Below are 123,886 nucleotides of genomic sequence, written 5' to 3' on the forward strand. Positions count from 1 at the left end.
CAATATTAACTTTTGTGCTTCAGCTGTATTCAGTTGTGCTCTTAAAACCTCCAGACATTTCTGTCAAAGGAAAGGTGCCAGGGGTGTTGATTCTGGGTTGCAAAGGAAGGGAAATGACTGAAATGTCTTACCCTGTCTGTCTCACTTTCTCCCCACGTGTAACATTCTGCCCAACAGCAATAAAGCAGCCCTGCTCCAGGCTCAGGAGACCACTGCTCTGAGTTTGGAGAGCAGAGGATTGCTCACCACGGCCAAGAAGCCTTTGCCTCTGGATGAGGAAGACAGGGAAGCTGTCAATCACAGCTTTTAGGGACACTATTTCCATAGTCATCAGCTGCACAGTGCATCAGCTGTTTAACATCTGATGATCACATTGGTAAGGATTAGACACCACGGTAACATAATCTGGTCCACCAAGTAATGAAGAGCACAATTACCCAGGAGAACTACAAGGCAGGAGGATTCATTCCCACTACCTTCCTTCCTTCTTGGGCCTCGGTTAAGGAGGTACCTAAAACATGTGTTTGAGCTTGGAAACCCTGTGCAGTTCTTTCCACCCTCAGAACCCATGAAAATTTCCAAAGGCCATCTTGAAGCTCAAAATAAAACATTAGAGGTTAAAGATTACAAGTGCCTGCCTGCAGTATATTTAAAATGCTCTTACTTCAAACCAGGATTCTCCTCCCTTTTTGATCATAGTTTCAAACTTGAACTTCCATCTACTGAAGTAGGTCAGATTAATTAATGGAGCAGATTTCCTTTCATCTCAAGAACAGCAAACCATTCAAACTATGGGCAAAATACTGACATACAATTAGGACTTACATATTTGCACATGTTGTATTCATTTGGACTTCTGTGGGGAAATAACCTTCTCTAAGTATCTTAAAATGATGATTTTAACTAGTTAATTGCGTAAGAGAACTAATAAATACTCTTCTCAACTGCACTACAGGTGCCATAACACACCTTTAAGAATTAGCAGTGTCAGTCCATGTTCATCTGCAATCAATACATTAAAATGTTTAGCTTTTCTAAGTCTTTTTCCCTCCTCCTTTTCTTTTTTCCTTTAATAACAGTCTCATGCTAAAAGCCTGCCATTTCTGTTGGAGAAAGATAGTTCCAAGAAAAAAATCCACTGTAAGCATAAGCCTAATCTCCCTGTCCCCCCAAATTTTCTGTCTACAGTTCTATCTACATTTTGCACAATGGCTTGAAAAAACATACAAATGAATAGTCAAGAGAAAGGGATACTTATTAGAATTATGACTTTTATTTTTATTCACTAGAGCAACATTGAGGAAAGAATTTTTACATACAGGTTTTTTAATCAACTTTACAAGCAAATTCCAATATACAGTATTTACTCTGGCCTGTGTTAAAAAACCAAAAACAACAAAGCAGATAGCAAGGGTACCTCTTGTTTTAGCTAGTACTGAATTGAAGATTTTGTTACACAGGAATTATATTGGGTTTATGGTGGTGCTTTTACAATTAAGTAGGCAGTGAGCAGCTTTACCACAACAGTGACTGAATTTCCTTGACAGCACAGTTGTAAGATGACTATACTGAGCTCTACCACCAGGGTCACATTAAATCCACTCTGCTCAGAAAAAAGCCCCTGTAACAAGATAAGGAACAGTTACGGAAGCCCAATTCAAGAACTGATTTCCATTTGTACAGCAAGGAAATGTCCATATTAGGAGGATTATGTGCTGTGCAAAACCAGAAATACTTCCCCCCCAACATGCAACCTACCCCAGTATGACACTTTAGAATGTGCATATGGCTGTGACATGCAAACAAAGGAAGTCACGCAAATGGTATTCAGTTTTCAGGCATTGTTACGACAAGTCAGCATTTTGATCAAGGATGAAATGAACTGGACTGACCTATGATGCAGTCTAGTTGTTTTGTCTACTATCACTGCTACAAGATGGAAAGCTGAGGAACCCTTTTTTTTTTGGAACTGTTTTAAAATTGTGTTGTTTCGGATTTTCAGGGCCTTCGTAATTATTTCAAGAAAGTCTGAGAGATAATATTGCACTTTTTTCTCAAAACCATATTCTGGGACCATTATTCTTTAAGAGCTATGCTAGTCCTAGGGAAATCTTGCCATTAGCTTTGATTGGCAGTAGGAAGTTCTAGCTTCAGGGAAGGGGAAGGCAATAATGATCTGGCTGCATCATCAGTGTTAGAATTCCACGGTTAAATTAAAGTCATTGCACAACAAAAACTCAGTACACTATATGAATACTTTTAAACATGCTACAGTGCATATTGATTCTGTGAAAGTGATGTGAAAATACCTTGGAAACAGCAACACTACCGGGGAAATTTGTTTCGAACAAAAGCCACACACAGCAGGAGGCATCTAGATTATTTTAGGCACAACTCCAAGCAATAAAGCTCATTTAAAGTGCAATTCTGTTCTCTTCTTTTGTGTTTATTCACTTGTTAAAATGCGTAATTGCCTCTGTACACACATACTGAACAGTAGTTTAATACTTTTGTGAATATTGCACAAAAGAATGAGAAATCAAAACCAAAAAAAATGGCAATAAATCAGTTTTATAAACCTAAAAAAAAACCCCTGAAGATATCAAATACTTAAATGTATGCATTTTGGATAATCTGCACCAGTACTGATGATATATCTGCACCTTTCATAAGGTAGATATGTTACCTGAAAATACTTACTTAATCCCATTTGACAAGCACTCTCAGTGCCCTCTCATCCATCACTCCCCAAACCCCATCTTTCACCGAGGTGAAGCTTCAAACCTCACTTCACCACTTCTCTCCCAGCTGCCCATCTCCTGACAGCCTTTGCCCGTACTCTGGACTTACTATACGTGCAACAGAGCCTTCCCTGGAAAAGTCTGAAGAGCCCAAACATGCAGGTGTCTTAGAGGGATGCGGGTTAGCAGCTGAACACAAACACAAGCCAGGCTAGCATCTGTCTCATCCATGATCAAATCCTGCTGGCTCCAGCTCAGTGTCTCACTAATCTGTCAGAACAAAATGGGGAAATGCTATAAAAAAGGACTATAATCTACTTATGTTTCTTTAACACATATATACATGCCCATATAAATATAACTTTTTTCTTCTGGAAAGAAAAATTAGGAACTGTCTTTTTAATGAAAACCTTGATCATCTCGATTTTCTTTGCTTAATTTGCTTTGATAATCTCCTTAATTTTCAATAAAGGTGCAGACAGATATCTATACTTTTAAATGTAAACATAAAAATTGAAACATCACTAGATCAGGCTGTCGATACCTCCAGTATAAGAAGCAGAAGATGATGGATCTCTGTCAATAACATTAGGTGAAAATCGTATTTTTACACAAAATCATATACAACTAAGAATAAAATCAGCTTCTCTTCAACGAAAGTAAACTTAAAAAACACACCTTCCATAGAAATCTATATGGACCGGAAAATGAACCAGGAATCTGATCATTCCCTCAGCAGTCTTTAAACTCCTGAGAAACAGTTAGCTGCCAGGAGCTAGTTTTGGGGAATATAAAAAGTCACTTTTATTTTCTTATTTAAAGCAAATACGTACACTAAATGCCATCTGATCCAATGGTTTTCAAGGAAATAAATTATTCCCGGAGCATAATTGTTACTGCAATCTCAAGTTATGGTTTCTGATCCTATACCAACTATAACAATTAACATTATTTGTCTTGTTATGTCTTGCTTTCATTGTCATCGCCTCAGTTCACAGAAAGTCCTGCAGCTCCCTTATTTCGGACTGATATAAGTAGTTCTGAAAAAGAATCTCCCCCTACCCATTTTTCACCCCCAAGCTTTTCATTTTTCCACTTCATCGTCAGTTAAATAAAATTACAGTGTGAGAAATGCAAAATGATTCTAGAACATCAACTATGTACTGAAAACTCAGGTGAGACAACTCTTTTCCTTCACCCAACTGAGGCGTCCATCAGGATAGCCCCAGACAAAGGGCTTATATTATAGAAGCTGAATATTGAATTCATTTATGAAATGTCTACACCCACTCACTTTAATTCTCTCAAAGAAAATACTGTAATATGTCCATGTCCTACAGCCAGAGCCTAGAACAAACTAACACTGTGTTGCATTTTACTGACATTATGTGCTCTTCAGGAACAGATTTTGAGCCAAGTTGTTGCAGCGACCTTCTGCTGCTGATTTTAAAACCGACTCAAGAACAGGAGGAAAAAAATCCCCAACCAGTAACATCCAAGAGAGTCATGGGAAAGAAGGGAAGAATTGGAGATGGGACATAACATCAAACTTCTGAAAAGCTTCTGCTTTCTGGATATGCACACATGTAACTCACATCATTTGTGTCATGGTCCCAGAGTGCACCAAGACTACTTTCAGAAAAAAAAACTTCTCCTAGAGAGCACAAGTAAGTTGATTTTTTTTTTTCTGCTTTATTTCCCCAAAAAGCTCCTTACCACTTATCATGCACTTCTTCAGAAATTAAAAAAAAAAAAAAAAAAAAAAAAAATTTACAAAAAAAACCCCAAAACCAAAATAACACATCTCTGAAAAACTCTTAAAGAGTACCAGCTCTGGATTAGGACATAGTAGGATTGCTCAAGGCAAGTAAGTGGGTTAATTTTTTCCTTTTTTAAAAAATAGTTGCATTTTTAATATAAGTTTTATTCTGTAAAATAGTTTCAAATTCTTACACATATGGCAAAGTTTGTGCAAAATTTCAAGTCAGGTACTTCAGAGCCTTTCAATATTAAACAGAAATCAATAAATACAAGCAGAACAATAAAAGTTTAAAATATTAATTAAAATGCATGTTGTGCAACCTCAACATAGGTGTTCTGGACCCCTTATTCCCAGAGGTTCCCTACTTACCAGTTCCCAAGAGCCTGCATTGGAAGGTTTGGACAAACATCCTTAGCACTGCATTTCAAGAACCTACACAGTAATGTGTCTATTCAACACAATAAAAACATACCACAATCGTTTAACAAACGATGATATTTAAGCGAGAAGATTCATTTCACCCTGTGAAATCTGCCTAATGGCTGTGAACAGTGAAAACGGGATAAATAAAGAACAGAGCAACTTCAGATTACAGCAAAACAAAACAACACAACCCACCCAACCCCTCAGATTAAATAACATTAAATATGTCAGTCTTGAGAGAATGATAAATACAAGGATTTTTGCATAGGCCTCTGGAATACAGAGTCAGAATTATGGCCAATAAAACATCTGCTAGTCAGTCTAATTTTCTACCACTCTGACCTAAGGAGTACTCAGAACCAAGAAGTTAAACAGAACAGCAATTTCATTGTCTAATAACTCAAACAGAGGTAAGAAATAATTTCTGCCATCCTGAAATAGTGCAGTATTCTGGCATTTGTGGTCACCACAGGACTTCAGTATTTGCTTAATGACTAAGATTGCAATACCATCTTTATTACAGACCAACGATAAAATAAAGCACTCTCAAGAGAAACTGCACAGCTCGTAACATCAGCCTCAGAACACGGCAGGATGGAGAATGCAAGCCCTAAAACAGATGCAATTTCGAACAGTGACTTGGGATTTGCAGGCTGCAGGTACAGCAGGCTCCAAGGCAGTCACAACACAGGAAGTGGTTTATGGCATGGCATTGTGCAGTGAGATGTGGGTACGTCCTCAGTGTGTCTTTGTTTTCGGGAGACGGGAATGCCGACCGAAGGCCGTGCTGTCCCCGGAATGCAAACCAGCGGGGTGTGTTTGCACGTTTTCCTTTCTCTGGGCTGGTGGCCTTGGGATGTTAGACTTCAGGGAGGTGTTCTGAGGCTCTGGAGGTACTGGTGTGGATTTCTGACTGCTCACTTGCTTGGATTTAACAAAGGACGTAGTTGGTGGACGAAGTTTAGACACTTTCTGACTCTGTTTACCCTTTAGGTTATCCTGCCCAGATGTTGGCTGTGTCTGAGTTGAACTACTCAGTGGTAGAAGCTCACGTTCCTTGGAAGCAGCGGAATGATCTGCAGATCGTACGAGAACGGCCATGGTAGGAGGCACTAAAGCAGTTGGGGGTTTCGCGATTCTCGAAGTCTTTGGCTGAGAAGCCTGGTTTGTGAATGAGGGTTGACCTTTCACAGATAATCCAGTCTGCACCTCTGGAGCATCAGCTCGTGCAGAGGTCTGAAAGTGGGAACGAGGTGGTAATGTACCTTTCTTATTATCAGCCACCTCTCCAGGGTCTTCAGTGTTTTTGTTTTTCAAATTGTCCAGATAGGATGCATTTTCATCTTTTGTGTTTAACTGTACGCTCGTTAAAGAGTTTCCGTCATCCAGGCTATTTGGGAGAGAGACATTTGCAGCATTTGGATTCTGATCATTTCTATTGTCATGCAGATCTGGTTTAGGATATTCACTGTGGGCCTCGGTATGTGGAGTTTTTATTAGTTTTCCCTGGGCGAGGTCTGTGGAATTGGGAAGGCTGCTGGAAGGCTGTAGTACTTGAGGCTGTTGAAGAGAAAATAATACAAGAATATATTAGGCAGAGAAGACACCAGATACGCTCTGAATCCAACGTGCGCTGACTGGATGCTTGATAAGGGCTGTATATCTGGGTCTTTAAATCAAAACTTTGACTGTGGCCAAACAGGATGGGTCATGGGATGCGCACAAATGGAACTTGTAACTGAAGCGGAAAAAAAATATACCAGCACTGAAATAAACAATAACATACAGACCAAAAAGAAACCGATTGGCTTAAAAAAGAAACATGAAGAAGGCATGGTTGATGGTTTCACCCAAATCTGCAGGACAGCACAAGAATTAACGTCGGTGCAGATCAGTTCTAATGAAGTGCTTAACCCAACGCAACAGCTGTGTCCAGCCTACAGTTCCTACTCACTGCATACTGACCTCAACTATCCCAACCTTTTTACTGCACAGGCAGGAAAGGAGTCTGATGGACCACGTGCATTTAGAGGTTTTTCCCTGCCTTACTGAGGCCAGAAAATCTGATGGAAGTATGTGGTAATCAGGCTACAGACAAAGCTTAGGTAATCTTGAACTGATTTTAAATGGGCTGATAAAGAAGCAGAGTACATGTGAAACTAGAGATCACACACTACTACACTGATAACCACAGGATAAAGGTAACTGTAGAAGATTTTACATTTTTTCAGAACATACAATCTAATCAGACACGCATCGGACAAGAGAATTGCCAGTACCTCTTCTGGGTAATTTCTATTCTCTTTGCTCTGTCCTGTAAAGAGACTTGAAAGATTAATGGTGTACTAGCTTCACAGTACATCCTAGACCTGCAACTTGGATACGGATCTTGGAAGCATTATTAAAAATTCTGCAATTCGTGGCAAACTCCAAAACCTAATACAATTTAAACTACAGTTTTAGCAGGCGTGGATGATTTTTCTCATTTTCTTTACAAAGGAGGGGAACTGAATTACTACAAATTAGTCATCACTCAACTACCTGGATTCTCACCAGTTGACAGATTGCATGTACACAGTAAACAGGCTTATTCTGTTTACTAGTGAAATAGAGCAAATAAAAATGAAGCAATGTTTGTGTTTGGGAGGTTTGACTAAAAGTGTCATTTTAGTCACTCTCCTGAATTATTCACAAGTTGTAAAGAGAAAACCTGTTATTTGTCTGGTCTTTTTAGCTCTTCTTTGAATCAGAGGGAAGAATGCAATGATAGCTGTGCATGCCAGATTCCTGTTAAACTTTTAGGGCCATAGCCCATCTCAGGATTCTTTAGGCTTTTCATCTTTTCCCTGGCAGGATTACTACTGAAAACTGAATCCTCAAAATTCCTCATCAAGAAAAAATTTAATGGTTAATGAGAGGATAATCAAGGTTTCTTGTTCTATTTTTTTTATTTATGAGCAGCTTTTCCCTTTAGAATATAACAGTTCTACATGTAAGGAAAGGGAAAATCTGGATCTGTGACATCACCTATCAGTGATAGACATGGAAGGCAAATATCCTGAACAGTCTGAATATGACTCTTTTGGAAAGAGGGAAAAGATTTTTAAATAAGACAAAGAAGCCTCCAAAATGGTGTCAAATGAGTACCAAACTATTATTCCTTATGTGACCCAAAACTAGTTTAACTTTGTGAATCCTTCTTAACCATACAACCCTACAGGAAAGAAATGCTAAACACAAGGAATAATTCAGTACACTGAGAGGGTTACAGCTTAAATAAAATTAGTCCTCCAGATATTTTTTTCCATTTTCCAGTGTTTATATATGGGTTACAGAAGTTATTACCCTTCCAGTCTAGGAGCTGACAGGCAGATGTTAGCCAAAACGATTTACTGACTTGAGATTTCACCTGCAAAACCGAAACTGCTAATAATGAATGCAAAAACCAAAGCAGTATGTACCCGATTCCCATGCAAATACTACAACAAATAAATCATATTTTCTAATCCTACTTGAAGGAAAAAAAATTAAAACATTTATAGCATACAATATAGTGTCAAATGTGGAAAAATAGTTGTCAGAAAATATTTCCCCCTCAGCTAGGAAGGGTTTTTAAATGTCAGTCTTTGAAAACACAGATAAATATCTAATCTGATCAATAAAAATTCTAACTTAATATCAAATAATTCTAGGTCTACTAAACAACAAAATTAAAAAACTGGTAAGTCACAAAATAAACTAAACTTGTGTGGAAAATGGAGTTAAACATGAACACATCTGAAATACAACAAAGCCATCAAGGTTTCAATAATGCTATTTTGAATTCTTCTGACAAAGACTAGGTAGTATTTGAGCTTTTCCCTCTGGGTAATTTTGCATTTTACATATAAAGATAGCCAGATACATGTTTTCCTCATTATCCTTCATAACCTTAAAAAGTCTAAGCAGCTTATTACTCAGAAAGTTAGCAATTCTGAAGTACAAAATAGCTACGTGCTCAGAATTATGAGGACACTAAAGCTCTGGTATCAGCTTTGCCCAGTTGTTTTAAGTACTGTACTGCTTTCTAATTGTGGATTTCTAGTCAAGGTCTGTCCAATTATCACAACTACAGATTTTAATCTCATCAAATTGCTACATGCATGAACATTCAAGATGACACTGAAAGCAGCAAAATGCCACTTGCAAAATATGCAAGTAACAGTTCACAAGGTACCTAACACTGACAACTGAATTATTGTCACCACATCTCATATCTTTGCCTTAAATACAAGTTTTCCTTTTACAAAGAAAGTCTTGGAAATTCTGACCATATTACAGGTAAAAACAATGAGCCAGCTGAAGGACTGAAGTACTTGTGAATTCCATCACTTGAAGGAGGAGAAATAAAGAAGCCTTCTGCTTTCCAGGCATACTATTTTATTTCGCACAAGTCCTTGATGAAAAAAGGGTTTCATCTACATTGTTTTGAGAGCACTTCTGGAAATATTTCTGGGCTGGGACAGACCATGACTTGGTACAAACTGCCATGCTACCCAGACTTCTATTTATGTCCCATATAGAAACGTGGTAGACAAACACCTGCACTCCTTTGGGATGCTCCTAAAACACGAAGTTGGACTCAAACAATTCAAGTGCAATGTAACTGGAGACAATTAGTTCTCCTCAAACTGGAGTACATTAGACAAAGTGCTCTGTGCACATGCTCCTTTCTGCACAAAGAAACAGATTTTTCTGTACTGGCAAGAGCTTCAAAGCCTTCCAAGTATTGATGTGCTAATCAAAATTACTCAATTCACTCCCTACCTCATTGCTTAAGAGATTTTTGTATTATTTCTCTCAAGTAACACTGGCTGTTACATCATCCAGAGAAAGATGACATCCACGACAAGGATTACTACTACTGCACAGTTATGAAACTACTGAGATTGTACTAGCTTTGTGTTGGAAAACTGAAACATCATGTTGTACTGTTAAACAAGTTAACTGTTAAAGAAGTTAAAAATGTGGTCATGACAGTGATACTCATTCAAAATCTTTAGTTGAAAATCCCCTTCAGTTTTGCTTTGGTTATCTCGATCCCCATCTGGATTCCCTATATAATACCTCCATAGAATGAAATAAAGGCATTTTCTCCCTGCAGTATGTTGAGGAAGGAGGGAAGCGATGCAATGGAAAATCTGAGAACTGCATGCACATCTCCCACAGACATGCATCATGCATAGGGCAAAGAAAAAACCCAACAGTGAAAATGCGTGAGGGGGAGACGGGAATAAATCTGAAGTTGTACTGTACCACGCTTTATCACAGAAGTAATGGACTAACTTCTCAACTCCTTGCCAATGGCATAATGGAAAGCAGAGACAAGAAAAAGACAAGGACAATGATGTCAGAGGACCAAGACAAAACAATGAGCAATTGCCATGACAGAACTGCAACTTTTCCCCATTTCAATTGCAATTACCACATCCCCCATTGGTTTTTAATCTATCTTCAAGAACCAGAGGTAGCAACAGTGTTTAAGTAATGCAGTACAAAAATATTTATGGCAAGACCTGCATTGAATACCTTTGCTCTTACAACTTTAAGGTTTTTAACACAGTTAATCTCTTACACTCCAAATACTGCAACTAGAATTTCTGTGTATTATTACAACAGTATAAATCAAAAATCTTTGCATCCATGCTTATATACATTCAATATCTAACCACGAACAACAAGGTCATAAAAGGCACAGCATTCTATCCTTGGATCATGTTGCCTGTATTTTTAATAACTCATCTTCCTAGCAACTCATGAGTTGGAAGAGAAAACTACCACAGGTTCCTTTTGGAAAGGAGTGGAAGGGAAGGGTCAGAAACCCTGCTTCATAATTCTTTCATTTCCTCATCAGTTGTGCCATCCCTCCTCTCCTTGCCTTGGCACAGGATAAGCCATCATTTCAAACCAAGGCCTGTGCAGACACAGCCCTGCTGAAAGGCTACACCAGACAGCTCTCATTTTCCACCTCTGGAAAACATCAACATTTCACACCTTAAATCTGTAGCATTTGCTAATACCTTCTTTTTGAACTTCATTTTTTTTTTCTTTCCCTTTGATCTAGCTGTATTATATCCATATTTCAACACTGAAATATAGGATTCTGCAGTAGGGAGTATGACTTCAAATAATGACAAAAAACAACCCTAATTTTTTTTAAACTACCATTCACCACCACCATGAGACTAGTAAAATAATTGGTAATGTGGCACAGAGTTACTTTTTTTTCTCCATAGTCTGTACAGAAACTGCAACTTAGAAAATTTTATTTTCTCAAATAAAAATTACTTAAAGTAATAGATACCTAAATCAAGGCAGGTATTTCATCTACAAATATAGATATATGTGCAGCAAGCAGATAAATATGACGATATACAGAATTAAGTTTTGTTTGCAAACATAAATTTAGTTAGGTACAAGAGACATTTCTCTTGTAGTTGAATCTGCAACTACCCAAATTGGGAGGAAAGAATTTTTCTTAAAAGACTTTTCTTCATAAAGCTGAACATTCGTGGAGCAAAAGTAATTACATTAAAAAGACAGTAAAGTAATGATTCCAGGACATTTTTAATAATTTGTCACAGAACTTGCCAGCTAATGCTCTGGAGCAACTTGGTTCTTCTAACACAAACACTTTGTACACCCTCCAAAGAAGCTGTATTGGTCAATAAAGCTTTGGAAACATTTCAGTGCTGAGCAACGTGCCTTTATTTAAAAGAAAATGCATGAAAAAGCATAGCCTGCATCTGATTTATAGTCACTGCATAGAGTAGCTTTCTTCCTGGTGATAATAAGCTGTGTGTCACCTGCTAGAATTGCTTAGATTATCTCTGACTATAATGCTTACATACAAAAAGTCTAAATACTTTTTCCAGGACGTGCACAGTAAGTGGAGATGTAACAACTGCAATGCTTGAATAACAAAGCAGTTTTGATCAGCACTTCTGTGTGGAGAAGCACTTGGGGTAAGGGGCCTAGAGAAGGTGGTGTAATATTCTTGTATTACAATACAAGCTCATGATTGCTTCCTTACCAATGTGTATTCTAAATGTTTGTTTCTAGAGCTGCCTCATTAAAGCTCCAGAACACAAATGGAAAGGGTTTTAATTGTATTGAACAAAGTTTGAGATGTCATCAAAATATATCCTAAAACCAAATGAAAAATAAATGACCATTACACAGGAGTTTAGTTCAAGACACGTGGGAATAACAGAACAAAATTATAAGATTTTTATTCCCAAAATGACAAAATCAATGTACTTTTATCAAAGTGTTTATGAGATGCAAAGTACTGAATTGTTTCCAAGGCTGGTGAAGAAACATGAAATTGATAAATGTGAAAGTATTAAAAATTAATTGTCATTAAAAGTGAAAAACATACATCCAACGTTGAAGTGTGCTGCAGTGCAGTGATATGCTTGCTGACATGGTGACTGGTGCATAGAGAGAAGAACCATAAACCTACACTAGTGTAATATTACCTAGCAGGGATATATTTCCTGTTCTGTACAGCAGGAGGGAAATTATTTTTAGTTGTTTATACACTGTAATATGAACAGTTTACAGATTTATACCCTCATAATCTACAGTGCCTGTAAGTGATCTATGTATCCATCAGCTATCAATAGCACAGTGAAGAAACCTGCAGAATTCACAAGCAGAGATTATATTTTAGCTTCAGGATCCAGAAGTTAGGAAAGAAGTGCTTGACTTCCAAGTCTATACAGAAAACACAACCAGACAAAACCTGAGACCACTTCATGTTTCCATCATCTTCTCTGTCTGTATTATTGCAAAAGAACACTGACATTAGTGTGTCAGGCTGTCCTACACTCAGGGTGATGCCCAGCTCACCACATGTCTCAAAACCCCCTAATGTGGCATTTCATACCAGCTCAAAAACCTGCACACTGAAACCACTGAACCAAGTGGGAAAGAATACTACTAGTGACCATTCCAGTAATGTTCTACTTTACAGAACTCTTCACACAGTGAAGAGGATTTCATTAAAAATGTCTAAGGAACCTCCTAATTTATACTAGATTTTTATTCCCAGTATGGCTCTTTAGAGTAAACCTAGGACTTAAAAGCTAGTGGAACACTCCACTAGTGGAAACTTATTTTCCTAAACAATACATTAGTTATAGTTTAGGTTAACTAGTCAAGGGCCCATTTTCATCTACTTTACTTCCTTTACTAGTACTTCATAGAATGCAATATGCAAAATGCATACTAAAAAATCCAACCTGCTTTAGCAATAAAAGTTTACTGTGGAATCCCAAGTAAGAGGCCACTGTTGTTACTGGAGGAATGAGGTGGAGGCTCAGAAAACTAGCAAGATTAGGAAAGTATTCTTCTTCAGCTAAGCAGCCACTGTGAACGATGTGACACCAGAGGCTCACACATGGCAGCTGGGACACCATCCTCCCATTCTGACTCTCCAGTCACCAAGCCCCAAAACCATAACATTTATATGATCCTCAGGTCTAAAACCGATCTCCTTGAAGTCAGTCTCTTCAATAGGACAGTGAATTACCCAGGCTGTGCTACTGCTGGGCCCTCCACTCAGCAACAGAAGGCACAATCATCAGATTCTGGGGTTCTAAGTTCATTACACACACAGAGTCCCACATCAAACACCACAGAAAAATGAAGCACATCCCTTATTGCACAGAGAAAAGCCCATGAAACAGGCTGTGCATTCCCGATGAGTTGTTTACATGAACATTGTCACAGAAACGTCAAGAGAGTATTTGAAACACAAATCACAAAATGTAAGATTTTTTCTTGTGATGATGCAAGTAAGGATCATCGCAGTGTGCAATACACGTAAGCTTGTTTTCCAAGGTGCAGCTTACTCTTCAGATCTCCATTGGCCCTGGAAATCTTACTTTGTTTCCATAATTTTACTTTTTCCTTTATTTCTTGTCCAAATACACTCTTGAGTTTTGCTAGACAAACACTGTAATTTGCAAATTACAGTACATTTAAAAAATATAACTTTAGTGTTACGAAGTAGTTATATTTCTTCAAACACTTATCTGTTCATAATGCAATACCAAAGCACGAAATAAGACTTACCATTTCTCTATGTCTACGTAAGCATACACTTTTAAAATCAGCAATTGTCTTTTGTTTTGCAGATCGAAGCCAAGTGAACAAATGCATCTTACATCAGCCCACATTGTAGCTAGCACATAAGGAACGTTAATAAACATGCAAGTTGTGCAACAGCCACTTCAATGTAAGAGAAGCCTTTTTACAACAAATACCAAGGGGGTTGGAAAATTAGTTTGAGGGAAGCCATTCTAAAAAGTTAAAACTTTTTGTGAGAGACAACGCAAGTGACACTTTCCCACCAACACTTTTCTGTACGATGCGTTCACGTAAATACGCCCACAGACGCGCGTGCGGACGCATGAGCAAACAGAACACACACATGGACGGGAGAGTGCATCACAGCCACGGAGAACAGGGAAATGCAGCAAGCAAGACTGATGTTAAGACAAGACTGGAAACAAGGGCCTACTCGGGTTTGCCTGAAGAACTGCTGAGGTCTATTGGCATTTAATGACTGTTATAAAGCTATAAGTCGTAGCTGCTCGTACGCTGGCTGAAGGAAGCGTTTGGTTAGCCACAGACTATCGTGTATGCCTGGAGAGAGATCTGCCTGAGAAAGGAGGAGACTACGAGATGAACAGTGCGTGCAAAGGGGAAGCTTCTACTGGAACACGGTGAGGGAGATGAGTGAGAGGTACAGACTCACTCTGTCTGCGGTGCGGTGGAACACTCCGAGGGATGCCCTGGAATGAGCCCTGCCAGGGAGAGAAGGAGGGAGCAGAATACCCACCCTGTGCAGAAAGAGAGAGGGGGAGAAGTATAATAAAAAAAGAGAACAGGGAAAAACAAGACACCAAAAAGCCACACCATTCTTTTTCTTTTTCCCCCAGAAAGGTATCATTATATTTCCCAGTTGTCCTATTTTGTAAAAGCAAATGTTACACACTACCAAATCCCAGATGTCCTAAACTAGTCAGAAATCTTACAAAATACCTCCATTTTTATTCAATATATAAGCACACATTTCTGTCCAAGATAGCCTTTGGGGAAAAGTATAGACGCTGAGCTTTTCATGATAAAAATACATGATAAAATTGTATTTATACAGCTTTCAAATGTATTTTAGAAATGCCTCACCAAGTAGTAGCTTGCTTAGTTCTAATCTACTGAAAAACCAGTCAACTTTAGCTTACAACAAAAAATTTCTAATGCATAGAAACAAATCTTCCAGCAAGTCCTGGTGCTTTAGAGGCCACTTTACTCCAATTTCAACAGTATTATTTATCGTGGTAGAGGAGAGACAACACAAAACTGTTTTCCTTGCACTTTGCTCTTGGAGCTTGAGTCTTCCATGAAAGGATCAGGGAACTGTGCAGATCCATGCTGTGCAGGGTTTGCCTGTCAGAGCTCTCAGATCACCACAAGTGTGACACATTGTGGTTGCTGTGTTCTCAAAACAAGAAAAAGTAATTTTCTTACTGCTTATCCTTTTCCCCACACCCTTACCTTTGCAAATCCAAGCTGCAACTTCCCTCTTAAAAAACACAATCTTGACTTCCTATTTCAGCAGGAGAGGCTTAAGTATTTACAATCCTTTTGCCATTTAAGCAGCTGAAAACTGCTTTTCTAAGTCTAGGAACACTGATACTACAATAATGACTGCCCCACTCCTCCTGACCAACAGCAACTAATTGTGGCTACTCTGTCAGCCAGTAGGCTGAAGGTATCTGAACAACACCTGCCTGACAGAAAACAGGAACCCAGCTTGACCCTCCTCTCCAGATTCTCTACTGCAGATCATACTGCCAGGGCTGGACAAATAAGAAAGTATTTGATTTCCATGCTTCTTGTAAAACAATGTTAAACATCACATTATTTCTAGAAATAAATATTCTGTGTTTGTCTTAGGAGAGTTTTAAACACTTCCCTGATCTTCCAGTCATCCTAATCTAATTAGATTTTATCCACCACTATTCCAGGTTTCAGTACTGCTAAAATGAAACTTAACACAAGGATTTAACCAAGTCTTTGAATTTGCTAGTCAGAACACTCTTAATCTAGAACAGGAAATAAAGAAAAAAAGCCTGACAAGGCTGCTTTACTGTTCTTCAGCAGCTGAGATAGATTTTGCTGCAATAATTGTTTTAAGGGAAAAAATGAAACAAGTTCTTCAGTCTGATTATCTCTAGATGGAGATATTGATTACCTAATGTGTTCTTACAGTCCTTCATCAGTAGTCATTAAGATCACAATTTTTAGACTGTTGAATGGAAGAACTGGAACAGTACTAGCTTCAGTCAAGCAATGGGACAAAATAATATAACATGCTGCATCAACTGAATAGGTATTAAATACATAAATATTCCTGGGAACACGATTAATCCATCAACCAATGACTGATGAGAAAATTATCAAAAGCTTTGGATTTTCATAGCATGGTACAAAAGAACACTACATTTTCCAGGTTTCCTCATATTTCATCCAAAATTGAATCCAGGTAGCAAAACACCAAGAAAAACTCTCTCCCTTCTCTAAACATATCTGAATCTGCACGTAGTAAAAAGCACATTATTACCAGGCACAAGTCTGATTTTGCAGACTTAGCTGAGTTGGCAATGGGCTTTTTCCAGACTTCTTTGAAATTTTTAACACATTAAGAAGGGAGGTGAAAATTTAATATCCTCTCCCTTTTACTCTCTGAAAAGAGAGATTAAGACAAGCACAAGCCATCTGAGCTAGCTAACAGTAAAGACACTATTGTAAAGGCAATGAAATATTTGCATGTCTTGACACGTTCCAGAAATTTTTAAGCATCCATATTAGCACTTCAAAGCACAGCACTAAGTACAGTCTTCTCAATAATTCTTCATACTAGTTTCTCGTTGCTCTGACTGGAGAAGCAAATGAAGAAAGTGCAATAATTTCCTTGAATCTTTTGCCTGCTGAAGTGAACTGGTCTCCAGGCATATTTTAACCCCCTTCTCCCAAATGCTGCAGTTGACATTGCTCCATATAAGTAAGCGTCAAATAAATGTCAGGGGGTTTTTTTGTAATAAATAAATAAATTAATAATAAAAAAAAAAAAACAAACAAGAATTGTTTAATTGTACATCAATAAGGTAATTAAAATCAACATCAATTGAAAAAGTAAGGATCAGGAGATACAGCACTGGGAATTTATTAAGATGAGTGTTATGACTTACACTGATTATACAAATTATAAAGGATGTACCAATCCCATTGATATAGCACATTATGATTTAAGTATCTGCAAATATGCCTGGCTTATGAAAAGATTAATTTTCTTTTAATAGTATTTATTGTACAAAATTCCAGCAAATTTACTAAGCTTTCTCCTTTAATCAACAACTCATATTCATCTCCTATTAGTGAAATGTGTACTGAGGTTCCCAAGAAATCCAAAGAGGAGGAAAAAAGAAACACACCAATAAACACATCTCCTCAGATGATGGTATGTACTCAAAATACACAGATAAAGTGGCAGTCTCCTACTAAAAGTAAGAAACAAGAAAAACCTGAATCACCACTTACTTATTACAATGTCTGTAAAAGTCTCAAGCAAGGAATGCTAGAATTGAAAGACGAGAACATGACTTACCTCAACTTCTATTAAAAAAACCAAACCCAAACAAAAAACATTTGATGAGATTCTTCTGGGTTCTGAAGCAACTTTTTCCACTTAGACTTTAAAATTAGACAGCAGTTGGAACAGTCCCTCCCCACAGCTATTATGTGCATCTAGCCACTACTCTTAAATCCCATTCCTCTTATTTTCAGATACTGGATTTGTGAAACAGCAAAGGCATCCCCAAAGAGAAGGGAATCAGAATTTTAAATCAACATAAGATTCAGGAGTGGAAAAATAAGAGCAGCTGAGATAAAGCAGCCTACAAACCAGAAAGACAAATGTTCTTCAAAGATCCTGATGAATTGTACTATTGCTTTATGTTGTACTAAATGCTTTATGAAGTTCTGACTAACTGCACTGGGAAAATCTGTTGGTTGTTTCTTCTTTTAAATGCTGCTATGAAGCCTAAGGCCAGACTTTTCCATTGTTAGTTATGAGCAGACCTCAACCTTAGAATAAGAAATCACATGAACAAAAGCAATTGCTTCTGCCAGAAAAGGAGAAGCAAAATATTTCTAAGCTACTGCTGCACAGTAATTTTAGTCCAACAGCCAGATATTCCAGCTCTTTTCTCAAGGATACACCAACATGCAAAACTGCTACTGCTTTAAAAAGTCTTTTCTGCTGCAGAAACAAATACAGCAAATATCCTTTTTTTAATCCATTCAACTGAAGCCTCTGAGCACTTCAATGAGGAGAGGATTTTTGCTGCCTCTCACCAAGCACTGCCAGTTGTTTCATACACACTCAGAGCTCCACATCATGAACAAACCCAGAAGGACAGACTTCAATATTAAGGCAAACAAAATGTTTCCGCAGCAGTCTCCTGGCCTAGCACCCAGAAAGAAACCATGAATGAGCAGTTCTGACATGCAATAGTCCTTCTGAAAGTATTCAGATAAAAAACACCACCAACACAGTTTTATGTGCTGGTTTACACTAAACCAACAAGAATTGTTTGTGAAAGGTTCAAAGACCTCTCCTCTGTGTAGTCCCTACATGTCATGCACAGTCACAGCACAAGAGACACGTGCACAACATGACCACCTGGTCCAGCTATGGTTTTGTTTCACCAAGAACGTGTATAAGAACATGAAGCAAACAGCAGACCATTGCACAATGAGAGAAACCAAGGCTGGATATGAAGGTGAACACTGATACAGTGACTGGACCTCAAAACCTGCAAGTTTAAGAGTTGTGGAGCTGACACAGACAGGATGTTTAAGGCTAAGGTGGAAGAAGATACTAAAACCAAAAGGACGACAGCACTCAAAGACAGACAGAAAGGATGACAAAGGTTCATCAAAACAATTGACATGAAAGGCTTTGGAATGACAAACTGGAACAAAATTCAAAAGGGAGGCAAAGAATATCTCAGTGCAAAAGCAGAGAAGATGGAGCAAAGAACAAGACCATGCATGTTCCCATGCAAACTGACAGGTTCTGTTATTCTACCAGAGACAAGAATGAACTTGAACACACATTTAGGCAGCAAAGCTCATTCTCATCACTGGGAGCTGTTACCAAGGGGAAATACCCAGCTTTTACTGTACACTCTATCTACTCTTGCAGGAAGAGCAACCAGGAACTCAGAAGAACTGGTCCTCACAGGCCAGAATCTTCTGCAGGTATCTTGGACCAAATTCAGGGCTTTGTAGTTTGTTTGCTTGTCATTTACTTCTCAGCATCTGCAAACAACCTTTCCAGCCCAAGAAAGCAAATGATTTATCAAAAAAACTTGACTTCTAATCCTCCAAGTCCTAAAAATATCAGTATTTGCTTTACAGAAAGAATGCTGCAAAGCCTGCAAGAGAAGTGTGGCAATAGATGCTCACATTTTTCTTCCTTGTAAGCTGTCCATTAACGTTAATTTCTTCAGGTAATTTTTGTCTTCTTCCAGGGTTTGCTTATTTTCTCCCATGATAGTAAAATCCTAAGACACACTAACTGGAATAAATTCTGTATAGGAGATCTGTAAGAGATCCTTTTAGAAATGTCATGGTCTACCCTGCCAGCAAATACTTGTACAAGCCTTCATCCCAAGGATAGTTAACCAAGAATGGAACACAAACAGTAAGAAGTTACCTAAGCTTTGAGCATGCTGCCAGGACGCTTACAAGAAATACCATGTCACAGACACAGTAGACAGGCAATAGGTAGCTACCTATCATTTTTTAAGAAGCCCAATTGCCAAAACATTTCTTTTCAGCCCCTAGTTTTTATTACGGGAGTACTAAGTTTCAAGGATTAACTTAAAGTTACATAGCTTCCACTTATGTACATATTTACCTTTAAATAGAAAAAAACCCCTGAAAGTACTTCAAAAAACTGTGGTCCCTGAAGAGAACACCACCAGACAAGTTTATAATCACATCAGAATGGGCCATTTTCTAGAAATATTTCATAACAAAGAAACTACGTGAACATGATTTTTAAAAAAGACTATGTTTAATGATACCCACTTTAGTGGCAGAACCATGAAATAATCAGAAATAGCAGCCAGTTCAAATGGCCAGCTGAATAGCAACAAATTGCTGCAATTCATATGGTCTTAAATTCCCAACTGAAACAGCTGATTTCCACTCTCACTGTTCCCTAGTTTATTCTAGCATCTATTCTTTATGACACACTACATTAACAATGTTTGTTAGGCACATTTCAGTAAGCATTTAAAGTATTCCTTGGAACACTAAATCACTGTGTTCCCAGACTGGTACTTACTCCTGAGGAATAAACACATTGTATCAGTTCTGATTTGTATAGAATATGTAGAATTTATAAACAGTCACATTAGTCTTGAAAATTTTGATACCTGAAGCACCTGCCTCATATCCACCATCATTTAAAATGACTGGCAGGTCAACACAAATAGGAAAAAATGAAATAGTTAAATATTCATCAAAATTGAAAACCGTTACCAAGCTGAAAGAAGCAAAAAGTTTATCTGCCTCAAAGGAGCCGTTCTGTCCTTGCCAAGACTTCAATTACAGTTTGGTTTTTAAAAAAAACCCAGCTACTCTATATAAAACCTGATAATTTCATAAACATTAACAACATTTTAGGATTTATATCACATTTAGGACCAATAAACCTGATTTCTCTCAGTCTACATTCTTAGGTCAAGACCATTAAGTTAAACTGAACAAGAATGTTAATAAAGCAAAACAGCTTGTTCAAGAGGGTTTTTGGGATTTTTTTGAGTAGTGAAAATACGTTTTACTTAGGTGTCTCCTCCTATTTATTGTACTCTTACCTCAAGAAAATAAGAGCTGACTGTGTCTCCTTTCTATTGCAAGAGACGTTTTCTGTTATTAGGTTCCTGATCAAAAATTATTTCATACATTTATACTTCTATTAAGCCATGCAAAGAATCATCCAAATGCATGTTAGCAGAGGGAGCATTAAGCCAGAAAGCTGGGGTCTGACCACTAGAACTGAAATTTGGCTGTAACAGCCAGACCATTGTCCTACTTGAAGAAATCCCACATTAAGGAGTTCCTGTTTCTGTTGGCTGATAGAAAGCCTGTAACCTACAAATACGCACGTGAAGACATTGAAAAGACCCCAAAACATTCTGCTCCAAACTTTCGAGCTATCAAAAGCTCCTGAAAAGCAGCATAGTTTCAATATTTGTCAATATTTCATGAATTTTCCTAAGTCCTTTATTAACTTCATGAGAAACTTTGCACGTGGATGAACATACTGAGATGTTTACATTGTGCATGTAGTGACCATATGTCCAGAAATGTGTGTATCATACACATATATCCACACACCCAACCATGAATACAGCAGAGGTTCCTTCATCTCTTCTTACAGATACTGTCCCTTAACCCAAACTTCCTCCTGACAATAAAATGTCTTTTTAACAAAACTGCAATGTAACTTAGAAGAAATATATGGGCCAACCTGACCAAAACAGACAATTGTGCTGAGTGACTCCTTGTGCTCAAGACAGCAATGCAAATTTCCCATCTTCTCCAATATCTTTGTCTTGTCAATTCACACCACAAGTTGCACAAACTAAAACTTGTGTAGTTAGCAACTAACTTCCCATGATTATTAGACTGTTTCTGAAGCCATTTGAAAAGTGAGCTAGAAAAAAAGGAACATGGAAACAACAGCCACTAACCTGGGAAACAGGATCAATGCACAAAGACATCAAATGAACAACACACACATGAAATTAAAACTTGGGAAAAAGAAACAATGCAAGGGCTCAGAAGCTTCAAAGCAAAAGGAGAAGAAACAAACGAGATGAACAAAGACATTACATGTACATGGGGGAGCAGAGGTGTCAAAGCAAACCAAAAGCTACTTCAGGTTATTATCTTTTGACACTGGGTTCTTTATCAGACAGAAAGAAGGAGGTTGGAAAACAGGGATAAGGCTGTTTGCCAGTAACTGGTGAACACACAGCACGGTGGTGTTTCTGCCCTAGTGCTATATATTTAAAAGAGCGATTTTAGAAGGATAACGGGTCATTTTTCTTTACTACAAGCTTACTCAAGTAACATCAGGTAGGATAAAAACAAAGAAACAAAAAAACTAAAACCCATTTTTAACCTTTTAATAAAATCTCCTAGGGTTTCTAGCTAGAGCAGTAGATTCAAAATCCAAATGCTATTTGCTGGTGACTAACAAAAGCCTTGTTTAGCATTCAAAGGTAATTTCTTCTTAATATATAATATCAAATATGTTTTCCCTCCCCCATCTTAAGTATTCTATTGGTGTTCCATGAAGAATATGAATTTTACATAGTGGAAACAAATGTGATCCATGCAACAACATATGGGAATGAAGATGTCTTTTGTCAAAGTGATTTTCACACAATAATTTTTTTAAATGAGTCAAGTTATTAAAATAAATTATAAAAAAATAATAAGAAGAAACATTAAACAATATTAACTTTTGCTTTTACACTTATGCACCGAAATTTAGAATATACTGTTGCTTTTCCTCAACAAATATGAGAACATCAACAATGAAAGTTTGACCAGGAAAAAACCCAAAGAGACACCTATGACTTTGAAATCAGGATATAAGAAAATATCTTAAGTACAATTAGATATACAGTTTGGATTGACTGTAACTTAAATACTGCAAATGGTGATTATTTAAAGAGAAGGCTTCTGAAGTTTAATTATTTATTTTTAAAGAAATGTGTGTAATATTTGTTTACATAATAGGGCTGCAAAAGAAGGCAAGGGTTGCACAGCAGGAAGGACACTACTCACACACAGCACAGAATCTCCTGAACAAGGCTGACTTGTGTGAGAGCCAAGGTTACAGAAGGGGGGAATGAAAGGCAGAAGGAGGTACCCAAGCAGGAAGGGCCCACTTTACTCACAGAACTCCTCCTCCAGGAGGTTTGTGTGAATTTATCGGCACACGCGCGTGCTGCCCCCAGAGGTTTTTGACTGTCCTTCTGGCAGTTACATCTAGTGGCCTTAATCACCCCCAAAAAGAGAAAAAGAAACAAGAATTAGTTAGAAATTAACCAGTTAAGCCTCTTGACAAGTACAGTCAAGGCCCAGTGTCCAAATACCAAGCATTACTTGACTGTAGAGCGCAATATGATTAAACTGTAGAAAACTACTATTCATTTAACTGCTGCTTTTCCCAAAGGATACTGAGAAGCAATCCAGAATAAATATTGACTTCGGAAAGAGTTTTTGTTCCACTTAAATTTCTGAAGCACTATGTTCTTCAAGTCATCTTTCAATCATTACAAATACAAGTTTTACCCATCTCTACAGCAGAGTTCTTTTGCTGCACCAGTTACAGGTTACTCCAGTAATCAGGTACATGACTGAGCAGGAAAGGAGAAACTTCCTTCTAGGAATCTTTGAAGCCTGATGGTTAAGAGACTAAGTGTACCAAAAAACCAACACTTACTGCAAAATGCTAACAAACAAGGTAATTTGGTTTGGTATGCTGTGATGTGGAATTCTGCAGTTTAAACAGCACAGCAGAATGCCAGATCTTCATCTTTCAGCTCTGTTTTAGAGGGAATGTTCCCAAACCAGAGAGGAAGAGAATGAAGGTCACAGCTCAGTTTTAGTGCACACACCCACAAAAGCACATGCTAAATGTTTCATTAGAGATTATGGTCACACAGTACTGTCTCCAGCTATGATAAATATACATGGTGTGCACCTCTTGGCATCTCATCTACCCTGCCTGTAGGATCTTGTTGTGGCTTGAAATGGCTTGAAAATGTGGGGCTACCTTACAAGAACTGTCACAGCAGGTGAATTTACCAGAACCAAATGCAAAGACACACATGGCAAAATCCAAACTCAGACCAAGAGCAAAACTTTAAAAGACACACACGATTTTTGCTTGAGGCCTTGTGTCTCCCTGAACCTAATTTACGATGAAAGTGCCCCCATAACTTCTCCTTAGTTAGAAAATTTAATCTGACTATTCGACTTGTTTTGCATTGTTTCCTAAAAAAAAAAAAACCAATCCACTTAGAATATTATCTTCCTCAGCTTTAAATTTTATGGTGCAATTCTTTATTAAGCTAATGGATATTAGAGGAAAGAAGGGGGAGGAAAAAAAACTAACAAAAACTTTAAGCAGAATGATAGGCCCAATACTTGTTCATTTTTAAAATACTTTAAATGTAGCCTTATCTTTTCCTCACTGTTATTTTTGAGCAGTTTCTGTAACTTTGTGTTCAAAACTGTTGTGGAAATTAAATACATTCAACATCATTATAAACATCCTTGCTTTGTGCCACACAAAATCATGACCAGATTATGGAATTAAAGATCCCAGGAGAACAACTGGGAACCCAAACCTACCTTTGTTATAGTGAAAGCGCAGGAAAAAAATCAGCTGTCTAAGCTCTCTTAAAGCCTTCATCAGTACTGCCTATTGAAGTTCTGCTCTGCAGGGCACACCTGGGATTTTGCTAAACATTTAGGATTATACTTACAAGCTGCTGTTCTAATTGGTTGATTGTTTCATCCTTTTTCTTCAGTTCATCTTTAAGCTGCCTGATCTCGTTCAGCAGATCATCCATCTGCAACAGAACAGTGGTTTTCTGTAAGGACTGCACTGATCTAAATCAACATCTCTCCAGGATATATGACATTTGGCATGCCTGGAGGGCTGGGAGTGACACAGCACATGCTTTCCTCCTCCTATTCACACAGAGAGAGGGGCTGCAGGCACATAGAATAAAGAGTGAAGAAACTTCACCAAAAGTCTCTTTAAGAGAGGCCAAATTCAGCTGACCCACTAAATTTCCAGGGTAAGTAAATCAGCTGCATTTTTGAAACAGTAATTCATCTGTTGTGCAAACAAGTGACATATGTAGATGAACATGCCCAGTGAGCAAACACTACCTACAGTCCTCTTTATCAACAACAAAAATTACTGAACTCAGAACAGGCATTAGGTTTTAAGTGTTCTTCATCTTCAAGAAGTATTTATAACCTTGTTATATCTTCAGTAAGCACTGTTTCCCTCCCATAAATACAGAATTGGTGATCTTTATATCATGATTTTACAATAAGAGCCAAGCAAAGCTACAAAACCTTACCACCACAGAAAACACAACGTTACAAGTCTGTGACTATAAAAGATGATCCCATTTGGAATATCCGTTGGGGTTTGTTCTGCCTTTAATACCTGTTCTAAAACAAGAAACTTGCCACTGACTTTGTGGGGTTCACCTATGTTAGCATTTAAACAAAGAAAGAAGCAAGAAGCAGTACTTCAGTAACACACAAGCTTTGGGTGTGTTTTCTAAACATAAGCAGGTTTGTACCTCTTATTCTTTAGAGTCAATCAATGTCATTTACCTTAAAAGTTGACTCAGGTTCTTGTGGTTCTGGACTTGATGGAACTGAGAATGTGATGTCCTGGAGTGACACATTTTCATCATTCTACCAGGGGACAGAAACAAGAATACAAGCTTGAATTACTTGTTCAAACAGCATGTTTCCTTTTTCCCCCCATAGGAAAGCCTCCCTTGCTGCAGCCTGTGTACAGAGCCCAAGTAAGGGCCATGCTAGAGACACCTACACTGAATTTCCATAACTTGGATAGAACGCTACATCTCACAGATTTTTGGCACTGTTTCAGTTTGGGTTTTGTTGTTTCTTGGGCTTTTATATAAATAGACTGTTAATTTTGAGAACAGTCAAGTTTACATTGTCCAGCACCCAGCTGTATTCAGTTCTCAAGTAGCTGCTTGTCCCTTCTAGGCCCACGGCCAGCAAGTGAAAGACTGATGAAGCAGCAGTTTACACTTGACATTATGGACAAGTTCTAACAGAGTGCTTTGAAATAATTTGCACAATAATACCATAAAAACACAAACATTATTTAGTTCACAACATTTCTAAAATGCTAGAGGAAAAGTGCAGCAATGAGAATCCTAGAATTACTTACAGTTTAACAAATTATTTTTTGTATATTTATATTGTATTTTATATTTATCTTATACTCCCCAATAACAAATTTCACCAACATTTTATTTTAAGCAATGATTCAAACAAATACACACACTCAGAAGTAAAGCTACAGATGGTCACAGTTACAACTGTGAAATAGTCATCATGGGAATGGGCAAAAATACAAAACAAGACAAACTATTTCAAGCAAAAGTATCTTGCATGGCTTTTCAAAGCTCTGTACCTCCAGTATACCTTTTACTGCTATTAAAATGCAGGGAAGTGGAGCAATAAGAGATTCCACAACAGCAGATTAAGACCTAATTGCAAACAAGTTTAGTATGTCACACACTCCCTGGTGATACAAATCAGTACTCCAGGCCTGGGCTACGCCTGACTCATTCACCAGCAAAGCAGGAACAGAGGTCATCTGCAGCAATTCCCTCACCACTGTCATAATTACCTGAGTAAACATGTAGAGAACACAGGACAGCTGGAAAAGGAACAGTTCTAACATTTATCAGTAGGAACTCAAGCCTCCATTTGAACACATGCTAGGATTAATCTATGAAATGTCTTGTGCTTTTTGTTTCTTGCTCATCATATTGCTAAAATGAAACAGGGCCAATCAGCAAAATAGAGATATCCTTGTACAAAAAAGAAATTAGAATTACCAAAAAGATTATAGACTTAGCAAAGCAAATGCAACTGGTTATATGCATATGCTATTTTTGGCAGGCTAGAAATACTAAGAAGTATACCAAGATATCAAATTTGGGAAACTTGGAGAGTATATATACTTGAAAACTTTAAGTAAAGATAAAATAAACTTTATAACGGTATCACCACATTGCACGTCACAACAAGCAATATAAAAAACTACCTCTAACATTTTTACAATAGCAGAACACATTATTTATTTTAGTATAATCACTAATTCAGAGCAGTGGCAAGTTTACCAGGGTCTACTGAATTTTTACCAAGGTCTAACTGTTGATGCTCAATTCCAAGTTTTCTGCAGTCCAAATCACTCATTTGAACAGTCTCCTTTGCTAGTGGCATTTCTATAAAGATGCAAGCAGAAGATGTGTTAACTGGCCATCAAGCAGAGGGTGCTATTCACCTGCTGACTGCTCGGCATTCTGAGTGTAGTTTCATCCCGGTCGTGTCAATCTCACTGCCCACTGTCAAACACTGCCACAGTGATGGTGCAACAGTTAAACAACTGCTTAAACCCAAAATTTACCAATTTGATTTGCTATTGTATGTTCATTTCTTTTGGTTCTTTCAAGCAAATTTAAGTCACTGAGGTGAACTATTTTGTGGCTAAGAAAAAATAGTAGTAATTGTAGGGGCAATTAATACAATTTAATACATGACAGAAAAAAGGCTTTTTGTTTCTTAAGTCTGTTTCTTTCTCAACTTCAGGCTTCTCATAAACAAAGATGAATCTCTCTTGTGGATCTCACCAGATGCAAAAAGAAAAGAACAAAATGAGTATGTATTTCAAAGGTACCCAAGTGACTTACTGATTTAAAGCCTCAGCAAAATGTACTGATGCATTTAACAACTTTGCATTACATGGTTCACATCTTCATTCACACCTCTTCATACAAATGGGACATATCTGATAAGCTACAGTGAAGATCTGTGCTTGAAAAATAGGATTTCATTTCCCTTCATGAAAGGTAAGTTGAAATGAAACATTTCTCATAAAAGCTGCCTCCCACAGAAAGAAGAGCTTCACAGATCTCACAGTTCTGTGAGCTGCTTTGTGTTTCAGTCCTCCTTGCAAGAGCAGCAAGTGCTGATCTGAGGTAAAACAGGGTGGTTGCAAGCCATTGCTGGGTTACTACAGAGGACGGTCAATCCTTGCCAAGATGAAAGGCTCCAGGGCAACAGAAATAGAACATCCTTATTTAAAATTGTATTAACACATTAGCCTCCACCCAGAGCAGCAAGTTTATGAAATTAATTGAGGAGGAGGAAGAAATTTTTAAGATCAGAAGAAAACTTACTTCTTAATAAACATGCAAATGAAGTACCTTAGTCAATGTTTAAGAGGCATTACCATTTACATGTCAATTATTACTAGAGTTAAACTTCCAAAACATTTTCCTCTTACTGGAGTTAGCACTCCAGTTAAGCATTAAAGAGAGAATGCTCACCAGCAGTACACCTCTCTGTAAATAATTATAACTGCATTTAGCACAAGGACAATCTCCATTTTTCACTCCATACAGGTTAGTATAACAATTCTGGGAAGTCAGAGAAGGTTATACTCACTACTGTGAACATTTTTTAAAACTCTGCATGAGAGAAACTCCTATTGCTGATTGCACTGTTTGAAGGCACAAGACAATGGCAGCATGTGAGGAGCAAGCAGACAGCACGAGTTCTGCTGGCATTGTTATCCTGGTCACACAGAGCTCAGCCAAGGCTCTATTACTCAAATAACTATTTATTTTTCCAAGCTGAACTGGGAATGCAGCACCAACCCCACACTGCTGCAGCTATGTTGCTAGCAATACTCCAGCTAATTTATATCCAGTTATGTGAGCTACAGTCACAGCAATGAATCCAGTACAGCACATTAAGTCTCCCCAGGAACCTGCTAGGTATACATTCATTATGTGCTGTGCTCTACACTAAGTCATGCTACAGCTGATTAGATAATTGTATAAAACTGAATTTAATTACAAACTCTTCGTATTTTACTGTAACTGTTCCTCTGAGACCTCGTGCCTAAGTCCTGACTACGGCTGTGTTTCTACCTATCCAAATTAAATATTATTGCTGAACGTCGTAACTGGAGAAAGGCAACACATACACTTGAATGTGTAATATTGGTGGAGCTAATAGAAGAACTTCTGCATCCACTATTAAAGCTGGAGTTTGAAAGCAATTGACTTTGTACCTCGATTTTTCATATTTTGCAAGAAGCTGCCTGTGATCCAGTCCTAGTTCAGAGCTCAGAATGCTGAAGTTCAACTAACTGTTTTCAAACTATATTTCTGTTCAAGAAGTAAAAAAGAATTGCAGAATTTTTACTCATTCCTGTTAGTATGAAGTTCAATGTTTACAGTAAAGGCTTAACACTTCAATGCAATGAAAAAATACTTCATACAAGTTTTGCCCTAATTGTTTAGTAAATTAAGGTAGTAAAGGTCGAAGTTTGCCCCTCTGTAGCAGGCTAATTTACTTCTACATTACTATTCATGTTCTTTGATTAAAAGACTGGATCATACACAGGAGAGTAGAATAAATATTCAGAAGTCCAGTGATGAGTTTTGGAAGTGGTGAGTCAAAATAGGGTTGGGTTAGGTCAGGAAAATACAGCCAAGTATGCCTGAAAAAGTTTGAAGGGAAGAACACCACCTGTTGTTACCAAACTCACTGTTACAGGGAAGAAGGGAAAGAGGATCAAGCATTTGTCAAGACAAGCAGAAAATTATGAAAAATTTTCAAAAAAAAAATTTTGAAAAATATTTAAGAGTAACTGCTTCATTCTGCACATTTAAGTTCTTTTAAAAAACTTAATCTGAGCTACTTGAGGCAAGGTTTTTATTCTGCAACCTGGCTGTTATAACCTAGATCAAGACTTCACATATGGTATTTTGCAGGGCCACACACTGCTTGGCTAAAATGTGCAAAACTTTACACCGTGAACCACACACACAACATCCATCAAGTTGCCAAACTGTCCTTGTGTTAAAGGCATTAAAAGCCCTGGAAAAAGGTTCCCTGCTACCTCTGTATTAATGCCTGGGGCTGTTGGGGGGGCACAGTTTATGGAGCCCACCACTCAGACATCAGGTTCTAAGAACACACCTTCCCCCTCTGACACTGCATTATTTTTTTTTAATAACTGATTTTCCACTGACAAAATCAGGAATACATCTCAGTTAACACAGGAAGCAAATGCTCACATTTCTAAAAGGCACAACTGTACAACTGAATTAGCCTCAAGGTTGATTTGCTTTTTGTTTTGCTGTGTTTTGTTTTAGTGTCTTACTTTTTAGGCACAAACTTATTTTCATTACATTATCCTATTAGAAAAACACAGCAATGAATCTGGTATTAAAAGACAACATCACACAAACACTTTTCAATGCTAATCTGTATATGCCTCCAAAGAAAGCCTCATGGACTGTTCTTTATTATGGTAACAAAGGAATTTTTGTAGCTGAAATGCCATACTTCTGCTGAGTCATTTAGCAGTTTACCAACTCCCACAACTTGCCAAGTTTTGAGGTGCATTGAAAAAGCTCCTTAAAAGCTTTTGACAATTTCATGACATAGGAAGGATAAATTTGAACACTTCCAACGGAGATGACCCAGTATGATTTGCTAAGCTTCTTGTCAAACACACAGAAAAGATTAAAAGAATGAGGAAAACAAAGCCTTAAGAAAAAGCTATTAGCACTGACTTGCTGAATGAAGGTTTAATCCATGGGATCAATTTTAATATTTTTAGGGGTTTTTTTAACTCCCAGCTTTTTTGAATTTTATTGGATAAAAGCTGGTTTTCACATCCACTGATTTTCTTTTTTAATTCCTAATTTTAATTTTACTCAAGAGAAGTAAAATTTAATATTGAATAAATATTAAAAATTTTAGTATTTAGTATGTTTTGTAGTCAATAAAATGCTGACAAGGCAGAAGAAGTACTCTTTGAAACAGCAATAAAAAGTATACTTACTTTCTGGAACTTTGTAATTCAATGTCTAAACGAAATGCCGATATCCTAATAAGGCCGAAGAGAGCATAAGGCCACCTTGGCCCACTCCCCAGTCTATTCTACTGCTTCAGTTCCTGTGAACAGCTCACCTGGTGCAGCAGCCTCTTGAGCTTGAGGAGCTGGGTCTTGACAGCGGTGCAGTCCTGCACCATGTGCCGCAGGGTCATCTCGTCCAGCATCACCGTGTTCTCCGCCAGCGGCCGCGCTGCCTGGGAACCGCTGCCCGCTCCGTAGCTCTCCAGGTGACCCACAGCAGACTCCAGGTAGCTTGAACCCCTACAAAAAATCCAAAACATAAAACCTCCAGACAAACTGGAGCTGGCCAGCATTTGGCAAAAAGGAAAGCGTTACGCAACGTGGGCTATACTTACATACTGTGGCACACAGCAGGAAATAAATAAATCAGAAAATGTCAGTGCTATCTCACTTAAATACAGAGTTTTCCTTTCCACTCCCAGAGACCTCTCTCAAACTGTAAACTACAGTACCCTAAAACCAGGTTGTTCAGCAGAATTTCTATAAGCTGTCATTCAACCCTTTAAGGACTATAGGGTTACATTTACTTTACCAACAAATTAAAAAGTAAAAAAAGCTGTCCAAACTTATAAAATGCAAATAGTAAAACATTGCAGTGGCTTTCCATGGAACACATAAGGTATTTTAATCAACATGTATAATATTGCATCAACACAAACAACAAGTACTTGGAATAAAAACAAGGAATAAGTTGTGAAAAGAAATTGTTATAACCCCCAGTGATGCTTCCACTCAGACATAAAACTATTCTGAAAATGTACTCAGTTATCACTTGAGACCCCTTTGTGCCAAAAACGAATTGCTCACTGATGCTTCAAACATTTGTGAGGATATAGAAAAGTCCTTTACCTGTTCAAATCATTTTTACCATGGATATAATGGTCAGTATGGCCAAGATGATAGTGATCCTGTGTATTCCATCGCTGCTGAGGTGCTCTTTTCCAGAATCCCTCCTGATGTTGTCTCACATTTCTGTCTTGTCTGTCATAGCGGCTCATATTTTCACATTCTTCTACAGAGAGCATAATGTTAAAAAAAATTTTAAGACTTGTTTCCAGGATCTTGCAAATAAAATATTAACTATGTGCTGGTAACAGATGCAGTGTAAAGTCTGTGGGGTTCGTTGTTTTTTTTCTTTTTACCTGATCCAAAACAGTATGCATTTTAGAAGTGTCAAGCAGACTTCCATAACAATGCCACATTTTTATTAAAATATAAACTTTTTACAAGAATAAGAGCAGCCTGTAGCAGACACTAAAGAACCCAGCTTTAACAGTATTTCCAGTTTAAGTAGAAAGTCATTTGGAGGAGGTAGAGATTATGGAACAAAATAAATTTAAAAGTAACAGTTTCCTGGCTTTCTTACTGATGGTATCTCCAGGCCTTTAACAAGCTCTAACAACACACAAACACAGAAAAACAACATTGTAAAAAGAGGCCAGTATTGCACTGCAAAAGAAAACAGTTTCGTTACTTAAAATACAGATATAGCTCATCCTATTCATCTTGTTTGGTTTTCAGATTCAGAGCCATTGAATCTGTATTTACCTGGACAACCAGCATGACTTAAAAAAAGGAAAGCAAATATCTCTTTAAAACATCAGCTTCTACAAAGCCACAGGAATTCCACAAACATCTTCAGGGAACAAACGCTAAATTTGGCAACAGCCTGGAAACAACTGAGAGAAAGCCAAAACAACTTCTACTCGGGCAGCCAGACCCAGCAAAACGAGTCCTAAACTGCTATTCTGCCGCCACACTTTGTCCTTCACTTACCCAAGAAGTTTCCCTCACATTGTCAGTCCTTTTCCAGCAGCAGCTCCACACAAGGGAGCAGTGTTTCCACGCTGCCCCTCAGCCCCGCTGCGACCAAGGCTCCCCTACAGGCCTTCCTTCCTGCTGGGTTCCCAGCCTGCGTGGGCTGGGAGCGAGCCCAGCTTCACCCTGTGATTTAAGCGGCCCTCCTCACTCCCTGCATACTTGTTGAGCTAGAACTGTTTCTATAAATAGTGGCCAAGCGGCATCCCAGGCTCCAAAGTGAAACCAGGAGTTTCTGAGGACCTGGGAAGTCTTAAGAGGCTGACGTCAGTGAAGGCGTACATAATTATGGGAAAAGTGTTGGCAAGAAGTGCTGTTAAACATTATTAGAACAAGTACTCATACCTACAATTCAGTTTTTATCACCTAGGAAATAACCAAAAAATTGCATAATAAAATAAACTTATTCACCTAAACTAACAGAAGATTTATTTTCCTTTAGCAGCATCTTTCTACAGCTCATAACGCATGAAAATTCACAACAAAATAAGCCCTCAGTAAGTTTATAAGCAATTATGATTTTCAGCTTTGGAAAAGTAAACTGAGTAAAGACACGTGGAGATTAAACAAGAACAAGTTTTGCTTTTTCAGGTGGTCATGTTTACGTAAGGGAAAACCTGGAGGTGGCTTTTGAATTCTTCTTTTCAGAACCTCTTTGCTGAAAATACAGTGATTCCAAGCTAAGAAGCAGAGATACCCAGCTTATGCCAGACTAATTTTATAAGGAAACCCAACCTCTAAAAAAATGCCAAAAGTAACAGTAATTAGCTTTTAATATTTTTGTGGCAAACATTCACCTTTAAAAACATGCCCTTCTAGCAGATTTTAAATTAATAATTTGTAATGGAATTACTGATGCAAATGCAGTGCATGTTTCACATATACAAGGAAATTTATGAGAAATTGATCTACCCTTTAAAATTGTTTCTTAGTTTTCCCCAACAGAATTAAATTACCCTTATTGAAAGAATATGCCCTAGGCTTGCATTGTTACCCATTCTGAAAAATTAACTGACTAAAAAAGTAGAAGATTCATACCTGTCAGGGCTGAAAAGTTGCATACTTTTAATGTTCTCAATCAATTCACACAAGTACTTTGAAAAACTCATTCTGGTATTTAAAAGATTACGTTCAGCACTTCGTTATGTGCACAGTGGTAAAACACGATGTGCCACCATCGTGGTAGATGGAAAACTGTGCTTTATTTACTGTAAATCTGGCTTCATATCTTCATACATGGAGGAGTCTTCATCCAAAAACTCAGAGGTGCTCTCAAAAACCCCTGAATATCCCCATACTTCAGCAAGCAGATGAAAGTTACACAAAATAAGTGAAGCCTTCTTCCTTTCAGTGCCTCTTTGCACTGGGTAGGGCCTGACAGTGCTCCACATTCAGTGTTTCTGTTCACTCAAACATAGATTGGCCTCCACTGAATTTGGAAGTAAAACTAGGACCCATATTCACATAACAATAGCTCATAACAATAACAATACTCATAATTCCTATGAGTAGGTCAGGAATAACAAAAGCAAATGCCTCAAACCTTTCCAGTCTGACATTTGAGAAAGTGCAGCCGTAATTTCCTTTACCGTGTTCATTCTATTCTGAATTTATATTATTGTACTACCTTCTCTGTCAAAATTCTGCCAGCACTCTCACTGAAAGCAAGAGCGCATAAAAGACATTTTGAAAACACATATCTTAAATTTTACACCTTCTGCTACCCTGAATTATATGTATATATATTAGATATTGTCATTTGTAGAATAAGTAATTATCTCAAAGAATTATGCTGTCATTCACCAAAACTAAAAAAAAAAATACTGTCCCAGCATTTCCAAATACAGCTGAAACATGAGACTGAAAGACTAACTTAAAACTTTGATGCTATAGAAATAATTTTAAAAAAACACAGTGTGAAACAAGGTTGCACTTTTATTCAAGGCAGTACACTTCTATATTGAGAATTTTTCAAATATAAGGATTGTACTTGGGAAAACAGAAATATCTCTCTTCCTGTATTTCAGAAAAGAAAGAGCTGTTACTTTAAAAAAAACACCACAATTTGAAGAGTGCATTGACTTATTAAGTCAAGAGTCGGAAGAAAGCAACTCAGAAGTCTCTTAAGCCCATGAAGCAGTTTCACAGTGAGATTGCTTGGCTGCCTTACTAACCTTTGTCACGAGGTGGGTCCTCAGGCAGGTCCACATCAAGCATGAGATCATCATCTTCAAGATCACATGAATCGAGATTATTCAAGATATCCTACAAGAAAGGAAAAGTGACATACTGCTGCTTCCATGATATTTCATTTACCCTGCCTTCATAAAAAGTTTTGTTACGTTTTTATTGTGCACACATCCAATGTTAGCAGCAGCTCCTCTCCTCACAGATGAAGATTGGCCCTATTTGAGACCATCTATACAAAACAACAATCATCACACCTCTGCTAATATGACACAGTAACAGTGCTAGATGAAACAAAGATGGATTAAAACATTGTTCTGCCTGATGCCTATGGAATACTCCACAGACTTTTTTATTCATTAATATCTGGCCTTCTCTGCAGTTGCAAGCATTTTGAAACTCAATTACTTTGTTTACTTAGGATTCAAAAACAGCTTTGTGATGAGATGATGCTAAATCCCCTTATTTCGTTATTACAGAATCATTGAAAGAAAGTGGGGAAAACCTATGTTATCTTGACCTTTTAGGAAAACAAAGCTTCAAACATGCTATTATGAGCACTAAATTCTGCTTCTTTTTGTCTTTCAGACTGTGGTTCATATAAAGCTGTCCCTAAAGGGACTAACAAACAATCACGTTGCATGGGTGTGCTAACGGCCCAAGAAAAATGTAATGAAGTGTTAGTGCTAAATGAATTACACATATTAAATATTGTCAGGTATATTAAAGGACTGCAATGAGGGCAAGCCCAATCAGTGTTAAAAAGACAGACACTGACCTCTCTTGCTTGAAGAATACTGAAAGAAAGAGAAACTGAGGAGGTCAAGGGTGTGGAACACCCAGCTCACAGTGCAGTCAGACACTGCCAGCGCTGAACAGCCCCAACAGCCTGGGCAGAGAACCCAGACACTCTTTCACTTCATTACTCCAAGAAAACTATAGTCACTTGGTGTTAATGAGTTTAACACGAAGCAGGTCTGAGGAAGTGCTGTGGATATCCAGCTGCAGCTCTTGAGCTCCCAGTAAAAGTCAGGCCTTTAAGGCCCAAGACCAGACTCAGGCACTTCACATCGGCCTCTTTCCTAATAGCAGAAACACAGATTTTTCTTAGCTTTATCGGCTACCCCTAAAGGTGATGCCTGGCACCAATACTGAAAAATGATAAGTCAAATAAGTGTTTTATAACTATTTCTCATAATAATATGATCATTAAATATTTAAGTGAATACTTGCATACAGGTTATGAACACACTGCAAAACAATATTCCCTTGGAAAGCCACCCCTTTGCTGGCTATCATTTCTTAGATTTGCTTTGTCACAGGTGAAAAGGAAGAACATTAACAGGCACTTGTCAGAAATGTTGCTCCAGCTGTTCTTCAGCAGCCTTCCTACAGTGCTCACAAAGCACTACTGTATTTGATTATAAATGGTAGCAAGAGCTAAGTATATTTTGAGATTCTTTGTGGGGGTGAGGGGGGGGTTGGGTTGTGACACAGAACATTAAACATTTTGCATTTCTGCAGGGCAAGTTATTGACTTAGGAGGGAGAGTATGAGACGAAAATAGTTAATACTCACTTTGTAAAACATGAGTAATAAAAAGGAAAGATGGAATACTTGAGACAAAACCACCTGTTTTCATCATATTTCAAAGTCCCATCTGAAATGCTTTGTTCACAAATAGCATTCTGTGCATTTACAGGAAAAAACAGGAAAACTTACACAGCAAGGCACTGGGAATAATAAAAAATCCGACTATGGAAAAGCTTCACAAAAAAATGGAAGTCATTTAAATGAAACATGGATTTAATATTTGGGACAACAAAATGCCTGTATATTTTTGCTACTTTTGCTTCTATTTCTTTACATTTTTACAGGAACCAGAAGTTTTTTAACTAATGCGTATTTTTTTTAACAATTCTGCAAAACACAGGCATGCTTGAGAGGCAGTTTTAGTTTGTTAGTTGATGAATTGTTTCTGTGCCATGCTTTCATCTTCCAAATTAGTGTGAACAAGCATTATTTTCTTCTACTGCAGTAACTTCAGTGAGCATGACAAATAAAATGGGAACAGTGGCCACAAACACAAAAGAAAGTGGAAAAGCTTTGCCACTGCCGTGCAAATGCATTTAAAAATGCACAATATAACAACACACTATGCCAGAGAGTTTACTAATAAACCTAGATAAGCCACCTTACTACTTTGAATCAGAACTTCAGAAGCCTAATGGTGTCAGAGAAGGTCAGTATTTGAGATTCCAAACATACTTTCCTGTCAACAGCACATTTCATTATGCTTCCCTAATTATATATTCTTCACCACACTGAGGAAACTCCAGGAAAGGAAACTCCATGCTACAAAAAGACCCCACAACTGCAAATACCAAGACTGTGTAATCACTGAGCCATGTGTGAATGCACTTTGAGCACTTCCCCCTGCGAGCTACTTGGGAAACACAATATACAAGTAGATGTCAGCAATGTCCTCCTGAAATAGCTGTAAGATAAAGTACAAGTTTCATCAGCACATTAGTGCATTAAAAAAAATAAAATTTAGATGCTGCCACTGATACTCTTTCTACTGCATAAGGAACTGCAGTTAATTACATGGGAATAACATAGTTAATAATGTGTGCTTAACAGCAATTAGCATCATGGGCTCAAATAGAACAGGAAATAGAAAAATTCTTTCAAAGTGCATCAGCTCCAACCCTAGAGACTATTACATGTTTCAGCAATTATTACAAGGTACAGAAAAAGAAGAATTCCATTCTATTTGTATAGGTGAAAAGAATAATGTATATTAAAAGGGGTATGTTTTTTACAAGGCTGATTCAGCACTAGATTTTCAAGCTGGTACAACCCAGGAAGAGTTTGAGTTTGGGACTGTGAAATCCCAGGTCAAACTGCGATGCTGTCCCCAGGCTCTCTCTCCACAAAGCTCTTCCACTGGACACAGGCAGTGGTGTTTTGTTTGCTCCTGCAGTAGAACAGGGAAAGCATTAGGTGAGACAGATGACCTGTGCGTCCTGGTGTAAGAACTGAGTAACTTGAGCACCCCCACAGTAGGGAACCCTCATAATTCCTAAGGAGAGGCTAAAAAGGCTAGAAGAGGCAAGGGCAAGGCATACCACCAGTGTGTAATTACACCACATTCAGCAGGTTCACTTCATTGTCCTGCAAATCCTTTCTGGAGTGATTGTCCTTCGGTGCTGTGTTTTACCCCGGGTTCACCAAGCACACACCAACAGCTCACCTGCAACAGCTTGGGATTTAACCCAATTTGTTGGATGCATGGAGCTCAGCACCTCTTTCTGGAGAGGCATAACAACATCAAGTTGCTTTGATGCATCAAGTTGCTTCAACTGCTTTGAAGATTGGGGAACTCTATGCAGAAGTGCTTTTGCTGAAGTAAAATTTCAGATTTCATTGTAAATTCATGTTCCCCGTAATGAACTGGAGTGCAAAATATTCTTTTCAAAAAGTTCAGTTTCTAAAAATTCCTCATGCAACATGTATCATAAGCTTTTTCTTCCACTGAAGAGCACTATTTTTCAGTCCACCAACCAATATGAGTTCAATTTAGCTTAACACCTGGACCTAGGCAAGAGGCCTGATTCTCAGCTTTCCAATTTTTTGAGCTGAGTATTGTAAGGTTATAATGCAACCAGAGTAAAGCATAAAGCACCTGAAATAGAAGACAGATAGATACTTGCATTTTCTCCCTAATAAACATAAATATGTTGACCAGTGGACGTTTATAACACAATGTATATTACAGTGGAATTAAAAGACAAAGGAAGAAGGCAGGCATTGAGGTTAGTGCAAAAATACAAAGCAATTCCAGATAAACAGCCCTCGAACAATTAATTTCAGAGAGTGTTACCAGAATTGAGAAGAGTCTGAGCTCAAACTATCAATGCCAAGTTAGGATATTTTGCTGGAAAAGCAATTGCTTTGAGGGAGTCATGAACTGATGGTGGTGAGTACTAGGAACAACTCACAACCTCAGACCTCACTCATTTGTTCCACCTCTAGGAAGCACACAGCTAAAGGAAAATAATTGTTTTTATTACTGATTTAGTGACTTAAGTCCTGCTTCTGATGAGGATGAGAAAAGACCACAGTAGAAAGTAAGTGTGAGTGAAGGGAGAGAACTACAGGACTGTGAACCTGGCCATAAAACTCAAGGCAAAGCATTTGAGAGTAGCACAGAAACTAACAAACCATCATTTCAGGTGCTCGAGGAATGAAAAAAGGAAGTGGCTTTTAAAAATAAACACAAAACAGACTGGGTAAAACAGTCATCTGAAGGGCAGCAAAAGGATAACTGCCTAAGTCAAACACAATTCAAGGCTGACAGAAGAAAAGAGGGAAACCTCCAGTGTCTTTTTCAATGCTATTTTCAGCATTTGACAACATCTGAGATAAGGATAAATAAAGAAATAGGAAGTCTCCAGAAAGGCAACTTTATTTAGGAACTGAACAGAACTCTTAAGTGAAGGCAGAAAATACAGAGAGGAAAAGCACATAGTGTACTACAGGGATGAAGAGAAAAGCCCACTGTAAATGAAGTCCTTAAAACAGAGAAAACCACCCAGGGAAGAGGTGGGATAGAACTCTGCAGGTTACCAAAGACAGGACAGGAAAGGAGTACACTCTGCAAGTCACATTAAAGATAATTAAGCCAAACAGCCAAACAAGTATTTTGTAATTTTGCCCATGCTCCGTAACTGAAGGTTGCTGTGACAACAAATGTAACAAGAACTTGGTTTTGAAAATCCAAAACATTTTTTGTTTAACTGTTAAATCAAACGGTCTTAAATAAAGATTTACTATTCCTGAAAACATTTTTACAGAGGCACTGCATGTTCTACCTAGATCTACTGAAGGTATAGAGGAATTCATTATTAGCTTAAGTTACTACATGCTGTATCTGAAGGATCTATACTTGCTCTTTTTAAAAATTTTTTTTAATATAAAATCAGACATCAGACTGTAAAAAAACTGAAATTCGGTAACACAATGATAAAAGAAAACCAGAAATATTAGCCATTCTGTTGAGACTTCACCAATTCATAAGCAACAGCACTTTCAAACACACAGCACCTCAAGCAGCATTCTTTGACTGCCATCTAGCCTCCACCAATGAGGAAAGCTGAATGGGGGGAAGCTGCAGAACCACCCTTCTACAGAATTACAGCAAAATTTAAGATTTCCTTTTTTTTTTTTAAATGGGCTGGTGCTTTTAAGTAGAGAGTTTCCTGTTTACTTTTAAGCACAATCACAGAACATGGTCAGCAGTGATCATAAATAGTGACAGAGGAGGAGGAGAAGCAGTCCTTCCTACTCACTGCTTCCAGTCTCTTTGCACAAGAAGGCTACCAATACCAGAGGTTCAGCACTGCTTTTATAGTTTACTTAACCAACAATGGGGCATTTTACACTATTAAGCAATATGTAATTGCTATAGCTACTCTTAACAGGTAGAAATAATTGTGAATGATTCTCACTCCACTGACTTGCACTTGTATTAAACATGCAATGTTTGGTTTAAGGAAAATATGGAGGCTTCCAGTAATTCCCAGCTGAGAAAGGAACCAAACAATAACCTCAGAGGAACAGCACGGGCATGGCTGTACCAGGAGCTCAGTTGTTTCCTCTGTGCAAGAGTTTTAATTCTACCTAGAGAGACTTTTGAAGTAACCTGAATATGACACATTATCCAGCATTAATGTGTTCTACTCTTACACAGCCAGCTTAATACACTTGTTTCTAATTAAAACCAAAACAATCCTCAAATACCTCCAAACTACTTTGGGATGATTCTATTTTGACCAATCTCTACATGAGCTGCTAACAACAGGGGAAGGATTCCCTCACTTACTGTACTGCTGCAGAAATGTATTTATGCCACATTACCCTGATACATTTTAACAGCATGAACCAAGAGCATAAAACCTCAAAACCAGCTCACACATGGATATGCAGTTACCAGCTCATACAGAAAACGTCCCTCACAGCCTATGAAATAAACCAAGTGCTAAGTTCCACCAGTGTTTGCTCTCATATTTCACACACACCGCAGCAGCTGCTGCACTCCCTCCCTCTCTTCACCACACAAATCCAAAGGCACAATTAATGGACGCCATAAACAGAACACGTAAGCACAAGTGAAGTTGCCCTACTCGGTTTTACCAGCCAAAACAGCATGAGAAGATTTACTGTGTCAGGTCTGAAGGAAGCAGCTCTCAAAGGCATATAAGCTTTCCCATCCCACAGGAAAAAAGGTAATTTGCCATGAAAGGTTGTTCACAAAATGTCATGCCTCTCAAACCAGCATCACAAGAGGTTTGTGAACTGTAATACAGTCATATAACCTCTTAATGTTTGACAGCAGGGACACCTACATCAGACAGGACAGACAGAAGGGCCATCTCATTAAGTAATTCAGTTTCTCACCCCCTTGCCTTGCTATTATAGCTAAACTCTGAAGTTGAAGAGTGGAGCAGAGGTGGGACAGTAGATGGTGGCTACTTTCACTCTAAAATCAGTCTCTAATTTCATGACATTTCCTTTCTCTGCCATGAGCAGAAAACTGCCTGCCAGCAAACTCCACCAAAGGAATGGCTGAGGAGCTGACAGAACACACTGAAATGAGTTTGTGCTCTTAGTTCTGTATTGACAAGCAACAATATAGACTGAATTTTTCACAGCAGTTGGAGTTTTTTACTACAAATTCTGGACATATTAATCAAGGATGTTCTCCCATTACTTTAGTCATGTTTAGTATGTTCACAAATATTATCTGTTCATAATGAAGTTTAAAGGCAAAAAGGTGACACTGACTTTTGAGGATTTGAAATCAGAACCAAGCAGTCTAGTGGTTTTCCAAACATAACTTTTTAGGCATTGGCTTCTTAGAAATTAAGAAGATGAAAAACAAATGCCACAGATGTTTATACTTGTATTATTGGAAAAATGAAAATTATGAAGCTAGAATAGTACAATTTAAGTAAATCAGAATAATTTTCGTCAGATTCTGGAACATGACATGGACATGTTGGGACAAAAGAGCTTGGAACTTGGACATGAACTTAGGAGCTTAAATGGAAGTTACCAACTACAGCAACTTCCAATAAGCAGCTTCCAATGAAAAAGAGCTGCCAAGGCTAACACATGTATTCGATTCCAATCCCAGAATCACTATATATACCTGAGCAGGAAGTTTGACCACAGAAATGGCAGCTTCCCAGATCATGTATTTCCAAGGAATCCTTCTGTATCCCAAGTAAAAATTCACACATTGTTTGCCATTTCCTAGAATGCATCAGTAAAAGCTAAAATCTCAGAGAAGACTTCCTGTGCTAATGTGGTATCTCTTGCCAAGAGAAATACTGACCTAACCCAGAAGTCAGGCTTTCAGGTAAAGGAGTGTGAAGGACCAATGAACTATTCAATTTGTCCTACAGGACAGAATTTCTCTGGTGATGAAGGCAAATAATGAAAATTCTCTGAGCAGAAGCAGAAAACAAAACTCCATGCTGCCATTCCTCATTAGTGATGCTGTGTGCTCTCTATCCATAAGAAGTGTTCTCCACTATGTTGGGCATGAAGGGAAACGTTGAAGGAGGGACAACACAAATTGAAAAGTATCTGACGCTCTCTGGGTTTGCTCTCAGTCACTTCCAGGAGGTTCACAGACACTTTGTACACTGCATCCACACCCAGTGAGGAGTATCTGCCACTAAGGATTTCCAGCACTGCCCATACACACCTCCACCCGGTGATTTCTGAAGTGCATTTACCTTGGTTTGTTTGAATACCTCCTGAGCAGATAAAATTACCTCCTCCTCCACTGGCACTACAGTCTTGTGCACATTTTCAGAGTCTCATCCCTCTGCCACACCAATGAATCATGGTATCCACTCACCCATCCACAGGGAGAGGTTACCCAGTTTCCTCCTCCATGGTCCTGTTCTTCACAACAGTGCCCAGATGAACTTGGCAGCTGCAGGAAAGACTAAAATCTCCAAAGCTTTACAGGCTTGGTAGGCTGCAAACAGGCAACAGCTACTTCAAAAATCCAAATTACCCCAATATAGGTATATAAAAAGATTCCCCAAGACTAGGACAATTATACTTTCTTAATTAATTATGCCACAAGAATAATGTCTTCTCTCCTTTCAATCTCGCACCCTCACTAGGTACTGGGCATCTAGTAGTGTCACCAGTTCTCACTGCACCACATTCACTAGCAAAAGAAATAAATAAAAAAATCTCTAACCACAAACAAAATTTTAAATCTGTATTTATTAATGTCATAATGAATTCTAGTCAAAATGGCACTGACTAAGGTGAAATAATCCTTTGCTCTCAGGCACAGAACAAACTCAGACCTTTCTTCAAGAAGTGCTCAACTGAAGTACACAAATTACTTCTATGAAGCATCATGGGAGCACAAAATGCAATTAATTCTCTGTATTAACTTCACCTTTTGTATTCTAAGAAAGGAGGAAATGCAGTAAGTCAACACTGTTCATCTGAGTACAGCCTCTCAATAAGTATGTGTCTTATAATGCTGTTCACTGCTTTGAGAAAGGTCTTCATTGTTCTTTGCAAGATGAAAAGAAAAAAAAGAACTAAATTTCAACTGGCTCATTAGATGAAAGACTTTTAATATGTGCTTCTTGTAACTAGCTTTCACCTGAAGGGCTCATCTCATGACTACTCTTCTAGAAAATTATAGCAAAAAAAGAAGTTTGAGAAAAGATTACATACTTTTACATTAGTTGCACTTCTATTTTCATTACAGCTGTAACCAAATGTCCCAAAATTTAAAAAGCCCGGCTTCTCATAGAACAAGAGGCAGTGTTTTGGCATTAACATACCGAAAAGAAAGTTCAGCCAAAGAAAGGAAGATGGGTAGAAGACAACACCAAGAACACTTCACTCTAAGAAAACAAATGTATTAGAACTACACATATTACAAGTCTGAATTCACATTAATAAATTACTCATTTGAGAAATCAAACTGGCAATTTAAACCTTACTATAAAGTCATTCTGAGAAGTGAATTATCAAAAAAATTTAAGGTAATTAACTCTAAATTACTTGTAAATAACTAAATTACTGAAAGACATTAATGACTGAATTAAACAATTCTATTTCAGCAAGTTTGTTTTCTCTAAGAAGTAGAGCATATTTCACTGAGTACCAATGCTTCAGGACCCAGAAGCATTCTGACCAGTCTCAAAAACTAATTCAGACCTGCCCTTTCTCAAGTTCCAGTCACAAAGGGGAAAACTATAACGAAGAACAACAACAAAAAATCTTACAAGATTTCACAAATTGCCTGGAAGAAGAGAAAAACGTAAGTGTTTCATACTCAGGCTAAAATTCTGGCCATGTGTCAAATTCATTCATTCCAATGAGATCCAGATTTCATCCCAAGAGCAATTAAATTCTCAGCAAAGCTGTTAAAACCCATCTGTCTCTTCAAGCCAGATTTCAATTATTATTCCATAATCCCATGACCTTATAATTACATTGATGCTCACTCTGCATATACCCAAAAATACTGGCTTTATTTACTCCAGGAAAAATTAACACAGCAGAAAGATTCACATTGCTACTGGAGCCTACAGGAAAAAGGGGTAGAGAACTTGATCTGATAGTACAGGGAACACTCTGAAAGCTTCCTGTCCAAACCTATTGACCCAAATGAAATTGTTTTAAAAGAAACGAAAAAGACCCAAATCACACCACAACAACTTGTTCTCTTGAGAATATTACAGAAGGAAGCTGAAATTACTGGAATGTTTTCAGTTTAAAGTTTTACTTCTTGCAGACTTTGAGCACTAGAATATTGTAGCACCTTTAAAAACAAGCAGATACCTCAGAACAATAACAGCTGTGCTATCTACCCTTCTCAGTGTAAACAAGGACTTGGACTTGACAAAAATATTCAAAACTTCACTCTGAACAAACACATATTAGAACTTCTGTTTCTCAAGTGTCTATTTAATGCACTGGAGAAGAGAGAACACCTCAAACCTTGCTACAAGAAGAGAGGGCAAGCAAAGGAGCCATGAGACTGCAGTCAGGACGCCTGAGGCTACACTGCTTACACGTATGGTGAACAGTATTTTCAGACAAAAATTAATGAAAACAAAAATCTAGCAAGGCTGATATACTAAACTACAACCAGGAGTTCTACCTCACACTGCTGAGCAGCTTTCTGCCATGAAACAGCAAAGGAACTGGGCATCATGGTCAGCAACTGAAACGCAGGGCAGGAGCAAACAGCACAGCTAAAATCAAGTGAGAGCACCTATAGATAAATATTGCCCTTGTTGCTAATTTACAGAGCCATCAGCTGCTCTGCTAAGCATCAGTCAGCTCACACAGAGCTGAGCAGAAACAGCACCAGTGGCTTGGTGCTCAGCAGCAAAGATCAGCTGTTGAAAAGAGTATAAAGAACCCCAACAAAATCAGTGCTTAGAAATTTGAAAGGAGTTCAGCACTTAGAAAGCGACCCAAGTGATTTGTTGACTTCAAAGCTGGAAATGGAACAACAACAGGGATAGTGGAATAAGGTATTTTGTGTTATGCAATTAGACAAAGAAAATATTTTCATCCTTACAAAACCCCACACATTTCCTACCAAGTTCTAAGTCCCTGTCATGGTTTGATGCCAGTTAAGCGCCAGGCACCACAAAAAACTATTCACTTATTTCCACCTTTCAGGCAGCTCTTCTTTTTTTCCTTTTTTTTTTTCCTCTGCCTATAAACACCAGGTTTTGTTAAACCACCACAGTCCCCCTTATGATATTATATAGATTTGTACAACTCTTAAAACCCCAGCACTCGATTGCACATTTTCTCTATAGCTGTTCACTTAGTTAGTGAAGAACAACAGAAGAACTATATTAAAAGAGGCCAAATTTATTTTATTCTTTGCCCTCATGTCTTTATAACAAAGATGTACTGAGAATAGCAAAGATACTGGCTTTTCTGCTCCCCAAAAAGGAACAGCAAGCTTCAGGGGCCAACAAGTTCCTTCTGTTGCCTTCCTGTGCTGGTTCTCATTTTAGAAGCCCAGTTAAAATCCCCCTTTCAAAGATGGTCCAAACACTCCTAATCTAAGATTACCCAACGAGAGCTGCACTGCCATCTATGGAAAAGCTTAGGAAAAGCATTTAGCATTTAGTATTTGTTGATACTAAGAAGGATACAGCTTAGAACACTAACAAAACAACAGCAGGATGGAAATGAGGAAGAAGAAGGCGAATTGTGCACTAAACATGACCAGTTACTCACCACACAGTTCCCTGAATTGCTACTCAGCTGCATTGCTTCTACTCACCCCAGCCTGATGCCACGGGAACTCCAGAACTACAGCTTTGGTGACTGGCCTGGAAATACTAAATCCAAGAGGCAGGCAGGCTGGCATTAGCCCAAGCACTCCAAATTCTTAAATCTGACTCTCATCAATTGGATTTTGACACACAGATAGGAACTGCTTTTAACTCACCACACTAGAGGATAGAAACTGCATAATTTGATCACGTATCTCCCAGCAATCAAAACATCTGACGTGTTGACTAATCACAATAATTATTCTCAATGCCTTCACTTTTTTGTCTTTATACTCCTTGCTTGCAGAGAAAAGGAAAAACATGGAACAAAAGCTTACAGTAACCTGCTCAAGAGCACAATTTTTCAGAAATAATGAAAAACTGCATCAGAAATTCTTCTGCATCTTCAGATTACAAAAGATCACTGTTTAATCTTTAGGCTAAAGAAATCAAATATGTCATAGTTTCTACCAAAACCAAAAAGTACAGGAAAAAAACCAAAACAAATCCCACTACGAAGAGGCAGTTCAACACTTCAGAGCTACATTTCCCCCTTAAAACCCAAGCTACTGAAAATACATTTCTGCCTTGAAAAAATAAAATGTGCTATTGATGCTTTTCTCATTCAGATAAAAGTCACAGTAGAGTAAGCACTGAAATTCTGGAAAAGCATTAACAGGATAAAAATCAAAATGGGTGGAAGCAACACAATTTTCTAGATTCAACATCAAGTCTTACAATCTCCTCCTTTCTCCACTTCCCCAAAAACTAGTAGTACGCTCTTCCATTTTTAACCCCTCTCTAAAAGCTATTTACTTTCAATAAAGAAAGAAATAAACCAAAATAGTGAACAAGAATATCAAAGACTTCTAAAGTACCTCTGCTTCACATGGCTTACAACAGCTTCTGTCAATCAGCACATTGATTCAGTATCAACTCATACACATGCAGAAATTAATTCACAGGGGCTACATGTATCAAAACCCAGATATACAGTCCAAAAGCACGGTAAAAGAAGTGTCTTCCCTTTGTTTGTTACATTTCAGAGTATGTATCAAGATATATTTAAAACTTACCAAGGACAAAGCTTAAAAACTTCCCTCTTTTCCTGGCATGTGCATGCATGTGTCTGGGGACAAGAATGTTTGTTTCTGTAGTGGCCTACATTAAACTTGGGTTTTTCCCCATAAACATCAATAAAGCTACAAAACTCATACTACAAAAATCTCTAACAGCTTTTCCAAGCTGGCCACGATTGCCACAAAAAGTTAATAACCACTGCTAAACTCTTTCATGCACTATATCCCAACATTATAATTTAAGACAGAGAGCAAACAATACCACAAGCAGCTGAAAATAGATCCAGAGTTCATATTTAGTTACACACAAAGAATATAATTATGTATCTGTGCCCAAGTCTGAAAGTGGTATCTACATACTAAATTGGCAGTGGTGACACAGTACCTAACACACCTTAAACACACGAAGCATTACAATTGATTAAACCAAATTGGTTTTGTTAGATGTTCTGGTTGTTAACATCATGCTAATAAAAAAGTTGTTTAATTCAGAAGTCTGTGCAGATAAAGGAATATGAACAGGATAGACATAATTTTTTTCAGGCCCACTAAAATCCCAAGGTTGGCTCCCTGATCTCAGATGGAGGATCACAGCATGGCAACAACTCTCCATCCACTCCTCACACTGAATGATGTTTCTTGCAGATCAGTTTGAGTTTAGCAGCAAGAAAAAGGCTGTGCTGCATCTTGTGTATCCCACAAAAGATGTATGAAGAGCCCTGCTAGAGAGCTACAGCCAGCTCTCTACCTCAAAGATTCTATGCTTGAACAAACTGAGAAACCGAAAATCAGCTCCAGCTCACGAGGGCCCTACGAGCACAAAGCACAGAAACAAGAAAGGCAAGAAGCCACACAGGCAACAGCTATCTTCTGGCTTTTCACTCCTATGTTTAGAGGTTAGTAGGAGGTATTGAACTTATCCTTTGCAGAAATCAAATCCCTTTATTCTTTGTGAGCACTTCTATGAGACTGTGTAAGGAAGGATCTGTTCTGTCCTGGCTTCAGAATAAGGAAAGAAAAAAAAAGTGTGCAAACAGCCTAATCAAGGTCACCCGTCCCGAAACAGGAGTTCCTAAACAAGAAGTTTCACAAAGCCATCAACAACAGAGGAAAGAATTATCAAATAAAAAAAAGGCACTAATATTTAAAAAATATACTTAATAAGCAATACACTCCACACTAATTATGCAGGTTATGCACAGAAATACATACTATGCTGTTCATTTCTGAAGAGTCGTAACTTCCACACGGATGGACACTTCCTATAGGTTCCAGCCCCTCTTCATCCCACATGTATGTGCCGTCAGAGCTGTCAGACGGAGAAAGCTCAAAGGAGGAGCCAGCTCTGTAGTTCATCTCTGAAGAGATGACATTCTCAGTAGTGTGTTTTGTGCTTTCACTGTTGTCATCCACTGCTTAAAGAAAACAGCAACGGTTAAGATTCCAAAACCAATCCAATATTCCACAAATAAAAACTGAAATGCCTGCTACTGGTGTGCTAACTTTCTGTTACAGTACAGCTCCAGCAAAGACCTGAAAGCCTTCTACAGTACTGCTCCCTCATCCCAGAAGGGGGAAAAGCTCAAGGTGGTTTGGCAGCTACAACTAAGGAATCTTCCAACCTACATCTTTGCTAACCTTTTACACTGCCCTAATTCACCCACCGTGGAAGCTACTTTCTAGAAATCTGCATCTCTTTAACATATTAGAAGGTAGGTCCAAAAATATATCCTTTGGATCTCATCTTTCAATTGCAACATCTCTCAAACAAGCTTTTGTCATGAGAAGCCCATCAAAGACTTGAAAATGTGGCTTTCAAAAGCATCTTCTTGTGTCTTCAACTAATGTTTAAAGAATCAATATGCATCAGAAAAAAACCAAAAAAAACCAGTAACAATCCTGTTTATAATTGAACTCATTTAATTACACATCCTACACTTATTTCCACTACTTAGAAGCAGTTACAGCTGTTCTCTGCCTACAGAGGTGGAGGGAGCACGAGGTGAAATTTTCTTAAAATATCACCAACCCAGAAAATGAATGGCAAAGAAAGGATATGAGAAATCCCACAACCACACCACAAATGTGTTTAAAGGAGGTCACCTTCATTTTTATCACAAAGAGCTCTTCAAAGTAATGCTTGGGAAAAAACTATTATGCAGAAAAGGCATAAGCAAACAAATACACCAGCATAGAGCCAAGTTCCATTCTGAAAAAATGCACAAGCAATGGGCAATTACATTCAGTAACTTAATTAGTGTCATAGAATTTTGATTTAGCACCTAAAATTTCAAACAGAACAGAAGAAAGGTATTTACCAGACACATTTATATCAAGCCAGTCATCAGCATTACAGCAAGATCCTCCACCTTCCTTGAGAGACGTGAACGGCTCGATGGACGTTCTGCTCCCATGCTCTAATTCCTGAAGGCAGCTCTCCTTCTGCTGGATTTGTACAGGTCTGTTTGCATCTTCTATATCTATGAAATCATCACTGAAGTCTTCACTCAGATCGTTTTTCTCCGAGGATGACAAAGAAGATATAGATATCTCATCTCCATCATCGCTCATACACATGACTTTTGACCCATGTTTTCCCAGACTTTCATACAGGCCCTCACCAGGTTCTGTTCTTTGAGCACTGCTCTCTAGAATACTGTTTTTATCCACGGCTCTATTGATGTTTGCTGAAATATCCACGTTCTCCACGACGCGCGTGTCCAGAGCCGCGCTTTTGCTGCCATCCACACCAGTATTCCCAGCAAACCGCTGCCTGGTAGGCTTCAGCAGAGAGGGCCGACTAAATCTGTATCCATAGGAAGGTGCTGACCCAGATCCATTTGACAGCGGGGGTTTCTTGGAACAAGGAGCTGACATAGCCGAGTATGGTCTGGTAAATCCATACTTCATCGGTTCATTGCCATTGGGTACATCCAACTGACATGCATTTCTTGACAGCAGAGTAGACCTCTGCGACGTCCTGGCAGCGAGATTTTGACTATGATAAGGCCTTGTAAGATCCACAGCTTTATTAAAGGAATGTGACCTGGTTAGAGATGCAGTGGGAAGGAAAGAATTCTGAATGGAATGTGAAAAACTTTGTGATCTTACCATTTTGTCACAGGAGAAAGCCTTGCTGTTGTCTGTGGATTGTGCCAGGCTTTCTCCTGAACTTGTCCTTGTGGTACTGGAATTAGCTCTAGGTCTCTGCAAACCTACCACCGGCCGATTTCCATAAAATCCATTCAGATTTGATCTTGGAGCATTGAGTCCAGAGTATGTCCTTCCTGACAGGGTACCTTTGGTGAATTTAGCTGAACTAGAGAGTCCAGGTATAGACTTTGGGTTCAATTCCTCAGTAGAAGATACAAACATATTGGTTTGCTTTGCTGCTTTTGACACAACTGAAGCAGTCCTGTTCAAACCCACCCTGAGCTCATCATTGCCCAATGCTCCTTGAGATTGAAAATGTTTCTCAGAATCAATTAATTTTTCATTACAGTTGCGTTTGGAGTTGGCCTCCCTCCCATTCTGATCGTTAAGCTGATATTTATTTGATTTTTTCCAGTTGAAAGCAAAGGAAGACATTCCAACTGTGCCATTGTGCTTGCCAAAATTTTTGCCACCATTACTCCCTGCTAAGTTCACAGCTGTCCCGTTTGGCATAGGTTGCAAAACACTTCCTAAAGTTTTCGTTCCATATTTCGGTAGCCTGGAAACCAAGGATGTCCTGGTTTGATTTTTTTCTTCCATGAGCTATTGGGTACATTGGTCCTTAAAGGGTGCTTGAATCTAAGAAAGAAAAATAAAATAAAAAAACATTAAACCTGAATCAACCACACATTGAACCATATAGTTTTCTATACATTTGCAGCTATAGGCTTCCTGCATGTCTGTGCCTAACTCCACCATGCTGATAAAAAGTAACCCAGACACATTTTGGGAACTCCAGAGTCACAGCAGTTATTTGGCAGTAATATGCTTCAGATCACAGCTCCATCCCCCAGCTTTCATTCTCTACATAAACCATCTTGGTTTTGTTTTCCTTTCGTAATCTATAAAATAAACTTGAAAAGGGGTTGGATGATTTTTTTTTTCCATTTACCCATTTTGAGTAACAAACTGAACCTTTCAACTGCGTTACAATTATTAACCAATAAATGTAAGATTTAATATTTTTAAAAAAGCCATAAATATGACATAGCACAAACCTGTGGTCAGCAACGTAAACCTGCAGAAACTATAATGTAACATCTGATTAAAAGCTCATTTTTTGAGATTTTTTTCAGTTTCCCTAATGCGTAAAATGTAGGAAATAACCACACATCGTGCATCTCACCACAACATTTTTTGTTCCCAGACCTAATTGACATCCCCAAATCAAGATTCACATTCCTAGTCACTGTTTCTTCTTTTTATAGACACTGTAGTCTATTTTGGACATCATCTTATTCATGTACAAGACCTGAAGTACAGTGCAACAGTTGCATAAGGTCAGTGTCAGTAAGTGAATTTAAAAGTTCTACTTACTCAAAGTACAGAAAATATCTTGTGTAACCACACCAAGCATTACCCTAAAGTGAGTCACTCCCCAAGTTGCAAGACCTCACTAAGGAACGCTTAGTTTAAAAACACTTAGATAAAACCGAAGGTAAAGTCAAAGATAAAATCGAAGTGGCATTAAATTCATGCAAATTGAAATACCCTTAGGATTTGTCAGTGAATAGGATGTCCCAGAGCAGTATCTTCTGGAAGCAGATCTACATTACAAAGACAGAAAGAGAAAGGTACTGAAGACAGGGCTTTTAGGGGCTCCTAACTTGTGAAAACATCAGAATCCACATTCTGCAACTGGTGTGTGCATGTCCATTTTGAAATACACAAATCCCGACTTTTCAAATACTCAGTGAATTCTTGTGCACCAGAGGCACAACCCTCACCCCAGGTGTGCAAAGGAGGACACAACTGTTTCCCCCTGGGACCAGCAGAACATTTCATTCACTACATATGACACCCGCCTGCATGTGGATTGAAGTGTCTCAGGTCAGACTTCTTGCCCACAGTGCATCTGCATACCTTCCACAGGAAAATAACATCAGGCTTTAATAGCAACATCAAAGTTGCTATTTACTTCATGTCAACTACATACAATAAAGCACACCTTTTTTTTTAATAACTCCATTAATAAAAAATGGCCTTTACCATGCTGATGAATTCATTCCCAGCAAGCATCATACTGCAGATCCCTCAGAAGATAACACAACTCTAAAGAAAAGGCAAGTCTTGTGAAGAAATCATCCAAACTGAAAAAGTTAAATTAGAAAGCTGCTAATTTAACTTGCATGCTTTATGGATAATTCCCTTTTCGCATCTGTCTACCATCTCTTAGGTAACTGCAAAATTTAAACGAGGCCATTAATTAGATTACTTTAATCCTCCACCAAGTGCTGCAAATTAAACGTGGAAAGGAGACCTTTCAGTTCTCAGTAGGAAGGGCTCTTGCTCATTTATCCTTTCCACAACACATTATCTTCAAGAAAACTATGCTGATAGCTTAGAACACTTCAGATAATTAAATTAAAGGACAAACAATACTTGTCTGTATTTTATTAGCCACTTAACTGTAACTACTGTGCCATCTTCTCAAGTCCAGGTTACATTTGTTTCATCGAAATACAATGTCATCAAAAAAACCACTAAAATTTAACAGCATTGTGTCTGGCAGATGTTTCCCAGAAAATGGGGAATTTTCTTATTAAGTTCTCTAAAACATTCTTAATCTTTACATATGTATACTAGGAAAGATTATACTAGCCTAACAATGAAACTCCCTTATCAAGCAGGACTGTACCTACAAGTTAGAGTATGATTTCTGCATCCCAGAAGATTCAGGTTCAATACAATTTAAATTGTAGCCTGCTGTACTATAAAGAAATTCAAAGTATTTTTAGACAAGCAATCTATGGAATTTTTAAAAACTGACATTTGGGCAAACAAGTTTTATATTCTTTGCCTTGGGAAATTCATTATCTAGTGCACACAAGCCTAATCGGGAATTAAGCTAATTATAAAGAGCCTAGCCTTACATAATGATCCAGGGAAAAGGAGTTAAAATCGACAGACCCTCTCTGAAGTATAATCTGAATTAACTGAAAAGCTGCTACATCCTTACCTTCAAGGATATTCAAGATCCTGGTGATAAGCAAAAGGATATTCATTCTTGCCCTCCTTGGTACTTTCTCTACAGGATTATTTACACCTAGACAAAATGCTGCACTGTTAGTGGCAAGCACAACATTCACTCTCATTTCATTCACAGCTTTTTTCAGCTCCACCAGGAAGGCAGCTTCCTATACATTAGCTTCTCAGCAAAGTCTAGCTTTGCATCTGAGACTCTGTCCTACAGAAGAAGACAGGTTAAAGATTCATCCATTTGAAAGTTTAAGCACCTGAAAATACTGCCATCCCTATAATCCCTGCCACCAGGAAGATAACAGCATTTTCCAGTTCCAGATTCCTGAATGGGACCAAGTTCCCCTCCTATTGTCACAGCAGTGCAGAATACCCAGCTGATGGATGAAACACATCTGACAGACTGGTGCCAGGCCAGAGCAATTCCCCTCTGCAGATCTATCGCCATGCCAACAGTTTCAGATCTGTGCTTCATTCACAGGAATGAAAGTGCACGTGTATTTCAGCTCTGTCCTGTGCACAGCTTATAAATCACCTCTTACACCTCTGGGTTTTAACACTGCAGCTGCTGGTTATTTATTTGTTTTTCAGGACAAATATTATGCAGATCTTTTCACCACTGATTTGTGGTGAAACAAACACAACTTAAGATCTATTTTTCTTAAAGATGTAATTAAAAATGCATTAGAGCAGTTACGTGAAAATAGCTTATTTTCACCAATGTAGGGAGGCATTGAATGTCACCAGGGAATAATCTGGGAGGTCCCTGCAACAGAAGCAGCAAAAGACTTCTTTAGCACGCACTTAAGAACATTGCAAGATGGGCAGCACGGCTGCAAGTCAATTTTCAGCTTTAAGAGGACCATAGGAGCTTAACAGAATACAAGAAACACACAAGAGATCCAGCTGGCAAACACCTGCTCTGAGCATGACAAGCCCCGGGGAATTAAAGACCACGAATCCTGAGGAAACTGTGCGTGCTGTATGAACCCAAATGAATCAGAATGCAACCAGAAATTCTGATGGCTTCAAGACTGAACCTTGAGTATTTACAAGTTTTTGTGTTGTTTCCTCTGCACAGACTGGTTTCAGTTTAGCCAAAAGCGCCTTCTCTCCCTCCACTCCAAGATCCAGTAAGATTTATCAGCTCTGCAGTAAATTCCTCCAAGCCTGCCTTCCTTCTCCTGTCTTCAGTTTCTCCAAGACACCTGTTCTTGAATCAATTCCCAATGCTTTATGAAGGCATCCATGAATTTTAGCCTCTCTCCCTTTCCTGTGTCCAAACTGCTCTGATTAACACCAGCTGCCCTCACACTGCCTTGTGAAGCAACATAGTCAGGAAGTATAGCGGGCAATTCCAAGATGGTGAATGCTTATTGTTCTATTTTTCTGAAATCACCTTGCTTTTCTGTGTCCCAAGTTGTGGGATTCTGTTTTCAGATCTCAAGACAGCTTAGAGATATGTCCTTTTCTATTTTTCCTCCTTCACATTTACGAGGTTCTAGCCACTTTTAAGGGTTGATCTATCAAACACCAAGCAAACCAGTTATCCAAGCTGCTCTTGTGCTCAATTTTACGGTCAAAACATACTAGGTCAAAGAATATCAGCAGAACATAACAATGAATAGAGATAAAGGGAGAAGGAAGCAAGAAATACATCATAAAGAGATTCGAGTTTCTGGATTTTTAACACTGAGCAATATCTTTAGTCAATACAGCAGAAAATATGACATCCCATGCCATCTCTAAAAGCATTCTTGTGATTCATCAGAATCCTTAATGTTTGATAAGACAAGAGGACATAAGCACTTACTGGAGAAAAAGAAATAGGGAAATGCAGCTCTATTTTGTAGAAGAAAGCTACCACAATGCTTCCAGAATCAAAAACTCCCTTTGCATCCCTCAGGGCCACACTGGCAATTCACTCTGCCATTAATGCTGTTCCACAGAGCATCAGGCACCTCAAGGAAGCAAAAAAGGGCTAAGTGCTATCTGCCCAGACATGGATGCTTTGTAATTGTTGCCCAGTTGTGTATTTCATATTAGTAAAACAGAAACTATACATTTTTCAACTCCAAATTTTTACACCAAACCTTACCAAAACATTGAAACAAAACAGGGTATGGGTTATCACAAGCCCCTTTAGATTTTATTGAAAAAAAAGTTATGCATATTTTACCTACAAGAAAGACCTTTGCTAAACACCTGTTTCTCAAACAAGTAAAGTTGCCCTGATTTTTGGCATTCTTACACAACTAACAAGGTGGAAAGCAGCCAAGGTCCAGATGTTTAGCCAGCTGCAGCAAGGAGCAGCTTTAGCACAAAAAAAAGAAGATGGAAGAGGGTAACTGGGGGATAGATAAATTATTCTCAGTGAAAGAGAGTATCAGGGTCTGTGAAAAGGAAGGAAGACTTGCCAGTGCAATTTCATGTTCCTCTTAAGTGTTAATGCAGGTTATTATGGGTTGTTCATAAATGAGACATGAAATGCAATGACAGTTACTCTTTCCTGCATTATGGTGACAGCCTAACTGTTGTCAGGGACAGAGGTCAGCTAGAAATTGGAATAAAGCCCTGGAGATGCACGACTCCTCTCTGAAGCTGCTATTCATCTGATGCATCCTCTTAGAAGAAGTCATCAATTCCTTTCTTCAGCAGATCCTGTTAAACCTGAGCAAGCAATGTCCAGTCTGTACCTGCAGCAGATATGAACAACAGGCTAGTCTGCATACTCCAAACTCCAACTCCAAAACACAAGAACCAGAACACAGTGGAGTTCACTGGACATCCAAACAACACAAGGCCCTGATGATAAAAGCACTACAAGTGCTGACCCCAAGAACACTGCAAGAGGTGGGAGGGATATATTGCCATGTATCAGAAACAACTAACATAATCAGGAGCAATATATCTGGCTCCAGAGCAGAAACACCCCTGCTAGAAGGAATTCAATTATGTGGATTACTTCACTTGATATGTTACGCAAGGAACAGGCTCCTGTGAACTGAACCAACCCAAGAGATTCGCCCCCAGTGAGCAAGTCAAGCTTCTTCACTAGGGTTGCTTAATAGGTCTTAAACTGCAAAAGATGCATTGTTTTCAACATCTTTGTTGGAGAAACGAAGAGCCTTTACTTGCTCCTCTCTTTGATGATACTTAAAACTGTTACCAAATTTGCAGGTATAACAAACAGAAAGGAGGAAAACTGAAGTAAGAAAAGACAGACACTGTCTGCCTGCCTTACAGTTCTCTTGCCCTGCAGCCTGAAGACAAAGTCACACAGCTGCAAAGAAGCCAAAATCTGTTAATTATTCACCAGCACCGCCTCCCAAAAACAACCCCAAACTAAGGTACTGTGACTATAAAGCACGTTTATATCTAGGTTCCTGTGTTGCCTTAACATTTCCTTGCATTTAGCAAGATTTCTGTCCTGGAAGATAAGCCATAATTGTGCATATGGTTGTGTGCAATAGATGTTGGGGATTCTCCCACCAGAGTCTTTTTTCCAAGGTTTCTCAAACAGGTAATTTTTTGGCATTCTTACATGACTAATAAGGCAGCAGATAACCAGAAACCTGCCTTTCTGAAGAGTTTTAAAAGTAGCATCACTGTTTACATCATAAAGGCAAATTAAATTTTATGCTGTGTCTAAGATTGACCGAAAAATCCCAAACATCAGTTGCAGTCTAGAATTAAAGCTTTCTACCAGTGAAATGTCAGATCTCGATCTCTCCTTAAAAAAATTTGTGATTATGTCAGCATCAAAGCAACTGACAGCAGAAACAGGCCCCTGCTTGTGCTGATGCTATTAGTCCTTCAGCAACAGCATTTCACATTGGTAATTTAATCTGTCTGTAAGAATAAATCCAGAGATTGCATCTGTCTCAAAAGCAATGTCCTACTGCAAACCAGTAGGAATTACCTGCTGTTCTCCAGCAAATATTTCACTCAAAACCAGAGGAATAACCCTTTTTGCTCAGCACTATCCACTGTCACCAAGTGATTCAAACACACCATTCCCATCTCTAACTCTTCTAGGAAAGATTTACTTCACCACTGACTCAGTAACAAAGAGCTGGTTACCAGTTACTGTTTTCTACTTCTTACATAGTAATGCATGTTAGCTGGAGCAGGATTTTCTTGCTGATAAGAACAGGCAGGCTGAAAGCTAAGTGAAACGTGGTATACAACTAATTATAACTGGAAATATCCCTTTTTAGACTGCCATGCTGTCCATCCTACTCCTCTAGTTTGCTTATTCAACTGATGCATGTTCTCCATGTAAAAACACTGAGCTGTCTTGAGCTAGAGCCCTCTTACAGTGGTATAAATGTATTTTTCAGTACGTATTTTGCAATGATTACATAATGACTAATAACAGAACCAATACTTCCTGTCTGAACTGCTGATGAACAGTTTATCTATGTGAGTATTTTAAGATTAAGAATTTCCATGGGTTTAAATCTTCAATGAGGCTGTGCTTCCAACCAATGTGGAAGTTGCTTTTTTCCCCCCTCCAGCCACATACACTCATTCTTTCTTTTTTTCTTTCTCCTGCTGCCCGAGTAAGAATTCTAGTTATAGGTTAAGCTGAATGGCAAGCAGAGATAATAGGAAGAGATGGCATTTGATTCATAGACTCACTGCTACTGGGATATCTTCAATAAGCCTGAAGAGGTTCACACGTGATAACTGAGCAAGATTAGACAAGCTGAAGCAGAAGAAAGGTAGAAAAAAGTAGTTCTGAGATTTTCTTTTACATATATTGCCAATGCTGTTTCAATATAGTTCAGTTTTTCACAGATCATGATCTTGAGACAAGAACATGTCAGCACATTGCTATGCACCTTAAAAAAAAAATCACATTGTTAAGTCAGCCACTGCTGGATTGAAAGAAAATACTAGAAAAAGGACTGACAAAGAAAATCCTTAACACTGCTATCATCAGAGACAGACAGTGAATCCTGGATAAGCTGGAAATATTATGTAAATCATGGTATTTCACTGTGTGTGGATCGTGGCACTTCACTGCCCAGATTCAATTCTCCATATAGGTCCACCAGTCAATTTTATTTTAGAGGTAAAGAATACAAAAATCCCATTATCTCCTGTGGCTGCCTTAAAATAAAAATGCACCAGGGAAGGGATGATCAGGGCAAACACAGAATGTGACTTCCTCAACCTTCAACTGCTTTCAATTCACAGAATTTCTTAAATCTGATGCAGTTTGTTTAGGAACCCTCCACAGATCTCTTGTCCACTATTTTGCATAACCTGTCCTTGAGCCCCCAAAGTTTTTGCATCCCTGACTGCCTTAAGCAAGGAGTTCCAGAGCCCCAGTAACAATTCTTTCAAGGTTATTTCATTGTCTTGCACAGATTCCCAGGGAAAACTACTAAAACTACTTCTAAACTCCCTACATTGCCAGAAGAGGCTACTGACACCTTCTCTCCTTGCTACCAAACACACCAGTTTGTTTCATATCTATGTGCTTTCAAGAAGATACTGTATTATTTGAAGTTTGACTTCTCTTTAACATCCACCCTTGATCAAAAATACTGCAGCCATACACTGGTGTATTACAGCTTTCAGCTAATCTTTTTTATTTGTAAACCACATCTTCAAAGTATCACTTTCTGGCTACTGAGTTTCATTTCATTAGTGCTGGACTCAACGCAGCTTCTGTCTACAATTCCACAGCTATGTATCAGTTCCCAGTCTCAAAACCAAACTCTCTAAAAATGTTTGAGTACCAAACAACTTTGCAGGTTTGCCACAGCATAACAAATGCCAACATGTTTTTGACAACAGACTGGCAACCTCCGGTATTTTAATGCATGTTTTGTGTTTTCCTACCAGCTTTCTGACACACCAACAGCTATATCTGAATGTACTTATCAAGGTCAGTTTCCTACAACGTGGAAGACACAGATATTCGTTATATCCTGAGAGGTTTGCAACTGAAGGGGAAAAAAAAAAACCAAGATTCTCCAAGAAACTGAGATGCAATTTTCAGTTACCAGTGACAGTTTGTCACATGATCATTTTCAGACTCAGTCATCTATGTTGTATTTTATTCAAACTTACAGGAAGGAGATATGTATCATTTGTTTTGCTTAATTGGGATCTCAATGTAGTCATAGTAAAGCTATACTTACACAAATTACCATTTCAGAAAGCTTTCATGATTAAATGATTTACAGAGAAAGATTTTTTTCTGTTTTTATCTGTTTACTGATAGACAAGGCTACGCAGGTTGACAGATTGTGCTCCTCTCCTCAAGGCTCCTGCTACCGACAGCAGCAGCCTGGGCCTTGCCAAGTTTCTACCTATGTAAGTCTGTCTTACTGAGATGAAGGTTACTCAAAAGCCACAGCATCCCTGAACTCATCAAAAATATGTATCAATGTGGCTGTGTAATGACTTTAACATATGAAACCAGAAAAAAAATCCATTTAAGTAAAGCCTATCTTTAATACAATTTACAAAAAGAATGTGTATTGAAGTATCATCCAAACCCACACTGTAGTGATAAACTCTGCATCTATCTAGAAGAGATTTTTGAATCTCCAGCCTAAAGTAGACATATTATTGAGTAAAGAGAAGCTGGGACATTCAGTTCTCCCGGGATGCTTCCCTTGTGCTGTGTGTGTCACAAGCCATCTGCGCTGATTAGCCTAAAAGCACAGAATTTCTTTGGCTTCAGGGAATAAATACAGAAATTATTTGCAATTTAAGGGTTATTCCTGATCCGTAAGTTGTTCAGTGACCTCATCAACGTAAATCCTTATCATCCATTCCCTCTGGCTAAGAAGCCAAGCCCCCTTGCAGCGAGGACATTGCCAGCATTGCCAGTACTTCTTCAATAAAGGCCATTAAAACGCACTCTGCAGAGCAGGACCTCAACTCAGAGCAGACTAAGTGCTCATGAAAAACCCAACACTCTGCAGTGAAAACAGCATTTTAGCAAGAACTTGCGACACCAGTGCCCCATGTGACCAGGGATAAGCAGAAACCCTCATCCTGAGGAGACTTTCTTCAATTCCTATAGGATATTGTCAGCAGAACTGCCACAGCTGAATCCTCCTTTGAGAACAGAGAATGGCTACTGAGCAAAGTCCACATCTCTGCAAATCAAATTACTTTTGATAAGGAGAAAACAACATTCTCAGAATGTCTTCCAAAACGCACCTACTTGGTAGCAGTTTAAGAGTGAGCTGGGTGTGTGTCCCAGAGCTATGAAGAAATGCAAAGATCTTTCCTGACTAGCCAAACTTCAACTTTGGGACAATTATTCAGTGCTGTTGGGATTTTACTGCAACATACATGTGTGCAGGTATCCAGAGATTTACATCATCTGTTTTTATTGCTCCAACTGAAACACAATACAGGATTTTAAACCTAATTATCAAAAGCACCATTAGTATTTTGATCTCCTTAGCATCCCTGTTGGCATGGAACTTAACCCTGCCTGAAAGCTTCTAATTAAGAAGATGGTGCTGCTGTTTACAGCGAATGGTGGCTAAAAGAGAACACCAAAACCACTGTTGATATATTTTATCATATTACTTTCTGTAATCTTATATTCCTTCATCTCTTTTCCATTTTGAGAGATCCAGACTTTCTAAAGATTGCAGGCGAGCAATGTTCATCTCAACATCGATGGCATGATGGCTTTTTATCTAAAGAGCCCGTGCCAACAGTTCCTACTAACTGGTTTATTCCAAATAACCAATCCCTCTTAAAGGATGATCAGGTCCAAAAGTAATGGATTTTACTCCACTGAGCTTTTACACGAACAGTTCCATTAAACAGGATTACTCATTAGTATAACAATACATTAAATGAGATCATTATGTTAATTGAGACTACTTCTACAGTTTCAACAGCTTTACAATTAAAAGACAATACTGGGCAGTTTTTAGAGCCCAAACAGTGATATTTCTATAATGAAAAGTACTATCCATGAGCAGAAATTAAACCTCAACTCCAAAAACAACTTTTCTAGTCTAAGTTGTATATTCACATAGATCCTTGGCTGACATTTAGGTAGCTGGTTTTTACCCATGTTCCATTTGTTAGGCCATCACCTCTTCAGCTTGGAGGCATGTATTTCAAAATGGCCCCAGAGAATTTCAAGTTATGTGATCATTACATACATGAGAAAAAACTCTTGCCGATTTCATTCATTATCAGCAAACAATGTAAATATTTACTTCCTCCAGCTAACCCAAGACTTTTGTATATTTCTCCAGAAGAGAGAAATTTACTAAAGTCTCAGTGAATATGTGAAGTGGCTCTCAACTGAAAAACATAAAACAATGAGAACTTAGATCCAACTTCACTTCACTTTTAATACCTTCATAACAAAAAATTCTATTCCACACCAAATCAAGGCTCGAAGCCCACCAAGAACAAACCTGTTATGAACACAGAGTTCTAACCCTTCATGTTGCACCGATTCCCCTGAAAAGTGCTTTACATCTTTACACAGCATACCAGATGGAGTACCAGATCGACAATCCTTACCTTAATTTGTTGTCTGGCCTGGACACTAACGCTCTGCTACAGCATAAAGTTCCCATGCAGTTTTGCTTTCTTAAACTGAAGATAAACAGCTCGACCTCCTCCAGCTCAAAGTTAAAGGCTGAGGTTGCCTACGTTTCATTGTGTGCCAAAGTACATTTGACAGAACGTGAAGTGAACAGCAGGCTCTGGGTGACGAAAGCAAAGTCTCAGTGTCATTAAAGTGAAATCACCACAACGTACAGAACATCCCCTTGGTATGAATCTCAACAGATCACTGCTAAAATAGAAATGCCACCATTATAATTCTTTTCCACCGTTACTATTCTTTTTTTTAAACTGTTGTCTTTGAACAAACACACACTGGGTGCTTTTGCTTCTTCTCCTTTTCTGAGATTAAAACCTTCGAGATACGAAACCTCACGCTACAAGACCTCTGCGACCGGGGCTCGCAGCAGCTGCTCCCAACGCACCTGCAGGTGCGTCTCCCCGAACATCGAATTAAAGGACGCACAAACCACCGCAGAGCCGGCACCGGGGCGCTCCCGGCGCCGGGCCCGCCGTGCCAGGCTGCCCCCGAGCCCGTGGCACCGCGGGCGGCTCTCCCGTGACATTCAGCCGGCCCGGAGGTGAGCGCTGCGCCCGCCGGGGACGCGCAGGAGGCCGCCCCGCCCCGCCCCGCCCGCCCGGCCGCCCTTCCCCGGCCTCCCGCGGCCCGCGCGGCCGCCGCTGCCGCAGCATCCCCGGCCGAGCGGCGACCCCCGCCCCGGCGCAGGGCGGCGGCGCAGGGAGGAGGGCAGCGGCCGCTCCCCGCCGGCAAAGAGCCCCCGATGAGGGGGCGGGGGGGCAGCGCGGGGGTGGCGGCACGGCCGCCCCGCACTCACCGCCGGACAGCGCGGGCCGCTGTCGCCTCCTCGGGCAGGGCCGCTCCGCACCCTCGGGTCCCGCCGCCCGCCCCGCCCGGCCCGGCCCGGCCCGGCCCGCGCAGGGAGGGGCGGAGGGCGGGAACACGCAGCCGCCCCGCGCCCCTCGGCCCGCCCTGACGTCAGCGCGGCCGCCCCGCCCTGCCCATGGCGGCGGCGCGGCCGGGGCGCATCGCTCGTGGCTCTCCTCGGCCCCAGGGCCCCCTCCGCCGTGCCCCGGGAGCCACCGCAGCTCGGCCCTGTCACGCTGCCGCGCCGGGCGGGCAGGGCCCGCGGCCGCCTCTGCCAGCCCGCCCCAGCCATCGTCGAGCCCGCTGGCAGAACCAAGGGCAAATGAGAGTTGTTAAAAGCATTGCAGGAATGGGCCTGGGGGTGTCCCGGCCCTGCGGCATGGGAGGATAGAATTGTATCATCGTCAAGGGCGGAAGAGACCTTTAAGATCACCCAAAGCAGCCCGGCACTGCCACTGCAACCCCTGAACCATCACCCAGCGCCGGATCCCAATGACTCTTATACACCTCCAGGGATGGTGGCTATACCACCCCTCTGGGCAATCTATTCCAATGCCCAACCACCCAAACAGTGAAAAAATCGTCTTCTAGTATCTAATCTGAATCTCCCCTGTTTAAGTCCCTTTCCTCCTGTCCACTCTCTGCAGACACGGCAGAAGAGACTGGCCCCAGCTCAGTACAACCTGCTTTCAGCGAGTTGCAGAGAGCAATGAGGCCCCTCCAAGCCTCCTCAAGACTAAACAACCCCAGCTCCCTCAGCTGTTCCTCACAAGACATGTTTTCTAAACCTTCCACAAGCCTTGTTGGCCCTCTCAGGACACACTCCAGCTCCTCAATGTCCATTGTACAGTGGGGGCCCAGAACTGAAGGCAGCACTCGAGGTGCGGCCTCAGCAGTGCCCAGCACGGGGATTGGGATGATCCCTGCCCCGGTCCTGCTGCCCACACCACACCAGAGAGCGCTCACTGGGGAAAGGCCTCACAGGTGACCGAGCTGTACGAAAAGCCTGAAGGACTCCTGCAGCCAACTGCAGGAGACCAGGTGCATGCTGGTGCTCACAGAATAAATTGAGTTTAATTTCCTCAAATTTTCTGCCTGTGCGAGGAATTAGAAGGCACTGACAGAAGGTTCAGGAAGTTCCTTGCCAGTGAGGTGGATCACTGAGTCACTATTTACATCTCAACGCTCTGCCTTAGGGCTTGTGTTTCTGCATCTCCTGTGGTTTGGGGCCTTCGTGTTTGTGTTGTCACAGCATTTCAGCAACTCTGTTGCTGTGCTTCAACATCAAATGTTCAAAGTTTCTTTTCTCTCAAAAGTTTTGGTGGCCAATTTTTCTAAGCTTTTGCCTGCCTGCTTCGCTAGGCCTCCCAGAGGGAAGAAGCCATGCAGTCGCCTCAGGCTATGTTTGTGTAGGAATAAAACCAACACCCTGCAATTGATAAGCCTTGTTCACCTCTTGACTGGAAGCTGGGCGTGCCCAGATGTCAGCCCATTTGCAAGTGCCTCCTCATCTTTCTAGACACAGGGCATGAAGACTTTGGTACATTTGCCCCGTAAGCAGCAGAAAGGCCTTTTTTAAAAAAGAAGAAACAAGAACTGAAGCATTTATATGTTTTGGGGTTTTTTTGCTTAAACTTAAATGTACCGGCCACATTAATGCATTTATTCTTAGAACAATCTGAAATATAATGACTCCCCTGTGGTACAGGAAGGGGGGAAAAAAAAGGCAAGCAGAGAGATTAAATCTCTTGTTTAAAGCTGAAGAGATAGCAAAGCCAGGAAATGAACTCAGATTTCCTCAGTCAGGCATCAGTGCTTTAACCACACAATCATCCTTTCTTGCAGTCATTCTCAGCTTCTGAGCAGCAACTGCATTAACATAGATTTGATTTTTCCCTACTTTGTTCATCAAAACAACTTCACCATTCCCACTGAAATTTCTTCCAAATAACTTTCTTCTCCATTTCCTTCCCCAAAATAAAAGAAATTATATTACAGACCCACTGGGGGAGTTATATTTCCCACTGCCCTTCTGCAGGCACTTGGGGGGGTGTTTCTTCAACACCAGTGCTTGAAGTCCTCTCTCACAAAGCGATTGTGGAGCTCCCCTGGTGCATCTCTGAGGCACAGTGGGCGAGATCAAGGAATAAAGATCAGACAACCAGGAACACTTGTAACCAGCAAAAAGGAGGCACATAAGCTGTGTGTGCTGACCTGGAAGTGGTGGTATAACCACATTTTTTAACTCCAGCTCATGCTTTTATAATCTGGAAATACTTATGAAACAGAGCTCTGAAAGAAAACTGCATATGTAAAAGAAGAAAGCAACCTCGAGATATTTTAGGACAGATTTGAGAACCTCCACTATCTGTTTAGGCATTTAACAGATTTTCATATGCTTATATAGGCTAAAGATTAAGATCCAGTCTTGAAGCAGAATTCACAGTTTTTGAAAAAGGAAGCATTACATCCAGCACTCCAGCTTCTGTCTGCTTATCTCAGAAAATGGTGTTAACCCTCCTAGCGACAGAGTGCAGACTGACGTCCAGCTATGATCAACTGCAGTATCTTTCCTACCAGTTTATTATCAGACGTTTTCAGCTTGAGGTCTTCAGCTTGAGGTCTTCACCTTGAATTGATTTTCTATTAAATTGATTTAAATGGACATTACATTACACTGGGAGATGGACTAAAAGCTTGTTATTATCCCCTTTGCTCACTGACCTGGCAGTATGCTGCCTCCAAAACCAGAGACACAGCAGTGGGTGACACAACCACCCAGAGAAGAGCTGGGTACGCAGCTAGTAATATTCACACAAATATTCTCCCAGCCCCAAGAGTTCACAGGCCAGGGATGCCACTCAAGTGGAAAAGGAAAGAAGGATTTCTCGAATTTGACCATGTAACAGAGCCTTACACACTACAAAATCTGAACTGGATATTCCTAATTCTCTGCATTACAATGAAGCTGAGTTAGTCTGCTTGAGTTAAAATTATCCTCAAAGCAGGGACAGTCTGCTTCCTATATCACTTCATAAAAATTGTCTTTACCATGATGGTCTTAAAAAGAATCCTTGCTAGGTAGCTCATATTCTGTGACTGCTGCAAACTAATCTGTTCACAATAATTTCACTTCTACTTTGTGCATCCACTTTCTGTTACTGCATTCAAACATGTTCTGCTTGTACTCAGATTTTATGCTGATTGATGAGCTGTATTTTCTTTGTTTGCATTCTTTCTAGTTCAAAAGGGCTAAGCACCCAGGTGCCACTGTTTTTTCCCCCCACATATAAGTAATAATTTATTAATTGTGGGCATTTCACTTTTACAAAATACTGCAGCATGGACTCTCACTAACTCACCAACATTCAAGAAAAGGAAAACAGACATTAGAATTAGAGGCCATATGCTTCTTGGGGGTCTAGGTGGACTTTTGATTAAAAGGATGACAGTGCATGCAGTTGGATGGTTAAGGGTTGAAGTTGTTCATTTCAAAATATCTCATGATTCTGTAAAATTTATTCATCAACAGGTATAAAAAATGAACTTTCAGCTGTCTTCTTAATCTGTGTCTCTACAAATAATGTTTTTCATTAAGGAATAAATACATCCCTTATATTTTGCAAGTTTTACTTTGACCTTACGGAGTCACTGCCTCCAGAATTATTTACTTTTCAACTTCTTGTACTTTTTAAGCTATACAGGTATTTTCATTTTTCTACTACCTTAAAAATATGGACTAAAATGAATCTTTCAAGTTTATGAACTTGTTTGCTGAGATAATAAGGAAAGCAATGGGCTAATGTCACATAAATACTTAACACAAGTGTGCTCATGTATTATTAATATTATATATTATTATTATTATTATACACTTGTATATGTATTATTTTCATGTATAGTATCCACAACTAATTAAACTTTGTACCATTCTGCAATAAATAATTGTATAAGAATAAAAGGATTCAGTTTGGTGCAAATTGAGGTCTTTATAGTGGGTCCCCATCACTGCATCTTCTTCCCTTTTTACTTAAGGGAAAACACAGACCTAAGCTCAAACTCATTCTGCTGCAATACATGTTTACCTTGTCACATTTAAGACTAAGTCCTTTGTTTTTCTTATCTTTGAAAAATAATCCAAATTAAGTACTTGAATATTTGATATCTTTTCAGGCCTTAGTGCTATCTACCACTTTCTTAATAACATTCAGTTAATAGGGCAATCATTTCAAAAATGAAGACCTGTTCATTGCCAGTTAACAGCTGCTTCATTATTTAAATTAATTGTCTCAGATGCCTACCTTGCAAAGACTCTGTTGCTGTATTTATGGGTTCAGTGAGCCTTCTTATCCTTCTTCTAGAAAAGTTTTTTTTGGCCAAACACTTCTTCTGAACATTGCTTAAAGAATACTCAAATACCAGTCCAGGATGTGCTTTTAAAACTCTGTGGTGTGTTATTCTGTGGCCAGCCCTGCTGATGTTCAGAGATGCTCAGGATGCATGACACTGTCGGTTCATGCAGGAAAAACAGTGATTTTACATAGGCCTAAACTGCTCTTATTTTTCAGTGGTGCTGGAGTAGAAGTAGCCTGGACCAGTTCAGTAAAATCTGCCATTGAAACCTGCCTCAGGAATCTTTACACCTTGCTGCTGCTGTGCTCTTTCTTCTAAGGCTGTCCATGCATGATGTTTCAAAACACTACATTAGTCTAAATAATTTAGACCTACTTATATCTAAATTATTTAAACAGACTAGTTAAACAATTTAAGAAGCCTAGTTAAAGCTGCTTTTAAAATACAGTCTTTGTTTTCTGCACCGTCTTCAGCAGCCGCATTCCAGCCATCCACACATCCACACCACTTTTACAAACACAGGGAAGCATTTCTAGGCAGTCAGTAAAATGGTGCAGCACATTTCTAAAATCCAAGTGTGCTGTCTTCCATTTCTTCTTAAAGAAGATACTGCTTCTCAGTGTCTGACTGCTAGAACACATTAGTGTATAATATATTTCATTTAAGTCTGATGCAGTTTCTTCCTTATTTTTCATTGCAACTTAATTTGTATTCATGTAGGCTGAAGGGCAAAAGGAATATGAATGCCTACTGTTTCCATTATTCAGTGGGATTTTGGAGGATTCTGGAACATAAGTAGAACTCCTTATTTCAGCTTGATGTACAGCTATGGAAATTATTTCCTTTATATATTTTTTTTTTTTCTAAATTGGGACAGATTAATGTTTTTCTTGCATTTTATAACTGAAAGGTTGACTGATAATCTCAGATCTCAAAAAATAGCCTTTTTCTAGTGACATTGTTAAGGGACTTTATCTCCTATGTTTGGGATTCTTTCTTTATCTATGAAGTCTTTCAGTTACACAACAGGAAAGACAGCAGTCATGTTTCTAATAATGGCCTTCAAATTTAACAGAATGAGAAAAGTTGACTGGAATTCAATGAAATCTCAGTAGAAATCAGTAATAAAGATGAAAATGTATTTGCAATTTTATGGCTTATCATTATGTAAACACTGTTAAAAAGGAGCCTGCTTTAAATTAATGCTAATCCTGAATTGATTAATGTGGATAATTTGTGGTTTTGCTAATTTTGTTATTTAATAACATTTTAAATCCTACAATCCTTACAATGTTTAATGAATATGAAATGATGGCTTTTTTGTTTGTATAGGCAGTGTCCTCCATTTTACAATATCATGACAGTTTTTAATCCTGAGATTTGCAGAAGTAGTAATCTACTTATAATCAGCACACAACACAGTGCATAATGGACCAACAGAGCTGTACATATTAAGAAATAAAATGTAAGGGAAAATAAAGCCTCTGGGAGAAGAATACAGCAAGAGCATCATATTTATGTATTTTCATTTGACTGCTCAAAGAACAGCATTCCTGTTAACATGCACCAACGGGGAAGAGTCACAGCTGGAAGTGAAGAACTAAACATGATCCTTCTGGTTCTTGTTCAAAGCAGGTTTAGAAAGGACAAGACACCTGGGTGGAACACCCAGTTCCTACGTGCTGCTGGCACACCATTAAATGTGATACACAGAGAGCAGTTTGAGTCTTGGCACACTCAGTGTCCCCCTCTCTTCTAGGACTGCCAACTCACCAACCCTAACAATAGTTTGATTAAATGATGTTCTCTCAAACCTTTTTTAAAATAAGATACCTGCATAATCTCCTTATCTGTTTCATTGTAACATTTGCTATTTTGTTTCAGAGGTTTAAGGAGTACCCAGAATTACCTTTATGTCCTCTAATTTTGTTTCTTTAGATACTGTTTTTACCAGTGACAGATACTTTGTAATCGGTCAGAGACTACATAAGAGTGATAGAGTGACATCACAGAATGGTTTGGGTGGGAAGAGATCCAAGAGTAAAGAACTCACAGTAAAGAATTTATGTCTCGTCTAAACCTGCCCTTTTTCAGTTTAAGAATCCGAAAACAGAAGGATTTATAGATTAATCCCACCTTCCTTTCTTAGGGAAAATTCCTACTCACTGATTAGGGACTTATGAGAAAAGCATTACATGAGACACTTTTGCATATTATAAGGAGGCACTAATGATTAAAATACGTCCCTGATCAATTTAATCATCTACTTCTCAGTGCAGATAGATGAGATCACAGGAAAGAAAACAGACCCTGCACTGTAGCTGTACTTCACATGGATTCTGGCCACAGCAACCTGAAACGATGAGGCTACAAATCGTCCTGGAAAGGCAAAGTCACAGCTCAGTCTCTGGCCTGATAGATGCAGAGCATATTGCACCTCCCTGAGCTTGGCTCATCTGGATCCCACAGAGGAGCCTCTGCTGCCTGTGCGGCACAGGCCAGTCCTTGGCTGAGCAGTTGGTTTATGAGCAGCCATGCCCTGTGCAGAATTCCAACTTACCAGAAGCTGGCACAGGGAATACTTCCTGCCTGCTCAGATGAAACAGGAAGATGTTTCAAGAAGATTCATGTATTTTTCAAGTCTTGATACATAGCTGAATCAGATTGCAGAAAGGAATTGACTCAAAGTGATGTTGTTTCCACTTCAATCATGCTAGTTTTTCATATGCAATTAAATCATTTCAATTATCTTAAAGAAAAATACAAGCAGACTGTTCCAGTAGCACGCAGAGGTTTCAAAATACAGGTCAGGATAAAAATAGTTTTATTCCATGTATGTATTTGACCCTAATCTTTCTTGTCTGAACATGTCAAAGCATCAGAAGATAAAAAATGAAAGCTGAAATTCCATTACATTTGCAGTATTAAATGGCAACGAAAACCAAAGATCAGATTAAAAGATGCAATTGGTTTTTCTCTGGGCACATGGCAGTAACATGTGCACTGAGGAGCGAGCTGACCTTTTCCCAAATTATGTGTGACCAAGAAGTAATTAACCGAATAACAATGTTTCAGAGCTCCATGGGAACATCAAGGACAGTCACACTATATGCCCAAAATCATAGCAGCTTGGAAAAATCAGGAGATATTATATCACAAAATGTTTTATAAGAATCCTCTTCTTCTTTGATGCTTACACTATCCCTCCTATTTTGTTAATTCTGGTTACTCAGGAAAGCAGTGCTTATATATGGGCATGTATACAAATAAAAACATATTGCTATAAAATGTAACTTTTACATATACCTTCATTTACATGTATGTGTATATGTGTGCATATATGTACATACATGTGTGTACTTATGTAGAGATACAAAAATATAAAAATTATTCTTTTGGGAATCATCTGGAGAATGGTAGTGGATGTTTAGATGGTTGCTAAATACCGACACTAGGCAGTTGGAGATAGAATTTCCTGGATCATTAGTGACTGTTCCTCCACGTGGGGTTGGGTAGCCCAGCTCAGCATGGGCCAGAGGATGAGCCCTCAGTCTGTCTCCAGGGTCCTTCCTTAACACTGAATCTTTCTGGATACTGTTCTCAAAGTCTGACATAGTTCAGTTGTAATGAGTGGTAAGTCCTTGCTTTCCTGTCAAGAGACCTGGATTCTCACAAAGACAACACAGACATTTTATTATTACACCTGCCTCTTATACATGGATTTCTGAAGGCGTTTATCCCAAGAGATTCTGAGTTTCCTGAAATACTGGCACCAGAGAATCAATCACTACTCTGTCCAGGAAGGCACATAGCAAGGTTCTGCTGTGCTTTTAAATCACAAGGTGTGGAAGGTGTTTTTCTCTGAGTTGATAATTTCTAACTGGTGGTAGTGGCAAGTTGGAAAGAGACTGAACTATTTTAGAAATGCATGCAATAAATAATAATGCTTTCCATGGCTGTCACAAGGCTCAAGGACAAATACTAAACAGCATGACTCTGGCATTTTATGGCCAAAAATATGTTTTCAATCTATGCTGGGAAATAGAAGATGCTGGCAGATGAAAAGTTACATGCAAAATCATGAGAAAAGCTGCTGCTCTTTCAGGCTCACTATCAAGGCAGTTGTGAGAAATATTTTGCACTCGAACTTTTGAAATCAAGGAACTCCTGGCGCACTATAAACTTGAATGTACCCTCAGAATTTGCTTTGACAGAGTTAGGGCTACTTCTAGTTAATTGTAAATAAAGTGAGGAACAGAAAGGTGCCAGGATCAAGCTGGCAAGCTCGTGGCAGAGACAGAGCTGTAATCCACCATTCCTCCCTGCCAGATCCATACGTTTAGGACTGAACCATGCACACCCTGTATGGATCCATCCCATACCAAACTGGTGTAGAGAAAGAAAATAAAACCTGATACACTGAGTGTAAGAAAGCTTTACCTGTAACAACTGTGAGTAAATAGGAGAAATATTTTTGGATATCTGCCTATATGTTGATGGTTAAATCCAAGGTTCCAGAAGTCCCAGAGGTGCTCCCAGAAGGAGAGGCCAATGCAAAGAAGCTGGAGGTTATCTCCTTACTGAGAAGGCAGTTGAAGTACAGAACTAACTCAGACTGCAATGATGGACATATTGAAAGTATTATTAGATAAGCGCGTAGGAAATTAAAAACCTACACAGAATGCCCAGATAAGTGGATAAACTTCTAGAGAATGGCTGGCTTTCTTCCATTTAATCTAATTCTAAGCTGTTTATTTGATTGCAAACATGTTTTATATGTCTGTTGGGGTTTTTTTATACTACATTTCTATAATCCATCGCCATCCTTTTTCAAGACCAGGATGGTACTCTGGTAACCTGACTCTAAGTTGCAAGAAAAAGTGAGGGCAAATATTTTAGAGAATGAAATCAGTAATACAATGACAGCTGCTGGGTTTGAATACAGTATCTATAGGGAAAGAAGGATCTTGGTGAAAAGGGAATGTTCTTCTGCATGATTCACTTATCCCAGTGAGAACGGAACTACCTGAATTAAGGTTTTCCCAGTGCATGCAATGACACACATCACTGGATGTTTAGAGCATTTAATTTCTGCTGAGACCCGTGATTTCGCTGCTGTGTGAGTGACACACAGTGTTACACACCTTAGCATGGAATATAATCCTCTTGTGCTCATCAGAAAGCACTTTAGGGAAAAAACTCTTTTTTGGATCCAGAATGTCTAACCATAATGCACTGTGGTGTCCAGGGGGAGAAGGGGTTTGGAGCCATTTTCATTATAAAAGAGGTACCTTATTAGTCCTGTGAAAATCTGCCAAGATGACAACCCTCACTGATGTGAAAATTGAGCAACTAAAGTTCTCCTACTGATTCCAAAATACGTCACAAGAGAGAAATTAAATGGGGAAAAAAAGGTTTATGTTAATTTTCCTTAGGAAAGAACTCTTTACAGGTGTAATCTCCTAAATAAGTAACTGCACCCTTCATCCTGGCAGATACAGTGTGACAATGTGTGTTTAAAGTGACTATTTCCTAAATATATTTAAATATTAAGGAAATAGTAACCTGTGCTGCTGATGCACCTGAATCATGAGCAGTATTGCAGGCTCTAGCTAAGAGAAATGAGCCTTAGGTTTCCCTGGAGCTGTGTTTCTCCTACAGTCCCAGTGAAAGAATTTTGCTTTGGAAAGCATTGAAGCAGCTGCAGATAGTAACATGAAGTATCATTTCTCTAGATGCAGATGCCCCAGAGTGGTCCAAAGATGGGAGAAGACAGAGGGAAATAAGAGATTAGGAAGAAGGGGAATCAGAAAATTACAAAATTAGACACATAACAGTTTTTCCAATCAGAAGGAGAAGACGACCTTGTTAGTAAAAGAAGATCAGGTCTCATGAAATATTGAAGAGAGAAGTGAAAAAAAATAGTCCTGTCATGTTTCCCTGGAGTGGTGGAAGCCCCTACTTGGCACTTGGTCCATGTTGCTTTGAATTCCTGATGCTCCTGCGGGGGCATCCCCTAATGAGAGAGATACACAGGCGTGTCACTGCGGAGCCACAAGTACAATCTGTAAAATTTTACACCTGAGGCCAATTTTTAGTACTTAGCTAAATATACACTTTGCATATTTGGTGAGTGAATTAAAATGTAAGTGTGTGATGGAAAAATGATCATCCTTAGACCTCCTTTCTAAATCAGTGTTTCTGTGACTCTCCCTTTGTCACTGAATGAATGAATAGATGCCATTTCATGAGTCCTGGAAGGCCATTGTAGTTCTAAATGCAGAAACGCTTACCTGGCAATGTTGGTATGTCAGTAACCAAGGTTACTGGCTTTTAAAAAAAGCTTAAGCAAGAATCTGCAGTTCTCTGACACTTCTAGTTCTGTCCTGTTCCTCTGGGTACAAATTGTAGATTCAATATCAGCTTAGGTAGTATTTTATTACAAATATTTTGTTTTCAAATGTTATTTAAAGGAATTCATTCCAAACACATATTTCCTGTAGGTGCATGATGGATGCGTAAACATTTCCTCGTAAGATTTTTGGCATAGGCACGATGAACATATAGAATTATTGCTTAAAATAACATACCCTCATAAATAAGTTTTCAACACTAGGATTCTAGTTAAGGGTATATTGGAAGACACAATCATTTTTTCTGCATCCTTAACAGATCTTCATTAAAAAAAAAAAAAAAAAAAATATATATATATGTATACCTAATCTCTCTCTGCTGTTAGGGATCATGAAAATCACGGAGCTGCCTGCTTTCTTCCCCAAGATATTGCCCAAAAATTATGTTGATTCCAGCTTACTATCACCAAGACTTACTACAGGGGTCCACAGCTGATGACTCTTACAGTAAAAGTTAATTTGGAAGAAAAGCAACCCGCAGATATGTTGATGGATCTTTTCAGATATTTCCATGATTAATAATTCAACAGAGGATGATTTGAGCTTCTTACAAATTTAGAAAGCTATGATGATAAACGCACCAGATTAAGGAGCTGGGAAACCATAATCCTTTATTTCTGCATGACTTTGAAACAGCTTTAGGGAATATATATTCCACTGCCAACATATCTCTCTTTGGAGCTCGAAAGTCCTCTTCAGAGGAAAAGACACTTCAGGATCCATGTCTAATTAGTCTGTGGCCTTTTTGCCAAAATACATAACCTTCAACCTTCAAGAACGAAGAGCACGTAGTCACAAGACTGAAATGCTGGTAACCACTGGGAAAACCATCCTTCAGTGGTGCTTTGATCTCTGAGGACTAGCCTAGGACTCAAACTTACTCTGTTGCTCTTTTAATAGCCATCAGACCATATTGTGTGTCAGAAATAATACACTGCCTGCACTGAGATGTGACCCAGCTGGTGACAGCAAATTAAATCTCACTATGTTCCCTTTACAGCTCCTTTGAGATAAAGATCTTATTATCCATTACCTCTGTCTTTGTAGAGCATGTAATTTCATATGAAATTTACTCATTTAAAGGCTAAGAATAAGTTTAATGCTCTGTATTAGATGGTCTTTGGTCACTGCCAAGAGGGAATGAAGCTGGCACTGAAAGTTCATCCATGTGGACAGTAAACAGAAAGAGTAAAACCCAATTGGTCAGAATGGGGTTTATATTTGCTCTGCAACACTGAATTCTGTAAAATAATATATACGAGTGAGAATACATTTCCATATCAAAATGCAGTCAACAGTAGGAGACTGTATTTTAAATAGCATAGTAAATTCTGTATTGTTTCATTTACAGATAAACTGGGGGGAAGGAGGAGAAGGAAGGAATATACTGGAGACCTTCTGTCTACAAAGTGTTTCTTTTCTTACTGAAGGGGCAAAAATCATCATGACAGATCTGGTGCTTCCTTGTTTGTACTTAAGGATGAAAGCTACGTCCATATTTTGGTTTTCTGCTTGTTTTTATCATTCATTTTCCTATCTCCATTTTTTACATCTATTTATATCTGTAAGAATATACATCATATATATGTATCTATATGATAGCCTTGGCAGCTTCTTCTTGGAGGAATGAGCTCAAGCACTCAGTCCCATTGGCTACTCAGAGACTTGGCAAAGGGACACCACTGCTGAGCCATTTCAGGCATTGCTCTGAGATGCTTCTCAGGCCAGCAGCTCATGGAAATACTGAGACAGAGTCTCTCATGTCTTGCTAATGCCTAGTTTTTTAAAAGAGCTGGGAGAAGTAAAATAAGGCAGAGGAAGAAAGAAGAGGTCGTCCCAGATTTTGTTTGCTGGTGGAGATGAGAGCGCAATCTCAGCATTCCTTATCTCTGCCTTATCTAATCGATATGCATCCCTGGATCAGGCCCAATAATGATGCAGTTTTGAGGAGGGTGTGGGGGAAGCAGGTGTGCTTCTCCAAATCCCAGGGATACTGAAGATGGCAGAGATGACAGCAAAATTCCTTCCATCCTCCCAGCCTTTCTCCACAGCCACTTCCCACACTTTCTAATCACTCCAGAAAACCTAAGGAGCAGAGTCACCCCCCCACTGCCCTGCCTGCCAATTAGTTCTAATTGCCAGCACATCAATTACAATCCATTAATTTCTGGTTCCATTCCTCCCTTGTTTACCAGACATTATGTCAACCCAGTGCTGAGGTTGTATCAGTAGCTGTTTTTGTTTCCTTGCCTTCAGCAAGCACCCTCTCCACCCTCTCTCAGAGACCATTGTTATAGGCAAATGGGACATTCTATGAAATGTCTCTCATGTAAAAATCCAGCTTACAGTCTGGTTCTAGTATGAGAGTGCCTCCTATGAATCGACCATCTTTATTTAAATGTTAAAGCTAATGCCATTACAAAGTCAAATTAGTCTGCCCTCTAGACCTGTAATAACATTTATGTAGGAAAAGTATTATGCTCTGTGTTCACTCGGTCAACTGTGTCACTCCTGAGTGCCCCTGGTACCAAGAGTATTTCCACAGGGGCGGGATTGGTTTCATTCACCCACTATGTGCAGCATGACAAGTCATTCTTTTCACGTTTTGCGCTAATTAAAAAATAAACATGTAGTATGACAAGTTAGGTTCAAAAATCTCTGAAGGACAGACCTGCATACAGCTGATACTTTGTGCCCTCAGCTATGACTTATCCCTATTCTCTTAAATTACATTCAACTGGCTGCTCAGTTCATAAAGTAAATGGACAGCTGCAGCAGAGAGCAGACGTTTTAATAGCATAGTGCTGTAGACATGGCTGCCTGCCAAAGAACACATTATTAAAGCAAGCAGCATAAAATGAAAAATTAAGATATTGGCATCACGACCTACTGGTAAGAGCTGAGGGTCAGTAAAGGACACAGCTATAATCTAAAAGATTTCTTCCACTAGATTAAATTTAGGACAGGCAAAGCATCCTTGCTTTGGAGAAGTGTTCTGCAGTGCTGGGAACTGAGGCAAGTCTCCAAACAAACATAGAAGCCGCTGTTGCTGTCCTGGCCACCTCAGCTTCTCTGCTTGGCAACTGGCAATTTGGTACAATCTCTCTTTATAGCACAGCTGTCGCAGCTGGACATAGCAGCACTCAGATCAGCTCTGAAATGTGCATTCTTGTAATCAATACTTATTTTAAAGTATGTGCTTCATTTAATACTCTGCTTTGGCTATTGTTTATTTATTTGAAAAAACATCAATGACTTCTTGAAATTGCCTTTTGCCTAAAACAAATGCAGAATAACAGCAGCAAGGGAAAAGAATATATTCGGATACTCCTTCCTCAGTGTCTGCCAGTGTTATCACCAGTTAACAAACACTGCATGAAAAAAAAAAATGTTTTGGAGAAATTCTCTAGTTAAATGGTTCAGCATTCATTATTCAGGAGCTCCAAGCATAGGAGTGCACATCCCTTCCTCTGGGTGCAGGCTCTGTGCTTCAGTCTTTGCTTACTTATCATCATGTGCTGTTAACAGAGCCGTGATTTTTTTATTGCTGTCCTATACAATGACTATGGTATAGGCTGTGATGTGTCTTTATTCCCCTCAGTTAATTCTTCTGTCACTGTGGCCTACTGCCTCTTCTTTGACTCTGATTTCTTTGCAGAAGTTGTGTTTTACTCCACAGACATGTTTAAATAGCTTGTCAGCATCTGTATGCCATCCCATTTATTTCTGTGCCTGAGAGTACTCTTTCCTTTGGAGCAATTTGGAGCTGACCAATTAAGCAAACAGCTAAAATTGAGATGATGAGACTCTTCAACAATATCTTATAGGACCTGTGACAATATTACAGTATAAATTGAAATATGTTTTTGCTTGTTTGTTTATATGGAGTCTGTCTAGGAGTATTCCCAGTGATCCCTGGAGAGCACAGGTAAGAACTGGAAGTCTTCTCAACCTGTGGCTGTTCACAAGCAACAGGCAACAGTATCTACAATTTTCATTATTTGCAATCACTTAGCCTAAACCAAAGGTATGAAATACAGCCTGTATGTGTGTGCCAGGAAATCTTGTCAGCTCAGTGCAGCGAGATTTTCTTCCACAAGGCAGAACAGCTCAGAAATTTCTAAGGTGAATCATCAAGAGTGTCCTTTGGTGAATTTTTATAATAAAGCAGGAGCATTACTAAAGCTTTCAATGATTTACAAGGTGTGTAGGAACTGAGCCTGAACATCTCCAGCACAGTATTCATTATTCATCCGCGTTAGTCAAGCAGAGCTCAGCCTTCCCTGTGCTGCACTGGGCAAGCAAGCAGTGTGTGATTATCCAGAAAGCCAGAGCCAGCCTTGCCACGTGAGGTGATGAGAGCAGGGAGAGAGAAGGGCAGCTCTGCTCAGCCACGGGATGCCAAACACGTCCCAGGACGTGGGGGTTCCTGTGCCACATCCCTCTGTGCTCACACAGGAGCGCAGGAGGTTTTACCTCCCCTGTGATTTTTTCTTCCCTCTTCACCCCACCCAAGTCCAGCACATTTACCTGGTTCAGACCATCTCATTACAATTCCTACACTTTCAGGCTAGGATTTTAATGTGAGGTGTTTCTCTGACCTTGCTCCAGTTTATTTTTACACACCAGGAATGAATTACTGTTATGAATAATGGTGCTTTCAGATATTTTGGGTTAGGAAGGTATACAGAAGAGCTTGGGAAACCAACTTCTTTTCAGTGGTTTAATAGAAGCAGATGGAAATAGGAAAAAAATAGTCTTTTTCACATTATACATTTTAACAGGAAAGCACATGGTGTTTGTACCACTATCTAAACTTTCTTATACAAATCATCTCAACAGGGCATGAAATGAACAGCCATAGTTTCATTCTCCTAAGCTTCCTCCATGAAAGTTTCAGCTTGGATAACCCAGTGTCTCACACCCTAATCAAAAGGTGTTTAAAAATGCAAGTGCCTAACATACATAATCAGATATAGATGTTTTATAACTGCATCCATAGGGATTTTTTGGGCTTATCCACACTGGCCCTAATTGATTGTGACTATCCCCTCACTTTATTTTAGAGCAGTCAGAGAGGCTGGGTCAATTTCTTGCAAGAAAATGGAATTAAATTTGCATTATTTTAACACAGGATGATGAAACAGGCTGGATATAAGGGAAGGTTAAAATCAGGCACAGAACAATCAGTCTGACCCTGCTTACTCACAACTTCCTTGTCCTGGGCTGTACCAGTCAGGGCTACTACAAACACAGATATTAAGCTTCCTTCCATTTTAAGCAGCATTATTAAGAAGGCCTGGAAAAGTGGGACAACTGAGCAGCTTAGTATCTCTCTCACACAATGTGGAGACTAATCTCTCCTGTCTTTACTCGGGACGCTCCTTCTCCGGGCTCTCAGCTGACACCTTTCCCTCAGCCCTGTCTGGGCGAGGGAAGATCTGGGTCCTGCAGTGATTGAGGTCACTGGGGCAGCAAAACAACCACGAGGCTGCAAACCGCGGGCACCTGAGCCTGCTGCAGCCCAGTCACAGCCACTGGCTGACCCACATGGGGACAGGGCAGCCACACAGGCTCCCAGCTGAGCCACACATCCCCACGGATGCCCCAAGGCCACAGAGCTTCTCACTGATCCTCAGCTCTGTGAGAGCAGGAGGCTTTTAAGCATCTTTTCTCACTAGGATCTCTGAACAGGGAAGCGCCTCTACCCGTAGTTAAGTGGCTACATTAAATAGGCTACAACAACACTTTCCTCTCTGAGGGCTGTATGGAACAGGATAAGTCTAATCAGGGACTGAAGATTGAAGACTAATATGAATAATCTTTATCCCAATGCCTCCTACATGCATTTTTGCTGATAAAGTTGAGCTAGAAATATGAAAGGCAATTTTAAGGAGAAAAACTTAAAACACAGTTATAAATTAGTGAAGCTAGAATCAAATGTAACAGTAATGAGTGCAATAAAAAAAGTCAATTTGTTGCATCTTCAGGAGATGAGACTCTGAGAGTAATAAAAGTAACGTACGTGCTTAAGTATGAGCAAAGTTAAAGTGACACCAAGGCTCACTTATTTCAGTTCCTCTGCCTTCTGAAATCCTCTCTTAAATCTTAAGGCTTCAGTGACATCTGCTGTTGAAGACCTATTTAATTAATTAGCAGTAATTTAACAGATATTCCCTCTAAGTGAATTCTTCTTCCACGGATTTTCTACTATCCAGCTATATTTGCAAAGATTCCTACCACAACTTTTTAATCTGATCAAAAAACCTCTGAAACCCAGCTCTTTTCTTTTGTTGTCATGTTCATCCAACAAGGTGTTAAATCACTCTTACCTTTTTAAAGCAACAGAATTTTTCTCCCTGCCTTGCTCCTGCCTTTCCCTTCCAATTTTAATACACGGAAATTGCATGAGCACGTATTTAACTGCCAATAAATATATTCCCAATGTGTTCAAATCCATTGGTGGAATACCAACATGGATTTTATGATCAAAAAGCAGCCGTGACAAGAGGAAACATGATCCTAAAGCTTTGTAAGCTAATGCTTCTGTGCTCTCACAGGAGCCTTCAAGAAGCAGGAAACAGGAATTAATCTGTGGCTCCCTTTCATGTGTGACTTTAATGCTTCCAAGAGCAGAACAGAAAGCCTTTAGTCCAAGCAGTCCAAGAAATGCTTAAAGTAAGGCTAAAAGTCTGATTGTTCACCTCAGGGCAGAGACAGAATTATTCAGCACTAAACTCTCTGCACTGCAGGTCACACCTCCAGATACGTGATATGGTGATTTCTATCCTGGATAAAAGGTGTTGTGTCAACATAATACTCCAATAACAAAATATGGCCTAGCAGCAGACAGGATGCTGCTGTTTAGTTGCATTTTTTTCTTGTCATTCTGACAAAGAGCCCTTTGTCACATTAAATTAATGGCCTGTGGTACACTGGAGTTAAAGCCACAGAGCTGGGGGTCCAGAATTTTGCATCCTGCTATAAAATTTGTGGCATGAACTTGAGTAAGGCACAAAGCCAAATCTTCAGAAGTATGCAACATTTCTGGATGTTACACTTCAGACAGCAGATTTGTCTTGCAGAAGAGTCCCCAGAGCAGCAACAGGAGTGACTGGAACATGGGAGTGGTTTGTGCCCAGGAAGCTCTTTAGACCCAGGTCTGCCAAGCTGCTCACCCAGAAATGGGAGTGCTCAGCATTAAAGCACCCCTTGGAAATACAAATCTCCTGTCCCCTTTCACAAAGGTGGTGTGCTTGATACAGGAATTCCCCACTGGTTAGGCCCTGTTTGTTGGTATTTTAACAGTTGTTGGTTTGTTGGTATTGAGCTGTCAATAATAAAAAGTAAAGTGTGAGGTAAAACCTGAACTACCACAGCCCAAAGCAGAAAGGGACTTTTTAATTTGATTTCATCAAAGTGTTCCACAGGTTAGAAGTGACACTCGAAGGAGTGAAGGAAAGCAGCCAAGGGGAAATCTGCCCCACCAGACTTTCAGTCCTCCACGTCACTGTAAGCCAGTGGAATTTAAACAATTACTAAGCATAGGATTGTATTATTTATTTCTAATCTCTTTTAAACTGTGGCTGTGACTGAAACATCCTCTCTCTTGAGCATTTTGACCTTGGATACAGCTGTAGTAAACAGAACTAGTTCAATTTAATGTTTTTCCTCACTGGAGGGGATCCAGGTCCAACTTTAGCACGATTTGGAGATGCTTAAGGGTTCCTGTACAGCTGCCTAGGCAGAGCAGGGTCCAAGGGTATGAAAAATAATTGACTGAGGAGGAGAGACCTCTCTACCAAAGAGGTAAACATTAGCAATCCATACATTTAAAGAACTGAACTAAGTGGGGCAGGGAATCTAAACTCCACTTTAGCTAATCCTTTTAGGAAAAAATTGATGAACAGTGCGGAATTACATAGAAAAAAATAAAAGGGTAAAAAAAAAGAAACAAACAAACAAAAAAAGAAGTTTATCTTCCCAAACTGTTTTTACAATGTACTTTAGAGTTGGCTACCTTACACATTGCTATATCTTATTTCATTTAAAAGCGAGTTTTTCATAACACTTTTTGCCAGTATGTATCAACTGAAAAAAGCTGCTTTAATATGGAAAGCTTACTCCAAGGTTATTTCCCTATTTTTTGGAATCAAAACCACATAAATGTTGTACCAGTGAGAGGTTTCTCTTGCACAGAATAAGCAAATACTGCTCAGTTTATATTTTGGACTTTGACACTTCTTTAATGAAGTATTGATTGCATTTTTACTTATTTGTATTTCTGTTAGGTTTCTTAAGCCATAAATTACAAAAAATTACAAAGTTATATTTCAAAAAAATGTATCTCTTGTTCTCTAATTAAACATTTATTCTTATTCTCAATTAAATATTATATTCTAACATATAAGGTCTAATTAGTAACATTCTATTAGCATTATTTAACATTATGCTAAGCCATACAATACATTACCCAAGAAATTTTCTTCCACATTTGGACCGTATGAAAAAGTCTTCCTTAACTGATTTATTTTTCCTTTTCGACAGAAGTGGGATTTGGGTAATAATATACTCCTCTTCTAAAATTCCTGATACTCCAAAATAACATATAGATCCCAAAAAACCCCTTATTTCAGTTTATATGGCAGTAGATTTTCATTATCAAATAATTTACAGTGAGTTTAAGTCAGGCTTTTTAATATATGTTCTTCTTTCTATAACTTCCACTAGCAATTAAAGACTCCACCCATAAGTGGAATACTTAAACACAAAGTCTCTGATTATCACCAAGACCTTGACTGCTAATTGCACATTTTCACAAAAGTGAAACATTCTGAGTTTGACTTGCAAAAGCCACTGCAAGACTGTAACACTTCCTTGCTTCCAATTTTTCAGGACACCATGAGACTCCAGCTGGGAGTCCCTGGAGACAGTTCTGCATCACATCCCTGATTTCATGTCCCCCCACAGCCAGGCACAAAGGAACCCAGGCTGCTTTAGCCCTTGCTAAGAGGTCAGAGTGCAACAGGACGCTGTCCCCTGAAAGCTGGGAAGGGGCTGAATACAGAGGTGGGTAAAACTTGAAATACCCTGTTTCTCAGATTTGTCGTGAACCCTTTCACTTATTTATCCAGCTGGTTCAGACATCCTTCCCCCTTTCTGCATCTGCTGTAGTTGATGTGAAAAGCCTCCATTCACTTTTCCATTCCCTTGAAGTTATGCCCCAAAGTTATCATCTCTTTTGAAATTATTTAAACACTCTTTTTTCAGTCCTTTGCCTTGCAAAAATGACCGGAAATATGAGATCAGAGGGGAAGCTACTATGCCAATACCTGTTGAAGTCCAAGACCACCCAAACCAATACATGAGTTTGAGTAATGAAGCATTCATCTGAGTGAACTGTTAGTTCTATTACTTGCAAGTGAATATGAAAGAATACTTAGCTAAAGATTCCAGCTAACACATTTATGACAATTCTGAGTGAAAATTTATCCAAACATTACAATGACCTAAAGGAGAACTAAAATGATTGCCCTGCAGAAGCCCAGCTCACTCCCATTTGTGTGATAGACTGAAGTTTGAAACACGACAGTCCTAGAAACACCCTTGAGCATACTTCTTGAAAAGGCTGGAAGGAACAGATGGCTTTTGAACCCTGATGCTATTGGTGCTGTCGGCATGATGGAGCACTGTACCCTCATTTGTACTGATTGGGGTCAAATCAGCTCTAGCCTGTAATTTACCCTAACCACTGAGTCCTTTTTTCTAATTAGATTATCTGTCATTACCTATTCCTACAGTAATGATAACCTACTGAACTCTAATGAATCGATCCCATCTGCCTTGCTGTGCATATCCTTGGCCATTCCGCTGCTCAGAACCAAAAGAATTCACCGTGGCACACAAGCCAGCAATCACAAGTGCTGCTCCTTGTATTGGGATGTAAATGGAGCAGTTATCCTGGGCTGGGCTGTGATTTTCTGCAGGATTTTATTACTGAAGGGTTTGCAAGGCCATTCCCATGAGAACCTTTGGCAGCCTGCACAGCTAAACACGACATACAAAGGCACAGGCGCTGTTCTTCAGCCAAGAATTGATGGTCTTGTGTGAAGGAGAGAGGTGAAGGGCACCCAACAGCTGCAGTCCATCCAAACCCCAAACTTTAAACTCCAGACAGTTCATCCATTACAGACTGAATTCTCCCAGCTTTGACACCTGGGTTAGATCAGAGGCATCTGAGCATCACCCCAACAGGTAACAGATGTGATCCTGGCAGCTCTTACAGAGTGATGTTCAGAGCCCTCACAGTGCGATTATGTCCTGGAACGCTGCTGGAATAGTTCATTTTATCCTACCAAAGATGCCTTCCAGGCAGGAGCGCTGTGGAAGGCCCACGTGCCATGTGTTAAGCTCAAAAACAATTTGGAAACTGCTGCTTATTTAAAGAGGATTTAACTACTGATTCCAGCTCATTCTGCCATGGACAGGAGCGTTTTGCAGGATAAAGAGGACAACAGCAGTTAGATTACTAACATTGCATCCAGTTTAAAAACAGTTTTCACAGGTCTACATTTGGTGGGAGAAGAGATTTGCTATATTTTTTCCCCCCATAACTGTGCATATTCAATATAGTTTATTGACTTCTATTTTTTCCCTTCACGCTTTTCTTCTTGCTTTCATGCACAAATTGCTGTTTCTTTAGTTGTGTTGAAAAAAGCTCAGGAATTAACTGAATGGATTCAAAATTTCTAGAAACAGTTGTGTATTTGATCCAGCACTGACTACAGTGCAGGAGGCTGCATTTTTCTGGAGGAGGTCTGCTCATCCCCGTGAGCATGTGTTGGAATAGAACACTATCAGCAGCCACAACGAGAGACTTTTAGGGAATCTGGAGACCATGGCCATGTTTCTTGAACCCAAGCCACTGGCCACACATTTGCCTCCTGAAAGGATGGCAAAGAAAGCACACACACCTTTCTAAATGATGCTTTTAAATTTTTGCCCATAAGTAAAATTTTACTGTAAAACTGGACAGCAGCTGTAGTGGTACAGGGAGACAACTTGAACTAGGAAAATGATAGCTAGATTGGGAAAATTTAGAAATAACCCTTATCCTTTACATTATCCTTCAACTCAGAAAAAAATCCTTTCCCATTAACTCAGAGCAGATCCCAGGTGTCTGAATGAGTTACAACAGCGCAGCAGAGCTGCACAGAGGTTGCTTACTTGTGCATATCAGCAGTGGCAGAAAAAATCTGCTTTGATCAGCCCCACAAGACCTTTACGGGAATATTCTCTTTTCTCATGAGGTTATTCTGTGACACACAGCCTAGTTATGCTGGCAGGAAGATTTGAAGTCTCAAGACTGGCTGCTCTGGGTTGGCCTGCAATTATACTGGTGGCTGAGAGGGAGGATTGATTAAATTGTTACATTCTTTTGGCTAAAACACAGTTGGGTTGACTTCGTGTGCAGCTCAAGAGTGAAAAGAGATGCTTCTAGCTTTTCAAGCTCCTCATAATTCACCCTAAATTAATCACCTCTATCATTTCCCAAAGGAAAGGCTTAGGAGCATTTGGCACATGAAACGTTTTCCAACCAACTCTGCATTGCTAGGTCTTGGCAAAAAACTCATATATAATTTCCAGGTCCAGATATTTGCTTCTGGAGCATGAAGAACAAAAGGCTTGTTTCTGGATTTCTCCACTGGATCTGTGTTCTGTGGATCTGTGGATCTCAGTGATCTGCCAATAAAACACAGATGCAGCAACAACCCCCAGATATTTTGTCAGGATCAGACTGATGAACAACTGGAATTCTGTAGTGACAGATTCCATACCAAGTTCTCCAGAAGGGATGCACCAGGGACGAATTTTTATAGGACGGGATATTAGATCAGTGTTGTCCAGCTGGCCCGAGGCTCTCTTGGGTCCCACAAGCCCAATGGCAGCAGGAACACCAGTGACCCATCAGTATTAATTATGAAAAGAACAAGTTGCTTTCTAACAGCTTGATATACTATTTTCTTTCCAATCTTTCTAATCTGGAGTTAGCAAAGGAATAGATGACAACTGCCAGCTCCGACACAACCTCAGGGCAGGATCTGGTGATGGCTTCTTACACAACTGCACCAACCAGGCAGAGTTCAGGACGTGTTGGACAATGCCCTAAGGCACAGGGTGTGACTCTTGGGGTTGTCCTGTGCAGGGCCAGGAATTGGACTTGATGGTCCTTGTGGGTCCCTTCCAGCTCAGGATATTCTGTGATTCTAGGAACTGAACAGCAGGCTTTGCCTGGGACTTGAACACTGTGTTACACTTCTTCATTTCTTGGCTTCTCTGAGATTTTAAAATTCAAAAGCTGTGCTTAACTATTACCTGTAATAGAATCCAGCTCTATTAACTGTACTGTAAGGAAATACATTCATGTTCACAGAATAATTATCATATGACTTAAAATAAAACTTGACCTATACTTAATTACTCATATAATGGAAATCTCATTGTACTTGTACATCGTCTATTTATACTTCTCAAACTTCTACATAAAATCAGTATTTTATGTAGGTCTGAACTATTTTACCTAATGACTATTTGATACCATAACTGGGACTAATTCAGACAGAGAATTACCACACTGTACCCTCTAAAACAAACAAAAATCCAACCTAAAAAAAAAACTAAAAAAAAAAAAAAAAAACCACACAAAAAAAACCCAAACAAACAAAAAAAACAATAAAAAAACAAGATCTGGCTTTCTCTGGTGGGTTGACCCAGGTTGGATATGAGGTGCCCACCAGAGCCCTTATTTGAAAAATATTAATGAGTTATTTTGCCATAACTGTTATGGCTATAATTACACACGTTATTCTCCCTTGTCTATCAATGATAACTCACCTATACTTAAATATTTCTGCTTCATCCTGACAGATACATAGATACTAACTTAATCTTTTTGCATTACCTTACTAATGTAGAGCTTGTAATCACTAAACACTTTTTAGTCAATGTGGTGCTATACAGCAGTGCCAGATAGAATGCTCAGAGCCAATCACTCTGCAGGAAAAGCTTCAGATGGCTCTTGGCAATATTCTGGCACCAGTGACGAAAAAGGGCAAATGCAGTGCAGTCTGGAGGTACAGATTTGCATAATATACTGCTTCAAGCTGCCCAAGCAGAACTGGAATAGCTTTCAGGGTCTGTCTTCATGGTGTTAGAATGGCAATAACAGGGGTTGCTCTAATGTTTTATCTAAAGCCACAGAGCTACAGTTTTCAGAGGAGCCTATGAAAACAAAGCACAGTGGAACATACCCATGGACACTTGCTGAAATCCCTTGCAAAACCAAAGCTTTGGATAACAAGTAAGTTCAGGAAAACCTTCCTGCAGAAGTAAGAGACCCTCCCAGTTCTTCCCCCACTAATTTCCAGACAGTTTGATGTATAACCTTAGAAAGGAAGCACTATTAGCATACTGTGGAGCTGCAAGTGTTAGCAATTACTTCCAGCATGAGCATGGACAAACATTTTGCCAGCAAACCCAAGGGCACACTTATACTGCAAAAGCTTTTAGGTCCCATCAGCTTCAGGAATACTCCTGATGTTTCCCACAATGTCAATTCCAGCAAGACTTTGCTTTCACACTTTTCAATTACCACAGCTGCATATTAAAGTGCAGAGCACAAACTTTTCCTTCTAGGCCACGGCAGTGAATGTTTACGGAAGGTCTAAACTATTATTTACAGTAGTATTTGCTTACGAATGTGCAAACAGAGTTTAAGTACACCAAGTCAAGCTCTGCAGTGCTGCCTGTGTGTTGTTCACCATTGGTACATTCTGTCCTTAGCAGGGAGCTCCTCTTGTACTACCAGAAGAGCCAGAAAAGCTTCTCCACGTGCTAAGGAAGCACCAGGTATCAGAGCCACATGGGTTAATGGAATGGGCCAGGGAATTGATTTGTCTGCAGCGATACAGCAGAACGATGCACCACAGGATGACACTGCAGAATGAGGGAGTCGCACCCCAGGGGATCCAAGAGGAATTTTCCTGGTATCTGAGCACTCTATATAGCTATCTAAAATAGATTTTAATGTGCTTACGAGACTGAAAAGGACCTCTATAAGGGCATCCAGCAAATTCTGCATCAATAAAATGTTTGCCACACAGAAGTTTAACTTGCAAATGCTACAGAATTTTCCTTATATTTAATACAAGGGACAACAGCTACAGGACAGTGATAGAAAATTAACCAAAGCTCCCCCCCCTCCCCCAGTCTGTCACAGCACTACTGGCTGCAAGCTGGAATGCATTCAGCTCAAACACTGCTTGATCCAATTTCATAAACCAGCTTCTCCTTTTTTCTCTTTTGTCCATTGTATGTAAATAGCTTGAAAATTCGAGAAGCTGCCTCAAATTGGATCAATGGGCTAATCTCTTGGGCTTTTGGCTCCTACCATCATCATAATTATGGCAGTAATAACAACATTCAGAACAGTAATAGCAGTCATTTCTGCAAAGCCTTTACCCTGTGGCATCCTAAAATCTCCATGGTCTGAAACAGGAGCTCTCACAAGGCCGGCTGTGGGAAGGCAAGGACACAGCCATCTTCCAGGGACCTGGCCAGCTGCACAAGGGTCATTTATTTACTCTTTTGTCTTAGTCATTTGTTATCAGTCTGGCAGCTTCTGAGCCAGCAGAGAAGCAGGCTGCTTGTGCTAGAAGCCTGACCCTATCCACTCCAGAACATAATGTGTTACTTTCTTCATCTGGCTGCGGGGGCTGTCCTTTCTGAGACACCATGTTCAGGAACAACACAGTGGGTGCTGAAGTTTCCTCCTGACCATCCAAAGAAAGAGCAAGGAGGGCAGTTTCTGCCCGGTAGCCTTGGGAGCTGTGTGGATATTGAGCATATTGTTACCCTGTGAAGGGGCTCAGCCTCCCAAAGGTCACTGTGCAGCTCTGGAGGAGAGCAGAGCATTAGGGCTGCTTCACCCTAGGCCACAAAGCAGATTAAAGCTCCCTCTATTTCCCCAAAGCACCCTTGATAAGTTTAAGCCTGGCTACACACAGTATGAGGAATACATTGCAGGGTTAACTCTGCCAAGTGTATGAGCTCATGGGAGCTGTTTGAAAGTACCCAAACACCAAATCCAGCCTAAACAAAAGGGAAGAGAAAATTCGAGGCAAAGAGGACAGAAGTTTCAGCAGTTAGCACATGAACAGGGCACGCTGTGCAACTGCTCTTGAGTTACTGCAATGACAGATGTAGCTAAATTGCCAGATCTAAATGGTGATGCAGTAATTAGAGTTTAGGAGCTTTTTCTGTTCAGAATAGCCACTTTCTGCCTTTTATAACTGTCTCAAGCTGTACAATAGCCTGAAGAAGATCATGTAAGCTCTATCCCAGAAACACTAAATGAACAGCACAGCCATTTTCAATTAGGTGAGCAAAAAAAGTTTAATTTTTAAGTACCCCTTGCTCCTGTTGGTACATCCATCTACCTAAGCCAGCTCTGCCTCTTCCCAGCCCATAGGCCTGCTCATGGCAGCACCTAGGGTTGGGAGATTAACACTTCTCACTGCATCCAAGGCCTTTTCCCTTGCACACAGGGAGTCTTTAATGACCATCCTGATCACAAACAGCAGGAATCAGTGTAGGACATTTTTATAGACTGCCCTGCAAACACGGTGGGATGGGTACTGCTGGGATGTGCAGGTTTTGGAGATTTCTGGATGAGTCACTTCTTTCTCTGTGACTTTCCAGTCACAAGTGCTTCAAGGACAGAGATATTTTCCTCAACTAACAGATAAGCTACATCAATAGCTGGTGCTGTGATGGGGTTTATGGACAGAGGGATGCCAGGATGTATAAATCCTTGGCACTCAGGGACATTAGAGTACCAAAGAGCTCCCATAATCTGCATATCCTGAGACAGAGACTGCACCTGCAGCAGCAGGGACACAGCCTGGGCTACACTTTCTGGACACTTCCCACTGAGGGCAGTTTTGCCCCACAGGAGCTGGGGAAGCCCTGGGGTGAGGCCAATTGGCCCCAGAACAGCTCAGTGCCTGCCAGGTCCCTGCTCAATCTGACCCTACCCTGACCCTATTCAGGCCTGTAGTTTATATCTGCTTGTGTACAGGCTTCCAGTCAATCCCCTTCCAGCCCGGGTGATTAACCCCAATTCCTTGTGCTGGAATCTGCTGTGGGACCCAGTGGAGAGCCAAGCCCAGCTGCCCTTGTGCTGGGAGACTTGAGGAGCTGGGGCTGCACAGAGAGAACGACAGCTGGAGCCCATTCCCACATCACCTTCAGGAAATCTACTCATTGATGTACTCCTTCACTGCTTGGCTTTTTCAGTCCTTCCTTCCTTCCTGCTCTGCTACAAGCAAAGCCCTACCCAGACCTCCTGAAGTCAATGGAAGATTCCCATTGAAACAGTAACTTTGAAGGGTTTTTTTCTCATAGTCAATTTATAGTTGAATTAACACTACAAATTTTCTACTGTATTAATTCAAGCATTTAAGTCCTTCTATGCAGTTCAGTAATTAATTTCAATTCTCAATAAGGGCTTTCATTAAAGTATTTGCACTGTTGAAACCTTATTTCTACAAAAGAATGGGGTGTTCTCTGGAAAGATATTTAAATGGTTCCTCAATTTTAGATAAAGTTACAGTGTGATTGCAATTACTCACTCTATACTATTCCATTTAAGTTTTATGATGTTTCCAGGCCCATATCTAAAATTAAAATGAAGGCTGGCTTCTTTCACAAGCTCATACAGGAACTGCTTTGTTGCTGGCTCCTTAGTAGGCAGTTGTTTGGATTTGAATTCACATTGCACACAGATATGTATAACAAAATAATTTAACAAACTGGTATGCTCTACTTAATAATTTCACATTTTAAAATAAAGTACAGGTGACTGCCAACATTTTTTTTTTTAATATTGTCTCAGCAGTGTGGGATTTAATTATTCTATTGAGTTTTATAGATAATTGAAATCTTTTTTGTTCTCTTTTTCTCACTTGCTATGAGGCACTGACCAGCACTACAGCATTTTATGCACATGTATCAAAGGCTGTGAAAAACCAGCCTGCAAGATCCCAACTCTCCAGGCTCTACACAGGGAAAGGAGCAGGGAAAAGAGGTTGCCCTGTAAAACCTTTGTGCTTTGAAGTTGTTTTTACAAACCTGGTCTTAATCCAGAATCTGCACAGTCAGTACAAACTGGAACCAGCTTGGGGCCTCTCAGCATCTACTGTGCTCCCTGTGTGCTCTGAGGGGGTGAAGAACAGCAGGAGTTCAATGTGCTGACTTTCCACCCTCCCTCCTGTATCTTCCACCCTGCCTGCCCAAGGCTGGGCTCAGAGATGCTCACTCAGTGCCCTAATTGCAGCTCCAGGCTTTCTCTGTTCTTCCCAAAATCCTCTACTACCTCCTATGAGATCAGTGGGAGGGAGCCATTAAAAAAAAGAAGAAAGCAAGCAAAAACAAAGCAACAACTCTACCCTAAGGTATGGGATGGGGGAAAGGGGTCCATTCCTAAGGGGCAGTGCTGACCTGAGCTGCAGCACCCTCTCATGGGCCTGCTCTCGCTGCTGGCTCTGCCCAAGCACCCTCGGAGCCCAGGGCTGGGTGATGTTGGGGTTCTGGATGGCATTGGGGAAGCAGTAAGTGTGATGTGGGGAGCTGTGGGAAGTGATGCAGTGTCTGAGTATGTGCTCCCTACCCTGAAGGCAAAGAACAGGGCTTGACCTCTCCCTACACAAATGGTGGTTGCTCTGTCCAGGCTCTGGAAAACTGGGATAAGTCTTCATGCTTATTATTTAACTCCCCGTGTTGCTTTTCAGAAGCAAGCAATTTTCTTCTTCCTAGAGAAAGAGTGGAACAGGTATTTATTCTGTAAGAACACACATGATTTTTTTGTGTTTTAAGAAGGAATAAAAGGGCAGCAGTAAACAGCAAAGCTTCAGATTCAAGAAGCTACTTAAAGCAGCTGTGCTGCTGCCTCCAGCCAGCAGTGCGCTCATTTCAGCAGCTGCATGGCATAAACAGAAGCTGCTCCCTCTTATCTCCCAGCTAAATCCCGGCCTATGGGGTTTAACCCCATAAAAAAGCTGTACTGTGCCTTCAGGGGAAAGTGATTGTTTCCTCCCTGAAATGCCTCAAGCCACATAAACAAGACGCTAAATCACCAGAACTTGCACAGCTTCTTCTTCTGTACATACTGAGAGTGCCCAGGGTCTCTGCTGGGGGCTGGAAGAGGAGAGCCTGACCTGCCAGCTGATCCCAGTGTGTGATCCCTCGGCAGGGAGCTGGGGGCCACAGGGTGAGGAATCAAAGAATGCCTGCAAGGCAGAGCAGGGCTTTCTCTGCAGAAGCCTCACATCAACAGTGCCAGATTTAGGGTCTGATGGAAAAGGACCATGGCCTGATACTGCAGAAGAACTAAAACTCCAGCATAAGTTATTTGACAAAGTCTTTAGCATTACACCAACAAAATAAAATGCAAAATGTTACTTCTAACACTCGCTAATTAAAAGAAATAAGCAAAATATTCCAGCTGCTAAACAAAAAGTGTCCAGAACAATTTGCATTCCTTCATGCTAAATAAAATGTTTTCAGACATAAGAAAAGCATTTTCTAAATATAATTTACACAGTCATCTCCCTTAAATTGCTTTCCAGGTTGTGTTAAATGAGATAGTTTATTGGATACCCAAATCTGTATGAATTGTTTCTGAGAGTTTCCTAGGGAGGTGTACAGAAAAGAAATGAAATGAATGAAATGTAGAAGTGACTGTTGTGGAGTCAGTGCAATTTCTTCCCAATGAAGGGAGCTGTTTAACAGCTTGCACTCTGGTGGGGCTTTATTGCCTGTATGAACAGGGGTGTTAAGCTCTACTTCAAGAGGACAGAGTCTGCAGGGCACCTGACACCACATCCCCAACACAGGAATAAGGCCACCCTAATAATACAAAAAATACTTTTTAAGATGAGGAATTTTACATGAGAGAAATGAAAATACAGTTGGAGGGGCTTTCTTTCTCCTATCTGCTGAATTAATGATACTTCAGTGTATTGAGTAATGCCTTGCAATCAGAAGTTGAAGCATAAACTGTGAAAGCTTCTTTTAATAGCAAAATCCCAAGGGACTGTTCACACATTCTCTTCTCTGTGCTACAATCTACTGCTTTAAAATCTGACAGTGTTTTTTTCAAATTGGGAAATCATAGCAAAAATAGAGGTTAGAAGTATTTCCAGATGCAGCCCTGCAATTAGCATCAACAGCTACTTAGAGCTTTTTGCTAATTATGTCACCCAAATACATGCAAATAATATGAAAAATGGTGGGGGGGACACATTTTTAGTTGCTTTTACAGCACAAGGAGATTATCCAATTAGACTAAGAGATGCCTCTGGGCTAATCCCTGCCTGGATGCTCAAGACAGCCAGGCATTTTAGAAACATTACTGATTGTCTGGAACTGTAATTTAACTGTGAGGCCGCATGGATTTTAAGGCCAGGGATGAGGAGAACTCCCCAACTAGCCAGGATGTGAAGGTAGCTGCTACAGAAAAAGCTTTCCAGTACGGAGAGCTGGTGAAACAGGAGCTTCAGGGGATTTGTAACAGGATAGCAAGCTTTTTACCTTTATGTCCCTGGGGTTCAAACCTGTCCAGATGGGAATTGAAAGTAAGCAGAGGCCCTGACAGCTGGCTAAATGGGTTTGTATTCTCAGACCAGTGTTAATGGATGAAGCCTCTCCTCCAGACTCCAGGCACTACTGCAGGCGTGAGCACCTGCTCAGAGCAGGAGTTCCTCCTGGGTGCACTGCAGTGACGAGGTATTAGTTGCTCCAATTACCAGTGCAAAGCCCTTTAAGAGACTGAAAAGTGTTTTGCAGTGCCTGGCATGGCTGCTCTATGAACCTCACCACAGTAAGCAGCTCCATTTGCTTTTCTTCGCACGAGCTCAGGATCCGAAATCACAACTGAGGCAAGCTCACTAATTGTTGTCTTGGCCACCATTCTGTTTGATTTTAACGTGAGCAGGACAGGGCTGCTTCACATTTCAGCTCCTCCTCAGACAGCAGACTAGCTGTAAAGTCCAGCCCAAACTGAAAGAACAAGCCTGGGGCAGCAGTATCAGTTACAGGGCTCTCTGTGATTATGTGGCACTGTACAACATGATTCCCTTCTCCTCCTGTGCTCCTGGCACATGAAAGCTCCCAGTGTTGGGAGCTGAACTTTGCTGACCTACCAGGCACACACCAGGGCCTTGGGAGGGGTTCACAATGAATCTTTCTTTCCTGTGTAGCTGTGTTAGACTGCACACAAGAATAAATGGCACAGCTGTCGGGATTTATGGCAGACTGCAGGCACAGCTTCATGGTGCTGTGTCCTGGATGCACAGACACACAAGCAATTGCTGTCACAGCGTAAGAAGGAGTTGTTTTTGCCAGCCTTATTAATCCTGAATAAATAATGATGATAATCACTCACTGAAAGCTTAGTTTATAGTTTAATTAACTTACAGCTGTTCCCAAGAATCAAAGGCAGAAAAATACTGTTGAAGTATTAAATAATAGCTACAGTTACTCTTTCAGGGCAATTACACAAAACTGAAGACATACAGCTCGTACTGATTTTAGAATTGTGTGGCTTAAATGCTATGTAAGGCTTTGAAAAAAACTAGGAATTAGAAAAATCCATCTGACTTGCTCAGCACACTGGGAATCCAAGAGCAGTAGTGAACACTTAGTGCAAATAACTGAGGGAAAACAGGTTTAAAAATCACTGAAATTCCTAAACTGCACTTAAAAGTTTGAGCTGTATAGAGATCTCCAGACAAACCTCTGAAAGAAGCAACTAAAGTTAGGAAATTCAAGAATTAGTCTAGCAGTACAAGGAGGTAGTATCAGTAAGGATTATGTCACAGTTTAATGTGTAATACAGCAGTACTATTAAGTGATACCTAAACACCCCTCAGTGACTCAAGGCCCCACCTCTGGAAGTGAGTTTGTGCACCAGCTGAGCACCTGATCTCAGAGTCACAACGTGGCATCGTGGGGCTGTTCTCTGAAGCAAGCACTCCACTTTTACTTTTCACGTTGCTAAGCACCTTTCAAACACAGGAGGGCTGTTCTATCCCAGGCAGTGGAGATAGTCTTCCCAACTCACACCTTGATGGAGTCTCTCCAGGGAGATTATGCTGCAAACAAAGGCAGTTCTAGCAATACAGGTTTATATGGTAAACTTCTCTAGTTTTTGTTTAGATGCTCACTTTAGAAATAGTAGTGGGGCTCATTTTGTCCACTACTCTTGTGTTTTCTATCAGTTAGAAGGAGGTATAACACAGAGAGAAAACATGAAGCCTTTCTGTCTGCCAGAGGCCCATATCTAGTACAGAACAAGACAGGAGTGGCAGAGGAAAGAACAGGAGTTCAAACCCAGTAAAACAGCACCGACTGCTGCCTGTCATGATAATCCCAGCACACCATCAGCATTGTCTGACTCATAAACCTCTCCATTTGTAGTTGAGACACAGGACAGTTTGGAAAAGATTCAGATGTAAATTCACACAGTTTTTTTCAGTAGAATTTTTGCTGATATTTATTATGGAAAACCCAGAGAAATTTAATAAATTGGTTGTACTGAAATCAAACATAACAAGAACTTTGCCAAGGGGCAAAGCCAAAGGGCTGGTGAAAGTTGTTGTGGGCCAGTCAGAAGGGAGGTTTGACATCTCACTGCCCAGGGGTCAGAGGCACTAGACTGCGAAAACAGCCAAATGAGAGGTCAGTAGCATCCCACGTGCTAGAACAGAGCAGGGGGAAAGACAGGAAACTCAAACCAGAGTTAAATCAAGACCAAGTCCTTGCCTCAGCATGCCATGAGTGTGCAGGAAGGTTGGCTAAAGATGGAGGGGAGCATGGTACACTAACAAAGATGTGAAGGGGCTACAGTCTGGTCCAGTCCTTCCCTTCCACATGCACTAAACCTCTCTTTAACAGCTTTCAGTCAAGGTCAGCTTGTGAAATGAAGACCCCTTTTGTACATAAGAATATCTAGAGATGTCTACACAATATCCACACAACAGATACCACCCTGAGTCACAGCAGGACATGGTGGTGCCCACAGCAGTCAGAAAAGAAAAGCTCAAAAGCTGTGCTAAGGTGCACACTGAGATGGTGCCAGCAGGACTGGCCACGGGAAGGGATTGCAGAGGAGAAGGGTGCTGAAGTGTACACACAAGGCAGTGGTTACCTGGGGCTTTGCAGGCAAGATTTCCTGCAGCCAAGCTGCAGAGGAGGAAGAAAATGGGATCAAAACTTGTGTGATCTTGCCAGCAGCCTCTGAGACCATTCCAGAAGAACTTTCCAGCAGACTTTGCTGCAGGGCTAGACAATGACAGGACCACAGAGGGCAAAGGACAGATTTGCAGAGGAAGAGCATAGGGAGGGATGTGGAAGGCAGCTGACTGGCCCAGAAGGTTGAAGAGGATGTGCTTGATATGAGCTCTGTGGTGTTCAAAAGGCTTTGGCAGCATAGGGAGAATCACTAGAGAAAAAACAAAGCCAGGACCAGGCTGGGAGCAAAGGGACCCCAGCCAGCAGCCACATCACAGCACCAAAGGGGGGAGCAGGCAGAAACTGGAGAAGCAGGCAGAGGTCTTGGGAAGGTTTCTGAACATTCTTTCCCGGTTTATTTTACCAGCTAGCAGACACATGCTTCCCATTGTCCAGGTCGAGTTCCAGCTTCCATTCTAACACCTCTTTCCCACCCTTTCACTCTCTGAAACAAAATCCTTAAAGATTGCAGCTTTCCACCTTTGGTTGCAGCTTAGGGGGTGAAAGGTGCAGAGTGCTGAGACTCAGCAAAGGACTGTGGTTGTTCCACCCCACCGTGCTGCATTCCTGAGGATGCCTCCACACATCCATGGTTTACCATGCTGCATATGCTGCTGGCAGGATTTGTTTGACAATTAACACCCAATAGGGAGGTGGTGTCACAAGTCAGATCAGAAGTGACAGGATCCACCTGGGATTCGAACCTCAGTTCTCCATTTCAATCCCATCTGATTTCAATCTTAAATTGCATTTCCTGATAAATATTTGGTTGTCACTTTTACTATTCATATTATTACACATACAAAATAGGAAGACGTAAGGATAAACACATTTATATATAAAATAGACCTAAAAATTACTACTCTAATGCTAGAGAAAAGAATTTCCCAGATGTAATATAAACTTGTATTAGAATTCAAGCTGAAAAAGGCCACCATTATTTCTTTATAGCCTGTTTTTCTAACAATGTACTCTGAAAACCCTATTTTTTCCTGGCAAATATTATATTCCATTCTTCCACATGTAGATACTCTCAGATGGGAATACAAGGTTAGACTGGAAAAGTTAAGAAAACGACAATAACACATTAAAAAAAAAATTAATCCAGGTCACAACTTTGCAGTGGAATATGACAGTATTAACCTTTGTTTTGCAGAGGCGGGGGGCAGGGGGAACTAAAACCCATGGAGCTGCCACAGAATGAGCTAAAGCAGGGAGGCTTGTTACCTGCATCCCTGTGTCCAGCCCCCACTGCCACCACGTTCCATATGCCAGCCAGGCTGGGGCTGCATTGGCCGAGGGGACACAGAGGGGACACAGAGGGGACACAGAGGGGACACAGAGGGGACACAGAGCATCCTCCCACGGGTTCAGCAGCTCCGGTCTGCGTTCCTCCCAGCCAGAAGGAAGCTGCACGTCAGAACAGGGACTGAGACAGGGTGAGGCCACGCCTGGGGCTCCCAGAAATGGGCAGCAATGGCAGGGAGAGGCAGAGACTGATCCTGCTTCGAGCTTGTGCAAAAAGCCTGGCTGGAAAGAGGCAGAGTAGGGGGCTCTAATGCCCCTCCCAGTGCAGGACAGGCAACATCTGGCAATGAGAGATGGATTACACCAGCTCTGACATAAGAGGAAGTGAAGTGGCAAGAGGATAAAAATAGCAAGTGAAAATTCCATGTTAATCTTACAGGATAAACACTCCAGATTGATGCTTTCAAACACTCGCTTGAAATATGCATTCTTTAAAGGAAATTCTTTTTTTTTTCCCCCTAACAAAATCACTTCATGACTGCTTTTATAGCTTCATTTTTACAAAAAGCCTTATTATTATCATTAATTAATTTCTACAAAAGATGTCATCAAGGACATGAAACAACATACACTGCTAATTGAATACTGAATAAAACCAGCAGTCATTTACATGACTGGCAATTTTTAAATTCAAATGTTTTAATCATAAACCAAAACAAATTTGCATAGAAAGGCAGTCTGAGGATATCAGCATTTCTAACTCGGTTTTGTCTGTTAGAGGCCTCTCCATTATCAGAAGTATTCTAAACTTTGAGCCCAGCCCGACAGCATGAGAAAACTTTTTCCTATATTAACCTTTCATTTAGTACCCTCTGCTGGCCAAAACAAGCACAGGCAGGGAAGCCAAAACCTCGACCTCCAGCAATGAAAAAGATGCTGGAAAACCATGGGTGACCTTCAGCAGGGACGACCTAATCTGTCACAGGGGAGAAAGCTCACAGGCACACTCAACCCGAAGGAGAAAAGTCAATACAACACAACGCAATGCATCTCCCACAGCCTAAGCAGATTTTCGCTGTGCAGGAAGTGACACAGGAGCTCTCAGATGTACCATCAGCTCTGTTCACCTGCCTAGCATTGGCTTTTGTTAAAATTGCTGCTTAGTCACCTGGAAAGAATGGTGAAAGCCTGAGGCCTTTGTCTGCTCCTTCCTCCTCCTTGCCACCGTAACCTCATCTTCCCTTCTCCTCCCTTTCTACAGCAAAACCTTTTAAGTGAGAAATTTTTCAGCAGCTATTGTGTATGCAGATTTCTTGCCACGAGCTGTACTGCCTGGAGCAGGAGCCCAGAAGATGAGTGAGCAGGCAGGGAGCACCTCCCTGCCCCTGCAGGCTCTGCCCTCAGGTGACAGGGACGGTCCCCTCTATCCACACTGAGTGTGAGCAGACCCCAGGGTCAGCCCTAATCCAGCAGCCTTTGATGTATCACTAATGTATGAGCAAGGTAAAGCCCAAGCAATTGCCCTCTATCCTGGACTTTACCTGTCCCTTCAAGCTGTCAGGACAGCTGGCTTGACTGCTGAGAGAGTCACCAGCCAAGCAGAGCAAAACATTTATATCAGGCTCAGCTCCTCATGCAGGGCTCCAGTGCAACCTCTGTTCTGACCTGTCACACAGTTTGCTGAGCAATGCACAGCAGCATTCAAGCCTTTTCCTAAGCCTTTCACCAATCAGTTAACAACTTTTCAGTGCTCAGGGTTTAAATTAATTCATTCTTTCCGTTGGCATTATATAGCATTTATTGATTCTGTGTTTAATGTGCCATTGGAAAGCACTGAGATCTGAAAGCTCCTTGGAGTTCCTATCATGTCCATCTCCCATGACCTCAAAAAAAAAAAAAGGTTCCTGGCATGTTGTGCAATTTTACAGGAGTCTTAAAATCTTGGCTATGTCATAGTTAATGCAGCTTTGTGATGAAATTTAACTAAAAAGCTTTTCATCACTTTGTCTTTTAACCTGTATGTAAACCAGGACACTGTCTTAATCCGTAATGGCTTAGTACTTTGATAAGCTCTTAAAAGTGGTTTTGGAAACAGATTTTTCTGAGGATCACAAGCAAAGTATGCCTTTGTCCACTGTTTCAACAGTGTACTTGAAGTTCAGCAAATTAGGGGAACGTAATTTCTTTTGAAGAAGCCATTATTTAACCAAGTTTGTAAAATCACAGAATAAGCAGAGCTTGAAAGGACCTTCAAGGATCACCAAGTCCAACTCCTGGCCCTGTCCAGGACAATGCCAAGAGTCACCCCCTGTGCCTGAGAGCATTGTCCAAACGCTTCTTGAACTCAGCCAGCCTTGGAGCTGTGACCACTGCCCTGGGAGCCTGTTCCAGTGCCTGACCACCCTCTGGGTGAAGAACCTTTTCCTGATATCCAGCCTCAACCTCCCCTGGCACAGCTCCAGGCCATTCCCTTGGCTCCTGTCACTGTCACCACAGAGCAGAGATCAGTGCCTGCCCCTCCTCTTCCCCTCACGAGGAAGTTGTGACTGCAGTGAGGTCTCCCCTCAGTCTCCTCTTCTCCAGGCTGAACAGACCAAGGGATCTCAGCTGCTCCTCATACGGCTTCCCCTCAAGGCCCTTCACCATCTTCATTGTCCTCCTGTGAACACCCTCTAGTAGCTTTATTATCTTTCTTATATTGTTGTGCCCAAAACTGCCACCAGCACTCAATGTGGGGCCACCCAAGAGCAGAGCAGTGGGACAATCCCCTCCTTTGACCAGCTGGTGGTGCCTGATGCCCCCCAGGATATGGTTAAAAAAACTATTCAACTACTCCTTCAGCCAAAACAAATGGTGGTTGAAGTCAGACTGACAGCTCTGAATCTCTATATCGCTCTTGCTTTCTCACATTCTTAAAAATACACAGAGTATCCCTGAACTGCCACTATTACCGCTTTGATTGTCTAAGTTTATTCCTTTCTTCCCTTTTGGAAATACTACAGTGGAGAGTCCACACCTCAGAGCAGAAGAGAAACCACACATGTGGCCAGCAAGAGCTCAAAAAGCGTCATTATTGACACCTGCCCCTGGCACAGCATGCTGAAGCACTTTTCCACTAAACCTCACAGTGAAAATCCCCTCCTGTTAAATAACAAACACATCATTTCTAGAAATTGGGCTGGCAGAAAGTTCTGTTTCCTTTTCCAGATGTGCTTCTCTCCTCTTAAAATACAGTGCATTTCATTTCCAGGTGCATTACCTGAGGCCCAGGGGATGAGAAGTCACCTCCTGTAGGTGAAATCTCTGGAGATCTCCCCCATGCTTCTCTCAGGACTGAAGTCTGACACAAAGAGCTGCTGTGCTGAGTGCTTAGCAGGCAGCAGCACCTCCTGGAGCTCCAAGCTGGACTGAAAGTACAACAGCAGGGACCTTTCAGCTACACATTTACTCCCTAAAGGCTTTTACACAGCCACCCAGTGAGATGCACAGTGCTGGGGGACTGGATTCTGGTTACAGCTATTCCAAACAAAAAAAAAAAAAAAAGTCTCATGTTTAGCACCAATTACCTCCCTTTTCACCCTGTCAAGTAAAATTCATGAACTCTAATACCAACTATTCTCTAGCAGCAGAAGAGCCAGTATTTTCTTGGCCAAATTTCCGTGCTGTTAATCTATTTTAGTAACACAAATTCCAAACTAGAACAGGGATGCCTTAAACTCTAATCTCTTCTATGCATTTCTGCAGATAAAAAGCAGGAACAAATGTTTTCTATCAAATATTTGAACCTAAGCAGGTAAGAAGCAAAAAAGGAGAGCAGAGGAAGGAGTGGAAAAATAATCAAGGAAACACATGAAAAAAATACCAACTGAAACATATAAGTGACATAAGAATATTGTGATTTTTTTCCTCCTCCCATCTGTTTCTCCTCTATCACTTATTTCCCTTCCAAACACCATTTTGGTTACTTTCTGCTTCATTATTGGCACTGGGAGCCCTAAGGATTCCTAAATTGAAAGCCATGCCCTCAGAATTGCTTGACTGACTTACAGATCATAGAGACCTTGAAAACAGCCCCACTGCCCTGTGCCTGCAGAGTTCAACTCTTCACACAGAGCATGTGGCCACAAGGATCTCAAAGTGACAGCTGAAACAGTAAATACTATTAGGGAGGACAGAGAACTCCTTGGTAGCTCACACAGGTCCTGATAGACCAGGCCAAGACCAAGTCTCCAAACCACAGTGTTCTAGAGACCTTTGCATTTTAACTCAGACCTTAAAAGACAGGCCTGCTTACCTATGCTAAATCCTTTATTCTGCTTTCTGACTTTCCAGTTATTAGGATTTGCTCAGATCATATTTCTCTGCAGCCATATGGATTTTTTTTTTTTTTTTTTACACAGAAGCTGTAAATAAAACTCATGAGAATTCCAAATAAAGCCAGACTTAGCGATCCTCTGGCTTTCAAAAGTAAACTTCCTTTAATTGATATTTAGCTCAGAGGCATGTTGCAAACACTCAGGGCATTGCAGTGTTCCCACAATTCTTCAAAGAAAGCAAGTCTGTTATTTTCCTGTTGATTTCCATCCTCTGAGTCCTGTGACACAGGTGGGAACAAGAAGGTTAACTGAGATGAGTGGATCAGCTGCTCGGTGGATGGCTCGGAAACCTGGTAGGAGGATTTCACATCAGCAGCAAATCCCCCAAAATGTTCTGTTCACAGAGGAATCAAAGAAATAACCCCAGCTGGGACCCCTGGGTCAACCAAGCACATCCTTGGAGTTTCAGTCTACAGGGTAGATTTGTTATACACATATTTAATTAGCTCACAGCCAGAAGGTGACAACATTACCTGGCTGATGAGCTATTTAAAACACCTAGCAGTTCAGGGGCTCCCAGAAACCAGCCATTCTAAGCGCCAGCAGCACAAAGACAAACCACAGGGAACAAAAGAGTTATTGAGTAGCCAGGAAACAAGATGGTTATTAAACATGTGAAGGAGACCTTTAATTACTTGCAGCAGTTGTGGGAAACATTACCAGTTGCATCTCTATCACAGACTTGAATTTTACAAGTCATCACTGGAAGGCTGTAGACAATCTTGAATTTGTTTTGCAAGCCAGTTCAAAGAAAAGTTTAAATATGGAAACAAATACTGTGTCTTTTCTATGGAAAGAAGAGAATATTTTTTATTTCTGCCAGCTTCACGCTTCCATCAGATTATCTTTAAAAAACGAAGCTTTTAAAATACAGCTGCAATCATCAGGCTTGAGAGGTATTACAAAATACCGAACCACGCAAAGGGATTAACTCCTAATATCATCCAGCTGAACAGCATGAGCTCATCTGGGCTTAACCTTCTGAATCCATTCCATTTGTAGGACCCCAGCAAAAGCAGTAAGTCACAGATAACAAGCAGGCAGCTCTTGTTTCAAACATTGAGAAGCTTGGAGGACTTCCCTTGCATCTCCATTAAGGAGCCCAATTTTTACTGGAGAGGGCATATTTATTCATTCATGGCTGCTGTGCTCCCATTAGTGCCAGGCTCAAGGGATTCATGAGGGATCCTCTGGTGCAGCACATCCCTTGGAGCTCCCAGATTGGCCATGAGCACACCACATTTCTCTCCAGCTCATCGGTGAGCACAGGGCTGGCAGGTGACGTGCATGGCCCTTTAGCACATGGATCTGGGGACACAGGTCCCTGCCTGGCCCCAGTGACACCCAGCTGCAGCAAATGACTTACAGCACATGGTGGAGAATGAGCCCCATCTCACACTGGTACCTTGGCCTTTTTGTTCATAGATACATTGTTGGAGCTGAAATCCCCATGGAGACCTGCTCCAGACAGGCCTGCTCACAGCAGAGATGGGGACAGCCAGGAGCCCCAAACAGGGAAGAAGAGGGCCCCACAGAAATTAATCTGTGCGGATGAGCTGCCAGTGCAGGGAGACTGGAATACTCTGGCAATGCCAGAGGCTCAGGTATGAGTTTCCTCAGTGAACCACTGACTAGAAAATCCAAAGAATTCAAAAAGACCCGAACTGTTCTCCTTACTCTGCTTGCAACCAAGCTGATAAAGTGAATTAAAAATAAAATTGGGACATCTGGGCTTAGGAGAGCTTTGTGTTTGGTAGAGAAACAGGATGATACCAGTGGAACATCTAAAAAAGCTCTTTGCTGTTTTCCTGTAATTGCTGGCCCTGCCCAGTGCCTGTAACATCTCAGTCCTTCATGTCCAACTGGAGTTAAGTGGAAGCTTCAGAGAAGCGAGACCCGGGATTCCAGTGAAGCTGTTCATGCCAATGCTCATTTCTGTGCACTGTGGGGCAGCCTTTGGCTATCCCATCCCCTGAAGGAGCTGCACTGCCACCCCATGGGGAGGGCACAGAGGGAGACACTTCAAAATGCTTTGGTCACCATCCATCCTGCAGGAAGGGGTAACACAGGACTGACCCAGCAAAATGGATCTCTCCCTGCCCCTTCCCCAAATCCCCCGTCTCCACATCTGAGAGCAGCCTTCCCACGATCAAGTGCCCTCCAGCACTCCCTGCCCATCCAAGCTCAGCAGTAAAAGCAAGCCCAGCCCCTGGCTCCCTGTGCTGCTGCTCAAACCCCTGGCACCAGCCCTAGCTGCCCAAGTGCCTGTGCAAGACCTGGGAGGGAGCAGGTACCTGCCTGAGCCCTCTGGCACCTCTTGGCCCTAAAAAGCTTCTAGGAAATGGGCATAATGCTGTCACTGGGGAAAGGGAATTAGTGCTCAGAGCTAAGGGCAGACTTAGTGCACGACTTCATGGCTCTCAGGAGTGGAGAGCCAGCTGGCTGCCAGGCTCTGAAGGAACAAGACTACAAGGCTTTCCTTTTAATCCCCTTTTCCCTTTCAACAGGCTGGGTCTAGAAAAATTAGTGTCCAGCACAGTGGGACACTGAGTGGAGGGAAGGCTGCCAGACAGACAGGATGCACACCAGAGGCACCAAACCAGACACTGGACCAAGTGTGTGGCTAGGGCTGTACAGTCTGAACTGCCCTGGCAGCTCTCTGCTCACCTCTAGCTGTGAACGGGACTCACTGCTTAAAAAACGGGCAGGGAGACTTTCAACTTGAGTTTCTGAGCTCCCCCAGCACGTTCTACTGCTGCACATTGAGGAAGGCTGTAGGGGAAGGGCCAGGCGGGGCGGCCTCACTCCACATCCACCTTCCAAGTTTATCTGGGGGAAGGCTACAGCATGGCTGCTTTGTGGCATAATTACCTAACCCTCCCTTGATGATTTTCTTGGCCCATCCTGAGTTACACTTCTTTTAGCACTTTTATGCATCCCACCTGAACTTTGTTTTGAGATGCAGGCTCCCTCAGGAGGCACCATGGCATAGCTGCCCGTACAGATCCAGCCCGGGCCATCCAGAACAAACCCGGGCCAAGTGGTAACACCTGAAGCTAATTAATCATTTACATCACACCTGACTTGCTGCAGAAGGCAATTAAAAGGAAGCAAAATTCTGAGTGTGATGCACAGCATGGCATAGTAAATAAAACATTCCCAGTTTCAGCAGTCTGCTCCCACCTCCATACAGTGGCTCAGGCTGCATCAGGAAGTCCATCCCCTTCAGCATTCCTCACCACAGGCTTTACAGGAGCTTCTTTCAAGCATTTATCCTTAATTATAAACCACACTGAATAATTATGCAATTTTTTACTGATTAAGCCAATTTGATTGTTTGGGATGATTCAAACAGCCCACATGACATTAGATCTCATGAGAGATGATTGCACAAAGACTTTTAATGTGAAAATATCCATCCCTGTGGCATTTAGATTACAGATATTCAAGTGTGACTGACATGTTCTGGTAAAAAAAAAAAAAAATTCTAGAAAGAACAACTACAAGCTTATAGAAGAAATCCTGGACCAGTCTGAACAAGCCTAAAAGTAAGGAGAAATTAACTTTAGAACCTGGTCCCCATTCAGAGGTGTTATTGCAATCACAGCTGATATGGGGCAGTATTTTCCACCCTTCCAAACAATACTGAATAGCTCCATGCAGGAACACTATCCCACTTGGAGAAAATTTCAAAGGCAACAACCAAAATCTGTCTCCAGTTAAGAGGCAGGACTCTGGCCCTTCACTCCCAATTACAAAGTACATACCCCAAATAAGAAGCATACAACCAACAGAGTAAGGCAATTTAGGAATAAGATTCCCCAAACATAAAAGGCAGACAGAGACTTGCTGAGCACTTATCAAGTAATTCAAGTTCACCTCCAGGACTACTGCCTGCTGAGTTTGTGAACAGTTGCTGCAAAATTACTTTCAGCTGAGGTAATTTGGCAAGTTGAATATCAAATTTAACTGCTCCTTTGCTCTGACCGTGGCAGTGCATCTGCTCATGGAACTCCTCCTCACTGTTAGTTTTCCCTGTTGATCCCACTGGAAATGGTGAATGTCTAAGAGCAGAGGCTGGCCCCAGGCCTTTTGGGAAAACAGCCTGCCAAGGTCACTGCCCCTGTCTGCATCCCTTCTGCCTGTTATTTGTGTCCTGTGACAGCCTGACAGGAAACACTGACACACAAAGGGCGAGCAGCAGACTCCAGAGTGGTTCTCACTGCCTGCTCTCTGTGTCTGCCAAGTTTTGGTGGCAGAGGAAACAAGCAGCATTCACACACCTGCTGGGCTGGCTCACAGGCATAGGCAGGGATGCTGACAAACAGAAAGACTTTCAGGAACTAGCTGTAAAGACAGATTCCCAATAGGTGTCTCCAACTGCTTCCACACGGATGCATTTTCCATGTCTCTGCTGAAAGGGAGCCCAGCACAGCTGTCATCATTATGGCTGATCTACACATTTGATTTTTGTTTTCTTGCTTCCTTTAAAGAATGGTTAAATTCCTCTATCTTTCCTCAGCTGTCAAACTGGGACCCAGCAGTCTGCCAGATAACATGCAGCCAGCAACGAGAAGCTGTGAATCCACAGAAGCACAACCCATTTCCTCTCCTCCTATAAGGAGTCAGACCAAAAGTGGACCACAGCTGCTGAGACCTGTGGGTACACTGAGTACATTACAGAGCCTCATCTTTCCAGGCTCCGTGTCAACAGCTCTCCAAAGTGGTGTGCAGTACTCCTGGACAGTGCCTGGCTGACTGCAAACACAAAGGATGCTGCATTTGCAAACCTGGTTCTGCTCTACGAGTACTCCTGGCACCACTGAGACATGGCAGAGCAAAACTCACCCTGTGGAGTGCAGAAACCCAAACATCCAGGCACAAGCATGACAGGATCAGAGACCAGCATTTCTGCACCACAGCTCTGGCCAGAACTGCTGGCCCAAGGTGAGCCTAAATAGAGCACCTGGGCTGTGGCAGAGGCTGTGGGTGAGCCCCGCTGAGGCTCATCAGGGTCATTATTGCTTATTAGTGGGACTGGTAAGGACCAGTTTCCCTACAAAATGCAGCAGTTTGGCATCCAGCAGAAAGACAAGTGAACTCTCCAGAGACTTTGTGTGTGAGTCTCAGAGCAACATGGATAGAGGTAACAGCAAAACACACCAAGCTAGCTCACTGACTTGTCCTTATCTCCTGGGGCAGTGTGATTGTTCTCTAGCCTAAAAATTAAGTGAATATCAATGAAAGTTATTGATTGGCAGCTCTGCAGATAGATATCCCGTGTCCATGCACAGAGCAGACACTGCAGAGAAAGACATGACAAATACAATGGCATCGGATGCAGCAAGACCGTGACCATCCTTCTCCTGGGCTGTCAGCAGGAGACTGCGCCGTGGAGTGGCTTCACCTCCACACAGAGTGCAAGCAGTGTGCTTGCTTAGGCTTTAGTCACTCAATGCAATGAGATTGCATAGCCTCACTGCCTAAAAATTACCTTCAAAACTATTTAAACTGTTTATACAAGGTGATCCTTTCAGATTTCTCAGGGTACATCCATCCAGCTTGCAATAACCTCCTTGTGCCCTTTTCCCATGTGGCAGCAGGTTCTGCACAGCCTCAGGCTGTGCTGATGGGGCATTTGTTGCTATCCTTATCAAAAGTACCAAAACCTGACTGGAGTGAGAGGTGTTTTGGGAGGAGAACAGAGATACAGAGATCTCTCACCCAGGGAGGTGAAGAAAGAAGTGAATGAGAGGGAAGTGTTGGGACCCCCAGGCCTGAATTTAAGGCTTTGCAGTGCGATGTACACTCAGGCATGTCCAAAATAGAAAGTTGAGGTGTGATCAAGTTGCTTACCTGATGCCACAAAAAAGATCTAAGAGCTGAGGACCTGTTTGGAAACACAGCACAGAAATTTAGGACTTCAGTGGAGGTCAGGAAATCGAGGAACTATTTTTTGTTTTTAGGGCACTACCTGACTTCTGAGAAGCAGCAGTGTGGTGTAACAGTGAATCAATAAAGAGAATAAATGATGAAAATCTAATGGACTCTCAACATCAAGCTGTGCTGTACAAATCTGCCCACCAGGCCATCTCAGATAACACTGCATCTCAGATAACACTGATAAATGTCCTGAGACAGACCATAGGCAGCAGCAGATTAAGTGATTATCATTCATTTCAGAATGCATCCATCTACCTGTAAATGAAAGTCTTAACAAAGCAGTCTCACCTCTTACTTAATCTTCTCTTTTCTGAGGAGCAGATCAGTGACTCAACTTTTCCCAGCTGTGCCTCCCCACAGAAGAGCTCAGTTCACAGTGTCTCGGTCCCAGCTGGATCCCCACCCCACCCTGCTCCAGGAGAAAGGACAAACAGGTCACAACCTGCCAACAAGAGCTGACTGCAATGCAGGAGGAGCTGCACAGTCACATACTTAAAGCCTCGAGCCTAATGAATGAGGGACACAGGCAACCTGAGCTCTTATTTATGTCTGCTCTGTGACACAAGTGACCTCACTAAGTGTACAAGTTCTCATTCCTGTCTAAAGAGTGGAATATTTTTTCCTCAGTGTAGTAAAGAGAATGCTTCCCAAAGGCTCTGGGGTTGGAGACACAATTATGAGGAATTCCTCCCCAAACTCCTTAGTACAGAATTAGATGTTACATAGATGCATTCTCTTAGGGCTGGCTGGATGGGGCTAGGGTCCCTGGTTAAACTGGAAGTATTATTATTTCATTTACTAAATTTATTCTTGTAGCATCATCCCTAGCCATCTCCTTTACAGCATTATAAATAAGCCTGTTCATCAGTCTGCAAAATCACGTATGACAAACTAAATTTCCATTATTAAAGGTTCCCTCTTGCCTCATACCTATGACAGAGGAGACAAGAGTCATGCTGGCTGGTATTTTGTCCTTTGGATAGCCACAGCTCTGCAAAGAAGGAATCCCTTTTTGCTAAAATACAGAGACACAGCAGGTGAGGCAAGAATCCAGGCTAAAATCTTTTGAATGACAGGCTAGTGGGGAAAGTACCAGACTTGTCACCAAGTAGCACTGCCAGTGTTCAAAGAGCCTAAATGCTCTTCTATTTTAGCATAAAAAGCTGCTGTAGTTCAAAGAGTTTACAAAGATTTCCCGCACAGCAAGGGTCACCCCCCTGTCTCACAGGGTCTTCTCATGAGGAGTATCTCCCTGTCTGGTGCAACTCTGGCTTGAGAAGAAGTCTTGCATCTGACATTGCCCCCGTGCATGTCCCACTCCTACACACAGAACATGTTTGCAAAGCTGTGCTGGGAGCTAAGGGAATGATCCAGCTGCAAATAATCCCACTGGGAGTGTTCACACTGGAAACAGCTCAGTCCATGGGAGAGGGGAAAGGGTTGTGCATGAAGAAACATGCTTGGCACAGAGTAACAAAAGCCATTCAAGCTGATAGTGAGCAGATCTGATCACAGTCTTTATTTGATGATGCAGTTCTCCAAATGCATGTGAAGTACAAAGGCGGGCTCCCCAGAAAATATGGAGGGTCTATTTTGTGGGCTCACCCTACAGAGCACCCAGAGCTTGGGCCTTGTCCCAAAACCCCTTGTGCTGCTTCAGGCCAGTGTCACACCCAGGGCTTGTCCCTCTGTCATTTAAGCCCTTATCACTGCCTGTCTTCAAACCCCATCAGGGTGATGCCAAGTGTTAAAGCCAAGCCTGACTGTGTCACCTCCTGCCAAGAGCAGCAGGGAAACCTGCTGTCTCAGGGATCTCAAGGGCAAAGGCAGAGACCTAATCCAGGCTGAAGCAACTATATACATTACAATGCAATTATATACCACCTCTCACATGCTCTCCATTACTGACACAGAAATAGAGGTATTGTCACCACACAGGGCATAATCAATTAGCTTTTTAAAATATGCTTGACGGCAAAAATTTCAAGGGCAGCACAAACTGTCAAACTGCAGCCTAACCTCTCTACATATGATTCAGAAGATGGTATTTTAATACAGGCAAAATATAAGCAGCTTCAGCCATGCTATTATTATTATAAGTTAACTGTGAAGCCATTGCTATTATTTCCAGATGGTTATTTAGTGGTTTTAATTTCTGGCACCTAGAGCAGTTTGTGGTTTTTCCAGGGTTTGTAAATATTTCTTAAATCTTCCTGACACAGGGTTCAGTAAGTAGGTAAAAGTGTTGTATTTCGCATTGAGCAGAATGGGCAGACCAAAGACAAAAACCAGCCCAGAATTATAAACTGCCTGAATAGTGGGGACAAAATTAGGAATAGAAGGAAAATAAAATGAGATTAACTGAGGTGTGAACACATAGAGAAAATAGGAAAGTGGAAAAGTAAGAGACAGGGCTCAAAGGAAATGTAACCAAAGTACTTGTCTTCCTCATTTTGGCCAGCTAATATCATACCATCCCTGTTTTCATACCCTGTTGCCCATGGAAAGAAAAGCCTAAGGAAGGCATCTAGGAGAAAGGAGGCTCTCTCTCTTTTTACCAAACAAAACAGCATCAGCAACCAGATTTCAATTAGCCAGAAGACCTCTGTAAGAGGACTTTAAAACCATGCACGGCTTGAAGGCCTTTGCATCTGCATATGTAAATGCTGATACACACTGATGCTTGTGTAATAAAATGAGTGCACATCCCTCACAAAGTGCTTGGACTACACCAGCTAAAAGACCCTGACACAAATTGAGCTCTGAGCCCACAGCAGCTCAGTGGGAGTTGGTGACTTTACAGAGCACCTCCAGGAGGCAGGAGGGCTTTATCCTCTGCTTTCAAAGAAGACTCTTATAGTCTTGCAAGCCACATTTGACATCCAGCTTGTCCTACAAGCAAAGAGCAGCTTCTGACTCTCTTTCCTTGCAGCTTCCAGTCTTTTTCCTCCCTGTTAAGCTGGAGGGAGTAAGGACATGTCAGTGGAGTGCAGGCTGTTTGCTAACAGGAACAGTCAGGGAGAGAAGTCAAAACTACTGAGGCACTCTTTATCCCCAAAAAAGCTCTTTGCTGTGGGGAAACTGAGAGGGAGCAGGTTTTTCACGGAGGTATCAAAGCCATCTCTTTCCCTGAGCATTAATATAATCTGCACCTGTGCTCTCTCCTCATAGCAGTACAGACTTACCTCCCCCTCAGGCTTTCCAAATAATGAAGGTAGCTGCAGTCTTGGGTCCTCCTGTGGGGACTGCCAACGTGGGAAAGGGTTTGTGGAGAAGTGGAAAATCTCAGGGAAATCTCTTATGTGGAAAGTTAATAGGTAGATACTCTCAAGGCAGCTTGGAGAAATGGTCACACACGTTTCATTTTCATAAGTGGAAAATATGTGGTCAGACTGCCAGATTTCTCAGCCCCTTTTGTGCATTAGGCAGCTACATAGAGATGATGAAAATGTGTGTGTTGGGGGGTTCTGCCTCAAAGATGAGGGGCCCACCTCTGGTTAGGCTGTGCTGCTTGTGGCACTAATCATTTCTTAATTGGCTTTGTAAAATGTGCAATTACGAGCACATTCTTAGCACCTTTCTAAGGCAGAATGGGTTCCCTGGGCCAAAGGCTCAGCTCCATAACCACTCACCCTGTGCATAATTTCCCTGGCAGGAGAAGCCTTGTCAATAATTCATGAGCAGCACTTGCAGATTGAGGCCCTCGAGCACTTTTACTGTTGTTGGGAAGAAAGGAAAATGGGGTCGCTCTGTAAAGGTGTGACGTTTATATATAAAAAAAAAAAGCCAACATCACTTTCAAAATGATTTGTTGGATTGTTCATAAGAGCACAATGGAGCTAACCTGATCATCTGCTCCAAAGTTCAGAGAGCTCAGGTGTGGGCTTCTGAAAGGCAGGAACAAAGCCAGCTTGGCCCAAACAACAGCTCATTTGTCTTGCCCATTTAGACTGCTGACTTTCCTCAGCTGCCTGTTAGTTTTCACGTCTTCATATGGCTGCAGCATGCATTCCCTGGCTTTGCTTCCATCTACGGCTGCATCAGATTGGCATGCTGGAGTGTGAAGGCAAATTCCATTTCCTTGTGGTCTTGTACTTGAAATATGATGGCAGAGAGACGTTATCCCTTGAATGCATTTCACTGACAACCTACTTTGTATTTCCAAGTAGATCCTTTGAGAAAAATCTGTTTTTATTTCCCCACCTTTCTACTCCAACTTCCTTTCAGCATTTTTCTCTGAGCCAAGATGCATTATCAGATTTTTTTTTTCCCCTCCATCAGATAAATAAGTCAGGTGCATACAGAAGTGAAAAAAGGTTGTTAATCAATTAGCAGAAGTTCCCTGCTGACAGCAGTGCAATCGCTCAGCTAATATGATAAAGATGCTCATCAGAGATGATTATGAAGAAATTATTTCCTCAGGAATTGGCTGTAGCTTCCCTGACAATACTGCTAGGAGCAGTTTTGGTCAGAGATGTTTTCTCCCAGAGTGCACATTGATCACTGGTTTCCCTAGCAGTTGCTAGTTCTACTTCTCTGATTCTTCCTCTATTCCCCTGTGAAAAGGGGATTTATTACCATAAATGAGAACTATAAATCTGGGATACCATACGTCAGACAAGCTCGCCCCAGAAGCCAGGTGAGAGGGGACACATTTGTATTCTTTGGCTTTGTAATGCCAGGTTGTGAAAACAACAGGACAGACCACACATCCATGCATGCTGTGCCAGCCAAGAGTCTGACTGTCAAAATGCTCCCCCCTGGCCTTTGGAGGCAGTGACCTGGAGCTGAAATGGTGTGGCTGTTCCCACTCCCTCCTCTGCCTGACCTCCTGGCCCCCTATTCCTCCCCTCATCCCTTTGCCCCTCAGAGAGCAGCCCCTTTCCATGTCACAGGGAGTGCTGCCCCTGCCATCTGGAGCAGCATCCCTATTGCTCCAAGCCTAATTGAATTTGAAGGGAAGTAGGGAGCTGGTCCTGGGGAGAGGCATTTCCTGACCCTGCCTTATGACCCTGACTCCTCCCAGTGCAATGTCTGCTTGGAAAATTAAACACCTCCTGAAGCTCTGTTCCTTTTTCCCTCTCAAGCTCAGGGGTTGCCTGCTATTTACCCTGTGGCCCAGCACATCCTGGAATGATGCCTTTCTTCTCCAGCTGACTTCCGCATTAGCTACCACAGAGGAGCCCCTTCTGTGACAGGAACCTCCCACCATCGGCCTGCTCCCAGTCCTGTGCCTCCAGAGCAATGAAATCTGTTTTTTTCCCCATGTGGAAGAGTCAGACACAGCCCCCAGCTCCCCTCTCACTCTGAGCTGTAACATAAAAATAAGATCCCAACAGCGTGGAGGAGAAACAGCACCCAAACACCAACAGCTCTCCACATGAAAGATGCAGGGAATGTCAGGAACTAATGGGTTTCCTTCCTATGGCACAGGCTGAGCCATGCTTATGGACAATCTGTTTTATGGCTGCTGAAATCCAGCAACAAGAAATTTCTAATCATTGCTCAAAGAAAATACAAATGGATGTCAATTAACACATAATCCAGATGTGCTTACAGGTGCCAAGGTTCTGGCACCATCACAATGTTAGGTACCTTATTCTTAGTATCCATCCTAATATTAGACAGACATAAATTAGAATCAAGTCTGACCCAAGCCAAGAACAATTCCATGTAGGAAAGGAACAAGGCACTAAATTACGTTCACAGACAGAGAAGGAAAGCTCAAGGATTTCCGACGATCACTCCTCTTTGACAACACATTCACCAAGCCTTTGAGAAAACTTCCACCTGAAATGGTTTGGCCTTACATTACCTGAACTCCCAGGAGGAAACTGGGCTTGGGAGCAAGAAGCCAAGGGGCTGGCAGTGCAGGACATCACTGGGACAGGCTTCTCAAGCCTCTCTGTGCTGAGGCAGTCACAGACTCACAGGATGTCCTGAGTTGGAAGAGACCCACAAGGATCATGGAATCCAGCTCCCGAGTCCTACTCCGAGCAGCTCCCTGGAAAGCTGTACACTCATAGGGAGCACTAACAAGGTGGTGAAAATTTAATTTCACATTGAAATCTAAAGACAAGACTCAGCAAGAAATGGCCACTGGCCAAGTGGTAAGATAAATGGGGCCACTTTTAGGAATAAATCTGAAAAGCTGGACACCACACCAGAGCTACCCCAATGTCAGGAACAATTTGTTAACACAGACAGAGTCTGACACACGAGTAGCTGTGTCGGCAAAGGGAGAACACTGAATTAGTCCCCCCGAGCTTGTGGCTGCACTTTCCCTGCACACACATCTCTGCTTCAGTGCAAACCCAGTCCCAGTAAGCATCATGTGAAGGGTGGGGGTTCCCCAAATCCTCTGTGGTCCCGCCTTTGCAGTGGCATCACTGCTGCTTCTCCTGTCAGAGGACACTCCAGATGCCCATCTGTGAGTGCAGGAACTTGGCCATGGGGACTGGGGGTCACCTGAATTCAGCAGAGGCACAGAAGGGGCCATCTCTCTTATCCCTGCCCCAGACAGTTCAGTATGTGCTACTGGAGACACCTTAGTTCTCCCTCTGAGCTGCAGAAACCTCGTGGAGTGATTTAGTGGAGTCTTTCCTTGGGGATGGAGACGAATGGTTCTGGAGTCAGGACAGAGTCACAATTGCTATCCAGGCCATGCTGGGACTCTAATGGATAACCTGCAGTCTGCCACAGGAAAGAGGGAGCACAAGGAAAATGCACAGGAAACCCCTTCCACCAAAGGGCTGAGCTGTGCTCAGTCACTGCTGCTAAAAAACTGCCTGGAAGCATAAATGTTAATGTTATGCCAGATCTGGCACAGAGGCAGAGATTCATTCCATTTCATTATGAAATGATACAAGCACCATAAAGTGTCAGCTTTCAAGTTCATAATTTATAAATTAAGTGTAAATAGCATATTCTGACCTCCTCCCCAGCCACTCATTTATCCTTCCCCCATGAAAAATTAATGAGTCTATAAAATAGCTTGTAAATTTAGAGCAGTTTGGTTTTGTTGTTTTTTTTTTTTTTTTTTTTTTTTTTTTAAATCAACAGAGTGATTTTCACAGAGGCCCTGAAGCATTAGCTGGCTGCAGCCACTGCTGTTAATCACTGGTCTTAGGTGTGCTCCTATGCCCCAGGAAAGGTCTTGCACCTCCTGCTAATATTTCTGATACAGACCAGTGTCAGGGACAAGCTCTCTGAGGTTTTTAGGCTGTCCTAGTAGAGCAATCCCTGCTTTCCACAGCCTGGCAGGCTGCTTCCTTCAGGGAGTGCTTGAGGACTTAACATCTTATCCAAGACATCAGGAAAAGAATTAGCAAGACAATTCTTAAAATAAAATTTTCTAAGAGGAAAATTCACCCCAGGCAAAACTTTTGGTCTGTGGGAAGGGAACCGAGCACAACCAGACCAGCTACCTCCCTATTTCCACTATGAGGATTCCCTGTGGGGCTCTTCTGCTATGTGGTGACCTTTTAAGCTTTCCTTTGCACAAAAAGCTGCACTGGTCGTTTTGCAAGGCCCTCTACAACTTTGGGAGGGTATTTTGGGGTATTCCTGCCCCTTGGTGCATGCATTTACCAATCCCATGCAAAGATCGGAAAAAAAACCAGGTGACAATCAGGGAGGAACAGGAGACAGGTAAGCTGAGGAACAGATGGGGGCAGGCACAGCATTCCAAGGTGTTGGAATCATGGAGGACCACAACGGATGAGTGCAAAGAACAGGAAACAAACTGGCCTGGAGGTGCCCACGTGGGTGTGAAGGGGCTTTCCACACAGCTGAGGCCATTGCTCAATAAAAATTGTTTCACAGAAATAAACTCTTATTGCTAAGGTCTGTCATGAAATATCCATCATCTCTTTTCAAATGAGCAGAAAAAAAGCCCATACACTGGAGTAAACAAGGCAGAAAAAACAAAGCATGGAGAGTACATTTCCTCTCCTATAGCCAAGTATGACCACGCTGAGCATCCTTTCTTCTCTGCAGCCTATCACGAACAGAAAGTTACTGTGACAATTTATGACAAAAGGGGCAGATTTTATTCATCAGATTCCTACAATCAAACATTAAAATCAATACTATTCCTCTGGGGACAAGATGGAGAGACAAACATCATGACTTTATCTATGCTACATGTAAAATATTTGTAATTGAGCAAAAAGCCTGATCTCAAATGCTTAAAAATATATGGCTGGGGCAGCAAATGTGATTGGATTTCTTATAATCGAATCATTTTAGTCCATATGTGGCCCCCAATCTGTTTAGGATTGTTAAAATTCCTGGATATTGTAGTGCCTTCCCCAGAGAACGCCGGGAAGAGCTCTGGCCAGCCTCGACCAGATGGGATGCCAGTGATTCCAGCCAGCAAAGGCAGAAAGGAGGACAGTGGTTAACTCCTCCTGTGCCAGCCACCGCAGAGGAGGGCTGGACAGGGAGATAAATGCAGGCTGCTTTCCAATGCTGCAAGAGGCAGTTTTTATTTCAAAGCTCTCAGGAGCAAACCGGTGTAGCCCACAGGGACAAGCAAAGCAAGGACCAATTATCACATCCTTCTGAAAAACTGTTCAGTGATGGAGGTGGAAAGTGGGGGTGTTTGCAAACTCCCATGGAAGGAGGGGTCCCAGCAGCCCAGGAGGAAAGTGAAATGCTGTAAATGAAACCAGCACCCAGAAGATGAAAGGCCTCTTGGTCAGGCTGAAGGTGTTTCTAAAAATCTTATGGAGCTGCACAGGATCAGAGAGTATTGAAAGATGCATGAAAGCCAGCGGGGCCCTGCTCAATTTAAGAACAGCCTGGCTGCTCAGCCTTCCCTGCCCCTCTCTAACCTGACACTGAAAGGAGTGACCCAACACTTCAGAACGTCCACCACAGGAAACACTTGAATGCTCCTTGTCCACCAGGCTGGATTAGTTCTATTTACACAAATTTAATCCTTTGTCATGTAAAACAAACAACACCATACCTAAAAACAAAATACAGGATTACCCTATTAAAACAGCGTAGTGATTATGGACAACACCACTTCATTCTGCTTCTGACTTTCTTAACTGAGATAACCAGCAGTTTTCAGCTGAGCTGGAAACCTCACCTCATTTTTCCACACCTGCCCAAACTGTTATGCTGCTTTGATGACTTCAAGGGAATTCTGTAGGTGTTTTCCAAGGAATTATTTAATAGGACTTTACCTAAAGTCCTGGAAGCCTAGGGGCTATGGTAAAAGGAAAAGGAAATGAAAGCAGCAGCTCAGAACTTTCAATATGTTTTCCTCTAATTCATAGAGGAGCTGTCAGTGTAATACTGACTCCTAGCTGAGTACTTGAAGATCTTTATTTTACACTGAATTTACACTTGTGGAAGAACAGATTTACCCTAAAAATAAGGAATATTCCCATCTCACATCCTACAAGATCAGCTTTGCACAGGAGATAGCCCCAACATTGTATCTATCATTTCTTGACAGACTCATCTGAGCAATTACAATCATTCTTAAAAATACGGAATATAAGAACTGCGAGGAGCAATCAGGTGTCTGTAATATTTATTTTGTTGGTCACTAAAAGATCTTCAAGATTCTCTTTAGTTTCAAAAGCAACAAAAACGATCATTTTCAAATGCCAGCATCTTATCCTGGAGAGGAACTGCTAAGGAAAAACTCAAGTAATGTTAGTGGGTATAAATTATCACTGTGTAATTACCTGGAGAACTTCTCAATATAGACGTGCCATAATGGGAGCTACAGGTCCAAAATGTAGGTCAGTGGCTACAAACCCACTATGTACTGCCAGGACAACCCACCAGCGCCCTAAACAACCTATCCCTGTATTCTCACCTGGGTACAGGCTGCAGGAAAAGTTCAAGTCTGCTTTTGACTTAGAAGGAATTCCCTGTGTCTCCTGCTTATTAATGATTCTGAATAGGAACAGACTTAGTGCTTTTCTCATTTGACAGTTCTTTGCATTGCCAGGATTTGCCAAAACCTGGAAGAAATAAAAGCAGCTGCCCCCCTAAAGTACCCTCAGTAGTTTTAAGTGCCAGACTTTTCCTTAGGATTGACTTTCACAGCTTCAAAGGAAAGTGTGATTCTTGCTGGAGCCCAGCTGTGTGTCTAGAATTATTTTTTTTTGAGCAATACTAACCAGAAGTACATTAACTCATCAAGGACATACTGGCTCCAGTAACTATCAAGCAATTATTTGGACAACCCCTCCACTTGGGAGGGGATTTTTACAGAAATTTGCATCCCCCTTTCCATAGCCATAAGGGCAAGTTAGATTCTTTTGCTAAGAAGAATAGATTGCAATTTGAAGCAGCTGAAAATGCAGAATGTGTTTGGACGCCATCATTCCCCCCTTAGACATCCATAGCTACCTCTGCTCAGGACTATGAAGGTAGTTTATACATGAAGATTAATTCAGAAGGCATTTTGCAGGCAGACAAGTAGCTGGGAGCCAAAGACTAACAATTCTACCTCAGTTGTTGTTCATAGAATACATATGTGCATGTGTAAAAGACAGAAAGGGAGAATGCTGCTTGTCTCATAACTCAAAGATTAGATTTCTCATTCCCCATACATTTTTAATTTGCTTACAGAGTTTCATGAAACAGAACTCCCTAGGCTGGGCTGGGGGCATAGGGAAATAGTCTGTGCTTGGGAGTTGCCAGAACTAACAGCCAGGGGCTGATCCAGCTGGGTGGGTGATGGATGGGAAGACAGTGCAGCCCTGTTCCTACTCTCCCCTGTATCACACTGACAGGGAGGACTGGAGCTCTCCTGGCCCTTCCCACAGGCAGTTTCCTAATGAAGGTGACCCAACCTGCTCGAAGAGGGGTTGCCAGGGCATGGAAATTGCTTCATCAGAAATACCCATGGTCCATTTTTTGCATCTCCTTGCCAAGTACAAAGCAGCATGATACAATTCCCACAGTTGTGCTCTGTGGGGTGAGCCAGAGTGAGCCTCCAAGCATCCCTGTGCAAGGCATGCCATGAAACAGCAACCGAATGCTGCAGGCAGGGCCTGCTGAGGGACAGTGCTGCCAAGACTGCAGGACACTCCCCTGGCTTGCAGAATCCCTCACCTGAATACAGCGATTTGGACTACAGTGCCAGAAAATGAACATCTGAATCGCCTTTGAGAGCTTCAAGCTAAATCCCCGAGTCTGGCTTTTTGCTCCCATTTCAAAGCAGGTGCTTTGTTTTAGCATTACTGATCTTTTAGCAGAGCCACTACATAACTGAGTATAAATCAAGCGTCTGGTGTCAAAGGTGGTCCATCTCTCACATTTATGAAAGGCGTGGATGGGCAGCAGGGTTGGAACAGAAGTAGGATCTCTGAACAGCCCTCTTGAAGTCACTGACTCAGCTCTGAGGGGAGCAGAGCCTGCTCATTACAGACTCTGTCAACTGAAAAGGCCATTGTACCAATTTTTTGCCAAATCAAGGACTGATTTATCCCTATTGTAACTTCACTGAATTCAGTCAAGCTATACGAGTCATGAATTTTGCTCTTAACTTTCTCCATAGAGAATACTTTTTTGCCCCTTTGATACTGCTTCAGTGAACCTCTGAAAATTTATGTGCACGGATTCTGCTCCAGCAAAGCATGTAAGCACACACAGGAAGTACGTGAGAAATTGTCCAGAGAGGAACTGGATTATATCCATACTTAAACCACCACCAGCCTCTTTCACCTGACATCCTTGCTCATGTTTTGTTCAGTGGGAGACAGAGGGCTCCTTCGAGCATTTGCCTTCCAGTGCTGAAATGATGACCACAAGAAAGACTCCCATTGCCTTCCCTGGAACCTGATTTTTCTGTGAGTAATGGTTTGTTTTGATGGCAATGGGGAGCTTTGGGGAGGACAAGACAGGGAGTCCATCCCATCTACGACATGTCCACTCTGCCCAGATTTAGGGGTTTTATCAGACATGAGTGACATCTGTTTCTGAGATTTGCCCAGAGGTATCCCTACTTAGCACTGGTTGCTGGCCTACAGTTCTCCCTGCTGACTTCCACCCAAGAGACCCTCCAAATTCCCAGCAAAAACAGACTGTAGTCCCTGCACCTACATTGTGACCAATATTTTTTCTGTGAAAATAAGTTTATGTCCTGCTTTCAGGGCACATTTTTGATGCACCTCATCTGACCTACATTACCCTCTTCCAGGCCTGCTCTAGGACCTTACTGGACTTTGCAGCAGCACCTTTCTCTCCTGTTCCTCTTCCATCAGGGAAACAGTTTGGTTCTGGCTAGGTGCTCACATTTTCATTAGTTGCCAGATCTGTTACACAGACTTTACCTGTGCTGGATTTCATACAGAATGATGGTTTGTCTAACAGACCCTGTGCCTGTATCAAGGCTCCCACATGCTGTCCTTTTAAAAAAAGCCCAGTTGCTGAGCCAAACTTTTCGCCAAACAATTCATGAACACCTTAATTATTCCTGCCATCTTCTGCAGTGAGAATAAATGCACTGTAAATATTTCTCTTACATTGGCTGATGAGCAAATTTACATTTTCAGAAGGATCTGCTATGCAAAATCTGTTGAAACCTCTTTCTACTTCTCCCTTATCTGCTCCCCTCTTCTTAGCAAACTTTTAGTATTGGGAAGGCTTAAACAACCTAGCTCCGAATCCAGGGAGACAGTGGTACAGAGTTACTGCAAGTTGCTCTCCAAACACTGGACAAGAGACTTTATTTAAAAATAAAGCCTCCCTACAATATTCTGTCTTTTCCCCCTGCAAAGTGCCTGCCTGGAAGCTCATGCAGTGCCCTGGGGCTTGCCTTTCTGAGCAGGCATCCCCACAGTACTAATCCCAGGGCATCTTTCCTGACATCCCAGGCCAAGAAGTACAAGCAGCATGTGAATCCTGGCCACACACTGCTCTCACTCAGCAGGAGCGGCCTGAAAACAACCATGGCTTTGCTACAACTGCTTTGTAGCCCCAACAAGCAAGTGCTTGGCTTGCTGTGAGCCATTTCACATACACCCTTTTGCTGCCTCCTCCCTCAGCCACACTGCTTTCACATCAGAAATGCTCCCCCAGCCCAGACACTTTTAGAGCTTCTTACACAGCCTCTCCAAGCCAAGAAAACCACTCAGCTCTATTCAGTAGACTCCTGACAGCCTTCAAAAGGACTGCTAATTCCAGTCTGCTTTAAAAACGCAGAGCATTCTCTCCCTTGCAGCTTTTCTGCCTTCCTTGCTTTAGGTCAGCACCTGTTGGGCCCATAAAGCACCACAGCAGAAACTCAGTGCACCTGAAATTATTTGGAGCTTCCACAGTGCTGAGGGCAGGGAGATCCCACACTCCTTGGGATGGAGTGGGCCATCAAGCTGCTAACACAAAAGTAGTTTTCTGGAGGAGGGTGGTGCACCCCTGGCTGGCTTGGACTAAGGGCTGACAAGGGTTAACAGTGTTTGCTCCTCTCTCCATCACACCCCCCTCCTCCTCACTGTGCATTTCAGTCACAGACCTGCTCCCTGGCCAGCCAGTGCTGGGATTAGGCTGCAGGAGCAGCCGGGCTGACACTCGGTGCAGGAGCAGGGTCCTGGGCTCGGCACACAGCACACCCCAACTGCTGCACAGCTCCAGGAGCAACGTGAGGACTGAAGGAACAACCATCAGCACTTGGGAGATTGCAGAACTGGGCAAGTTTAAAACAACCAACTCAAGAAAATACCAAAATCCTGGCCTTTTTTTTTTTTTTTTTTTTTTTTTTTAAATTTTCTTGAAGGACTGCAAGCATTTTAGTTGCTATGTCTGTTCAGGAGCCATATGGAAAAATCAGTCCTGTCCTGTTAAACTGGTTGCACAGTTTTGATTTTCATCTGCCTAAAGAGATCTGAAAAGTCTATGTTCCTTTATGCTTTTTTGGCAAAGAAAGCAAGTTGTCTGAGGATCATCTGACCAGGAACACAATAGGTAAGCACAGTATTTTTTGTGTAACGTATTTCCAACGGTCTGAGAATATATTGTTTGCGTAACTGAGTGAAAACAACCTTTAGGATGATGCTCTCTTTGGGATAAGCTGATTATAGGTTTGTTGATCGCTTGGTTTGTTTGTTTTCCTGGACAAGAAAAGCTGAGCTGCTGTGGTATCAGTGTGGTTTGCAAGATCCTGTCATTTAAACAGCAGAAAGACTTTTTTTTTAAATCCTCTCCAAAGCACAGAGCAACTCAGATTCCACTGTCAAAGGTAAAGCAAAATATTTGGGGTTATATTTTAAATCTGTTAGCTATAATTAGACTACAAGAATAACAAAGTGGCAAAGTGACTCAGAGTCATAAGGAAAAGCTCTAAGAGCATTAAAACAGAATTGATTGGAAATTATAACTATTCTTTCAACTTGTTCAGATGGTTGTTTAAGCCTGCATTCAACCAGGTGCTAAAATATTACAAACAAGCAGAGAATAAACCAACTTTGTCTGGACGTTGAGAGGGACATTCAGATGACCTGGTAATAATAATTTCCATAATCATCTCACTGATACTAAAGATGTGCTTGACTATGGGAATCCCAGATTCTGTACATAAAAACCTACAGATGTATTCAATGCTATATTTAAATGTGCGTGTTTGAAATGGATTTTAAAAGGAAGGGGTCCTTTTATAAAGTCACTTTAACCGCAATGGACAGCGGGTCTGCTGAACTGGAGATTTGACCGCCTAAGATCTTCCCCACTTTCACAGGCACTATGGGGAAAGAGCTAATCTCAGAAAGAAATAAAAATCTCTTAAGAATTGAGCCTTTGTCCTGTATGTTTTCTCCTACCACCAACCAATAATCAGATTTAACCAGGATCTTTACTCCTTGCTGCTTCTAAGATGTAATAGGCTACTTTTTCCTCAAAAAAGGGATCTCGCTCACAGAGCTCCCTCTGCTTTCCAAATCCCTGAGCTACAGCTGGCACCTGCATTAAAGGTCTATGCCCTTTCCACTTTCATACTTTCTGAAACTGCATGTGGCAGACAAAAGAGTTGTAAGCATAATCGATAACTGCACATAGTGCACTGTCAAAACTTCTCGTCCTAACTGGAGTCTCCTCCTCTGTGCAGCTCTGGGCAATGCTCACACCAGTTTAAGTAATGCCAGTATTTGCTGGGGCCTGGTTTTGTGCTTTTCTTTCATAGATTCCAAGCTGATAATAAGGCCTGTTGAAAAAAAAGGGACATAACTGATTTTTTAAAATCTCTTGCCACAGTGAATACAATACAGTTGTAACAGTTCCAGTGAGCAGAAAAAGCTGAGACAGGCTGGAAGTGGTGCAGGTATGAGAACGATGGGCAATACAAAACTCTAAGAACAAGATTACTGCCCTACAGTGACAAAGCCTTCTTCCAAATGAGATACACAGAGCTTAAAATCTAAGTACCAGTTCAGGGATTCTTATCCAGGATTCTCCACCTTTGACCAAACAGTATCTTACACAGCTCTGGATAAGTTATACTGATCCTCTTATCTACACGCACCTACAATCACAGTGGACAAAATAAAAATTCAATGATCTCTGATAGAACAGCAAGAGCAGCAATGGTTGGGATGTACTGATCTCCTGTGAGTTTTAAAGGGACGGTTCCATTACAAATAGCTCAGCCTTGAAATTTAGTAAGTGAACACCACAAACTAGAAAAAAAAAAATTGTTTAAATGTAATTCTTCACTCATTCTGAAAGCAGTAAAAAGATTTGTTTGAATAACTGTGATGTTGAACTTGTGCTCCATTGACTATACTTTTTCCTATAATCAAAGACTTCATAGTTTCTGCAATTAAATCTTTGCAGAGAGATCCTCTGAGGAATATTTCTGTGAACTTTAAACAATTTAGCAAAATGGAGACTGGCACTATATTTGAATGCCTGGCTTACTGGGATTACTGGGATACAAATACCAGGAAAGGCACAGAAAGAAAGGGTCACATTTCTTTCTCTCCTATGGCAGCCGTTTCTGTTCACTTTTGTCATCTCACTTTGCAGTACTGAAGATGTCCTGGTTCTGGCTTTATCTTCCTCTCCATCTTCTCATGGCGACTTCTTTGTGCCATTCTACAAAACCAGCCACCACCAGTTCCCAACAGAGCTTCAAGACCAATCTCTTCAATTTCTACCACTCCCTGATACTGGCAGATGGTAAGGAAACTACAGTTCACCTGCTGAAGGATATACCCAAAAGGTAAGAGCAAATCAGCCACTGCTACTCCCAGATATTTCCCCATGTCACTGATAATTGCATGC

General features: G+C 40.9%; 2 protein-coding genes across 9 annotated transcripts in view; one reads left to right on the top strand and one right to left on the bottom strand.

The window, feature by feature from the left end:
• Positions 1-1,251: 1,251 nt before the first annotated feature.
• CCSER2 (coiled-coil serine rich protein 2) lies at positions 1,252-62,997 on the bottom strand. Of its 8 annotated transcripts, none has more exons than XM_032115504.1 (13): positions 62,909-62,997; positions 62,028-62,212; positions 49,625-51,098; positions 48,519-48,718; positions 34,855-34,945; positions 31,712-31,874; positions 30,916-31,102; positions 25,492-25,575; positions 24,621-24,707; positions 23,025-23,123; positions 14,732-14,816; positions 10,222-10,261; positions 6,365-6,486 (listed from the first exon to the last, which is right to left on the bottom strand). In XM_032115504.1, exons 3-13 carry the CDS (start codon positions 51,057-51,059, stop codon positions 6,423-6,425), a joined length of 2,535 nt encoding a protein of 844 aa, XP_031971395.1. In that variant the 5' UTR covers positions 51,060-51,098; positions 62,028-62,212; positions 62,909-62,997; the 3' UTR covers positions 6,365-6,422. The 8 variants fall into 8 exon arrangements, with proteins under 8 accessions (XP_031971392.1, XP_031971391.1, XP_031971389.1 ...); XM_032115502.1 differs by having other exon boundaries at positions 48,519-48,721; XM_032115505.1 differs by lacking the exon at positions 10,222-10,261 and having other exon boundaries at positions 6,263-6,486.
• A 57,786-nt stretch (positions 62,998-120,783) lies between these two features.
• The window catches only part of LOC116447558 (protein NDNF-like), an 8,128-nt gene continuing 5,025 nt past the window's right edge, over positions 120,784-123,886 (top strand). The window contains exons 1-2 of the mRNA XM_032116853.1: positions 120,784-121,576; positions 123,629-123,824. Coding sequence (XP_031972744.1) covers positions 123,637-123,824 — 188 coding nt within the window. The 5' untranslated portion in view covers positions 120,784-121,576; positions 123,629-123,636. The remainder of the gene's footprint in view (positions 121,577-123,628; positions 123,825-123,886) is intronic.

This window comes from Corvus moneduloides, chromosome 8 (assembly GCF_009650955.1).
Source record: "Corvus moneduloides isolate bCorMon1 chromosome 8, bCorMon1.pri, whole genome shotgun sequence".
Classification (NCBI taxonomy): Eukaryota; Metazoa; Chordata; class Aves; order Passeriformes; family Corvidae; genus Corvus; species Corvus moneduloides.

Coding starts and splice junctions, on each gene's coding strand:
- CCSER2 (XM_032115500.1), bottom strand. CDS start 51,059: ATGGAAGAAAAAAATCAAACCAGGACATCCTTGGTTTCCAGGCTACCG. Junction 34,946..48,518: donor CTTCAGAAATGAACAGCATA/GTATGTATTTCT, acceptor CCTTTCTTGTAG/GATATCTTGAATAATCTCGA. Junction 31,875..34,854: donor GGACCCACCTCGTGACAAAG/GTTAGTAAGGCA, acceptor TGCTCTCTGTAG/AAGAATGTGAAAATATGAGC.